This window comes from Caretta caretta, chromosome 6, assembly GCF_965140235.1.
Source record: "Caretta caretta isolate rCarCar2 chromosome 6, rCarCar1.hap1, whole genome shotgun sequence".
NCBI classification, from domain to species: domain Eukaryota; kingdom Metazoa; phylum Chordata; order Testudines; family Cheloniidae; genus Caretta; species Caretta caretta.
The window spans coordinates 90,225,195-90,369,023 of record NC_134211.1 but is presented as its reverse complement, the minus strand read 5'-3'; the positions used below and the strand labels follow the sequence as shown (position 1 = coordinate 90,369,023).

Genomic DNA, 143,829 nt, shown 5'->3' with positions numbered 1-143,829 from the left:
ATAACACAGGCCATGTTCTTAGTTTAGGTGGGACAGGCCCTATTCATCTTCATTTTCAGAAGTAATGGTAAAATACGTTTCCACAGAATCCTAGACTATAGCTATGGAAAAGCCCTGATAGGCTATCTCATGGGGAACTATGCAGGATTGTTCCCTTCAAAGGACATTTTCTAGTACATTTTCTAATCCTACTATAGTAAATAGATCTTACTGAGTTTTTCCTGGTATTTAGTCTAAATTTTTGCTTCCTTTGTTTCATTATTCCTAGTTCTGCCTCTTTTTATTATATGCAGTGTTATTGTAAACATGTCGGTCCCAGGATATTAGAGACAAGATGGGTGAAGTAATATCTTTCATTGGACCAACTTCTGTTTGAAAGCTTCTCTCTCTCATCAACAGAAGTTGGTCCAATAAAAGATATTACCTCACACACCTTGTCTCTTTTTATTATGGGAAATAATGAAGTGAATACAAATATTATAAGCCTTTAAAGATACTGCCATCTTAGATGAATTAAAGCTGTCATTTTAGATTCCATTCTCGGATGCAGACTCCAGAGCCCTTCTTGGCATGGCGTTTTTTGTGCACTAACTCTGGGCTTGATAGGGGATGTCTATATAACAAGTATAAGAAGCGAGTCTTGCAGTCGGGTTGACAGACTCTCACTAACAAAGCTTGGACTAGTGCACTAAAAATACCTGTGTAGATGTTGCTTTGACATTCAGGCTCAGGCTCTGAAGCCCACCCTCCTTCATCCACATTGCTATTTTTAGCATGAACTCTGCCAGCACAAGTCTGTCAACCCGAGCTATGAGACTCACTCCTAGCAGCTGTGTAGACATACACTTACTGTTTCCCAGTTCACTATGTCTCACTTCAAGTATCCCTTCATGAGTAAAGTCACTAGTGCCCTGTGTCCATGATGTTCTTCTTCCCTGGACATCTTGGTAAAGCAATGCCTGCCAGTTAAGTTCAATCCTCTGCCTTTAGAATCTGTTCAGAAGCATCCATCACACTCAGGCATTAGGCCTTAGGCCATTTCCACAGCTAGGAAGCTTCTGCCGCCCACTGGGTACATCAGTGCAAGACATACTGTCTCCATAGCAACACAAGGCTTTTTGGTTTTCAGAGGAACAGTTAAAAGGATAGAAATAACACATCTGGAGTTGAAGTATCAGTCCCGCACCCCCTCCTGCAGCCTGGAGGAGCCAACCAGACACAATACCAGGGCTCTGGCAGACTTAAGACTGAATATATCAAAAGATAGAAAGAGAGCAAATAATATATATGATATACTGACTGCTGGGCTAGGAAAGGTTTATTTATTAGCATAAGTTTGGGACAACTGCATTATTCACAAGTGTCTTTCCTTGTAAACTCTTTAGATGCTTTCAGCTTATTGTATATATGCCACTTTTGGTACAGAACATTTTATTAGGACTAATTGTTGTACCCCTCTAATTGAAATCCTGACAGCCAAATGCTCTTAGTATCATGAGTTCAACTGCACAGGCTTTTGAGAGAGAGTGAAATGGTATCTAATGCATTTTCTTAAGTTCTTTAAAAAAAAGTCTTTCTAGACATATCATGATGCTAAAGACCAATGTCTGCTACTTCCAGAGTAAGAAGCAAATGTGGTGTTGCATTCTACTGGAAAAAGTGGGAATCCCTCCAGCCCAGTGAGATAAAGCTCCTGTTCCAGGGCCATGAGGTGTCAGACATTAAAACTGTTATTGATACAGGACTGAACATTGGCCATCATGGACCCCAGCCCTCTGCTTCTTTTCCTTCTCTGGATCCTTCATGGCATCTCCCTTCAGCAGCATTCTTACTTGCCTTCTCAGAAGGCAGGAGAGATTTTAATGTTCCATATCCTTCTGATTCTGGCTTCCCCAAGCAGCCATTTTAGCAGACAACTTAAAAAGTGGAGCTCAGCTGCTGGCTGGATGTGTCACTCACAGGAAGAGACAGAGGAATCAGGCTCCCTGCCGCCAGCCTCTAACTTCAGCTGGTGGAATGTGGGAAAAAGCAAACGCCAGCCCCAGCCAAGTTAAACTGGCCTGCAAAAGACTTTCATTCCTGAGGAATTTTTGAATTAAATACTGGCTAGAGCCAGCCAGATTCCTTTGAAAGTGACTATGTCAACTAGTTTTAAATAACAACAGTCTTTCATGCATATGTTTTTATGTTACTTTCCATTGTTGGTTGATTTCCCTTTAGACACTGGGAAATTAAATCTTTTGCTGAACACATTTTTGTTCCCTTTTCTTTCGCAAACAAATACTTTGTTTCCAGTTGAGCTTGAAACAAAATGACTGGAACTGTTAGTGAACTGCTGCTGCACAGCCAGCAGGAGGTGCTCACACCTTGACCTTTTGTAGGTCCTGCAAAAGCGGTGCATTTTTTTAATCCTGTTTGGATCTGAATCCTCCACTGCTCCTGCTGTACTACTGTTTTGTTAATGTAACATAGCGCTCCTGCACTTTGTATTGAATAGGCTAGTCTTATTTGCACTCATCTCCTTTGTGTGGTTATATATTGATCTTGACTCCTTCCTGAGCCACCTTCTAAAAGTGCAACTTCAGAATAATTCTTTTAACTCCTACCGGTGTCATTTGATGGGCCAGGAATGAAAGCTAGTCCCTAACCAGCACTCCTGTATGCGTCACATCTCTTTTTACATGGTGTCAGAAGAACTTTGCATTTTTGGTGAAAATGGAGCAACTGAAGCCACCTGAATTCCTCAGCCTGTAAGAGAACTGGAAAAAGTGGCTGCAGCAATTCCAGATTTTCTTAGAAGGGGTACAGAAGAGAAACTGGAGAGGGTGGAATATTCACTACATGTGACAACCAAATAAAAGATACTTCTCTTATACCCAGCACTCCTATGTGCCACAACTCTGTTACACTGTGGGTTCACTTTCAGTTATTCCCAGAATTGCAGTAAAGCAAGTTAGTAGCCTCAGTCCTTCAGCTGTATCTTTAAGCAAGATGCAAAAGGCTGCATAGTCTCAGAACAGGATGAACCCATTGTCTTTTACACCACCACTGCAATTAATGGCCTTCCTGCACTCAGAGTGGATTTCTTTGAATTAGTGGCACACTAGGGTGTAGCTGAAACATTCTGCAGTACTATATCCTTTGGACATAAGGCAATATGGTCTGTGGGTTAGATCATAGGACTGAAACTCAGGGTTCCTGGGTTATTTTCCATGCTCTGCCACTGATATGATGTATAACCTTGGGTGAGTCACTTCTCCCTGTTCCTCAGTTTCCCCAAGTATAAGAAAGGTATAATAATCCTGAACTTCCAGAGAACTGTAATTCATTAATATTTGTGAAGTGCGTTTGGATTCCTGGAAGGTACTAGTGAAGAACAAAAGACTCCTCATCATGACTGTGTGATATTGGGGGTGATAATCCTTAAACAGGAAGCAGCTGATATCCAAGGAGCATGTATAGTTTTGTTTTCCTATGCTATTAGGATTCTAAAATAAAGTAATAGGCTTCACTTCACCTGGCCAAATATTCAACTAGTTGACATTTCTGTTTGTCTGTCTGTAATACAATAATCTTTGAAAATCACTTCCAATCAATTCCAAAATTTCATGGAGTATTCTAGGTATCAGTGGGAAGAATCCTATTGATTTTTGGTGACAACCAGAAAAGTCTGATTGGCTGATTTGCCTCTGATGTCCCAATCTCACTGGGGAGTTGAGGCAACAGAGGATGCGGGATGATTGGCTGATTTGCCTTTGATGCCACTAAGGAGCTTCTGGGAGTTGAGGAAGGGGAAATGGGGAATGCGCAGAGCAATGTTTCCCCCAGGAATTGAAATTAGAGGGTTTTTTTTCAAATTTACAGGAGGACGGGGGGCCAGGGCCAATGAGGGGTGAGACCATGAGGGTGAAGGTGGACTGTATGGCACCATAGTAAAAACTGAAAAATGTTTCACGACCATTTTATTAGATTTTAAAATCATCACACAAATTAAAGTTGGCTACTCAAGCCTTCTATGAAACACTACATCTACATCCTTCTTGGTTTCTCGTTATAATTTTGCATAACTCTGTTAATGCACTTCTTGAATGCAATGCATTCATCTTTAGTGGCTTCTCGTATGTCCGGTACTTCCATTCCTTCAATGATATGCTCATTAGTTCATTCACATGATCTGGCAGAAGGCGACTTCTTTTCAAAACACAAATTTCTATTCAATGATGAAAAACACTTAGTTGTAGCTGTTGTGACTGGGAATAGCAAGAGATGAATTCCTACTTCTTTGCCCAGGAAACATAGCATAAAGATTGGGTCGAACCACTAGTGATGATAAAAAAGAAGTTGAAGTCAAATCTTCATTCATTCATCATATGATATTCCACTCTGTGTTCAAATTCTCTATTCTGTCCTGAGCACATGGCAGCCCCATTGCTGGTAGTGCCTCACTCCACTCAACGTCGGTGTTTTATAGGACAGGGATCTGTAAAAGCTACGTAGAGGTTGAGTAGAATCTAGAAGTCGCTGTTGTAGATTTTTAAGAATCAAGTCTGTGTACTTTTTCAGTTGTCTTAACAAATGCTTCTTGTCCTCTTCACTTAAGGATTCAATATAAATGCCTTCATTAGTCAACTTCTGGACTTGAAGTCTTTGCTTCTTCCAGTACTTTTTCAATGGCTAGCTCTCTGATTGATCCAAATGTAGCTTCTATTGCTGGACAAAGATCTACTATTGTTGTAGCAGATGCCTGGATGGCACTGTTTAATGATGCAAGTGGTTTCAACAGTAGACTTACAAGGGAGAGAATGGCAATAGTCTTCTCTGAATGTAGTATGTGATACAGCATGGCCAGAGGGCAGCAGGAGAGTGTTGTTGTTGTTGTTTTTTTTTTGAAGCAGAAAAGAATTTTATTTGTGTAACTCTTACAAAGAATCACCAAAGAGGATAAAGCAAAACTATGCAACAAAACAAAAGCAAACAGAAGGTATAACACAGCAGCCTTCAGGAGGGAGAAGTGTTCAGGCTAGCCTGGGCCCAGAGCGGGAGGGCTTCCTCGACACTCGTGGTCTTCCACCCCCTCGAGTTACCTAGTGTCACGCCCAGTGTCACCGATTATTCCTCTCCTGAGAGTGCCTGACAAGATGGGCATGGCTGCGGGGTGGGCGGTTTAAGGGTGGGGGGGGGGTTACACCCACGTGTTATAGGACCCCTCCTAGGTGACAGTGATGATGGTATCCACAGCGGCAATGGCTGGGGCTGGGGTCTCTCACTATTCCCCTTAATCAAAGGGTCAGACGGAGGGAACAGGATGGGGTCACCGAGCAGAGAACCTCGGACAGCACCCACCGCTCCTCGAAGGCGTCAAGGGAGTCGGTGGACACTGCCCAGAGGAACTCCGCCCGGATACGGGAATGTACTGAGGATCGGAAAACATCCCTACAACCGCAGGACGCTTCATTAGCCAACCTCCCCTCTCTGGTTTTATAAATGGCTGTTTTAGCTAGGGCTACGAGGAGGTTAACCAGGAGATCTCGTGATTTTGTGGGGCCACGGATGGGGAATGTGTAGATAAGCAGGAGAGTGTTAGAAGGGAGCCTTATTCCCTGTAGAGGGAAGAAAGTTTGCTATAAATTAATTAAAGCACCTGAAGCCAATTAAAGCACCTGAAGCCAGTCACATGATAAAACCCCCCTGCTTCAATCAGACAATAGGAGGAGTTGAAGCAGAGTGGATTGGTGTTGGAGCAGAGAGCGGTTTGGAGGGAAGCAGAGGAGAGTTTGGAGAAGTGCTGCGGTGGGCTAAGAAGACCAAGACCCTAGGTAAAGGGACACCTGGTTTGTGCAGAGGGAGGGCAGGAAGCCCCACAAGCTGAAGGGCAGGAGAGGGAAGTAGCCCAGGGGAAGGAACCGCTAGTTCTAGTGGTTTATCGCTATCCCTAGGGCCCCTGGGCTGGGACCCAGAGTAGAGGGTGGGCCTGGGTCCCTCCCTCTCCACTCCCCTCCTCTAGGACACTAGTGGGGCAGTTAATACCCCAGTTCAGGGGCAAGAAACGGTGCCCTGAACACCCTCCACCCCCCAAAGAAAAGAAAGCGTGAGACCCATCATAGTAGTGCCGGCAATTTGCCACAAGTAGCAAAAGTAATCCACCAGCATCACTACTTAGATCCATCCCATCTTGGTAGATACTTTCCAAAGCCGGTAATAATGGCTGGAGTAATTTTAAGACAAACCAAGAATCGCTCATGAGAAAGCCAGTGGGTTTTTCCCAGGTTGGACTAATTTGAACTTCAGTCCCAGTGTATCTTCTATATTTTCCAAGATATTCAGTCTTTTTGGACTCTTGCTGAAAAGAATATAATGAAGACATTAAATTTATAGCTTTTTAAATGTCTTTTGAAGAGTCTGCAGCTTGTACTAGTGCTAGTTGGAGTAGATGGCCTCTGCAGTGTGTATGGAAGAGACTAGGGTTACACTTTTCTCTGAGCAAAGCTTGTGCTCCACCATGTCTTACAGAGAAGTTTGCAGCTCCATCAAATGCACAAGCAGACATCTGTTTGGGGTCCAACTGACAAGGATTTAACTCTCCTAAGATGTGGGTTGTCACAGATGCAGCCAGTCTGTCTTCTATAATTTGAACATCTAGAAATGCATGTACTGGCCTACCACTGACATCAAGATAACATACACAATGACTTAATACTTGATGACCATTTGCATTGGTGTATTCATCAGCCATGTATGCAAATTTTTTGAATGTGGTGAGACAGTTCTTCACTTTTTCAACTGTTGAGTCTTTCACTGTTGCACCACATGTGTCTAGCCAGTCAGTTGAGTTTCTTGTAGAAAGATAGTGAGCATTTGCTGGTCTTGTTCGGAACCAGTGTTCAACTTCAGGATGGACAAGTGACAATGCACTTAACATTGGCCTCCAGTTTGTAGTGTGTGGTATCTCTTGCCTAAATAGAAAGTATGATGCCACAGCCATGTTTGTTCGCATGAACTGCGTTGTGTCATAGCCTCATTAACACGAATCGGTATTGTCCTTGGTCAGTGGAGATTCAGAGTTCAGAGGTGCTTTCACATGAATTCACCTCCCAGGTGGGGGGCAAGAAGGCATCTTGCTCGTTCCTCTAGCTGCTCACTGTTCGCTCCAGCCACTGTTGTTCGTTGTGCCACTGTTCACTCCATCGCTCTGTTGCCAATGGCCCTGCACCATCACCTTCTGCTGCCACCTGCCCCTGTGACCTCTGTGAGTTGGTCTCTTGAGGTTCCACCCAGCTCTCAGTGATTTCAGCTGAGCTCTCAGTGCAGGAACCTCACTGTTAGTGCAGACTGGGCCGTCTCTTGGACAGAAACACTGTCCCACAGCAGGTCTAAGCACTTAGACCTGATTATTAGTGATTTCAGCTGTAGTAGTCACTTAACAGAACAAAAGACTATCTATGGAGCCTAATCAGCTCTGTCTTTAAACCGTGGAGAGGGGCAGGTCAAATAGTACTTGTGATTCAGGCAGACCATCAAGCAAAACACCTGTCCCCACCCTCTCTCTTGATGCCCTCGATCAGCAGAGGCTAAGTACAGTTCTGCCACCCTCTACTCATACAATAAGAATAACAACATTTCTTCCTCCCTCCCCCCCCCCCCCCGTCCCCGTCCCCGTCCCCCTGCCGCCGCCGCATTCAAGTGATTTGTAATCCAACCCCAGCCAAAGTCTATCACTTGGGAAACACAGCTTTGTTTGCTGGATGCCTAGGTAGATGAGGTGTGAATGTAAATACAATCCGGTCCTGAAGCCTTTCCCCCCAGCCCCCAGCTCATCACTAGCTGTCAGAGAGAGCTCATTTAGACTTTGCTTACAAACCATAATTTGAAATTATTAGGTTGGCCAACATCACCGAAATGAATACACTGACATGGTCATAAAAACAACAGCTGTATAAGGAAGCTAGTCTATGTTCATACTTTACAAATTTATTATACTTTTTCAGATACACATATTTTATCATACACTTCATGTGCTTTTAAAGTGTGTATTAATGTTTCAATTTCAATTCAAATTTCCAAACAATCACTAAATTGGCAACACTGCATGTAACTAGTTCACGAAACTGGGGAGTGTTGGGGAAATTCGGAGGGGGGAGGTAAACACCCCCAGGCGGGGGTGTGTAGGGAAATCCCTGGAGCTGAGCCCTTGGAATGGGAGGAGGAGAGGACACAAAATCCCCTGGCATGGGAAGGGAACAATGAGGAATTCTGGTCTGTGGGATGGGGAAAATGGGGTATACAGAGCCCCTGGCATGGGAGGAGTGTTGCGGGGAACACAGGGTTAGGGGGATGGGAAGGTGGGACACAACATTATGGGTAGGAGTACAGCTGCTTGGAAATTTTCCAGCAATATTTTTTCTGTCAGAAAATGCTGACTTATCGAAATGGAAACATTCTGCGGGAAGTGTCATTTTTGACAAAATATTTGCTGGAAACCAGGCAAGCTGCCTGGACAGCCGGCCCACCAACCAACCAGAAGTCCTTGGTGTGTACAATGAGGTTGGCCTTCAGAAGCAATAAAATGTGCAACTCTCTAGTAATACTTGTCACTTACACCTTTTTTCAGTCAGCACTTTCCAGAGGTCCAGTGCTGCTATTGTTCATGATTTAGTGCAAGTCTTATACTATTCGATGTTATGTGAGACTCTCAGCTTTTATTAAAAAAAATAAATAAGTTTCTGGCCTTCCTGGTTGCAGAGAAAAGCTTAAAAATGTGACACCACCCCCAATGTCTCAAAAAACCAAAGGCACATTAAAAACCCGAAAATATATTATTTAAAAACCAATCTCATGATTTTGAGGGGCCTGACTTTTGAATGATTACATTGGCAACACTAAAGACCTATCCCTACCATTTCACAAATGGGGAAACTGAGGTACAAATCTGAAGTAAATTGACCAGGGTCATAAAGTGAGTCAGTAACGGAGCTGGGAGTAGAAAACAGGACTCCTGACTCCCTGACAACTGCCCTATTTACTAGGCCAGGCTGCCTGCAGAGGGACAGAATTATTCTCGTACCAGTAATCTCCAGCTCTGAAACCTTTTGCATGTCTTCCACCCGGATCCCTGGCTTTTGAAAAGGCAGCAATTCTATCCTTTTCCAGGGAGCTACTACTTCTATGACTGGTTGCCCCTACTGAACTCTTCAGACTGGGTCCAACGTATCTTTATTTATTAATTACAGTAGTTCCTGGAGGCCCCAATCAGGATTGTGGGCCTCTTGTGCTAGACACTGCACAAATGGACAGGAAGGCATGATCCCTGCCTTGAAGGATTTACAATCCAATTTAGGACAAGATACCACTGGTGAGAGTAGCAAAGAGTTGGAGGAAGTGGGATTGAAGGTAACAATTATTGGATTATGTATAAAGTTGTGCACAATTAGATAGTTTTGAGTCATTTCAGTATAATTATAAAATACGAATAATTATATAAAATAAATATAGGAAATCCCTACTGCCACCCTGGCTAGTTGTTATCAGTTGGTAATTGATCCCTGATTCCTAGAGGCCCCATGGCAGATGTGGATCTTGAGGAAATCTTTGAAGGAGGAGAGGTTTGTGGTAGCAGGTTCATAGACTAGTCAAGGGAGGGGTTTTCATGCTAAAGAGTGGTGTGGGAGAACGCTTGAAGGCGTCTGTGAGACAGATTGACAAACAGGCAATCAAGAGCAGTATCATTAGCAAGGTGGGGCAGGGCCAGGGGCAATGCACTAAGACAAAACCCTTTCTCTGCATGCTGAGATAGCCAGTTTATATCTCTTCCAGCAGGAAAGTACCTTTAGCTCCTATTATGTTTTCCCTTTTTCTGAGCGGGAGGGACACTTTTTGTGATCATTAGAACATAATACCTTTTGAGTGCAGTAGAGGTGTCCTTAGCAGATGCCATGAGCCATACCTGGGATGCACAGAAAGTGTATCCTGCTCAGAGAAGAGTCCACAGTTAACACCCTGACTTTGGGAAAGTTACATACAACATTTAAAGAGTCCAGAGAAAGGTGAGACTAAAGCACCATGAAATATTTGTAACAAAACCTGAAACTACATGAAATTTGCATTTGATTCAGGGTCTCTTACGTGCTTGAAACTGGGTCAAAATTCACTGAAAGTTCTCTCTCTTTTGGTGAATTTGGGTCTGATTTAGAGTGTTGCATTAAAATTGTGTGCCTTACATAGTTTCATGTGATTTCAGTAAAATTCCAGAAGGAATTTGACCATTTCACATGAGTTCCAGATCTAAAGAAAATGCTCTCATGGAACCGCTCCACCTGTGAAGAGGACCACTGACATGGGCATAGTTTTGGGGGGGCACTTGGGCAAGACACAGAATTTGCCCCCCCCCCCCATGGCTCTGTTGGCCTGACTGGAGCTGCTCCTCCCCCAAAATATAGAAGTCAAGCTATGTCTATGACCACTTGAATTTTACTAAGTTCTAGTTGGAGCCTCAGTTTTACACCTCTAGCAGTGCAGCACCCACTTGTACCACACTGGATGCTTGTGGTTACTATTGACTTAGAGGGAAGAGTATTCCATCCCAAGTCACCCACATTAACTTCAAGCACAGCCTCCCCTTGAGTTTTCAGCACTCTTCTGCCAATGGCACAGGCACACTGAATTGTTCAGACTCCATTTTAACAACGAGTTGTCAACCCAGGTCACAATAATAGAACAGCCCCAAATTCAACTGCCAGTACTGACAAATAAAAAATGAACTGTCAGTAAAAAAATGCATGTAGGTCAGTAAACTATTCTAGCATTTCTCTGGCATAAATTCCCAGACTCCCTGAGCACTTTCAGTACATAATCTAGATTTACTGCCATTTGGGGGTGGTTGAAATGGTGGATTCTCTAAAGCTTGACATGTCTGATCGTAAGCATGAATTGTTCAAATCCAGAATTACAATTTTCCAGCCTTTGTGAACTCTTTTTACTGCGTGCTCTAGAGATTTACTGAGCTTTTGTAAGTTTGAAGTGTTCTGAAGTAAATTGGAATGCTAGTTAAAAATGTGAAGTCACCAATAAATTACTGTCCTTTTTGGGAGTGCAGAGGAGATCCGGTTGACTTCCTGTCCTGAACCTTTTCCTCAAATGAAAACCAAATCATTTCTTTTTTCAATTAATCTAGCTCTAGAGAATGATGCCAGACTGAAAACCCTGGAGTCTGCAGGCCTGTGTATATATCTAATTCCTGCAAAACAGGGACAGTTCAAGTAGCAGTAGGGCAAGTTTCCCACATGTGCTGTCTCCCAACCAGTGCATTGTTGTTCTCATTCATGCAGATCCCAGCTACTTAGAATACTAACCAATTTATTTGAGCATGAGCTTTCGTGAGCCACAGCTCACTTCATCAGATGTGATGACATCTGATGAAGTGAGCTGTGGCTCACGAAAGCTCATGCTCAAATAAATTGGTTAGTCTCTAAGGTGCCACAAGTACTCCTTTTCTTTTTGCGAATACAGACTAACACGGCTGTTCCTCTGAAACCTTAGAATACTACAGACACTTGTACATTGGGAACTGGATGGAGACCCTATAACTCATTTCAAGTAGACCAATAATCAGCCATCAAATTTCAGTCACTTCTGCACTAGACAGATTTGAATTGGTGACAAATATAAATGGTTCCAGATCCATTCTGCCCCTCCCCATGGAACTATTATTGAGATTTAACTAAACTGTTCCATTTTTTCCTCTCACTGTCATAGTCTCTGGGCTTCTATGTTCCAGCTGGGGAATTATCAAAACACTATGAGGGAGGGTTTTTTCATGGTATTTCTGACCTGCAGGAAACTGCAAAGTATCAGAAATCTCAGGAGAAAACCTAGTCTGCTAAGATGTCCTATTCCCAGATAAAAGAGATTTGGAGATGCAACCACTACATTTTAGATGCTTTTCTAGCCTCTGAACCTCTGAATCACCTGGTATTTGGGCCATCATAAGTTTGATCTAATCACATCTCATTTGTTTGTGGATTTCTAATGCTCTTATCATTGTAGTATCTAGGTGACAGATTGCACCAATGTCTCTTCTAATTTTTGTAGTTCCATTTGCACCATATTCTCTGAAGTCCCTAAAGCATACCGGGGTGGATTCTCTGGTCTCTGTCTGCCAAGTTCACTTTGTATTACTTATGCAGCATAAAGTGAACTTAAACTGGCTGGAGATTCCCACAGGAGAATTCCTCCTGTGTAGGGGGAATCTCTGCCAGCGTCAAATCTGGCTCAGGTGACGTTGCTGCCTCCTTTATGCTAGCTGTCCCCCACCCTCAGCATAAGGAGAGAGGGGGTTGGGCAGGTGGAACTGAAAGCTCCAATACACCTGAACCTCCACTGCCATAAGCTCTATTTCACAGAACTTATGCCAGTAGTGTAAACTAGTAGGTCCACATTTGCACTAATTTCCATCAAAGGCTTCACATCCCAGGAAGTTCCCCACCTACAAGGCAGGTGATGATACTGAGGCCTTCTTAGAAAACTTCAAAAGGGCCTGCCTTGGGTACAGCATCTCTACAGACCAATACGTGGTAGAGCTGAGGCCGCAGTTCAGTGGACCCTTAGCTGAGGTAGCGGCTGAAATGCCTAAGGAACACATGAACAAGTATGAACTGTTTAAAACCAAGGTGAGAGTCAGAATGGGGCTAACACCCGAGCCTTCCTGTTGGCGGTTCAGAGCCCTAAGGTGGAAACCAGACGTGTCATTTACCCGACATGCCTACCACATTGTGAAACACTGGGATGCCTGGATATCAGGAGTGAGTGTTAAATCTCCAGAAGAGTTGCCCTTCCTAATGTAAATGGGGCAGTTCTTAGAGGGTGTTCCTGAGGAAATAGAAAGATACATCCTAGATGGGAAGCCCAAAACTGTAATCGAGGTGGGGGAGATTGGAGCCAAATGGGTGGAGGTGGCAGAAAAGAAAAAAGCTGGTCGCAGTTGGAGCGGATACCAGAAGGGACAACCTCAGACCACACTCTACTACCAGGGGCAGCCCAGGGCCCCAACTACACCCCAAGGAACACTCCAGACACCTTTAGCTAGGGGCCTGCCACACCGTTCTCCAGCAAACCACCTCTCCCCAGTGACCCGTCAGCTGGACGATCTTTTAAATGTAACGAGCCGGGGCATGTAAAGGCCAACTGCCCCAGGAACCCCAACAGATTACAGTTCATTGCACCAGAATCACACCAGAGGTCCTCAGGCCCAGATGCCTCCCAGGTACCCTCGGAGCAGAGGGAAACTGTGAGTGTTGGCGGGAAGAAGGTCACCGCATGGAGGGACACCGGAGCACAAGTGTCGGCTATCCATGCTTCCTTAGTGGACCCCAATTTAATCGACCCAGAGATCCAAGTGACGATTCAACCCTTCAAGTCAAACTCTTTTGACTTGCCTACAGCCAAGTTGCCTGTCCAGTACAAGGGCTGGTGAGGAACGTGGACTTTTGCAGTTTATGATGATTATCCCATCCCTATACTGTTGGGGGAAGACTTGGCCAATCATGTGAAGCTAGCCAAGAGGGTGGGAACGGTCACCTGCAGCCAGGCTAAGCAAGCTGTCACACCTAGCTGTATTCTGGAAACTTCTACCAGTACCCGGTCAGAGGTGATGGAACCGGACCCCATGCCAACATCAGCAACAGCCGTAGTGGATCCAGCCCCAGAGACCCAGACAGAGCCAGTCCCAGAACTGGAACTGGCGGAACAACCAGCACCAGACCCCGTGCCTGCACTGAATCCAGTGCCTGCAACCCCAACACCAGAGGGCCCCACCGAACCTGCACCAGCAGCTGCAGATAACCCTACACAAGAGGCTCAGCCAGAGCCTGAACCCCAACATAGTGCACCAGCAGAGAGTAGTTCACAGTCAATGGAAACAGCCCTATCACCTGCATCGCTTCCGGGGGACCAAGCCTACGTCCACAATCCAATGAGGAACTGATGTCTCCAGCATCAAGGGAACAGTTCCAGACCAAACAGGAAGCAGATGAAAGCCTCCAGAGAGCTTGGTCGGCGTCATGGAACAACCCACCGCCTCTCAGCTCTTCTAATCGATCCAGAATTGTTGTAGAAAGAGGACTTTTATACAAGGAAACTCTTTCTAGTGGACACCAGGAAGACTGGCATCCTCAGAGGCACTTGGTAGTTCCAACTAAGTATCGGGTAAAGCTCTTGAGCTTAGCCCACGATCATCCTAGTGGCCATGCTGGGGTGAACAGGACCAAAGACCGTTTGGGGAGGTCATTCCACTGGGAGGCAATGGGCAAGGATGTTTCTACCTATGTCCAGTCTTGTGAGGTATGCCAAAGAGTGGGAAAACCCCAAGACCAGATCAAAGCCAAAAGCCTAAGGTGTACCATATTAATTCTCTAAAGCCCTTTTATTCCAGAGAATTAAAGGTTTGTCAGTTTACAGCCCAGGGAGGAGAAGACGCTGAGTGGCCTGCAGGTGTCTACTATGAAGGGAAAAGAGATGGTGGCGTGGAAGAGGTAAACCTCTCCATGACCCTTGGGCGTATGCAGCGACAGCAGATCTAGGAGCTGTGCACTAGCTATGCGCCGATGTTCTCAGCCACCCCAGGACTGACTGAATGGGCATACCACTCCATTGACACAGGTAATGCTCACCCAATTAAAGCTCAACCTTACCGGATGTCTTCTCCAAGCTAAAACTGCTATAGAACGGGAGATCCAAGATATGCTACAGATGGGGGTAATCCACCCCTCTGGCAGTGCATGGGCATCTCCAGTGGTTCTAGTTCCCAAACCAGATGGGGAGATACGTTTTTGCATGGACTACCGTAAGCTAAATGCTGTAACTTGCCCAGACAACTATCCAATGCCACGCACAGATGAACTATTGGAGAAACTGGGATGGGCCCAGTTCATCTCTACCTTGGACTTAACCAAGGGGTACTGGCAGGTACCGTGAGATGAATCCGCCAAGGAAAGGTCAGGCTTCACCACCCATGTCGGGCTGTATGAATTTAATGTGCTCCCTTTCGGGCTGCGGAATGCACCCGCCACCTTCCAAAGACTTGTAGATGGTCTCCTAGCAGGATTGGGAGAATATGCAGTTGCCTGCCTTGACGATGTGGCCATATTTTCGGATTCCTGGGCAGAACACCTGGAACATCTACAAAAAGTCTTCGAGCGCATAAGGGAGGCAGGACTAACTGTTAAGGCTAAGAAGTGTCAAATAGGCCTAAACAGAGTGACTTACCTTGGACACCAGGTGGGTCAAGGAACTATCAATCCTCTACAGGCCAAAGTGGATACTCTCCAAAAGTGGCCTGTCCCAAAGTCAAAGAAGCAGGTCCAATCCTTCTTAGGCTTGGCCAGATATTACAGGCAATTTGTACCGCAATACAGCCAAATCGCCACCCCACTGACAGACCTAACCAAAAAGAAACAGCCAAATGCAGTTCAGTGGACCAAAGAGTGTCAGAAGGCCTTTAACCAGCTTAAAGCGACACTCATGTCTGACCCTGTGCTAAGGGCCCCAGACTTTGACAAACCGTTCCTAGTAACCACAGATGCATCCGTGTGGTGTGGGAGCAGTTTTAATGCAGGAAGGATCGGATCAAGAATTTCATCCTGTCGTGTTTCTCAGCAAGAAGCTGTCTGAGAGGGAAAGCAACTGGTCAGTCAGTGAAAAAGAATGTTATGCCATTGTCTACGCTCTGGAAAAGCTACGCCCATACGTTTGGGGACGGTGTTTCCACCTGCAAACTGACCATGCTGCACTACAGTGGCTTCATACTGCCATGGGAAATAACAAAAAACTTACTCGGTGGAGTTTAGCTCTCCAAGATTTTGATTTCGACATACAACACATTTCAGGAGCTTCTAACAAAGTGGCTGATGCACTCTCCTGTGAAAGTTTCCCAGAATCAACTGGTTAAAATTGTCCTTGAGATGTGGAAAATACTGTTACTCTTTATACACTTGGTCGTATATTTAGAGGTGCATTTGTCTTATTAACTCTGTTTTCTCCTAGAGCCCCAGGAAGAAACCACAGCCAGTGTTTCACCCTATCTGTGATTTGTGTGAAACACTGTGTCATAAATATAAAGGGAAGGGTAATCACCTTTCTGTATACAGAACTATAAAATCCTTCTTGGCCAGAGGAAAAACCCTTTCACCTGTAAAGGGTTAAGAAGCTAGGATAACCTCGCTGGCACCTGACCAAAATGACCAATGAGGAGACAAGTTACTTTCAAAGCTGGCGGGGGAGGGCGGAAAACAAAGGGTCTGTCTGTGTGATGCTTTTGCTGGGAACAGAACAGGAATGGAATATTAGAACTTGTTAGTAAGTAATCTACCTAGAAATGCGTTAGATTTTCTTTTGTTTAAATGGCTGGTAAATAAGCTGTGCTGAATGGAATGTTTATTCCTGTTTTTGTGTCTTTTTGTAACTTAAGGTTTTGCCTAGAGGGATTCTCTATGTTTTGAATCTGATTACCCTATAAGGTATTTACTATCCTGATTTTACAGAGATGATTCTTTTACTTTTTCTTTAATTAAAATTATTTTAAGATCCTGATTGCTTTTTCATTGTTCTTAAGATCCAAGGGTTTGGGTCTGTGTTCACCTATGCAAATTGGTGAGGATTTTTATCAAGCCTTCCCCAGGAAAGGGGGTGTAGGGCTTGGGGGGATATTTTTTGGGGGGGGGAAGATGTCTCCAAGTGGGCTCTTTTCCTGTTCTTTGTTTAACATGCTTGGTGGTGGCAGCATAGGGTTCAAGGACAAGGCAAAGTTTGTACCTTGGGGAAGTTTTTAACCTAAGCTGGTAAGAATAAGCTTAGGGGGTCTTTCATGCAGATCCCCACATCTGTACCCTAGAGTTCAGAGTGGGGAAGGAACCTTGACATACCTGAACCTCCACTGCCGTAAGCTCTATTACAGAACTTATGCCAGTAGTGTAAACTAATAGGTTCCCATTTGCACTAATTTCCATCAAGGACAAGGTGGTCGAGGATCACAGCCTTCACCAGCTCCCTGCAGCCAGTGCTTTTCACTATGTCTTAGCGGAGAATCAGGGCTTTTGTCTTTCTGATTAATCATTTTACAGGATGATCATTGGGGAGATGTCTCCAGGTCCTTGAGCAAATGGCTTTGTAGAGGGGATATCTTTGTAGAGAGGCATCTTGTATTGTCCTCTGAAAGTGGTGAGATGCAAGCTTAGCTTGATCTTCTGTGACAGGAACTTCACAGCTGAAGGTCCTCCACTAAGAACCTCCTGCCCCGGCACCTGAGATTTTTAACTTTGGGGATAGAGAGGAGAGACTGTTGGCTTCCCAGCCTGAATCTTCTGCTCAAATGAAAATCTTGTTCTCTTTTTTTTCTTATAAAGTACATCTTCCCTACAGAGTTAGCCCAAGCTCTTCCTGTGGTGTTGTCTCTAATCCCCGTCCCGTCTACACACAAAAACCTCTCACCTGACTTTAGCAGTATTCTTAACCTGGGCTAGCTAGCGGCTGGATTAGAGTCTGAGTTCTGCTTTACAGTGAGGATGCAGGACACATTCTTCCACAATTCACTTTGTGCTTACTGCATCACAAAGAACAATGGGATGTGCCCCCAGAAGTCCTAGCAACACACAAGGTGAGGAAACAGTAACTTGAGTGTGGCTTTGCTGTGTGGCTACACAAACCCAAGCTAGGCTAACATGGGCATTCAGACCCAACTGCTGATCCTCTGATCTCACTCTGCAGTGAAGACGTACCCTTTAGTTAACTGAGCACTGGTGAATGATGCCAGACAGACCATTAAGGGGTGCTCAAACTCTGCCTAGTTTGGGGCTGCCTGTGTAATTTGGCAGGAGCTGAGAAGCAACACCCCAATTTTTATAACTGGGATCGATTCCAGTTGCTCTCATCTTTAATGCAAAGCCTCTCAGCTCAAGTTGAAATACTGCATGCTCTGTAGACTCTTCACAAGCCACTCCTCCATTTTTAAGGTGAAGACACTTGTGGTCTCATATGATGCACTTTATCCACCTCTGATTTCCATATCAAAGCAATTGTATAGTAAGTAATACATTAATCATGCCAGGGGCTCATGTTTAAATTACAGCAAGAAATAACAAAATGGGAGTTCCTTTTCACACTTGACTAGGAAATATACGATAGGCAAGAATTCTGTGTTGGCCCTGGAAGATGGACTGGAGAAGTTAATGGGGCTTTTCCATCTCTAACTTTTATGATAGTCGTAGTTAATCCTTTATATAGCACCATAAATTACACAGCACAAATTACATAGCACCATAAATTACACAGCACTGAATTCCACAGCAAGACTCCTAGGATCAGGCCCCTAGCTAAACCACATTCGCTGCTCAGAAGAACTTACAATCTAAATTCTTTGACTTTATGAGTCTATGATAAAACTGACTTCTATGTTGTGTTTGTAGGGGTAGGTAGCAGATCGGGGGAGGGCTGAGATGCAGTTTCCCAACTCCCCCATATCACAGCTGGACTTCTCATCTGTCTCTCCATGGCCTGCTTCTGTATTGCCTGGATGGAGGGTAGGTTTCTTGGGGTTTTGATGCAGTCTGGCTGTATTCCAGCCATCTCCACAGCACTCTCTCCCCTCCCATATGCTCTCCATTAACATAATTCCATCTGCTGAATAAAGAAAGAATAACTCTCCCAGCAGCCCCAGCCCAGAGCCCCTGAGCCAAGGGAGTTCATCAGTCAGACTAGTTTCTCCTGAACTCAGAATAGGCCTCATTAATGGGCCAAGAGGGGGTTTTATTTTGCCTTTCAGCTAGCGGCTGCCCTGAGCCAGGAGTGGAATCAAGTTACTGTGTCTGGGAATCTAGGCTATTCTGAGTGAGCTGCTGACTCAGGAGGTTTCCTAGGATTTTCAAGCAGAGCCCAGTCCTGACAGAGCAAACTGAACCATGGACTTGTCTTGTTTTCTCCTGGCCCTGTGACTGGTATTAAGAAAGATCTGAGGACTGTTGGAATATGCTGGCAATAGAATTGGAGTGAGATTCCTCATCAGGTCGCTTCTTTTGCACAGACAAAAGCCTTTTTTAAAATGTCATATCTATCCTTTGCCCTTTCCTAACCCCTTTCCTTTGAGGATCTCAAAGCACTGTACATTCATAAGTTCCATATCACAGCTTACATCAGTGTCATTCACTCCATTTTGCTAAGGGGGAAACTGAAGATCAGAGAGTGAGACTTGCCCAAAGTCACACAGCAAGTCAGTATCAAAGAATTTAGGAGTTCCTGACTTCTAGTGCTTTACCTTAACCACAAGACATCCTTCTTCCCTGTTGTACAGAGTTGAGGGAGGATCCCTCCTCTACAGAATACTCTTTCTTTGGGCTTCAGGAACCTGGAAACTGTGCACATTATGGTGGGATATGACTAGATGCCAACCTGCTCATGATGATGGCCTCCTTGTTATTGCTATCATCATCTACTAGCCTGACTACTTCAACCTCCACCTTCTCAACACCTGCTTCACATCCCTCCAGTACATTCAAAGTGCAACTAGTAAGATCACCACCCTTGCCCATTGCTCTGACCTCATCTTTAAATCCCTCCACTGTCTGTCTTTCCCATCACATTAAATTAAAGCTCCTCATCTGCTGAAAGCAGAGAGGCAGACCCCACTCCCTCTCTCTAACTTGTGTGGGTGCTGCTCCTTCAGAGTTCCCCCTTCTCTCTGTTTGGTGAAATGAGGACTCTTCTGGCAGGGGACTGTGAAGGTGGAGCTGCATGAGGAGCTGGTGCCTGGATGGGGAGTTTTGGGGCTTTGTATGAGTAGGTGGAGCAGTATCACCACAAGGTGAAGAAGAGGTGTCTCCTAGCTGGGATTCCCCTATCCACTGCCTCCTTTTCACAAGAAGATCTCTCCCTTGGCCTGCTCCTTTATCCCTCTAGGGAGGCAAAGAGAGAAAAAAGGCAAGCTCACCACCTCTGTCTGTCTCCCTGCCAGGGAAAACGGGAGATCTTGCCCTGGCTCTCCTTCCTCTAGCCAGATACCAGAGGAAATAAAATGGCTCTCTCAATTCCACTTCCCATCCTGGCTCTCTACAATGTGTGTGTAGGTGGATGGGTGGGTGGGTTCTTCGGGGGGAGGGAAGAGAAAGGGAAGGGTGTTGCACACAAGGGATGTTTCTCCTGCACAGCTCTATACCCTGTCCCCTCCAACCTATAGCTGTCTTTAGGAACACACACATATTTAGGAACCCCTCCCCTTTAGGAACCCCTTTAGGAACCCCTCCCTGGTACACACAGATATTGCCCCCTAGTAACACATTAATGCAACTGCCTCCAGTCATACACACATGCACTTAACTCCCATCTTGGACAGCTTCCTTGAGGCACAAAGACACACACACACAGATATGCATACACACATGTACATACTCACAAACACATATATGATGATACATTAGCACATGTCATCAAGACACATGACAATGGCCACCAAAATTGGAGTGCCCCCCCTCCCATACATGTTTTTCTGGTTTGGAGGGATCTATAGGGAGGAGAGCTAAGGTCTCCTTCTGACACTGCTCCCTTGGGAACTCCTCTTAAGATCCTGACTGGCTACAAGTTCATGTGGTATTCCCCCCCACAAACATGAAAAAGGCAGTTCTGGGGAATGAGCAGCTATGATCCCCCCCCCCCCCCCCGCCTCTGTACACCGCAACAACTTCATTGGTAACTTTTACTTCCATTGAAACGCAAACAGAATGCCTTTCCCCTTGCACTGCCCTTTTCCGAATTATGCTCAGGGAGGGGTTGCAGCAATGCCCATTGTAGCCCAGATGATGGAACAGAGACAATGGGGAAGTAAGAGAGGCCATTACTATTAGGAAGTCCAGCTCCATGGTGGTCTGAATCTGCTAAGAAGATTTTCAGGATTCTAAGTTGACAGTGTTCTTTTCTCTTTCTTTCTGAATATATTATATCACCGATTTTAATCTACATATACATCCGTCAGATTTGTAGGGCCCACCATAAACAAGGAGGAACTCCCCCTAGAGATTCTACATCAGCGAAGATAACTAAGACTAATCCCAGGGTTGATGTCTGTGGTTATACTGATAGAGGTAAACAAGAGAAAGTTATATTGGCCTCAGTTCCTCCGGAAATACAGGGGACGTGGGGGCGAGTTGAAGGGGGTTGAAAATGGATGGGCGAGACAAGGGGGGAGGAGCATTTATTCAAGAGAAGAGGCCAGAAGATGTGTAAGGGCAAACAAGCCGTTTTATTTCCCAGCACTGAAGTGGGTGTCCCAAGTTCTGTAAGTGCCTCGTGGAGCTGCTTTTGGTTCCTTCCCCTCTGAACAGCACCAAAATGCTGCAAAGCAAAAAGAAGAGCTTTCCTTTTGCAGATGAGACATTATTTTTTATCTTGTTTCAGGCAAAACCAGCTGTGTTCAAAACCTGTGACTGTAGCAGCCACAACACTGGGGGAAGGGAAATCTGGTCTCCCCCCCCCCCCCCCGAGCAGTTGTGTCGGAGGTGGACGGGGAGGGCTGCACACTCACATTTCCTTGTTTTGTTTTGGAGCCTCCAATAAGCAGCAGGACTTTAAAAAAAAACAAAAAACACACAATTATTTCTACAGCCTGAAGGAAGGAATTAAAAAAATGGGTTCTGGAAGGGGAACAAGTATGTTCCAAATTACGGAAAAGGAAGTTAAAGGTTCAAGAACGTGAGATCTGACTCTGCCTGTGTCTGTCTCCACCCCCTAGAGAGAAGCTTGCCTTGTGGCTTTTCTACTGCGCAGCAAAACAATGTGACATTGGGAATAGACTTGCCCAGTGATCCATGGGAGCACAGGGGTGGTCCCTCTGCAAAGAAACAGCCCTGCAAAATTCAAGCTTAGCCATCCAACCTCTGCTCTGTCTCACTGGCAGCCCTGGGCCTCACGTGCCCTCTTTGGCTCACAAGCCTGTTACCTGACTGGATTTTAAGGGGTTTAAAAAACCTTTTCTCAGTAGAGTTTGTTTTGAGTTGGGCCTTTTTGGTGTGTGTGTGTGTATTTGTGTAGGAGTTTTCCCTGGACTGTGTCAGGGATGTACTTGTAAGAGTAGAGTGCCCTCTGCCGGCTGTAAATGGAAGGACAGCCAACCAATCCTATCCAGAGCTGCTATGTGAAGCTCCGGGTTGAACAGTATAGAACCTCCTGCACGCTCCTAGAGAAAGACAAAGAGATAGACACACCAACACACAGTATACTAGGTGTAAACTTGAAACTACATTCAAAGGAGACAGGTGACAAAACCCAACAGACAAATATAAAAAAGGTGATCTTAACAGAGGGTTGGTGAGGGGAAATAGAAAGTTACAACAGGGTCATTAGGTGCAACAAATGGACTAAAAGTGTCTGGTGGGGAGAATTAGCTCAGCTCAGTGGTTTGAGCATTGGCCTGCTAAACCCAGGGTTGTGAGTTCAATCCTTGAGGGGGCCATTTGGGATCTGGGGCAAAAATTGGGGATTGGTCCTGCTTTGAGCAGAGGGTTGGACTAGATGACCTCCTGAGATCCCTTCCAACTCTGGGATTCTATGATCTTAGATCTGTATTACATATGTAAGGGGTATGGGGAATAAAGAGGAAGAACTGGAAGTATTAGTACATAAGCTAAATTATGACTTCATTGACTTCACAGAGACTTTGTGGGATAAATCTCATGACTAGATGAGTGGCATAGGGGTGTACACTGTGTTCAGGCAAGACAGGCAGAGAAAAAAAGGAGGAGGTGTTGCATTGTGCATCAAGAATATATACTCTGAGGTCGAGAAGGACGTGGGAGGCAGACCAACTGAAAGTCTCTGGGTGAAGATAAAAGGGGAGAAAAACAGGGGTGAGGTCATGGTAGGGGGTCTACTACAGACCACCAGATCAGGAGGTGGAGAAGGATGAGGCATTTCTAGAACAAATAACACAAATATCCAAAACACAAGACCTGGTGGTACTGGGGAACTTTAACTACTCAAACGTCCGCCGGAATAGTAATACATCAAAACACAAAATGTCCAATAATTTCTTGGAATGTATTGGAGACAGCTTTGGTTCAGAAGGTGGAGGAAATAACTGGGGGGGGGGGCGAGGGAGGGGAGCCATTTTAGACTTGATTCTGACCAACAAGGAGGAATTGGTAGCCAATCTGAAGGTGGAAGGCAATTTTTGTGAAAGTGATCGCGAAATGATAGATTTAATGATTCTAAGGAGAGGAAGGAGTGAGAGCAGGAGAATAAGAACAATGAACTTCAAAAACCAGACTTTAACAAACTCAGAGAACTGGTAGGTAAGGTCCCATGGGAAGAAAATCTAAGGGAAAAAGGAGTTCAGGAGAGCTGGCAGTTTCTCAGAGAGACAATATTAAAGGCGCAATGGCAAACTATCCTGATATGAAGGAAAATTAGTAAGAGGCCAATATGGTTCCACCAGGAACTCTTTAATGACCTGGAAATCAAAGAGGAACCCTATAAAAAATGAAATCATGGACAGATTGCTATGGATGAGTACAAAAGACTAGCATGTCCATGTATGGACAAAATCAGAATAGCTAAGGCACTAAATCAGTTATGCTTAGCAAGGGACATAGAAGGCAATAAAAATGGTTTTACAAAGAGAAAGATGGAGGAAAATCTAGGTCCTCTACTTAGCGGGGAAGGAGACCTAATAATGGATGATATCAAGAAGGCTGAAGTGTTTAATGTCTGTTTTGCTTCAGTCTTCATAAAAAGGTTGATTGTGACCAGACACTTAATACAATGCTAAGAACAAGGGAGAACACAAGTCAAAATAGGGAAAGAAAATAAGTTAGATATATTCAAGTTGGCAGGGACATATGAAATTCATCCTAGGGTACTTAAAGAACTAGCTGAAGCAATACTGGAACCATTAGAACTCATGGAGGACAGCTGAGGTCCCAGAGGACTGGAGAAGAACAAACATAGCACCTATCTTTAAAAGGGGAAAAAGAGGACCCAGGGAATTATAGACCAGTCAGCCTAATGTCAGTTACTGGAAAGACACTGGAACAAATGATTAAACAATCAGTTTGTAAGCACCTCAAGGATAATAGGATTATATGGAACACCCAGCATGGATTTGTCATGAACAAATCATGCCAACCAACCTAATTTCCTTCTTTGACAGGGTTACTGGTCTAGTGGATAGGGGGAAAGTTGTAGACATGATATATCTGGATTTTGGTAAGGTTTTTGACACAGTCCCACATGATATTCTCATAAGCAAACTATGGAAGTGTGGTCTGAATGAATTTATTGTAATGTGGGTGCAGAACTGGTTGAAAGACTGTACTCAAAGAGTAGATATCAATGGTTCACTGTTAAGCTGGAAGGCTGTATCTAGGGAGGTCCCACAAGTCTGTCCTGGGTCTAGTCCTATTCAATATTTTCATTACTGTTTTGAATAACACTTTGGGGTGTATGCTGATAAAAATCTGTGGATGACACTAAGCTGGGTGGGGTTGCAAGCACTTTGGAGGACAGGATTGGAATTCAAAACAACCTTGACAAATTGGAGAATCTGTCTAAAATCAACTATATGAAATTCAATAAAGACAAGCACAAAGTACTACACTGAGGAAGGAAAATTAAATGGACAACTACAAAATGGGAAATAACTGGTGAGGCAGTAGTACTGCAGAAAAGGATCTGGAGACTACAGTGAATCACAAATTGAATAAGAGGCAACAATATAAGGCAGTTGTAAAAAAGTCTAACATAAGGTGTGTTAACAAGAGTTTCATATGTTAGACATGGAAGGTAATTGTCCCGCTCTACTCAGCACTGGTAAGGCCTTAGCTGGAATACTGGGTCCAAGTCTGGGCTCCACACTTCAGGAAAGGTGTGAACAAATTAGAGAAGGTCCAGAGGAAAGCAACAAAAATGATAAAAGGTTTAGAAAACCTAATCTATGAGGAAAGGTTTAAAAAAAACTGGGCATGTTTAGTCTTGAGAAAAGAAGATGAAGTGGGGTCCTGAAAACTGTCTTCAAATATGGTAAGGGCGATAATAAAGAGGATGGTGATGAATTGTTCTCCATGTCCACAGAAGGTCGAACAAGAAGCAATGGGTTTAATCTGCAGCAAGGGAGATTTAAATTAGATATGAAAAACTTTATAACTATAAGAATAGTTAAGCACTGGAATAGGCTTCCAAGGGAGGTTGTGGAATCCCCATCATTGGAGGTGTTTAAGAAAGGTTAGACAAACACCTATCAGGGATGTTCTAGACGTGACCTGGACTGGATGATCTCTTGTGGTCCCTTCTAGCCCTACATTTCTATGATTCTACATTTGTGGAATGAGTCAAAACTAGGACCTGTGTGAAACAGTTCACAAATTAAAGAGTGTGAACCAGCTAAACAGTTTCATGGAGCTTTGGGTCTTTGATCTTTGTAGAGAATCCTGATTGTCATAAATCTTGTTCTCTATTGGGTAACAACACACATAAGAATTCAGTTGTGAGAAAGAATGCTTATCGTATGTTTTCTTATTGTTAATTTACACACACAAAAAAATTACACCAGAGAGCCCACCAAACTCTCACACTGTACATACACAGTTTTATCTTTCTACAGTTTGTTGTTTTTAGACTAGAAGATCCTAAAAATCATGAGACTCAAAATGTGAACTTTTTTTGGCCAACAATTAGAACTCAGAAACCAATTAAATGATTTTCTTCAAACGCCTCAGAAAATTCAAGCTTTCCTCAGATGTGCTGAAAATTTGGGCAGATACACTGGGTTTTTTATATAAAACAAATAGGTTGAACTTCCATTTTAAATGCAAAACAGAACACAGCCTTCACTATATTGACCCAATGGCACCACCATAACAACATAGCCTTTGTGGTGATTAAGGGGTTTATGGCAGAGGTGGGCAAACTACAGCCCGGGGGCTGCATCTGGCCCTTCAGACGTTTTAATCTGGTCCGAGAGCTCCCTTCAGGAAGCAGGGCCTGGGGCTTGCCCCACTCCAGTGCTCGAGCTGGGGAGCAGGGTCAGAGGCTTGCTCTGCTCCGTGCTTGCCATGGCTCTGCATGGCTCCTGGAAGCAGCGGCATGTCCCCCCTCCAACTCCTATGCATAGGGGCAACCAGGAACCTCCACATGCTGTCCCTGCCCCAAGCACCGCCCCTGCAGCTCCCATAGGCCGGGAACCGTGGCCAATGGGAGCTGCAGGGGCAGTGCCTGTGGCGGGGCAGTGCCTGTGGAAGGGGCAGTGCACAGAGCTGCCTGGCTGTACCTCTGCTTAGGAGCCAGAGGCGGGACATGCCACTACTTCTGGGAGCTGCTTGAGGTAAGCGGTGCCCGGAGCCTGCACCCCTGACCCCTCCCATGCCCCAACCCCCTGCCCCAGCCCTGATCCCCCTCCTGCCCTCCAAACCCCTCGGTCCCAGTCCGGAGCATCCTTCTGCACCCCCAACACCTCATCCCCAGCCCCACCTCAGAGCCCACATCCCCAGCTGGAGCCCTCACCCCCCCTGCACCCCACCACTCGCCTCAGCCCCCTCGTTCACCCTGAACTCCTCATTTCTGGCCCCTCCTCAGAGCCCGCACCCACAGCCAGAGCCCTCACCCCCTCCCACACCCCAACCCCCAATTTCATGAGCATTCATGACCTGCCATAGAATTTCCATACCCTGATGTGGCCCTTGGGCCAAAAAGTTTGCCCACACCTGGTTTATGGTAATTCCTGTAAGGGAACTGATCAGAGGATGGACTAGCCCATGTGATACGAACTTATTTCTTCAATAATTCAAAACTTTCTTCCATAGCACTCATTTATGTAGCGATACATTCTCAGACACCACAGGTATATGAGCTATTTCTGCCACAGCTTAGAGAGAAGTCAGAAAATTGTGGTTTCAGTAGGCCAGAACTTTCCCAAATTTGTGCTTTGTCTGAACTTCTCTTTACATTTGTCACCCTGCAGCTAGGGCCTCACTATTTACACATTCATTCACTCGCAAACTTGCCTCTTATTCTCACAGATACACTCATTCACCCTCTCTACAGGTTTTGTCTCTTACATATATGCCCCCTCTAGCTCCCTTTTACACACATTTTCTCTGACACAGCTGTTTCTTTCTTATTGTTTTTCCCAAATTGTCCATTTCATTAAAAAAATGTTTTTGTTGTTTTCCGAGGTCTTATTTTATGGCTATAGGCATTCTCGTGTGGATAGTGATGGGGACACAGCCACATTTCTTCTGCTCATATTCACACTGTTTTGTATTCTACCTTTTACCTTTCTTACCTTTGCTTTGTGTTCCCGCACCAGTGGGCTGTTTAATGCTGCAAACCTTTCCGTAATGCTGTTTGCACTGCTGAGGTGGCTCTGTGAAAAGGGACTGAAAGAAAGGAGGACTTTGAATAGGCCAGTCACTGCTCCCCCATTTCACGCCACCTTGCAAGCCAAGCCTGGTCTTTCACACTTAAGGTAGCAAGATCAGCCCCGGGATGACTGGGCTGGGGCCCTTCTAGCTGACACCTAGAAAAGTGTTCCACTTAGAGGAAGGGAGAGTCACTGTGGCAATGCTTTTCAGGGAGGAAAAAGCAAAGGAGATCCACAAGGGGATCTGAGGAGAGGCCTTGGGCAGGAGATTGTCTGCTTCAGAAGGGTCTAGTCTCTAAAAAGAGACCAAGCGACAGGCACAAAGTTCTTGGTGCTAGTATTAGGGCAATTGCTACTGACATTAACTCATCTCTCCAGTGTATGTCCAGGCTTGAGACAGCCCATGGCATCTTCTGACTTTTGATACTGATGTGACACCTAGTGGCCAAGACAGGAAACTGTCCCTATGTATGTCATAAAAATTCCTGCAAAACAGATTTCAGAGTATTTTTACCCCTCAAACATAGAAGGTTAGAGTTGGAAGGGACCTCCAGAGGTTATCTAGTCTAACCCCCCCCAATCCCCAATTTTTGCCCTGATCACTAAATGGCCCCCTCAAGGATTGAACTCACAACCCTGGATTTAGAAGGCCCATGCTCAAACCCCCACTGAGCTATCCCTCCTCCCAGCCATGTTAGTCTGTATTCACAAAAAAGTACTTGTGGCACCTTAGAGACTAACAAATTTATTTGAGCATAAGCTTTCATGAGCTACAGCTCACTTCATCAGATAGCTCACGAAAGCTTATGCTCAAACAAATTTGTTAGTCTTTAAGGTGCCACAAGTACTCCTTTTCTTTCTGCAAAACAGAATTACTCAGTTCCACTAACAAGACTGTGTGTCTCAAGGCATCAGGAAGTAAGGGCCTGAAGTTTAGGTCTTCCATTCTGGCTATGATTATTAGTAGTAGTTTAATGTAGCACCCATGATGTCCTAGGTGCTTTCCATCCATACAAGAATAGATGGTTCCTGCCCTAGAAAGCTCACAGTTTCAGGCCTGATTGACAGACAGATTTTGAACTGGTCTAACTGTTTCAGACAGGGGTGGGATTATTTTTTATCAAAATAGCTATACCAGTACATCCCTGGTGTGGATACAGTTATACTGGTATGAAGGTACAAAGGTGCCTCATACCTGTATAACTTATTTCCCTTCCTGGGGATGGGGTGGGGGTATTGTACTGCTTTAACTATACAGCTATAGTTAAAACAACACAACTTTTGTGTGTAGACAATCCCTAAAGAAGGACAGACAGACATAGACTGAAGTTAGAGATTTTCTCTACAAATCAATAAGCTTCACTTTAGTCACATACATGCCAATGCCAATTGTAAACGCTTCCCCTTTTACTACTTCATTGCTCAAAGCCTCACATTCTGTCCTATACATCATAGAGTCCTTGCAGAAAGCAGGATTTAGGTTTTAATTTGTATGGAAAACATTAGATCTTTATTTTCAAATTGTTTTTTAATTTTTGTAAATCTGTTAAAATTTTTGCAATTGCAAGAAAGTAAAAATAACATTCAGATACTACTTGTTATTTATCAAAACATAATTACCATAAAAGCCAAATCTCATAACAGATTTTAGTAATAAAATGATAATTTTTCCTGGTATTTCATGTAAGCATAATGTACTGCAATCAAGCCAGTGCCTCATTTGTCTTGTTCCGTCATCACGAGTCTCCTTCTTCACTGGTCTCATTTGTGCCTACTATTCTGGGGGCTCTTATTAGGCCTTTAGTGAAATTTTTCTAAAAAGGTCTTGATCCTGCAAGTGCTGCTGCTCCACGACACTCATTGACGTCTTTGGAAGCCAGCTCTTAGGCCCAACTTGTTTAATTTTCCTTCTTTATAGATTCTAATGGTTGAAATTTCATTGGGTAAAAGGAGAAACAGACTCATTTGTACATGTGTTAAAAGAGTACTCAGCCTGGTGCATTTTGAATACTGAAATCACATCTAGTCCTTCTAAGCTTTTGTTTGTTGCGTACCCACATTTTATACACATTAGGCCTGATTCTCCTCTCATCTACACTGAGGTAAATCAGGGAAATTCCATTAAAGTCAGTGTATTTACAGAGGAGTAAAACAAATAAAACAGGTTTAAGTAAGAGGAGAATTGGGCCCATTATGTGTTTATGTGTATATATAAATATATATGTACACACTCACTGAGGGGGCTGGGAGGGAGAGAGGACTGCATAGGTAACATGCATAGTTCTGAAAATTTCATTGTATCTGCAGAAATGAAGCTCAAGACACAGAGGGGGCTGGGAGGGAGAGAGGACTACATAGGTAACATGCATAGTTCTGAAAATTTCATTGTATCTGCAGAAATGAAGCTCAAGACATCAGTCTCCTGAATAGCATCATCAGTTGTTTTACATATTTGTTAAACGTCACAAGATAACAACAAACATTTTTCATTAGCATAAACTAAAATGTCCTTCTGGCTCAGAACTCCTGCTTCTGCCACTTCCTTCCTTTGAAATGTATCATAGAATCAGAGATGAATATTACCTAGTTGCTCCCATCTTTCCATTACCCCAATCCTTCACCACCACCCACTCCCTGCTTGGGTAAGAGGGGCAATGTTCCTTACATGTTATTCTCTAGGCTCTGTCTAATCCATCTTTAAAAATCCCAGATTCTGAGACTTCTGTCACTTTCCTCTACAAGACAAGTCTACAGACCAATACAAGGTTTTTCAACTATTTCCCACCTTTGGTCTCCAAACCATCCTCTTATTTTGTCTCCTGTGAGCCCATATCCCAGAATCTAGATGATCTGGTGGTCCTTTCTTGCCTTAAACTCTATGATTCTAATCCTTTGTACTGTTTCAGCCCAAAAGACCAATACATGTTGTATTATTAAGTTCATTGTAGCATACGCCGTGGACAAAAAATAGAGATCTGCTCAAAAGTCAAAATAGGTGTAAAAATTCACAAAGAAATAAGTACAATTATTTCAAGCTTGTTTCAAAGTTTGAACAAAAGTTTAATGTTTTTACAAAAAAAATACAGAGGACTATGGGAAGTGCCATTGACTTTAGGGCCCAATCCCAGTGCCACTGAAGTCAATAGGAATTTTGCCATGGGGCCAGGACCTGACCCTAAATTAGCAAAGCTTGCATGCAGGTACATATATTTTAGTTTACCCTTTTATGAATATTTTCTCCCTACACGTTTCTGTGGGAACAAGCTGCATATTCAATAAACCCAGTTTCTGCAGCAATTTACATTCAAATGTTGGAGCACAGGTCCATCAATGGCTATTGGCCAAGATGATCAGGGATGCAACCCCATGCTCTAGGTATCCTAAGCCCCTAACCATTATCTTGTTGCATTGGAGAGGCTGGTGTGTCTCAGTGACCCTCAGAACTACATTGTCCAGAGTCTTGTACTTCAGGTAGGGCCACCCTTGCTCTACCAGATCACCACAGGTCTGAGGTGAGGTTCCAGACAAAGCATGGTCCAGACTTTTCAAGACAAGACCATAAGTAACAGTAGATGGTACTACCTGTGACTGTGTACCAGAGTGGACAGCTATACCTGGCTTCCCCTGGGAAGTTCTCTCTGGTGGGCCAGGCAGTTAAGCAGATATGCTCATCTCCCCAGCTTGAAGGTATATGGCAAGAACTGTGTGGACAGCCCAGGCCATCAATTTGGGTGCAGTAGGACCTGATGGCCATCCACTGCATCCAGTTTTGTCTCCAGACATCACAACATTGTCATGCCATTGAATTGAGACAGGTCTGGATGAGAGAGTGAGAGTGACTCTCTGCAATTTTCCCTCACTTAAATCCAATTCACGCGCTAGTCATGATATCAACTACTCATCCCCACCTCACATAATGTGGTGATAAGTGAGCAGCAAAGCAGCAGGCATGGATACACTGGAAGCTATAGCTACAGACTTGCACATAGGTGGCTCAGGGCATAGGCTCACTTTTCACTGGACTGAAGCAACAATGGAGTTTGGCAGCCCCTTGGGTGACTGAGCAGTCCTATTTAGGATCACACTGCTCCCCTCCATAGTATGAGAAAGGGGCTAAAAAAGGTGCCCTAAACATTGTCTGCTTCACCTTAACCCTGCTCAGCATACCATGGCCTATGGGAATTGTGCTATAGTGGTTGAAAACCACACAAAAAGACAAAAAAGACAAAGGTGACACCACTCACCATTGATGCTTGGATTGCGCACACATTAGTGGACTGCATAGTAGCAGATAGACCAGAGAGAAGAACAGCTCTAGTTGGTAGAGAACTGGCCAGATGCAACATCCAGACAGCAGCCCTGAGTGAAACTCACCTAGCTGAAGAAGGACAACTCACTGAAAAAGGAGCCAGATATATCTTTTTCTGGAGTGGCCATAGTAAAGAAGAGCAATGTGAAGCTGGTGTTGGGTTTGCCATCAAAACACAGCTAGTTAGCAAGCTTACACATATTTCATGCTAATGAGACTTCCGCTGTTTGGAAAAAGATGTGCAACTATCATCCTATGTACCCACCATGACGAACCCAGATGTGATCAAGGACAAATTTTACGAAGACCTGGGGTTTCTTATTGCAGAAGCGCCAAAGGCAGACAAGCTCATCATCCTTGGTGACTTCAATGTAGAGTTGGCGCAGATTATCCGGCATGGCCAGGCATTATTGGAAAAAATGGTCTTGAAAAATGCAACAGCAATGTGCTCCTCCTGCTGAGAAAATGTGCTGAACATGACCTCCTCGACACCAACAGTCTTCTGTTTGTCAAACCACAACAAGACATCTTGGATTCATCTATTCTTCAAGCACTGGCATCTCACTGACTGCCTCATCATCAAGAGAAGAGACACACAGGGTGTTTGAGTGACAAAGGCCATGAGAAGTGTTGAATGCTAGATTGATCCCAGGCTTGAAATCTCCAAGCTGAATATTGGGATACATCCTAGTAGGCAACCACAAGGTAAAAAAACAACTAAAAACTTAATGTCTCCAAACTGAAACAGCAGAATGTGAAACAAGCTTTTCCTGAAGAACTGCACAACCAACTTGTAACAATTGATGCAAACTCTAATAACATTTAGAAAAATTGGGCATCTTTTAGAGACTGTATACTCGACTGCATCCAATACCCTCTGTTCCATCACACGTAAACATCTGGATTGGTTTGATGAAAACGATACTGACACAGGGGAACTATTGAATGAGAAACATCGGTTCCATAAAGCACTTCAACATCTAAGAAGCCAGCCTTCAACAACATCAAGAGGCCTGTCCAATGCAAACTTAGAAAGATGCAAAACTCATGGCTAAGCAACAAGGCAGATGAGATGCAATCCTACCTAGACAGGAATGACATGAAGAACTTCTATGATGCTCTGAGGGCAATCTACGGGCCACAGTCATCAGGAACATCTCCAATACTGAATGCTGATGGCACCACACTGCTCTCTGATAAATAAAAGATACTGAACTGAAAGTGAGCAGAACACTTTAACCACATCCTCAATCAACAGTCATCTATTAGTGAAGAGGCAAATGATCGACTGCCCCAGATTGATATCAACATATCTCTTGCTGATCCCCCAATGCTGATTGAAACTGTGAAAGCAATTAACCTGCTGTCAAATGGCAAAGCACCTGGAGCAGATGCTATACTAGCTGAAGTCTACAAGGCCAGAGGCTCACACATGGCTCTGAAACTGACTGAATTTTTCCAATCAATGTGGACTCAAGGAACTATATCGCAGGAGTACAAGGATGCATCCATCGTCCACTTGTACAAGCAAAAAGGCAACAGACAATCCTACAACTATTGGGGCATCTCCCTGTTGGCAGTAGCCGGCAAAATTCTTGACAGAATTCTGCTGAATCACCTTATGCAACACATTGAACAAGAGCTCCTGCCTGAGAGTTAGTGTCGCTTCAGAAAAGGACTTGGGACTATAGAAATGGGGTTTGCAGCTTTTCATCTTCAGGAGAAATGCCAGGAACAGAACTCCAACCTGTACATGACTTTCATTGACCTGCCAAAAGCATTTGATACAGTCAGTCAGGAGGGCCTTTGGAAGATCATGGCAAAATTCGGTTGCCCGGATAAATTAATCACAATGGTTCATCAATTCCATGATGGCATTCTTGCTCGCATTGTGGATGACGGTGAGTCATCCGAACCGTTCCCAATCACCAGTGGAGTTAAGCGGAGCTGTGTGTTGGCTCCAAATCTCTTCAGTATGATGTTTTCTGCCATGCTTACAGATGCTTTTTGTGACTGTGACACTGGAATTGGCATCAGATACCAGACTGATGGCAAGCTTTTCAATTTGAGGAGACTACAGGTGAAGATGAAGGTACAGGAAGTCACTGTTCATGATCTTCTGTTTGCTGATTACTGTTCCCTGAATGCCAGATCTGAGTCTGACATGCAGCAGAGTATGGACCATTTCTCTTCAGCTTGTGACAACTTTGGTCTTATAATCAACATCAAGACAGAAGTGATGTACCAGCCTGCACCAGGAAAGCCTTATATACAGCCTACTACCACAGGGAATGGCCAAACCCGCCAGGCAGTGGACAAGTTCACCTACCTCAGCAGTACACTGTGTGCAGTTCACACTGATGATGAAATCAATGCCAGAATTGTCAAAGCAAGTGTGGCCTTTGGCAGACTACATGCACATGTGTGGGAGCATAGAGGCATTAGTCAACAAACAAATCTGAAGGTCTACAAAGACATCATATTGCCAACTTTGATGTATGCATGAGAAACCTGGATGGTGTACAGTCACAATGCTATGAAGCTGAATCACTTTTACATGGGCTGTCTGAGGAAACTGATGAGGATAAGATGGCAAGACAAGGCCCAAGATACTGAGGTTCTCATGTGGGCAGACATTCCAAGCATCCATACTCTGTTGATGAAATCATAGATGAGACGGATCTTAAACATAAAAAAGAAGCTTACAAGAAGTGGAAGATTGGACAAATGACCAGGGAAGAGTATAAAAATATTGCTCGGGCATGTAGGAATGAAATCAGGAGGGCCAAATCACACCTGGAGCTGCAGCTAGCAAGAGATGTTAAGAGTAACAAGAAGGGTTTCTTCAGGTATGTTGGCAACAAGAAGAAAGCCAAGGAAAGTGTGGGCCCCTTACTGAATGAGGGAGGCAACCTAGTGACAGAGGATGTGGAAAAAGCTAATGTACTCAATGCTTTTTTTGCCTCTGTCTTCACGAACAAGGTCAGCTCCCAGACTGCTGCGCTGGGCATCACAGCATGGGGAGTAGGTGGCCAGCCCTCTGTGGAGAAAGAGGTGGTTAGGGACTATTTAGAAAAGCTGGACGTGCACAAGTCCATGGGGCTGGATGCGTTGCATCTGAGAGTGCTAAAGGAATTGGCGGCTGTGATTGCAGAGCCATTGGCCATTATCTTTGAAAACTCGTGGCAAACCGGGGAAGTCCCGGATGACTGGAAAAAGGCTAATGTAGTGCCAATCTTTATAAAAGGGAAGAAGGAGGATCCTGGGAACTACAGGCCAGTCAGCCTCACCTCAGTCCCCGGAAAAATCATGGAGCAGGTCCTCAAGGAATCAATTCTGAAGCACTTACACGAGAGGAAAGTGATCAGGAACAGTCAGCATGGATTCACCAAGGGAAGGTCATGCCTGACTAATCTAATCGCCTTCTATGATGAGATTACTGGTTCTGTGGATGAAGGGAAAGCAGTGGATGTATAGTTTCTTGACTTTAGCAAAGCTTTTGACACGGTCTCCCACAGTATTCTTGTCAGCAAGTTAAAGAAGTATGGGCTGGATGAATTCACTATAAGGTGGGTAGAAAGTTGGCTAGATTGTCGGGCTCAACGGGTAGTGATCAATGGCTCCATGTCTAGTTGGCAGCCAGTATCAAGTGGAGTGCCCCAAGGGTCGGTCCTGGGGCCGGTTTTGTTCAATATCTTCGTAAATGATCTGGAGGATGGTGTGGATTGCACTCTTAGAAAATTTGCGGATGATACTAAACTAGGAGGAGTGGTAGATACGCTGGAGGGCAGGGATAGGATACAGAGGGACCTAGACAAATTGGAGGATTGGGCCAAAAGAAATCTGATGAGGTTCAACAAGGGTAAGTGCAGGGTTCTGCACTTAGGACGGAAGAACCCAATGCACAGCTACAGACTAGGGACCGAATGGCTAGGCAGCAATTCTGCGGAAAAGGACCTAGGGGTGACAGTGGACGAGAAGCTGGATATGAGTCAACAGTGTGCCCTTGTTGCCTAGAAGGCCAATGGCATTTTGGGATGTATAAGTAGGGGCATAGCCAGCAGATCGAGGGATGTGATCGTTCCCCTCTATTCGACATTGGTGAGGCCTCATCTGGAGTACTGTGTCCAGTTTTGGGCCCCGCACTACAAGAAGGATGTGGATAAATTGGAGAGAGTCCAGCGAAGGGCAACAAAAATGATTAGGGGTCTGGAACACATGACTTATGAGGAGAGGCTGAAGGAACTGGGATTGTTTAGTCTGCAGAAGAGAAGAATGAGGGGGGATTTGATAACTGCTTTCAACTACCTGAGAGGTGGTTCCCAAGAGGATGGTTCTAGACTATTCTCAGTGGTAGAAGAGGACAGGACGAGGAGTAATGGTCTCAAGTTGCAGTGGGGGAGGTTTAGGTTGGATATTAGGAAAAACTTTTTCACTAGGAGGGTGGTGAAACACTGGAATGCGTTACCTAGGGAGGTGGTAGAATCTCCTTCCTTAGAAGTTTTTAAGGTCAGGCTTGACAAAGCCCTGGCTGGGTTGATTTAATTGGGGATTGGTCCTGCTTTGAGCAGGGGGTTGGACTAGATGACCTCCTGAGGTCCCTTCCAACCCTGATATTCTATGATTCTATGATTCTATAGGCAAGCTATGTCACCAAAATGTCAGATGAGCACCTGCCAAAGATCTTTTATGGTGAGCTAAAGGAGGGAAAGTGCTCTCACGGAGGCCAAAAGAAATGTTTCAAGGACTCCCTCAAGTTGTTCTTGGGGTGGTTCAACACTGACCCAGAGTTTTGGGAAGATCTCACTCTTGATCGTGCTACCTGGCACAGCCTCATCCATGCTGGTGCTCCAGTCTATGAGCAGAGGAGAACTGCTGAGGCAGAGCAGAAGCACCAGCAGTATAAATCTCACAATAGCAGCACATCTGCTATTAATCAAGCAACCCATAGCAGCATCTATTGTTTAATTTGCCACAGGCAGTTCAAAGCTCAAATTGGCCTGATCAGCCACTCATGTGTTCACAGAAACCAAACCAACCAGTTATGTCATAGTCATCTTCGAACTCTAAGCAACAACAACAACAAGCTTCTAACTGCCAGAAGCTGGGACTGGACAACAGGGGATGGATCACTCAATAATTGCCCTGTTCTGTTTATTCCTTCTGAAGCACCTGGCACAAGCCACTGCCAGAAGACAGGATCCTGGGCTAGATGAATCATTGGTCTGACCCAGTATGGCCAGTTTGATGTTCTTTGCAACCACAAGGGCTACAGACCAGTTTTTTAATGCCAGTTTAAATTTTGCAGTTTTGTGACTCCCCTCACAATGAAAGCATCTTCGGGCCCCAGCCTCGGTCTCAGTCCCAAGGTTGAGAACCACTAATACATTTCACTGTTAGGAAGTTTGCACTGCTATGTAACTTAAATTTTCTTTTTCTTGACTGCATCCCATTACTCATTGTTACATCCAGTAGGAGTGTTCTGAACTATCCCTGTCCTTAATCGGGGAGCAAGGAGAGCAAATTGAAGGTACCCTCATTCCCATCAAATGAGCACATGCAGGGCACCCACATCCCAACCAACAATCACATCCACTTGAGGTACCTGAAATCACCTAGCATTCAAGGGGAGCACACCCAGGACACTCCTACCCATCCAGCACTCTAACCCAGGGAGCACTGTAATTCAAGGCACTGTCACTACAACACCCTAACTAGGGGAGCAAACCCAGGGTACCAACAGCTCACCCAGCACTTGAGATTGTGAAGCATGCTTACCTATTCCATCTAACTTGTTCATCAAAGCATTTACACTGTGCTCATCACTGTGGTATCTGACTGCCTGAACCCCAGGTTCACCTTTGTTTTGTCATCACTTCAGCTTCCAGGTGACCGTGAGCTAGAATGTGGAGTTCCACTGTCCCTTATGGTGCTGGGTATTATTTCCCCTCACCTGAGTGTGTGAGAGGTGTGAATTTTAGTAGCTTGCATTTGGTTAGGTAGGGCATTTCTGTAGCACAGCACAGATGAACTGCAGTGAAAAGGGGATAAAAGAAAGGGGATGGGTTTGTTATCAGGAAATAAACCACACACATCCCTATGTACTATCACCCTCCGAGACCCCCATCACCGCTTCCCTGACCCCTTATTGGGCTGGTCATTTCCCATCACCTCAGTCTTGTCATTTGGATGACTTAGCACTGTGCCCATGCTTCTGTGGTGATAAGGCAGCATGACAGATCCTGGCCAAGTAGTGGGACTCATGAACAGAACTTCTGGTCTCCCGTGGCATCACCCTGTAAGAAGTGGCATTGTCACTAGACTAGGCCTTGGAGTATGTTTCCAGGTCAGAGGTTGCTATGCTGTACTGGGAGTGGGTTTGGGCTTCTGAGATGCTGAGCTGGGGCTGGGAGTAGAATTTCACTTCCAGGTCAGAGGTTGAATGCCCCGTGAGGCAGAATGTGGTTCACTCTGGGACAGCTGATGGTTGGAGGGGCCCTTTTGCTCACTGAATGCTGGCTCAGCAGAGTTCTGGCTGCTTGTGGATTCCCTGGTGGTGGCTGGTTGGCACCATGAGCTGAGAGAAGTGGTTGAAAAGTAGGCAGGGTCAGACCTGGGCAGTGCCAGTGGCTTCTGGCCAGAGCACATCACCAGGGAACTGCGTGATGTGACCATTTCCACAGCACTCTTGAAAGTCTGCAGCACTCGCTCACTCTTGTGCTTCTCCTTCTTCTGCCGTGACTCTTTCCTCCTTAGCTGCCACCACTGGTCTCGTACCATCTGCTTCTGTGTGTCCACTAGGCTCCTATGCAGCAAGAGACAGTGAAGAAGGGGGGACAGAGAAAATAGGAAGTAAACAGACGGTCACTGTGGTTGTAGGACATCCATCTGTTCCCTCAGGAAGCAAAGCTCTACAGTTAATCAGGGCAACTTGCTGCTCCCTATTGCCTGGGTCCATTCTCTTTTCTGGCCAGAGGCAGGAGGCTCTAGATGCTGATGAGCCCAAAACACTATCTTGGATTCGTCTTCTCGTGCTTTGACTGCCTTTGAGTCATACACTGTCAAGATCTTGCAGAGGCTACAGCCCCCACACATCGGAGAGGGTCAGTATACTGTAGCCTATGCTCTCTGTGCAGCGCAGTGTGGAGGCACAGGCAAGCGCTGTGGGATTCTGTCTGGACTGGAGCTAGGTGAAATTTTTCAGATGAAACTTTTTTTCACCAAAGGCAGATTCTGATTGACCAAAACATTTTGTGAATTTGTATTGAACTGGCTGACTTGTTTCAGTTAAAAAAAAATCCCCAAAAAGTCCAAAAATGTTTTTACTTTTTGATTTGAAACAACTTTTTGTTTAGAATTTTATTTAAAAATTGTTATAAGTTAAAAAAAATTGAGAATAAAACATTTTATTTGGGGTCAAACTGAACTTTTTAAGAATTGTTTTGTTTAAAAAAAATTGTTTTGGGTCAATACAAAATGATTTTTTTTCTGGTTTACTTACCAAACTGACAAATCAATTAGTTATCCACACAGCTCTAGTATGGATAGTCTCCGCAGCAGGTAGCTAACTGTAAGTGAAAGTTACTCTAGATAAGCAATGTAATGATATCAGAGCACGGGCGGTGATTTCAACCTGCTCCTACTAGACACACTTTACAACCAGACAATTTTCTGGGGAAGTTTTGGTACACTGGATAAACTGGTAATATGGAGCTCAAAATTTAATTTAATGCAAAGAAGCCAGAAGAAAATGAAAGCTAGTATAACTGTCCTAAAGACTCCAGCCCCCAGGTGGTCAGGCGAGGGCCACAAATGCAAGAAATTAGCAGAGATTGTTTAGAATCTCTTCCCACTTCCTGTAAACCCTCTTCCCACTTCCTGTAATTCAGTCTGCCCACAAATATTTCCCCATCATAGTCCTGAGGATCATCTTTGCTTAGAAAAGTTAGAGATGTAAATTATCTATCATGTCCCATCTAGTCTATCCTAGTGGGAGCAGAGCCAGATTCTTCCCTGAAGACTATTCTGTTCTAGAGCTTAATTCAGACCTAGTTCTAAATAACCCAAGTGATGGACCTGGGCCTTCTCTTGGCAAGGAGAATACGCCATAATCTGAAATTTCACCCTTCGGAAATGTTTCCTGCAAATCACCATATAGTTTCCTTTTTAGAAGAAACATCTGTGACGTTGCACCCCATAATGCTTTATGGAAATATGCTTATGAAAGTAAATATGACATAACTGGAATATGTTTTATGCTAGATATGCCATGTAACATATCTCTGCAAAGGTTATGATCTAGTGGATATATTCATCCTATTTGTATGCATGTATCATTTTTGTATTCGAAGCTATGAATATTAGCTATGTTCTTGTTTTATTTTAAGTAGCCTCAGTGAAGCAGTTGGTCAGCTTCCTGAGAAAAAACTATTCTCAGTAAGTGCCCAATCAAGAAACACTTAAGCTAACAATGAACTTAGAGACACCAATCCACATCTGAGCTTTCCCAGGAATGTGGCCTGGCTAGTAAGGAACTCAGTCATGCATGGACATGTGACTTGCCCATGTGACTCCAAAACTCCATCTTGGAGCTGGATTCTGAGTAGGCGAGAGGAGGGGGTCTCCACCCACAAGAGAAAGTCTATTTAAGCCTCTGGGAGACTCCTCCATTTGGTCTTCAGCTGGCTCAAGAGATAGCCTCTCCACCCCCAAAGGATACCTGAAAGAAACTGGAAAAAAGGACAGTAACCACAGGAATATGAGTGATTGCTGGACCCAGACTAGAAAGAGGTTAGTCTGTAAGAGAAGCTTACTGGAACATCTGTGAGGGTGAGATTTCAGCTGTAATCACTTTCTTACTGTATTAGGCATAGACTTGCATGTGTTATTTTATTTTGTTTGGTAATTTACCTTGTTCTGTCTGTTGGAACCACTTAAATCCTACTTTTTGTATTTAATAAAATCACTTTTTACTTATTAATTAATCCAGAGTATGTATTAATACTGGGGGGGGGGGGAGAAACAGCTGTGCATATCTCTCTATCAGTGTTATAGAGGGTGAACAATTTATGAGTTTATGCGGTATAATTGTATAAGCTTTATACAGGGTAAAACGGATTTATTTGGGGTTTGGACTCCATTGGGAGCTGGGCATCTGAAAGTTGGAGACAGGAACACTTCTTAAGCTGTTTTCAGTTAAGTCTGAAGCATGTGGGGGATGTTGTTGAAATCTGGGTCTGTGTTTGTAGCAGACTAGTGTGTCTAGCTCAGACCAGGCAGGGCACTGAAGTCCCAAGCTGCCAGGGAAAACAGGCTCAGAGGTAGTCTCGGCACATCAGTTGGCAGTCCCAAGGCGGTTTCTGTGATTCAATCTTGTCACAACATCATCATTTTAAAAAATAGAAATAAAAACCACACCTTCTGTCTGAAACAGTTTTAACCAGGGGTTGGCAATGTGTCCGTACATGGACACAAGTGTCCATGGTAAAAAATTTTGAGGTCAGTGGGGGGCGCTCACCTCGGGTGGCTCCCTACAAGTAGCTCTCTGACCCTGCTGTTGCTGGCAGAGGCATGGATAGGCAGCTCTGCCCGCTGCCTCCGTCCCCGAGCGTTGACTTTGCATCTCCCAGCAATTTGGCTGGGAACTGTGGCCAATGGTAGCGAGGCGGGGGGCGGAGCCTGCAGACAGAGGCAGTGTGCCTGCAGAGCTGCCTGACCACTCCTCCACCAGCAACAGCAGGGATGGGGAGCTGCCCGAGGTGAGTTTAGAGTGAGGATTGTGCAGCTTTAGCCACACATTTCTCCATGAAGCTCAGTTGGATAGTGGGGTTTGGATGGGATTAATGCTAAATATGCATTTAAAAATGCTTTAATTGATTTTTAAACCAGAAAATAAGTTAGAATGTAATTGTGTTGTTAAAATAAGGAAAAGGAATCACATCACCTGTAAAGAGTCTGGTATGTCTAAGTTTGCTGCTTGCAGATGCTATAGCACTAAGAATTGTCTTCAGCACTTAGAGCCTGACCTCAAAGCCCCTTGAAGTTTATGGAAGGTTACCCATTGATTTTAGTGGACTTTGGATCAAGTCCTAAGTGAACTCAATAGAAACCAGTTTCTGCTCGGTTGTAAATCATGATTCAATAACCCAAGGGCAACTTTAGACTATACACATTAAATTTTATTTTGATTAACATTCAACGATGAAATTCTTTTCCTTATCCAGCCTTAAAAAACAAGTGGAAATTGGTTTGCAATTTCTGGTGCTGGGCTCCAAAGTTTAACCAGTCGTGTTAACTTTCACTGCTTTCATGGTTCCCACCCAAAAACTCAGGAATGCAGATTTTCATTAGAAAAACTTTGGGCCCAATTCTGCCAACATTTACTCGTGAGTAATTTTACTCATTTGTGTAGTTTCATTTAATTCAACATGAGTAAAATTATTTGCAGGCTGGTTTCCAGGATTATTATTATTTATTACTTGTATTATTCTATGGCTAGGATGCCACACACCAGATCTCCATTAAGCCTTTTTTCTTTTCTAATACAGCTCACCACTTCATCTACAATCAGAACCCCATTCTACGTAAGCTTTCAGAAGACTGCACTGTGCTAAACAGAGTAGCTTCCTTTGAACTCACAGCCTTTTGCAATTGGCAATTTTAGATAAACCGCTAACATCATTTGAATACAGAATATTAAATATTAAAAGCTAGCAATTGTATTTTTCTAGCTGTCCCTTCCTCTGCCATGACGTATATGTTTTTCTAACAAACAATTCATCACTATTGTGTCATTTCAGGAAGAAAGCCAAGTAACTAGGCAATTAATCCAGTAATAAAATAATTTATATAACAAATTATACATTGAACACATCCAGGCTCTTGCTATGCCTTGAAACAGATCTTGAAGTCACAGAGGAGAGTAATTGCTTATTTTAAATAATAATACTTTGCACTTGTACAGCACCTTTCAGCTAAAAATCTCAATGAATTTATTATTATTATTATTATTATTAGCTAGCTAGCTAGGTTACTGGTTTTTTTCAGTGTGGAAAATTATGTGCGCTATTTTACGGGTTGAATGATTGAATGACATAACCCCCCGCCAATGTCCGTCACTAAGTCCGGTAATTTTGTCAAGTGTCTGTCGCACAACATGGTGGTGCTGACCTCTAGTCTTACCTAGTTTTATTATAAGTGACCCATAAAATTCCTAGAAATGAAAGAGTAAAATAAATATTTTCTCTGTGATTTCAGATTGTTTATTTTGTGCATTTGACTGCACTATGGGTACAGTCAATTTCACTGATTCTCTGTATAGTCAATCAGGGTCTGAGCCTGCAGCCATTTACTGCCAGGCCTAGTGATTACTACTCTGAGTAGCACCATGGGCCTGGTTCTCTGCTGCCCTGTATCTATGTAATCATTTACACCTGTGCAAACTGAATGTGAAGTGGGTGTAACATACTATAAAATCACCATGCTAGCATTCTAACACCTCCTCTACCCCCACTTTGCATTCAGTTTGTATAGACTGTAAACTCTTTGGGTCAGGGACTGTATTTTTGTTCTGTGTTTGTACAGCACCTAACATAGTTGGGTCCTGGTTCATGACTGGGACTTCCTGGCACTATGATGATGATGATTAGTAATAATAATAATAATTAATTAATTAAAGTGTAGGGCAACAGAGGATCAGGTCCACTGATTTCAAGTTGTCCTACTCAGGCTACCTTGCACTAGGCCTGGCAGTAACTGCTTGAAGGATTGGATCCTTTAGTTTGTCAGTTTGCATTGTCATTTGTGTGGATCTTTCACACAGCAACAGAGGAGAGATGAGGCTTTCAGTTCATTAGCTACAAGGTTGTTCTTGTAACACAAGAACCAGCGGTCACCCGATGAAATTAATAGGCAGCAGGCTAAAAACAAACAAAAGGAAGTACTTCGTCACATAACGCACAGTCAACTTGTAGAACTCATTGTCAGGGGATGCTGTGAAGGCCAAAACTGTTACTGGGTTAAAAAAAAATTAGATAATTTCATGGAGGATAGGTCCACCCATGCATAGGTGCCGACTCTGTGGGTGCTCCGGGGCTGGAGCCCTCCCACCCAAGCTCGCTTCCACTCCACCTCCTCCCCTGAGCGCGCTGCTTCTCCCCACTCACTCCCAGCTCTTGCGCCGCAGAACAGCTGTTTCCCGTGGCAAGCCTGGGGGGGGGAGGCGCAGAACACGGCGCACTTGGGGGAGGAGGCGGGGCCTGGGTGGGGATTTGGGGAGGGGTCCAATAAGGGCAGGAGGGGCGGAGTTAGGGTGGGGACTTTGGGGCAGGGGCGGAGTAGGGCCAGGGGCAGAGTAGGGCCAGGGGCGGGGCCAGGGGCGGGGGTGGTGTGCAAGCTCCCACTGGTGCAGAAAAAAGTTGGCACCTGTGCACCAGTGGGTATTAGCCAAGATGGTCAGGGACCATCGCTCTGGGTGTCCCTTGCCTCTGAGTGCCAGAAGCTGGGCGTGGACACCAGGAGACGGATCACTCGATAATTGCCCTGTTCTGTTCATTCCCTCTGAAGCACCTGGCACTGGCTGCTCTGGGAAGGCAGGATACTGGGCTAGATGGTCCGTTGGTCTAATCCAATATGGCCGTTCTTATGTTCTTTTTAATTAAACATTAATTTCCTCTCCCCCTCATCACCTCTTCACTATTCAACCCACTCAGTGTCCACACACAGAAATCCCTAGCTTCAATTCCAATATTCTTACGTCTCATCTTCCTAGCATTCAACCCATTGCCTCCACATAGCAAGATTTGAGGGGATTATTTAAACTAGGATCTGGGGAAGAGTTGACGGCAGCAGAGAAGCTCTTAGGTCAGACAAAGGCGTCTGCTCGGGATAAAGGTATGAGTAAGAGAGAGGACAAAATTTAGTGGAGGAGAGAGAGATTGAGAACACCAAGGTAAATTATGGAAAAGTAATAGAATTATGATGATAGTGATCTAATGCTTGGAGATCGGTCTTGTGTTGAGTGTGACTGTTGCCTCAGTTTATGGCTTCATTGCTTGTAAGAGTTTGCATTGTTGTGAGGAAATACACTTGAGCAACTTTAACTTTAAGTCAATGGAGTTTTTGGATGGGAATTTTGGTTAGGGCAGAAGTAAGACTTACCAGATAGTAATTGCCAGGATCATTCTTCTTTCTTTTTTTGACAATTGATTCCTCCATAGCTTTTTTCCAATCCTCTAGTATAGCAATTCCCCAGTTGTCCAACATTTGTTAGCAGCACAGTCAATTTTTAGCAATTCCCCAAACATCCTAAAGTGCATTTCATCTGGATCTACTAATTTGTACCTGTTCATATTTTCCAAGGTATTACCTGTTTATCATTTTTAAAAGGTCTCCATTACTTCTTAGTAATTGTCAGACCTCTTTATTTTTCTTGTTAAAGACAGATTTTAAAAAGCAATTCAGTATCCCAGCAATTTTAGGTCTGTCATGGATTTCATCCCACTCCTGCCTTTCTAGTATATCTTTCCTCCTGGATATAATTGTTTAAACCAGGGATCGGCAACCTGTGGTACATGTGCCAAAGGCGGCATGCGAGCTGATTTTTAGTGGCACTCTGCTGCCAGCAAGGGTCCCAGCTGCCGGTCTGGGGTTCCGTCCACTGGCCCTTGCCAACCGGGGTCCTGGCTGCCGGCACCGCTCAGCCCGCTGCCGGCCCAGGCTTCCGTCCATCCAGGCCAGCAGCGGGATGAGCGGGGCTGGCGGCTGGGACCCCAGACCGGCAGCGTGGGCGGCAGACGGAACCCCAGACCGGCAGTGCGCTGAGCTGCTCAGCCCGCTGCCGGTCTGGGGTTCCCGCTGCCGGTCTGGGGTTCTGTCTGCCACCCGCGCTGCCGGTCTGGGGTTCCATCCACCAGCCCCTGCCAGCCGGGGTCCTGGCTGCCGGCACTGCTCAGCCTGCTGCCGGCCTGGGGTTCCGTTGCGGGGGCCCTGTAAATGTAACATTTATTACTGGCACAAGAAACCTTAAATTACTGAAGACTTGGCACTCCACTTCTCAAAGGTTGCCGACCCCTGGTTTAAACCCTTATGCCTCTTAATCCTTTTGGCAGCATTAAGTGTGGCTGCTCCCCTCTTTAATTCTCCTCTTGCCTTCAAGGTCCCTGTATCAAGGCTGCTAAGATCTGTCTGGTGGTGTCTGCACAGGACTTCATTTAGACCTCTACCACACTGCTCCAGAAAGGGGGCAATAGTAGCATATAACTCCACGGGACTCCTCCATTACAGCCCTCCTTCTCCTTCTCCCTCTCTGCAAATAAGTGCAGCACTCCCACATTGTGGAGCAAGATGTGCTGGTACCTGGCCTCTCATGGAGCTTTCTTCTCTCCACTTGGTCAACAGGACTATACTCCAACCTTCACAAACCTGTCCCAGACATGCAGGGGAATGTAAGCTTTATTTTTTAGATTCAGTAGCCTTGACTATCAAAAGTTCCCCATTCCTCTACTTTCCCAAGCCATAAGTCACTTTGTTTTAGCTTCTTTCCCGCACTTATCCTTCCACCTTTCACCAGCTGACCTGCCTCCTGTCTTCTCTCCTAAGGTTCCTCCTCCTCCTTTTCTTTAGGCTTCTGTGCTGGCTGCTTCTCTTTTAAATTACTGATTTAAAAGGTGAAAGAAGAGAAATCAGGATTTTAAACCAGTTTAATGAACCTTCTCCCTCCTCCTAGATGCCTGAAAGACACTGAGAAGGCCATGAAAAAACTGTCTGAGGTGGGAGCGATCCGGACATCAAAGTTAGATCTGTCCCATCTCTTAGCTATATGTGTGACAGTAACACTATGGCACATGAAATAGACCCAGCTGGATAGACTAGATTAACATTTGCAAAACTGGCCCATCTGCTTCAGACCTTAAATCTAGACTATAATATGACATATTTAAAATCCATGGCAGTGTTTGAAGAGTGAGGATATTCTGGCAAAATTATCAGAGCTTTGAGATCATCAGTCGCATCTTAGACTGCAAATCTAGGGGCAATTTCCTTTCCCAGGACAAGTGGCTTGGCCTGCAGCTCCGAACAGCCTTGGAATGTCCGACCACTCAGACTCTCAGAACTTCCACACTACTGCTAAAGGCTGATATTTATTCAGAATTACGGAAGGCACTGTGGTTTGAAAGCAGGTTTGTGCGGAAGACCGGGACCCCTAAGAAGAAGGATCATATAAGGAAGCAAAGAAATGGAGGTCTCTCAGGATGGAATAGAGGGTCTGAAAGCAGAGATTTGCTGCCTTTATGGAATCTTCTTCTGGGTTTCAGAGTGGAGGGTGATGCTGAGATGATACCTGGAGAGTCCATAACTGTCACACAACAACATGTGCAGCACTGAAAATGCCATTCCATTGTGAGATTCATGCCATTTCACGGCAGGCTTGGGAAACATGAGGGATTTTGTGGTATACGAGAAGAGTGCAGAAAAATATAGAAGTTCTGGCCTGGATCAAAAGGGTTGCTACGCATGCAGCTGGTAATCTCACCTCTAGGCTACTCAAAAAGGCAGTCTGGATCATGTCACAGAGTAGGAGGGATCCCTGAATGACCAATGCCATATGCCCCAGCTGTGTCCTCCCCTCCAGAGTGAACTAGCCTAGGTTCATTCAGTATCAATCAGAACTGAGACAAATAAAGAAAAGAAGAAAACGAGAGAGAAAGCAAGTGCGGGAGATGCTTCACTCACCTGTAATCCACCATCCCTGTCCGGTGCTGGTCCAATTTGTGCACCAGTTCCACAATCTGGGCTCGATCTAGTGGAATTCTTGATTGCTGGTGGGAGAAGGGAGAAAGGAGATTTTGATTATCTCTCCTCTTGTGGCTCCCAGTGGCTGAAATACAAATGGTGCCAGACAGCGTGGCTTCTTTGCACAAAGAACTCTTTTTACCAGCATGAGAAGCAATCACTATTTAATAAGTAGGTGAATAGCCTGGAGCAATTAGAAAGGGAGGGGAGAATTTTAGCAGGTGGCCAAATCCACCTTTCCGAGCATTCAAGAAAAAATGCAGTTGTTTTTTGCACCCTTTCTTTGTCAGGTGTAAACAAGATTAAACATTGAACTGTGGATGTTTTCTCACAGGCAGTGTTGAAGTGATCACCATAGTTGGGGCAAAGGAGGGATTTTTTCCTCAGGATGTGTTGGCAAGGACTGAAGTGGCTTTGTTTTTTCCCATAGCACTGTGCAGAGATCATCCATAAAGATCCAATAGACATATTCCACACAATCAGTCTCCTTTCATCATCTATGTTTCTTTTAAGTACCCTGGAGGAACCAAGATAGATGGGAGTTGGTATACTGGGATTTTACATGGTTAATGTTATTCCAGAATGGATCCATGGCTATTTTGCCACCCACATCATATATTAGGTCTCATGGCATTTCCTTTGTGCCTCATTCAGGGATAAGTGTTTTTCATGACACATGTGGAGTTAGCCTAGTGGTGTGAGCTTCCTCACAGAAGGGCTCAACCAGTATCAGCTGGAGGCTTCAGCAGTGTGAGCTTCCTCATAACAATACCCTACCCTGAGAAAATTAGAAGACACTGTTTCTGAAGCACACCTGCATCATGGCTTTCCGGAATTCTGCCACAGGGATCTTCATACTTCCATCTTTGTCCATGTTCCTAAAGAAATCCCAGAGTCTCAACTTGCGTTCATCCAAGTAGTTCTAGGAGAAGCAGAGAAACAAAGATAAAACTGAAATAGTGTTCAGTAACTGCCTCCATCACTTCCTTAGGGAGACTATTCTGCAGTCTAGGAGTACTTGTGGCACCTTAGAGACTAACCAATTTATTTGAGCATGAGCTTTCGTGAGCTCATGCTCAAATAAATTGGTTAGTCTCTAAGGTGCCACAAGTACTCCTTTTCTTTTTGCGAATACAGACTAACACGGCTGTTCCTCTGAAACCTGTTATTCTGCAGTCTGGTATCTTTCTAGGTATTTATACTGTGCTCATTATTGTGGTATCTGAGCTTCTAATGCAGTGCTTCTCAAGCTATCTGATGTCGGGGACTGGCAATTTTTTTCCCCAATGTGCGCGCAGACCAGCAGCCGATGGCTCGCGGACCGGCACCGGTCCGTGGACCATCACTTTGAGTAGCACTGATCTAATGGAGCCATTTGTCCTGATTTTCAGGCTAAATTTTCCTTTGCTCAGGCTCATCCAGTTCTTCCTACTTAGACCCCATTGGAACAACCCTAAATAATTCTTCTATCTCCTTGCTCTTTATCCTTCAAATATTTATATATGATTCTCAAGTCCCCACCACACAAGTCATTGTTTGATCAAATGATAAATATTTAGTTCTTTGGATGTATCCTCCTAAGTCAGTCCCTTCCTCCAGGTGCCTGATCATTTGTATTGCCCTTCTCTGAACTACCTCCAGTCTGACAATGTCTTACGGGCCCCAAGGAGTCCAGACCTGAATGCAATATTCTAGGAGAAATGAGCTAGAGTGCCACTGAGAAGTGAAGTCAGGAAAGTAACTGAAATACTTCTCTGATGGATTGTATTTACTGAGGGACAACCTATCCTATATCCTCAATTACTGAGGGACAATCTACACTCATTACTATATTTGCTTTCCACAAGCTACTTTTAGTATAACTTTTTATGAGTGATGTACTTGAATATTTGGATGCTAATATTTAAACTGTATTGTTAAATTTATCAGCCTTAATTTGGGATATTGCAGATTATGTATCATCTGTATTTTATTGTTTTTTAAACCAAACTTTGTAGTTTTGGATAATTTAAGCATTATACCCAGATGTATATAATTTTAACATTAGCTTTAATAATTTTTTTTATTCCTGATGTCATGTAGAGAGGGAATAGCATTTTCTTGCTGTAAATTGTGGTGCTTCTGCACATGCAACCCAAAACAGCTTTGTCTATTTTTGATACCATATTCTGTTGCAAACACGTCGTCTTTGCTGTTCATTCTCATCCCAGGTCTTTGTTGGCCGCCAAGATCTGTACACACAGTGAACAATTCTCTGTGGCTCTCACCACTTCTCCCACCTTCAGTGCAACTAGCTGTTCCAAGTGCACCCAGGCTGTACACTAGGTCTCCTAGCACCTTGTATAGATCCCAACACACTTATTCAAAGCCACATATAGTGTTGCAAAGGCTAACTGGATAATATTCTGCTTAGACACTAAGGAATGCAGCCAGGTTAGCAGTAGCAACCTGGTCATGAAAAAAGTTTTATCCAGATCACCAGGTTTCATTTTATGACATCGCCACCTGCTGTCATTTGTAGAAATTACAGGCCTTTGAAAATAGCCAATTATATAAAGTTTCTGGCAATCTTTGTTAATAAATCATATAATATCTTGTGTAGCTTAATCCTGAAGGCTCCAAAAATGTGACAACTAGGGGTCCTATTAAGTTCAATTGGGATAGTGGGGGTTTGTGATGATCTGAACTGAGCTTCACCAGCATGTTTCAGACAGCTCATCTGACGGTTAGACAAGGAAGCAGTACTGTCAGGGGATTATAGAATAGGACTGGGAATCAGAAGAGCTGGGTTATATTCTCAACCCTGCCACTGACTTGCTGTGTGAAATTAAGCAAGCCATTTAACTTCCTTGTGCCTCAGTTTTCTCACCTGTAAAACAGAGATAATACTAACGCATTTTTGTAGAGTGCTTTGAAAGCCTTGGATTAAAGCTGTCATCCAAAGTCACAGAATTAGTATTACTAATGATTTTTTAGTCACTAATGACCTGAATGAGATTCAAACCATCAGACTAGAGGTTAAAAAGAAGTTTGTAGCCTATTCAGACTCCTGTGAGCCATCCAATCCCCAGCCATGTGTTTCCCCTAAAAACCAGAAAGATTTGTTAAGTAATTCTACATGGAATTTAATGTGTGGCTATGGAATGCTCCATTTCACAATACAAGAGGAGACTGCATGGCCTCTTCTGGAGGGTCCTGACTGGATGAATTTTCTGCTGAGAAGAAAGCTCACCCCTCTCTGCAGTAGCCCGGAGTTTGTGCACTGGTGTGGAGAGACTATGGAACCAATCTGGACTACTTACCTGAATCAGCTTCATGGGGTCTGGACGCTGTTCAGGCTTCTTGGAGATGAAGCCTTGAACCCCACCATAGATGACATCTAATTCAGGGTGCACCTGACACACCACATCCAGCAGCTTGAGGAAGCTTCCATTCACAAGCACATTCTAATGTAGGGGAAAGAGGACACTACATTCAGCACAGGCATCCCAGCCATATTGTCCAGCCTGCCTTGGTGTTTAATGAAAGTAAGAAACCTCCTGTATTAATGAACCCCATCTTATGTCAATATTAACTATTCTCCCTTGGGCAAATAGTTGGATTCTCTCTTGGGAAAAGGACTTGCTTTATTTGCCACCAGTTCTATCCAAGTCTTAGTTGGATGTCCCTGAAATGGACACAGGCTGTGCCATTGTGCCAGAGACATTGTGTTATCTTTTTATGTTGTTGTTGCTGTTAAACTATGATCTGTGACCATATGCCTCATACCTTCTCTCCTTTAGTGGATCCCACTGCGGGCCCAAGACTCTCCAGTGCTTCAGCCTCTGAGCATATATTCCCTTTCTTTATCCTCACCACCCATCACCACTGCTGATACACAAAATTTACTTCTGTTTGACACAAGACAAATGCCCATCAAGCTGAAACACATCTGCCACCTTGCTCGAATAGTCGGTCATCAGCGTGGTCCCCTCCCCACTTGGTCAACATATGACCTGTTCATTATTGCTTGGCTTTCTGCAGAAAAAATAATATTAAAACTGTGATCTAAAGTCAAAGGGGTTAGTTTCCCCAATAATGCCTCTTTACAGTCCTCCCTACAGGGACAGGGGAATCTGGGAGGGGTTCTGGGAGCTGTGAGGAGCCGTGGCAGACCCTCCACCTGCCCTGGGCGGAAGGCCCAAGCAGCCCCCCACCCAGTGTCCCATCCCGCCACGCAGGGCAGGTGGAGAGACCCAGGCTCCCCATAGCTGCCAGTGTGGCTTTCCCCGACCTGGCTCTAGCAGGGAGGGGGCAACTCAGAGCTGCAGCCTTGCCCTGGTAATAGCCAGGCGGGCAGCTGTGGGGACCCGTGGTGGACCCTCCACCTGCCCTGGGCATGGATCCCAAGCAGCCCCCGCCCAGTGTCCCTGCCCCCCAAGCACCCGCCCAGGGCAGGGGGTAGTGGATCCGTGCCGCGGTTCCTCACAGCTGCCCACCCGGCTCTTACCGTCAGAGCCCTGTGTGGATACAAAATTTGTATCCGCATCTGCACTGCTATCTGCAGAAATGGTCCATGGATATAAAGCGGATACCCACGGTTTTGCAAGGCTCTAAGTATGTAGTGCTGGTGAAAGGTTACATATCGGCAGTATCTGGAGACTAAGAGTTTGGTTTTCAGAGACGCTGAGCACTTGCAGGGCCCACTGATTTTGATGGAGTAGTGGGGGCTCAGCATTTCTGAAAATCAGACTTACCTCAACTATCCCCAGAGCAGGCATAGCAAGAACAGCACTAATACAATATTCTGTCTTAAGATTTTATAGCTACCTGTAGGGGGTAAACCTCAATATGATGCAAAACTGGTTATTAATGAAATCATTATAATTGATTTTTATTATGTTAGGTTATTATAAACTTGTCTTTGCCTTTACTGAAATTTTAAGAGACAATTAAAATTATGTTCATACACATGATGCTTGGATAATATGATTGCTCAAATGCTTGTTAGTTGCTTATTTAATTATATAAAACATCAAGCTAGGTAAGGAGATTCCTGGAGGCCTCTGCTTTCTGTCAGTGTGACAGGCTTCCAAAGCTCAAGGAAAATAACACCATGTTTATTACCCCAAGTGAAGTTACCAAGACTCTTTTCAGAGTAACAGCCGTGTTAGTCTGTATTCGCAAAAAGAAAAGGAGTACTTGTGGCACCTTAGAGACTAACCAATTTATTTGAGCATGAGCTTTCGTGAGCTACAGCTCACTTCATCGGATGCATACCGTGGAAACTGCAGCAGACTTTATATATATGCAGAGAATATGAAACAATACCTCCTCCCACCCCACTGTCCTGCTGGTAATAGCTTATCTAAAGTGATCATCAGGTTGGGCCATTTCCAGCACAAATCCAGGTTTTCTCACCCTCCACCCCCCCACACAAATTCACTCTCCTGCTGGTGATAGCCCATCCAAAGTGACAACTCTTTACACAATGTGCATGATAATCAAGTTGGGCCATTTCCTGCACAAATCCACCAATGTGATATATGCCACCATGTGCCAGCAATGCCCCTCTGCCATGTACATTGGTCAAACTGGACAGTCTCTACGTAAAAGAATAAATGGACACAAATCAGATGTCAAGAATTATAACATTCATAAACCAGTCGGAGAACACTTCAATCTCTCTGGTCACGCAATCACAGACATGAAGGTCGCTATCTTAAAACAAAAAAACTTCAAATCCAGACTCCAGCGAGAAACTGCTGAATTGGAATTCATTTGCAAATTGGATACTATTAATTTAGGCTTAAATAGAGACTGGGAGTGGCTAAGTCATTATGCAAGGTAGCCTGTTTCCTCTTGTTTTTTCCTACCCCCCCCCCCCAGATGTTCTGGTTTAACTTGGATTTAAACTTGGAGAGTGGTCAGTTTGGATGAGCTATTACCAGCAGGAGAGTGAGTTTGTGTGTGTATGGGGGTGGGGGGAGATGTGAAAAAACCTGGATTTGTGCAGGAAATGGCCCAACTTGATTATCATGCACACTGTGTAAAGAGTTGTCACTTTGGATGGGCTATCACCAGCAGGAGAGTGAATTTGTGGGGGGGGGTGGAGGGTGAGAGAACCTGGATTTGTGCTGGAAATGGCCCAACCTGATGATCACTTTAGATAAGCTATTACCAGCAGGACAGTGGGGTGGGAGGAGGTATTGTTTCATATTCTCTGTGTATATATAAAGTCTGCTGCAGTTTCCACGGTATGCATCCGATGAAGTGAGCTGTAGCTCACGAAAGCTCATGCTCAAATAAATTGGTTAGTCTCTAAGGTGCCACAAGTACTCCTTTTCTTTTTACCAAGACTCTGAAATTCATCTTGATACCTTCTATTTTGGTTTAGTATTTCATACTATTTTCTTTTATCATATGTTTTAGTATTAGTTATTGTGATTCATGCTTTTTATAGAATATTTGATATGAGTCTTTACTTGCAAGTTGTAAATGCTGTAAGTGGTAAACTGTGTAAAAGAATGTAAGGAGGATTAATGCTTTGGATGTGCTATCTAGAGATAAACTAAGAAATCAGAAAAATGGGCCTTTTCACCCCTTTCCTCTGCAAAGAAAAGAACCTCTTGGTTTCGATCCCACACAAAGGATTCTAGAAAAAATTCTTATTGAAAATGATTTCTCTTATAGACATTCTAAAGTCTTCTTTCTTCAAGTGATAAGGAGAAAATTTATGATTGGGAAATGTTGTGTAGAAGACTTTTGTTTACATCTCATTCCGTGTTTCCATTTAAAGGTGAAAACCGTTGTTTATTTCTTGATTACTTAAGATGATATGAGATTCTTTTTAGACGTATAGTTGCAAATATTTTTATCAAATTGCAAGCCTGATATAATAACTTTCTGATGCCATTGCTATGTGAATAATGAAATGTTTTGTGTACAAATATATCAGAAATGATTAAATAACTGGTGACTAATGTAAGAAGCCATTAAAGTATAAAAACAGTGATGTTAATGGGGGGAATTAATTAGTCAAGAAGAAGAGATGATGTCTTCTTTGATGACTATTTGAATTTAAAGATTTTCTCTGAGAAGTTTAAAAGGGCTATTGGAGAACTGAAAGTCCCTTATATAGGAAACAGGGGTGTTTGTACTCATTTACTAGCAGATGAAATTCTGTTTCAATCTCTGATGAGACTGAATGGACTGAATAAAGGAAAGATTAAAACTCTAAACTTTAAATACTCTCTGAGAAGTTCCCACCGCAAGGACATCAGCTGCATGTGCATTCACAGATTGCATATTCAGCAGCTGAAGATGCTACTAAGACTGTTTTATGAAGGTGCTAAGCCAGTGAAAGGGTGACAGCAGCTGATATTTGAGTCCAGCCAAGCCTTGAATGAGGTATACCTTCCTTCTCCAGTGATACTACGGAAGGAGAAGATTATAAATCTCTCCAAACTGAATAAGCAAGTAACAATACTCTGCTCCCATCTCTCAGCTTCAACAGCACACTCATCACAGCACCTTCCTCTAAGCTCAGCTGTTCATCTCATCTCTGTAAGAAAGCAGCAGCTGTAATAGACAGCTGAGGAAAAAAACCTAAAACTGAACATTAAGAAGAAGTAAGCTTCCAGTTCAGCACTATTTCTGCAGCATGACACAACAGTGTCTACAGCACTGTCTCTCAACCTTTCCAGACTATTGTACTCCTTTCAGGAGTCTGTACCTCCAAGTTTCACCTAACTTAAAAACAACTTGCTTACAAAATCAGACATAAAATACAAAAGTGTCATAGCAAACTATTACTGAAAAATTGCTTACTTTCTCCTTGAGCAGTATAAACAAGTCATTTATGAAATTTCTGTACTGACTTTGCTTGGGCTTTTTATGTAGCCTGTTGTAAAACTAGGTGAATATCTAGATGAGTTGATGTACCCCCAGGAAGACCTCTGCTACTCTGAGAGGTACACGTACCCCTGGTTGAGAACCACTGGTCTACAGCAGCATTGGTGAGATGAAGTTTATCAAAGCACTGCCAAGTGATTAGATTCAAATTTTTCTTTTAATGGTTTTAATGAGATATTAAAAAACTATTGTAATTTAAGGTATTAACTGCTTCTTCTGTTAAACAGACTATACATTCCTGGAGAGGAGACATCAGCTAACTCTTGTAAATAAAGAGAAAATGTGTGATTTAATTTGGATTTAAGATACTTAATATGCATTAATTACTTGTCTCAAGACCTCTCATTGAATGGCTTCTTTTAAGTAACTGAATTTAAATGTCTTTGGTTTCATAGAATTTAGTTAAGATTACTCACCTTTGTCCATTTATAATGTGTTTATGTTATCCATGATAAACCAAATAGGAGTCACCTATCCTTGAATGAAATTCTTTTGTCCATCTATAAACAGTTTTAGTTACCTGTGATATACTTAGACAGGACTCATTACTGATTTGGGGAATAATATTGTTTGGTCTTATCTTACCTAAAGAAGAGTAGCTCCATTAGAAGAGGACCCACCCTTGAAGTAAAAAAGCTCTTCACAGAGAGGCATGCAGAAGAGATTGCAACTGAAGTAAAGATTGTTATTGCTTGTTTGTGTTCTGTTTTATTTTTATTTTTTTTCTTTATTTAATAATAAAATACTCATAGTGCTTATTTTGCTTCTCTTTAATTGTGGTATCTCCTAAGATCTGGCAAAGAACCATGTATGACTCTAAAATAGTGAGCGTCACATTGGGCATGAAGAGAGGCAATGATTAAGATTTGTCCTATCATTTCTTGGTATGGCTATAATATGTTAGTAATTTTTGGAATAAAAAAGTTACTTAGGAACTTGAAACCCCCGTTTCTACACAGCGATCACTATAGTACCTGGGCACATATTCTACTATACTGCCCTGGAAGGCCATATTGTAGCATGAGAAAGGAGTTTAGCCTTGATGGCAAACTCATGCTTTGTCCTCTTTTCTGAGATTCTAGTCAAGATGGCCAATTACTGCTAACAGTGATGGTGATATGGATAACTATCTACCAGGAACTAGACTGAGACATCACAACTTCCACTCATGCCATTGAAGAGCTGTTAAATAGTAACTTTTTGTCATTAGTGGCTGGAGCTGAACTGATACAGATAACCCAGAAGACAGACCTCAAAGGGTTCTGAAAGGGTTTAGCGCTAGAATTCAGGTGGGTCCAAAAAGTTCTAATGTATATATTTTGGGATTCTCTCAACCCTAACACCATCTTACTGAGATGTTGATCTCTTCCATCTTGGATTTTGGATTCTTCCTGATGGATGTGACAAGCGCAACGGCACCCTCTACAGTTAGGGGATTATGAGACAGCTGTGGTGGAAGACAAATGGAAACAGATTAGGAGGAGAATTTCACTTCCTGGCAGTGGGTGTGGGTGTCTCTCTTTCCCCGTCAGTCTAGACTTTAGGAAGGTCATGGCCCAACTGTGCCCTTTCAACAAGTTTATCTTCATTATCTGTCCATCTTGTCACGTTCCCATTAAACTCTGCAAAGCCAACTACAGGAATACATTCTGGTCACCTCCTTCTTCTCCTCCTTTGCCTGCCTCTGGCTTAGCATAAAACAATTTACTCTCCATTTCAGTTTAGGCAGCTCATATCAGAGTTTTCCTCACCCCCCTGGCTAAGGGTTTTCCACTCCCTTCCCTTACTCCTTGCCCAAAAAGCCTTTGTCTTTACCTTCAGGATTTTGAGATTTCCATTGTCCTCTAACCCCCTGGCCAGCTTCCCAGCCCCTTCGTTGTTGATATGGTTGCTACTGATGTCCAGTTGGACCAGAATGTTGTTGAGTTTGAGAGCTTCTCCAAGGGCCAGAGCCCCCTCATTCCCAAAGCCATTCCATGAGAGGTCAAGTATCTTCAGTGTTCCATTGGCCTCCAGAGAGAGAAGAGAGATCACCACTGGCATCACAGCCATTGCAAATCCAGCTGATGCATCAATCTATTCCTCTTGTGAAGCCCCCTTTCATGACTGAGGCAGTGAACCAACTGGGGACTTAAGAGCTCTGTCTGCTTCTTCACTGTTGTATTTGCCAGATAGGATTCCACCCATGTCAGCGGCCTCACAGCAGGACCTAGCAAATGCCAGCTGGGACTCCAGCAGTGTGAGTTTCCTCACAGATGTGACCTGCCAATGCCAGCTCTGAGCACAGTGATGCAAAATTCTTATCAGCAGTGCTGAGTGGGACGGAACCTGTGTGAGCTAACCAGGGCCAGCCCACAGCCCACTGTTGTGAACTTCCTCCCAGCACTGACTGTCAGTGCCCTCTTTGTGTGAGCTACCAAATCCAGCCCAGACTTCAGTGATGTGAGCTTCCTCTCAGCACTGCCCTATTATTACCAGTGCCACAGAGACTCCCCACTAAGGGCTTTCTCTCAGGGGTGCCCTTTACACTAGAGTGCACAGTCCTTTTCGTGCTACTCTGAAAATAGGTGATTATGAAAAGGCCAACCAGCATCCATGAAGCCGTACATTGGAGAGGGAGGTGCTGTGCCCGAACAGTCTTTCATGAATCATGTTAGCCATTACATCATCATCAGACAGACTTTGGCTCAGAGATGGGTGATGTTTGAGAGTGTGGGTAGGGAGGCGAATCTGTGCCTCTGCCCAAATTGGGATCTCTGAAGCAGATTAATCTAAAGTAAACTAAAGCTTGACAGGTGAGAAGCCTAGATGAGGGGTCACTGGGAGTATGTGTCATGGAAGAAGACCCCTTTGTCAGAGGAGGGTATGGATGGGAGTATCTGTTGTTTCTCTGTTGCTTGGTTTTGAGTGTTGCCTAAAGTTGACCACTCTGTAAAATTAGAGGGGCACAGGTTATTGGCAAACACAAGAAGTTGAATGGCTAGTGACGATATAAAAGAACCATTAGCAGAGCAAGGGCAGACCACTGCTTCAGCCAGGACATGCCAACCTTCCAAGCTCAGCTAACAATCAGGGTCAGGCTTATCATTATTCAGGAGGGAGGCTTACTCTGAGACCAGCACCCAATGCCACAGCCCCCTTCATCTGCAAGTGGTTCCAGCTCAGGTTCAGAAACTCCAGTGCTTCATTGTTGGCTGAGGAAGAGGAAAAGAGATGTTAGCTGAAGAAGGAGAATGAACAGAAATGCATTTTAAAAGGCGCTAGAGATTCATGTTATCTAAGGAGTGGGGAGACACGAGATAATCCCAGGCACACACCGTACAATACATACTACAAATGAACACATATAGATAAATAATATAGCTAGACACACATGGTAAGCATGCTCACAGACAGACTCACACAGTCTCTCTCTCACTCACCCACACACACACACGAACTTGCAGTTACTATACACAGAGCTGCATACAGATACATGCACAAATACATGCAAATATATTCATACAAAAGACTCTACATTTCCCCACCTCCCAAGACACTAGACACAGACCGCAGAAACAGGCTACAGATACTATTAGGGATCTTAAAGGAATAATAACACATCCTATATTAGAGAAACAACCTGCTGCTGCTACACTCCGTATTGATTCCACACTCAACACTACTGCTGCCATCCCCACTAATAACGCCCCCGTCACTGATACATGATAGTGATACCAGGGATCACTGCCCCTTCCTCCAGTGGGAATCTGATAGTGGCCTGAGCACCAAATACTCCTCTTGTAAGGTGTGTGTGACAGACTGACAATTTCCTGCAATGTCATGAATGAACTTTATTGATTTAAATTAAACCTTACTAAATTAGGTTCAATACCTTTGTGGTCCATTATATTAAATATGTAGTTGTGTATGTGTTAGTGGGAAATTGTGTGTAACTTCTCTAAGGAGACTGACTAATGCCCTCTATGGAAAGGATTAGGAATTTCAAAGGCCTTTTTGGAATAATACATGTAGAGTGGATTTCCTAGGAAGTACCTGGGATTAAGGGGAATGCAAATCACCTATTTGGAATCCACCCTTTTGAGCCCTGTCTGGAGAGGAAAAGCCATTGTCTACTAATTACCTGTTCCTGTAAATTCCAGATCAAAGACCTCTGAACTGTATAAAGGGTGGACTAAATATGTTATGACTGTGCTTGTTATGAGCTGAAGCTGTGATGAATTTGAAACCACAAGAAAACCCCTGATGGAGACTGAAGAATTACTCCTGCCAGAGCCCATGTAAGGGTTCGGGTGATCTCTGATAAAATTATTAGCATGTGTGTAGGTTCTTTTATTGTTTTTAATGTTTTGTCTGTAACGCTTTGACCTTAAGAATCAAATAGGTTTGCTCAGAAAAAACTGTATGGTAACTTATAGCTCTGGCCAGTCACACCGTTAACCATCTCTGAAGAGAAAGCAAACAAGTGTGCTTGGGCAGCATGTCTCTACCTGGAAGTACCTCGGTCAAAATGTAGTGGGATACAGGAAAGACAACAGCTGGGGAGCTGGAGGCCTGGGAGAGGCCTGTTGGACCTCTGAGGGGAAATACAGGTGCAGTTGCCCTGAACGGTGACAGAGTGCAGTGGAATTCTCTGAGTTGGTAGCTGGTCTTGTGAGGCCCAAGGGTGCCCTCTACAAGGGGAGAGCATGAAATAGCCTATGCTCCAGATGCTTCTTGGAGCAGGGCAGGCTCAGCAACATTCTGAGGGCTATCAACCTGATCGGAAAAGCAGAGATGCCCTGAAAAGCAGCTTAAGTTCCAGAGCCCAGATTCCTCCACCAAACCATTGCTAAGAGACCAAGACAAAGGGTTGCTACAGATCCATCAACAACATGAACTGACTTGCAGCAGGTGAAACCTGCCTCTGTTTTAACTCTAGCCAGAGTCTCCATGCTCACCAGAGAATCTGAAGAGCAGAGAATATGTTGGTGATGCTGGGTACGTCTCCACTTTGAGCTGGAGGTGTAATTTTCAGCTCGAGGAGGCAGAAGAACACAGTTCTCTGGCTTATGCAAAGAGCATATTACACTGGAGGGGTGAGGGAAGGGAGATGGTTCATACCAGTGGATGCTCACTTTCTGTAACAGATGGGTGGGATTCTACTTTCTACATACACAAAAAAGCAAGATGCCCTCTGCCTGCAGCTGATTAGCAAGCAAATAGAAATTCAACCCTTTGTGTCAGATGTGCACAGCTGTATGTGTGCCTGTACCAGTCCAGCTGCAAAGCATGGCACATGGTGGCAATTTTACTCAGGGTAGGATGTGTATAAATCCATTAGTGCTGTGTGTGAATCCATTAGTGAGAGAGGAGGCCTGCTACAGTGTTGGAAAATGACCTCTGATTGGGGCAAGAGGCTGGCTGCCAACATATTCCTATCTGATTTTATGATGATTCTCCGTGGACAGCAGTTTGGATCTCAGCACCCTGGCAGGTTTGCCCAATTTACAAAAAAAAAGATTAAAAATGTTTTTGCAAAGATCTTTTCATTTTGTGCCTCAGTGGAGCTGGAAGTAAAGAAATTTATTTCCACATGAAAGCTGGGCTCAGACACAGCCTCTGCTTGCTCTGTGAGGGCCCCTGTTTATCTTTAGACCCCGTTTTCCCACTGGATTAACTGAGGCACAAACACAGTCCCTTGTCACTCATTGCAGGATTGAATTTATCGGTCTTCTAAAGACCTGGGCTGATCTTAACTGTAAATCCATGATGGTGGAAACACTGAATCAGGAAAATGAAAGTGTTATTTGGACCAAAGAAAGGATTTCAGTATAGTTTAAGAGAGCACTGTGTGGTTAAAAAGCATACATTTGCTGCCAAGGAGCCATTGTGATAGGCAGAAATGCTAAGAGAAAGAGAGAGATTTGTAAAGGTCTTTCCCTGTGATACTATTAGCACCTGAGATTTGGATTTTGGCAGATTGAGAAGTCTCAGCCCCAAGGAAGTTGAGAGAGTCACCCAAAGTGAGTGGAATTAAGGGTGAATCAATGGCCCAACCAGGAAGGTTAAAGCCCTGGCTCCCAGTCCTTTACAGTAGCCATCAGGCCCCACAACCTTCTTGCTGTAAAATGTAAGAAAAGTGGTGGATTCACTTCTGCATCAAGGCTGGCCCCCAGAGGTCTCTAAGGGAAAGGGTGCCTGTACTGACTGCCCAGCTGGCTCTGTGGAAGTAATGAGTGGAGTTACCCAACATCTGTCCCAGATGCTCTCCTCCCTTCTCAGAGAACTCATTGTGGCTGAGGTCCAGCTCCTTCACTCGGTAATTGCCCTATGGAGAGAAATGGTATAGAGAGAATCAGATCTTCCATCCAGCTGCAGTCAGCTGCCATCTTAAGACCCCAGAAGAGAATGAAATATAGGCTTTCAGCTATTCTAGTGCACAGCAGTTTGTCAGCACGGAGACAGAGAATTATGATTCCCAGAACAAAGCAGGTTTGTCAGTCTTTTAACATGGTATTTTTTCCTCATGAAACAGAGGAGTCAGAAGGACTTTATGCAGCTAGGTCCAGTAACAACAAATGCTGTTCAAACTTCACTCTCACAGCTCTGTTCATGGACCTAGTCCTGTTCTGCAGCACACCCCTGCTATTCCAGTTCGGTCCCCATATTCCACCTCCACCAATGTGCCTCATTCCTGACCTATAGCACTTCATGTTACAAATGCAGATCCTGGGCAGAAACGTCCAGCGAAGCCAAATTGTGTTATGGTTTTTGTGATAGAGACTAAATTGAGAAAGGCACTAAACTTCTTTTCACTTGTGACTTTCAAAGTGATTTAAATCATACCACTTATGTTTCTTGAAAGCTTTGCATTCTCAAAATCCCCTTCTGTACTCCTGTTACGCACTCCAGAAGGTTCATCTCCTAGCCAGAACCCAACAGCTGTCCTGAGAAAACATTGACCTGGTACACACTTCCCCCTGTCCTCCGAGCCTGTCTCCTTTCTAAAGCAAGTGACAAGCACTCCTCAGAATTATGTCAGGAAATCATCTGGGTACTAAAAGGTGGGAATCAAACCAAGTAAGTATGGACTTTAAAATGGGGAGAGCCCTTAATTAAGGCTACAATTTTGTCATAGCTATTTTTAGTAAAAGTCATGGACAGGTCATGGGCAATAACTAAAAAGTCATGGCCTGTGACCTGCCCATGATTTTTATTAAAAATACCCCATAACTAAATCTTAGGTGCTGGGGAAGGGGGGCGCTCCCGCAGGTGTTGCTGCTGTGGGGGAGGTTCCAGGGGATGCTGCTGCTCCGGGGGCAGGGGGGGAGGGCGCTCTGGAGTCACGCTGCTGCTGGGGTGGGACGGCCTGGGGCCCTGCTGCTGCTGCTGCTGGGGGTGGAGTGGCCCAGGGCTCCGCAACACGGCTGCTGGGGAGGGGGTGGCCCAGGGCTCTGCTGCTGCCAGGTTACTCACCAGTAGTGCCTCGGCGAAGTACTGGGCAGTTTCCTCCCTAAAGTTGTTTCCTGCAGAGGAGAAGCATGTGTTAACAGAGCTCAAAGGTCTCCTTTGTGACATTGCACTGTGTCTGGGAGAATCTCCTGGGCTGGCTGGAATGGCATCCCATAATGGTGAAGAACAAATAGGGTTGAAAGAGGTTACCTCCCCACTTTCTCTTCTTTTGACCTCCTTTCTAGTGTTGTTTTGGGACTCACAGAGCACTCAGACATTGCCTAACTAAGGGTCTTACCTAAATTGCTCAGAGGTGGCTGTATTTTAGAGATCCTTATCTTGGTATAAATATAGGTATAAATCTAGACTTCAGTGCAGTTACTCTGCATTTACACCAGAGTACATATACATGAGAGCAGAATCTGGCCCATAGTCTATAATGTGCTTTCAGGATGAGAAGAGTTATAGAAGTGAAAAATATCATATCAAACTCCTCCCCTGCCCTCTTCCTAGAATGCATGGACCCACCTGAGAGCTGAACAGCCCGGAGACAAGAAATATTATCCAGGAACATCCTGGAGATGGCTTCCGCTCCTTCTGTGCCTATGTGGTTATTGGAGATGTTCTGAAAGGGAAGTATCAAGTATATGAAAAGAAAACCCCCCAGAATGAAGCTGCTTTTAGTGTTGTTTGTGGCTGAATGTGCAAGAAAGGCTAAGAGAATCCAAGATCAGCAGGACAGAGGCACTAGTCAGGCAGGATCACTCTTAGACAGTAATTAAAACCAGAGGTTTCCTTCTATTTTGATACTTGTATGTGCAACCCCAGCTCCTTTGTAATAGGAGCAAAACTGCAGAGCCAACAACTTCACTGAGGTCTTGGTCTTCAATGAACCAGCAGTTACTTTGTCAAAGATCTTTGATGCCGCACAAAGCCCAAGGCCTTACAAAATCCATTCCATATGCCCCCAATTTTGGATACAGGAAACATTACTCAGAGCGTATATAAAAAAGTAATTTTGTATTCCTCTCTTAATCTGTTCAGAAGGGCTTCCACACACCCTGTTGGAGCATGAAAATCTCTGATACAGAACATTTTCTCCATTGGCTAACCATACTGTAGAAGGATTTGTTTATGAGAAAGAAGGTAGTCATTTTGTGTGTTCCTGCAAATTAATTAAATAATTCCATAGCTCTGGGGAGCCCATCATGCTCTCACTATTTTGCTTTTCTGCGGCTTGTACTTTTTAAACTAGAGGGGCACAAAAATTACGACATTCAGAATGTGAATTTTTTTGTGAGGAGGCAATTAGAACTTGGCAACTAATTAACTGATTTTCTTGAAACTCAGAAAATTCAAAATTTCCTCAGATACTTTGTGCAGAAAATCTAAGGCAGATACTATTGTTTTATATTAAAAATGCACTGTACGATTTGGTATAGCACAAGGTGGGGATACGAGACCTGAAAGATCAATGGTCTGACCCAGTAAGGAAGGATACTGGATGAGATGACAAATGGTGGGAGCTTGTATGTCTCCTATGTTGCCATGTTCCAGTGTGTTAGAACTAGGAAGAAAATTGGATACCAGCTCTTGAATGTAGCAGTTCTCTCGTAGCATCTGTACCAGACACGTGACTCCTTCAGCCAGGATCCAGTTATCTTCCAGCTCCAGATGAGTGATGGTTGTGTTGGACTAAAACAGCCCAAACAAGACAGAGAGAGACAGAGAATTGCTGGAATGTTAGTGAAATGGGCAATGTCCTCCGTGTAATTTACATAGTCCCTGTATACCTCCCATATAAGGCACTGCAGAAACTGTGCCTAACATAACTGTGGTCAGTGAAAAAGGGCAGAGCTGGGGCTGAGGGTGTTGGGACATGAAAGAGACTTGGTTAAGTGGTGTAGCTGCCAAGTGATTCATGCTCTGCACTGCTGTTATAGGAGAATCAGGTTCAATTCCCAGTCTCAATCTTAGGCTCCCTGGGTCTGCCCAGTGGTTAGCAGAGAGCCAGGGTTGGGGTATCAATCTTGCTGTCTTACTTCCTGGGCTTGTAGGGGGTAGGAGTGCTGGAAAATCAGGCCCTGAGGGGGCCTGTAGGACCCTTCTACAGTCAGCAAAGAGGTTCCTTCTTTTGATTGGAAGCTTAGTGGCTGCAACAGCTTTGATAAATTAAATTGATAAATTAAACAGTAATAAGTCACCAGGGCCAGATGGTATTCACCCAAGAGTTCTGAAGGAACTCCAATATGAAATTGCAGAACTACTAACTATAATATGTAACCTATCACTTAAATCATATTCTGTACCAGATGAGTGGAGGATAGCTAACTGCACACCAATTTTTAAAAAAGTCTCCAGAGGCAATCCTGGCAATTACAGGCCAATAAGCCTAACTTCAGTACCAGGAAAACTGGTTGAAACTATAGTAAAGAACAGAATGATCAGATACATAGATGAACACGAGTTGTTGGGGAAGAGTCAACATGGCTTTTGTAAAGGGAAATCATGCCTCATCAATCTATTAGAATTCTTTGAGGGGGTCAGCAAACATGCAGACAAGGGTGATCCAGTGGGTATAGTGTACTTAGACTTTCAGAAAGCCTTTGACAAGTTCCCTCACCAAAGGCTCTTAAGCACAGTAAGATGTCATGGGATAAGAGGGAAGGTCCTCTCGTGGATCAGCAACTGGTTAAACAATACGAAACAAATGGTAATAATAAATGGTCAGTTTTCCGAATGGAGAGATGTAAGTAGTGATGTCCCCCAGGGGCCTGTATTGGGACAAGTACTGTTCAACATATTTATAAATGATCTGGGAAAAGGGGTAAACTGTGAGGGGGCAAAATTTACAGATGGTACAAAATTACTCAAGATAGTTAAGTCTAAAGCAGAGCTACAAAGGGATCTCACAAAACTGGCTGACTGGGTAACAAAATGGCAGATGAAATTCAGTGTTGATAAATACAAAGTAATGCACATTGGAAAACATAATCCCAACCATACATACAAAATGATGGGCTCTAAAAATTAGCTATTACCACTCAAGAAAGAGATTTTGAAGTCATTGTGGATAGTTCTTTGAAAACATCTGCTCAAAATGCAGCAGCAGTCAAAAAAGCTAACGGAATGTTAGGAACCATTAGGAAAGGAATAGATAATAAGACTGAAAACATCATAATGCCACTATATAAATCCATGGTAAGCTCACATCTTGAATACTGCATGTAGATCTGGTTGCCCCATCTCAAAAAATATATATTAGAATTGGAAAAGGTACAGAGAAGGGCAACAAAAATGGTTAGGGGTATGGAACAGCTTCCATATGGGAAGAGATTAAAAAGACTGGGACTTTTCAGCTTGGAAAAGAGATGACTAAGAGGGGATATGGTTGAGGCCTATAAAATCATGACAGGTGTGGAGAAAGTGAATAAAGAAATGTTATGTATTCCTTCACATAACACAAGAAATTTCTGGGGTCACCCAATGAAATTAATAGGGAGCTGGTTTAAAACAAACAAAAGAAAGTACTTCTCTACACAACACACAGTCAACCTGTGGAACTCATTGTCAGGGGATGTTGTAAAGGCCAAAACTATAATAGGTTAAAAAAAGATTTAGATAAGTTCATGGAGGATAGGTCCATCAAAGGCTATTAGCGAGGATGGTCAGAAATGCAACACCATGCTCTGAGTGTCCCTAGCCTCTGATTGCCAGAAGCTGGGAGTGGATGACAGGGGATGGATCACTTGATGATTGCCTGTTCTGTTCATTCCCTCTTACACACCTGGCATTGGCCTCTGTAGGAAGACAGGATACTGGGCTAAATGGACCATTGGTCTGACCCAGTATGGTGGTTCTTATGTTCTGTGTAGAGGGTTAGAAATGGTAGGGTTTCTCAGGGCTCCTACAAGGATAAAGTAGCTTTACCCACCCCTCCCCCCCACACTAAATAATAGCCTCCAAAATTTGGAGAGGCCCAGTATACCTGTTGGCTTTGAGTTGACACTACTTCCATCCTTGATCAGGTACTCACCACCAGTGTGATGGCAATGGCTTTGGCACCCTTGGGTCCTAGACCATGATGGTTCAGGTTCATGTAAGGCTCCTCTATGTTCCGAATGAAGTAAGAGACAGGCACCACTCCCACCAGTTTGCAAGCCTCTAAATATAGCTCTGCACCCTTTATGGTTGCAAAGGACCTCTCGGTATCTACAGAAACAAAGGAGGCTTGTGAGCAGTGTACTCAGTGTCCCATCTCTCTTCCCCCCATCACTGCAGCTATTTCTTCACCTGCAGAGGGAACTGGTTGATTCCTTGCTGGGGTCCATAGGTTACCTCATGAGGAAGGGCTAGAAGACATGAGCCAAGCAAACCCCCCCGCCTCCCCCGAAGAGTCAAGCTAGTAAGAATCTCTGTGCATTTCTCCCTTTTGCTCAGCGCTGGCCTTGCAATTTGATGGAAGGAAAGATTAGGATCATGTGAAACGTTCTCTCCCCCTCAACTGTGATGATGGGGGAGACTGGGACAGCCCAAGAGTTGCCAGGCTTGCAGAGAGCCAAGAAGTCACTTGTGCTTTTTGTGTTCATGAGACCCTCACTCCGCATGTTTTCAGATTCATGAGTCAAATTCAACCTTTCAGTCAACAGGCCATGTCAGATTCATGGGCTTGGCTTTTTGTGGCTGACCTATGTCTAATTTTGCCTTGTTGAGCTAAGCTGAGGGAAATGGAATTCCACAGGATAAGAATAAGATCTCTGCTCTTAAAGACATCTGTTTCTGGGACAACTTATCCTGTACCAACTCCTTCTATGTTTGACTGTTTGGTTTCTCATATCTAACTTCAGAAACCTGGAACGTGACTAAATCATTCCAGGTCTAAACAAGCACTTCTGACATTAGGCAAGTAAGCCTTATTTTATTTATCATAACTGAAGCCTATGGCAAATAGTGCCAGAGGAGGCTGGTCAACCCACAGCACGTTGGCTTACAAATGGCAGAAAGAAACTCTGTGTTCTCATCATCTTGGCCACTGGAAGTTGCTGACACAGCTGCAGTAGAACAGACCAGGACAGCTGATGGCTGCATTTCTGTAAAAACCTGTCATTTGGACTTTCTTCATCAAACCCAGTATTTAGAGGTTGTATTGCTACATTTATGCAATGGTTTAACCTCAGCACAAACTCCACTCTAGTTAAAGTACTTTTGACAGTTATATTTGAGGACTCTCGCAAACATCTCCTTTTACTTCGATTCTTCTGGTTTTTAATTTTCTTTCTTTCTCCTTTCAATTTATAGTACATTAACAAAGTGCCGATCCTAGGCTCCAGATATCTTTGCCATATATAAAAATGTGAGCAGAGTTTGATTAACCAGACATTTACTAGCTAAAGGGCTAAACCCACTAGCTAGAGAATGATACTAAAGATAAGAGGGGCTCTACCAGCATGGTTTGGAGACAGAGGCCTTGGTGAGAAGTCCACCCTTTTCTTACCCAAACTGCTGGAAAACGGGAAGGGTGCTGGGATTCCTACTAGGGCAGTGTCCTTGGTCCCTGCTCAGGGACTCCACTTCTTATATTAATCTCTTGTTAATAGGTGCTGCACTGACTGTGAAGGAAAGGGTTTAGTTGGAAGTGTGGCCAGCAAATGCTCACCTTCAATCTCTAGGTCTGTGTCAGAGCTGTCTGCTCTTGTCTTTTCCTCTGCTGGGCTGTTGGATTGGTCAGCAAGCAACATGGATTCCACAGACAGGCTGCCCTCAGACATCTCATTCTGGTCTGGAATGAAATTGATCTGCTTCATTCTGTGAATACAAACTTAATGCATATGCAACACCCCACAAGACACTGCAGAGAGAACCTTTTTCTCCCTTCACTGAATCCCAGGGTCCCCTTAAAAATGTTTCAGGTACTTTCTTCCCCAGCCCCAAATCTATGTGCATCCCTCCACTGCATTATACTTACTTGGAAGCTGTCACTGGTGTATGGATGTTCTCACTTGAGCAGTTGGAGGTGCCTGGACACCCAATGGCTTGGCATCTTTTGGAGCAAACTCTCCAATAAGCTGGAAGCCCAAGTTTATGGAGGGCTATTTGTTCTCTCACACTAGTCGTTTACTGATTCTGGTGACCTGCATCTTCCCTCTCTCTGATTTCTGAAATTACCAGTCACTGGCAATCAAATCTTCCCACCCCCCGTGTCCTAGCCCTTTTGTTAATCCTCAAGCCAAAACCATGCCAGTTACTTTAAACTTTTCCTTCCCGGGTGGCTTTCTCTCAGCCTGTGTGCTGCCTTTGCTATTAGTCTGAGAGTACTTAGTTGTGTACTTCGAGTAAGGCGAAGGAGAAATGGTTTGAATGCCACTGTACACTAGGATTGAGCTGTCACTCAGCAGCAAGACTTGTAATCTGATCCCAGTGGATGTGATACAGCCTCTCTCACCCCCAATTCATAATTTATTTTACAATTAGGGAGAAAGAGAGATTGGAAAACTACCCTATGGGGGAAATAAAATCATGCAAGAGCCAAGAAGAATAATGTCACCACACCCAATCCTGGCTGACAAGTGGAGGGAAATGTAATCTTACTATTTATCTTTCTCTTTTTTCACTGTTACCTCTCTGCTGCCTTTTCCTCTGACTTCTTACTTGCCTTTACTGACTGGTTATTGACCTGTAATTTTGTCCCTTCTCATTCAATATTAAAGCTTGACATGGAATCCACAGTTTAGCTGTCCAGCCAGAGATGTATGTAAGAGGATGACTGCCAGTTGCGTCAGGTGACAGGGCATCTCACTCACTCCACTCAGTTTGCCTCCAGCCCCAACCTCCCGACCTAAGACCCAAGCCCTTTTGTCAGACTTTGCTTGTTCAAATGAGTCATTTGCTGACTTTGTTTTTTAAAAGGAGGAGAAGGGGCAAAGAAAGAAAAAAGTGTCTCTAAACCCTTTATAAACAACTCAAAAGACACACCACATAGAAGTGACTAGGTGGAGACATACAATAGTTTCTCTTGTGTCCTTTCATTGTTATTATTTATTTGTATTGAGGCCCTCTGAGGATCAGATATCCACTGTGTTGGGCATTGTAGTGGGGCAGCTGCCCCACTCCTGCAGAGCCAATAGTAAAAGCAGCCCTGGAGAGGGCTGCGGCTGGGAACAGCTAAGCTGATTGGGGGAAGCAACCACAGCTGGGGCCACACCCCAATCAGGCCACAGCTGGCCCTTATAAGAGGGCTGTGGGCCAGAAGCTGGAGGAACCTTGCTCTAGTTCTGGAGTGAGAAGGGTTAGCTGTCTGGGAGCAAGGTACCTGAGGTGGAACAGTGCTGGGGAGCTCCAGCCTGGTAAACCCCCAGGCTGCAGACTCTGGTAAAAGGCCAGAAAGGTACTGGGGCTGTAGAGGGGCAGCCTGGGAATAGGCAGGGGCAGCTGGTTCTAACCCCTTGCCAATGATGAGTGCTCATTACACTGCAGTCTGCCCCAGTGAGTGGGGGTTAGATGATGACTGGCAGTAGCCATTGAGGCAAGGTGAGTTTAGAGGGTTGGGGGTTCCCCAGGGAGGGGAGACCCAGAGTGTGGGGGTACTGCTGGGGCAGAACCCCAGGGTAAAGTGCACTGGGGTCTGGGAGGGATATGGATGCCAGTGGCAATTGAGACACCAGCCTGCAGAGGGTGCGCTGAAGGCTGGAAAGAGCTAATTCCTGAGACAACCAGCAGGTGGTGCCCTGCTGGTGAGTCATTGCCTTGCTACAGGCATAATAATAAAGATAAAGCCCCAGCTCTGAGGAATGTATAATCTCTTTTTGTAACACTAATTCTTGTGGCCTCCCACCACCCAATAACATCCATTGTTGTTTTGTGTCCAACATGGCATCCAATCCGGTGCCACCTAAGTAATTCCTGTAAAGTAAGGGCTCCAGACTTGAGCTCCTTGGGGCTTTTGTCTAGGAAAAGCCATGCACACCTGCAGTGCTGTAGAAGTTAGTAGTATATCTAAAGTGCTGTTCAAGAAAAGCACAGGCAAGGGTTTTTAAAAGTGAACATTATATTATTATGCACTAAATATATTATCTCTTTTAAAGAGACAAGGTGGGTGAGGTAATATCTTCTTTCACCAACAGAAGTTGGTCCAATAGAAACAAGCTTTCAAGTATGCAGAGCTCTTCTTCAGATCTGGAGGAACAGATTGTTTAGCATAAGTATTATTATTATTTTATTTATTAAAGTAAATGTAATAAAAGATGGCAGTTCTGGAGACTCATGTCCTTCATTTATCCAGACTACTGGTGCTGCCAGGGTAGCATTATGGCAAACTTCCTCCTGACACAGTGTCCTTATCAGTGTACTTCCACCATAGTGATGAGAGGGGATTTCAGTCTCTGTGGCTTGGAGTGAGACATGGTAAGTCATGAATCCAGCCTCCTTGCAGGTGCTTTCTTTTACACATCCTCAGCGCTGCCTATTCTATTCTAGGCCCATCTCTTTTGTTTGTTACCTCTTTAAATTGTGCCACATGGACATTAGACAAGTAAAAAGAATAATTTTTACTTAAATGGTAAGCTGTCTGGGGCGGGGTAGTGATGTAGTGGCCTCCCACTGACCCATGGGGGTGGGCGCACTTGCAGATCCCTGGTGAGTGGAGTGAGGCTGTGCTCATCCCGCCCACCAGAAGTCAGTGGATGGGACAGGAAGTACAAAAGGTGGGTCTGCAAGCTCAGTTGGGCTGCAGCCGCTGAAGGAGCCAGATGTCTCCAGCCTGCTCCCGAACTGGGAGATTGCCATGGACCCCTGTGGCGCTGAGGACTGGCCAATGTTGCCCAAGCCACACGCTTACCATGCCAAGGAGGAATTGTCGGGACAACTACTGGCCTTCTACCTGGACAATGCAGAGATCCCCTTATAGACCCAGGTATGCCCCAATGGGGAGATAGGAAGTCGCCTGGGGGAACTAGACAACCGTCAGGTTGAGAGCTGGCCTGCAACCCAGTCAGTGTGTTGCAGGAGGATACCCAGTGGCAGACTCCTCCACCACTGTTAGGGCCCTGGGCTGGGATGTGGTGGAGTTGGGTAGGCCTGCATCACCCCTGCCACCTAACTGCTGTCCTTAGGTGTACACAGCTGCATAGGGCACCTGAAAATTTGGGGCACCCCAGGGTCTTAGTGTCCACACCTCTGCCTCTTCTTATCCCTGTTATGACCCTTCCTGCAGCCTGGTGAGTCTTCCTCCAGGGATCGAGTAACTTAAAAGTGAAAAAGCTTTTCAGCCTGCCAGACCTATTAACACAATATTGAAACTGTTAAAGAGGCATTCAAGTGGTAATGAAGCCATTTAACAGGCATTTGCCAACCCCCAGGTATATACTGTCAGTTTCTGAATTTACTGACAAACAGTTGTGCATTACTGTAATATTTACTCAGAACATGTTAATTTACAGGACCTTAGTTTAAAATTTGCTTTTAAAATATTTCATTTGTGTTGGTGAATATTATAAAATTACATCTCTAAAAAAATCCTTGCATAGATTTTTAGAAGCACAATCTGAGTATTCATCTTTAGCCTTAAATGCTTGGATCTTCAGACATACAGTTTTTAAATAAATCCTTCAGAAGACCACCCTTATCTAAAATACACATGAATTTTAATTACTGTAGTACAAAAAACTTGCTTCCAAAGTCTCTGTCCATCCCTTTCTCTCTTCACTCCCCTGTTGGAGAGAGCCCTTAAAGGGACAACACCCCTTTCCTTCCAGATAGCTGGACAAATGAGTTTCCCTGTCTTTACCTCTGACTATTTGATGAACTAGTTTTTAAGAGAACCCTCTAGCAAAATCAGTATCTTAGTAAGATATCAAATGCTTTGTTCTGCCTAAAATCTTTGGAAACATTTTTTAAAGTTGGTGAAATTTCATAAACATGTCTACTGTTATGGAGAACACACAAAGTAAATTAGTGTTCCTTTTTTCTAAAAGCTATGAACACTAAACCTCTGACTGATTTTAAATGTCTGTTTCAGTGAGTTAAATATGTAGTACTCTGGAATGATTACTTTATGAAGGCTTAAGAGTACATTTAAAATATAAAATCAGCTTAGAAATACTGATTAAGAAAACGTAAAACAGGGAAGAGCTGTATCATGTATTCCATAATATTTAATGCTGTAGTCAGCAAGACAGCTGACTTGCCCTTGCTACAAAGTTTTTTGCAAATAAATCTAACTTCAGGGTATATCAAAAAACCTGTGACTGACCTTTTTTATTCCCATGTTTAGTGCTTTTAATTAGGTACCTTCTGCATAGCCAGTCTTCACTAACTGGCATGCAGTAGAAAACATTCTCCATTTTCTTTAGAAAGAATTTGCAGAAGAGTGGTGTGTGGTTTTCTTCTCATCCCCTCCCCCCGGCCCCATGTCATTTGCTTCATTTGGGTTCAGGGATTTGGCTGGAAGGGGATGAGCAGAGAGGAGGGAGACAGTGGGAAGAGGGTGGGGCCTGGGGTGGAGTATAGGAAGGGCCAAAGGCAGAAGAGGTGGGCTGCTGGGGAGCTAGTCTCCCCAAGCAGCAGCTTCACCCACCGCCCATGACAGCAAGTAAGAGCAGCTCCCACACACCCAGCTCACGCTGCAGTCTCCTCAGGCAGGGGCCATAGTCAGAGCTGAATGCGTTGGTGCTGCACATTCTGCGTGAGGGAGAGGGTACGGGGGTCTCTGCAGGGAACACTGACTCTCCACCACCATGAGGCGGGATGGGCGGCTTGGTATCCTTTGCTGCCTCGTCCCTCCCCCCAGGTTGCGAGCCAGGTTGCCGTCAGGCATAGGGGCACCAGTTTAATAATACTGCATAGGGCCCCATAAATCTTAAGGACAGCCCTGCATCTGCCTACAGTCCACCGAGTGAGGGCACTAGGCTCTACTCCCGCCTGAGCTCCCCTGGACTGTTTGGGTGCTCTACCCCAGCCTCAGCCCAGAGGACTTGTTGCCCATACTCTGTACTGGCCCAGCCCAATTAAGGGCTCGGCTTACTTACTGTCTCTTTGCCACTCGCCCCTGCGTACAGGTCCAAGCCACTGACCCTTCACTGCCCTGATTATGGCTTATCGCTCTACCCGGACTGCTGCCCAGAGCTACAAGCCGAGAGTGACTCAGCAATTCCCCCACCTGGGCACAACGCCCTGCGACTAGTGAGGCGGAGTGGCCTCTCACTGACCCAGAGAGGGAGGGGCTACTGCTAACCCACTACAGGCAGGGACCATCTTTTTGTTCTGTGTTTGTACAGCACCTAGCACAATGGGGTCCTGGTCCATCACTGGAGCTTCTAGGCACTAGGAGGATACAAATATTTATGTACAGGATTTACAAAAAGATTTACTGGTATCACTATGTGCTAAGAAGGCCTTTGAGAAAGTAGAGTGATCTTTCCTAAAAACATGACTACCAACAATGGGCAATATAAACATTTGGATAAATTACTCTCTCCACTAGAATAAAAGTTAATGAGGTATACGCCAAAGACTTTCATTTCTGAAGAACCACCAGACAAGGCTGTCCTCAATTCCTCTTTTTTGTTAACTCTTCGTTGAAATTAGAAATTGGTATTTTAAAACATGAAATGATATGATTTAGTTACTTGTATTTGTATTATGTGCAATAAAGCAACATACAAAAGTTGTAACAGATGGTAAAAGAACAAAACTATAGTCTAGTTTTCAATGCTACTTTAAATGTACAGAGCTAGGAGGCAGTATACTGAAAGAGTTCAGTTTGTGAGTATTGATATTTTGGAAAAGCAACTGTAGTAGGTGATCACATATAGTAACATTCAGTTATGTAGAACTAAGACTTATCTGCAAATAGTGAAATTAGCAAGGAATGAACATACTTGTTAAGTTATCAAAATGAAAGATTTCATTATTTTTAAGTGAATAGTTACCTCAAGCTTTGCAGTTTCTTTTGTTAGAAGTACAGGATCTTCCAAAATCGAACATTGCTCTTTTCTAGTATTTTATTCAAACTAATCAGATGGAACATAGAATGGTGTGATATGCAGTACAATCTAGGATTTATGTTCCATAAAAAATTAATGAATTCAGTGATATGAGGCTATGGAACTAGTTATACTAAATCTGAAATATTATACGGGGGGAAATCTATTATTTACAAGATACATTTGTGGTTTTATGATCCAAACAAAGTATGGAGGAGTCAATATTTCTCTTAATCTCACTTGGCCAATTGAAAATCATTTTTACTCATATTCTGAAAAATGATTTGCTGGATTTGGAAAAAACTACATTTGGCTTAGCTTGGCCATAAAGCAGCAGTAAAAATGAATTAGTTAGCAAAACTTCATTTGCTATTTCAGGCCCTACCAGTATGGATACCAAAAATAACTGGAGGCAATTCAAACAAATTATTAACTTTGTGTGGGACAGTAAACTCCAAACTTTAAATGAGAACTCTTAATAGAGCAGATCTGCAAGGGGGATTGGTAGTACCAAATTTACCAAACTATTATTGGGCAGCTCAATTAAAATCACTGTCAGCCTAGTACATTGGATGGAACTCAAACAGGATTTTAAATATAAATGTAGTGTATTGATTTTTGTACCTCAAATTAAGACATACACACCAGGGAAACAATATATAACATCACTTTGGATATGGAATCTGACACAGATAAGAAGTAGCCTCTTCCTCTCCCTGTTTACACCCATCAGAAACAATCCAGAATTTTAACCAGAGTTATCAAATCCAATGTAGACTATATGTCAGGAAAAAATGTATACAACCACGGACTGGGTATTCTGTAATGATAAACTATGGAAATTAATATGATCAAAAAACTGACAAGGAATATTAATATAACAGTTTGACTTATTGCAACTAAAGCATTATATCAAAACCCATATAAGAAGCTTATATCTCAAGAGGATAGAAACATTAATTACAGGAAAGACCACCTTAGAGGGCCAGATCTCTGTATGGTACAACGAATTGTTACTGATGGACCTGGAAAGCAAGACTACCTTAATGGGAAAAGATCTAAAAATGGATATAACTTTGCAACAATGGGAAAATATCCTGAGAGAGGTCAAAACTTCATCTAATTGTGTAACCCTTAAGGACAATTATTGCAGAATACTTTATCAATGATACCTCACTCCATTTAAGCTAAAGAAAATATATAAAAAAGGAAGTCCTAAATGCTGGAGAGGATTTGGAGGAATAGGGACAGTTCTGTATGTTATGGTGGGAATGCCTGGATAGAATAGTATTTTGAACGCAAAAGCAGAAAATAAAATTTTCAAAATAATTAAAGTTAGGCTACCCATAGTGATTTTATTATGTTACAGCCCAAAAGAGACTCTTGAATTGGGGAAGGACCCTTTGATCCTTGGGTGCATAAACACCGGAATCTTGAGTAGGAGTAGCGAGGTTATTTTTACATCTATATTTAGCGCTCGTGCCAGCACTGTTGAAATATTGTGTCCTGTTTTGGTGTCCACACTTCAAGAAACATGTTGATGAACTGGAGAGGGTTCAGAGAAGAGCCGAAGAATCATTAAAGGATTGGAAAACATGCCATATAGTGATAAGTTAAATAGATTGAGCTGTTTGAGTTTAACAAAGAGAAGGCTACGGAGTACCTTAGTCACAGTCTACAAGTACCTACCTGGAGAACAAATATTTGATAATGGTCTCGTTAATCTAGCAGACAAACAAGATCCAATGGCTGGAAATTGAAACTAGACAAATTCAGACTGGAAATAAGGTAAGTTTTTAATAGTGAGGGTAACTACACACTTGAACAATTTACCAAGGGTTGTGGTAGATTCTCTGTCACTGGCAATTTTTAAAGCAAGATTGACTGTTTTTCAGATCTGCTCTAGTTCAAACAGGAATTATTTTGGAAATTTCTATGGCATCTATAAGGAGGTTAGAGTGGATTTAGTGGATCTTTCCAGCCTTAGAATCTGTGCATCTATGAATAACATGATTACTACTAGCACCAGATGTATGATAGTTCACTTTTAGAAAAATACAGATCCCCCAACATTAGTGGTATAGGAAATAAAGTATGTAAAATGCTTCCAATGGAAAAAATGACAGACAGCCTTACAGGAGGATCAAGTCGATTTTAAAATATATAGTTACTGTTTTTTTTTAATTTGAATAGAATACATACACAGATAATTATAAGATGTTGACCAAACACAAAGGGAACTTTAAAAGGTCACAAATACAGTTTATGAATAAGATTTATTTAATATCTGTATGGAAAGTTTATAGGTGTTAGTATAAATGCTTGGCGCTTCCATAACTATTTAATCTTGGTTTATAGTAACAATGGCTCAATTACTTGTACATTTTAAATAAAGTGAATTTTTACAATAAAGCTTTATAAAGTCAAAACTTCATTATACTATGGTCAAAAATCATCCAAGTGAGATCTTACTGAATAAATTAAATGGGAGCAACTATACTCCGTTAAGAGTTTGGGTCATAACACTACAAAGGGATACAGACCTTAGTGCTTCAGAGTATAGGTATGATGGCTAACAGGAGGCTCAGAAAAGTATTCTATCCCCCATCCCTGCCATGTCACATTCAGTGACAGCAACTGCACAACTAGGGTCTAATCCTGCAAGGCATTGAGCACCCTACATAAGAACATAAGTTATTGAAGTCAATGGTAGTTGAGGGTGCTCAGTACCTCCTAAGATCTGGCTCTTCCCCAGACCTATTATAGAGCTTTTTATTTTCTTCTGAAAGATCAGATCTTGACCACAGCTGGAAGCAAGATCCCAGACTAGATAGGACAGAGGTGGGCAAACTACAGCCTGCAGGACTGTCCTGCCCGGTCCTTGAGCTCCCAGCTGGGGAGGCTTGCCCCCGGCCCCTCCCCGCAGCGACGTTCTGGCCAGCCGCTCCTACTGGGCAGCACAGGGAGTGCAGCTGGCTCCGGCCAGCTGGTGTGCTGTTGCTGCTCTGAGCAGCATGGTAAGGGGGCAATCAGGGAGCAGAAGGCGGTTGGATGCGGCTGAGGTTCTGGGGCGGGGAGTAGGCAGGAGATGGGGAACAGGGAGGGTTGGGAGTGGGAGTCCCGGGGGGCCTGTCAGGAGGCGGGGGTGTGGATAGGAGTGGGGGGGGGGCAGTGAGGGGACAGGGAGCAGGGGGGTGGGATCCCAGGGGCAGTTAGGGGTGGGGGGCAGTCAGGGGATGAGGAGCAGAGGGCGGTTGGATAGGGGGTGGGAGTCATGGGGGGGCTGTCAGGGGGTAGGGGTGTGGATAGGGGTCGGGGTAATCAGGGGACAGGGAGAAGGGGGGGTTGGATAGGGGTTTGGGTCCTGGGGGCAGTTAGGGGACAAGGAGCAGGGGGGGTTGGATGGGTTGGGGGTTCTGAGGTGGGCAGTCAGGGGGCAGGGAGGGGGAGGGGGCCAGGCTGTTTGGGGAGGCACAGCTTTCCCTACCTGGCTCTGTACAGTTTTGCAACCCTGATTTGGCCCTCGAGCCAAAAAGTTTGCCCACCCCTAACACAGGCCAACGGTTTGCTCCGGTATGGCAGCTGCTATGTTTTTACCTGAGTGTATATGCACTATACATCCCGGTTTATTTCAGCAGGCTCAATTTTTCACTAATGGCTACCTAATTGCCCAGTTTGGGTGTGGCGTGTGAGCCTTACATGCATATGGAGCCCTCTTATAGCAGTGGTAACACCTGTGGTGGTTTTCCTTAGTTTATTTTAAAAACAATTTATTAACTAAAAATCCCACCTTCATCCTCCTCTGAGTCAGAAAATTCATGTTCCATGTTGCGTGTCCTTGTCACCACTCTGAGAGTGCTGCTTGTTACTTTGCTTTTTCTCCTCTGCGAATTAGTAGTTTACAGTCATCTCTGTCTGACACCCTATGACCTCCTCACACAAAACCCCTGCCACAGCCACTCGACTCTAATTGTCAATCACAGAAAACCTCCAGGAGCAAGGGTGTCATCTATACGATTTGTAATCTTGATTTATACTGTTTCTGAATAGGAAGATCATTTCCCAGTCACTGGGGCTGCCTGGGTCATGTGGCAAGTTTTTGCAAGGCCCCTCTTTCATTTCTTCTCAAGCATTCCATGACCTCATCTGGACATTGTGACTCAAGATAGAGGTTTGAGCATTGGCCTGCTAAACCCAGGGTTGTGAGTTCAATCATTCAGGGGGCCATTTAGGGATCTGGGGCAAAAATTGGGGATTAGTCCTGCTTTGAGCAGGGGGTTGGACTAGATGACCTCCTGAGGTCCCTTCCAACCTTGAGATTCTATGATTCTAAACTTACCACGAGATATCCTGCAGTCATATCACATCAGTCTTTGGGTGCATCACCTTTGGGTGCATCAGATCTCATTAAGTAGGATCAGAACCGGTCAGCATTTGGATAAGTGTTTCAGAAAGTGGTGCTAATAAGCTGGCAAGGGGTGCTCACCCCTCAGAATCACTAGTGAATCAATGTACCAGCCCGGTACATTTTCAGATGAGAAATTCAGTCATGACCATTTGTAGTCTTTAAAGAACTCTCAGCACTTTTTGCAAAAGTTGGTTTATAAGTCCCCATGTCCTGAACAGATTCCAACTTGAGTAACTGCTTCTTGCCTACTGTATATAGATGTGCTCTGTAATGATATAAGTACCTAAAAGTGCCCTAAACCCAGGTATTTATTATTTATCCAAGCAATCTTAACTGATCCCAAAGATGAGACGGCTCCATTGAATTGTCAAAGGAATTGGATCAGTGCTTTTTATTTATTTACAGTGTTAGAGGACCACTCAAAAGGCTGACAAAAATCATTTTCTTAACAAAGGAGGCTTTTTGATAAAGGTGGAGGAGAACTATACTCAGGACATTTAAGGGCAGTCTTCCCCTAGAGGAGGTAGCCCAATAAAGATAGTTTCTCATAGAGGTTTCACAATGTATATAGCACACACAGATTGCTAAGTGCTATATAGATATAAAGAAAAAGTCCCTGCCCCAAAGACCTGGGTATCTTAGAAACTTTGGTAGTTTTGTTTACCCATATTAAGCGCAAATCTCTCAACGATTCCAGTTGTCAGAGTTCAAATAGGGTTATTCTTTGGTGCAGAAGAGTAAAATGTTGCGTAAGCCAATGGAAGTTTTGACCTTGAAATGCAGGCCCATTGTATGTTTCGATTTTGTTTGTGAATAATTTTTCTAGTGCAGGCATTACAATTTTGGTAGCTCAGACATTTGCTTGCTTGTGGTACTAATTAATTTTCCATGTTCCACTAGTTAACAGTCCTCACATATTTCAGTGTGATTGTCTCAATGTTGGATGGTTCTTGGATACTATACCTCTTCTGTCAAAGATCGACTTTGTTTTAAAAATGCCCAAGTAATTATCATTTGCTGTTTCAATAGGCTGCTGCCTCTGCGCTATTAGTAATATCACCTTCCGTTTCTGTAGCTGAACAAAAAGGAAGAATAGTCTAGTAGTTAAGATGCTAGCCTAACACTTCTGAGACCTGAGTTCAGTTATCTGCTCTGTCACAGACTTTCTGTATGACTTTAGACAAGTCACTTTGTCTGTGCCCCAGCTGTAAAATAGGGATAATAGTAATGTCCCTTCCTCACAGTAGTGTTGTGATAAATACAGTAAAGACTTGTGAGGTGTTGAGATGGTAATGGAGGCCATATAAGTACCTTAGGTAGATTCATGCATGGTAAATTTTGGTCTGTGGTTTTGAAACAAAATTATGTTATTTTGAAAATGCTCTGCAGATCACCAATCATTTTGTCTTATGAACCGTCTTGCAGCAGTCAGTGCAGGTTCTGTTAACAACATATCAGCAATGTCCTTTTTGGCTAGAGGTTTCAGAGTTGTTTTGATAGAGATATGATTAATGTGCTCATCAGCAGGTGATGGGTTTGTTTTTAAGGGATGTTTGGAGATACAGTCAGCAGAGTTAGTCTTTCCAGTTCTGTGTATTACTACTTGTGTATAAAGAAAAGGAGTACTTGTGGCACTTTAGAGACTAATGAATTTATCTGAGCATAAGCTTTCGTGAGCTACAGCTCACTTCATCGAAAGCTTATGCTCAAATAAATTTGTTAGTCTCTAAGGTGCCACAAGTACTCCTTTTCTTTTTGCGAATACAGACTAACACGGCTGCTACGCTGAAACCTGTCATAAATATAAAGGGAAGGGTAAACACCTTTAAAATCCATCCTGGCCAGAGGAAAAACCCTTTCACCTGTAAAGGGTTAAGAAGCTAGGATAACCTCGCTGGCACCTGACCAAAATGACCAATGAGGAGACAAGATACTTTCAAAGCTGGAGTGGGGGGAGAAACAAAGGCTCTCTCTGTCTGTGTGATGCTTTTGCCGGGAAGAGAAAAGGAATGGAGTCTTAGAACTTAGTAAGTAATCTAGCTAAATATGCGTTAGATTCTGTTTTGTTTAAATGGCTGATACACTAAGCTGTGCTGAATGGAATGTATATTCCTGTTTTTGTGTCTTTTTGTAACTTAAGGTTTTGCCTAGAGGGATTCTCTGTTTTGAATCTGATTACCCTGTAAGGTATTTACCATCCTGACTTTACAGAGGTGATTCTTTTACTTTTTTTCTTCAATTAAAATTCTTCTTTTAAGAACCTGATTGCTTTTTCATTGTTCTTAAGATCCGAGGGTTTGGATCTGTGTTCACCTATGCAAATTGGTGAGGATTTTTATCAAGCCTTCCCCAGGAAAGGGGGTGTAAGGTTTGGGGAGGATTTTGAGGGGAAAGACGTTTCCAAGCAGGCTCTTTCCCTGTTATATATTTGTTAGACGCTTGGTGGTGGCAGCAATAAAGTCCAAGGGCAAAAGGTAAAATAGTTTGTACCTTAGGGAAGTTTTAACCTAAGCTGGTAAAAATAAGCTTAGGGGGTTTTCATGCAGGTCCCCACATCTGTACCCTAGAGTTCAGAGTGGGGAAGGAACCTTGACAGAGGGCTTCAGTCAGTCTTCTATTAAAGGAAGGGTTGAAGGACAACATCTCATATGTTCATCAAGGCTACATATGATGACATCACCTGCTTCAGACTGTGCTTTTGCCCATACAGATTTTGTATAATATTTCATAAGATCCTGAAGGGGAGCACTTACACTTGCAAAATTAGGAAGGCAGCATGATCAATAACTATTCATGCCTAAAATGACTTAATATCTGCAATTGTTCAGTAAGACTATATGCTTTATTGTTTTGATTTTCGAAGGATATGAGATGACTCTTGTTTGAAAATACATGTCCAAAGACTTTTAAGTAGATTTTAAAAAATTGATCTTGTCCCTGTTTAATATGGGGGCATTCTAGGATTTTCTTTAGTGCATCGTCATGGTCTTGATATACTGTTCTGCACACACCTTACAGGATGGATTAGACGGCATTAGGAAATGTTTCTGCAGCCAGATATTACAATCTTTTGTAACGCATTGGCCAATGTGAGTGGAAAAGGTGGTTAGGTACGTGAATTCAGGGCCCATTTGGAGTTGATGGAATTCTTGTTTAGGCCCAGTTTTGATAAACATCCAGCACTATTAAGGTAATGTACAATACAGCCCAGACGGGTGTAATATATGCTGCTCCTGCCTGATTGCCTCCATGGGACACCACACAGCTCTGAGCAGGTATGATTAGGGTTACCATATGTCCAGGTCGTCCCAGACATGACCTCTTTTTTAGTCTACCGATCTCTGTCCAGGCAGATTTTTCAAATAAGAGGAAATGTCTGGGATTTTTTTTTTGTGGATCTGATGTTGCCACTCAGAAAGAGCCATCTCCATGTCCCAATTGGTCCCTTCCCATGCACCCTCAGCTGTCAGATCCTGGCCTGCCAAATAAGTGGAGCCACCAAGCACCTCTCCATCGGGCTACCTGCCCTGCCGTGGGGCCTCAGAGCCCAGCTAGGACGGGTGAGCAGGCCAGGGCCATGCTCCCGACCCTAGGGAGGGTGACAGCCCTGCAGGGCTGTGCTGCCTGAAGGCTGGTGCTGTGTCCCGGGCCTGCACCAACTGCCCTACCACTGTGACAAGGAGCACGACACTGCCCACAACCTCGAGAGTGAGGCCACAAGCACCCCCCCAAATGCCCCCTCCAACACCCCCCAAATACCCCTCCCAGTACACACACACCCCTCCAGTGCTTCCCAAATATCCCTCCCTGTACACACACACACTCCTCCAGCACCCCGAAATACCCCTCCCAATACATATACCCCTCCAGCACCCCCAAATACCCCTCCTAGTACACACACATCCATCCAGCGTCCCCCAAATACCACTCCCGAACCGTCCCAAATACCACTTTCGGTACACACACCCCTCCCGCAACCCCCAGCTGTCCCCTCCCCTCCCCTCCCGCTGGTGCAGCGTCCTCTATTCAGGAACTTGAATGGCAACCCTAGGTGTGAGATGGGCGGACACCCAAACGGGATCACACGCAGCACCGCTTCACAACGCAGACTCATCCACACAGAGGTTGGGAGAGCAGGCGGCCTGGAGCTCCTGGGAAAGTTTACAGGCCTCATCCCCCCAGCTCTGCTCCCCGCCGCGCTCGGTCTCCGGCCCCAGGACGGACGGGCGGAATCCATGCCGGGGGCGCGGGGCAGCGCTGTGCCAAGGCCGGGCCGAGCCGCCGGCGGCTCCCAATAAAGTTGTTGTCGAGGCGGAGCCGGGCTGGGAGAGGATCGGGCCGGGCGGCATGATCGGCACCGTGCTCTGCTACCTGCTGCTGCCAGCGGCGCGGCTCCTCCGGGCCCTCCGAGGTAACAGCCCCCCGCCCCGGACCCCTCCCACGGCCCGTGCGGCCCCGCCCCCTATTGCCTGCGCCCAGGGCTGCAGCCAGGACCACGGGCCCTGTGGACGCTCCTGCAGCCCGCCCTGACTGGCGGGTCGTGGAGCAGCTAGATCACCTCGGGCCCGAGGTGACAGCCCCCCGGGGCGACCCCCCCCCAGCTCCCGGGCCTGGGGTGACAGGCCTCCCCGACCCCCCCCCCGGCGGACCCCCCCTCAGCTCCCGGGCCTGGGGTGACAGGCCTCCCCGACCCCCCGCCCCGGCGGACCCCCCCCCCCCTCAGCTCCCGGGCCTGGGGTGACAGTCCTCCCCTATCCCCACCTCCCGGGGTGACCCCCCCTCAGCTCCCGGGGCTGGGGTGACAGTCCTCCCCTATCCCCACCTCCCGGGGTGACCCCCTCTCAGCTCCCGGGCCTGGGGTGACAGTCCTCCCCTATCCCCACCTCCCGGGGTGACCCCCCCTCAGCTCCCGGGCCTGGGGTGACAGTCCTCCCCTATCCCCACCTCCCGGGGTGACCCCCTCTCAGCTCCCGGGGCTGGGGTGACAGGCCTCCCCGACCCCCCCCCGGCGGACCCCCCCTCAGCTCCCGGGCCTGGGGTGACAGCCCCCCGGCCCTCCCCTCAGCTCCCAGGCCTGGGGTGACAGGCCTCCCCGACCCCCCCCGGCGGACCCCCCCTCAGCTCCCGGGCCTGGGGTGACAGCCCCCCGGCCCTCCCCTCAGCTCCCAGGCCTGGGGTGACAGGCCTCCCCGACCCCCCCCGGCGACGCCCCCCTCAGCTCCCAGGCCTGGGGTGACAGGCCTCCCCGACCCCCCCCCCCCGGCGACCCCCCCCCTCAGCTCCCGGGCCTGGGGTGACAGTCCTCCCCTATCCCCACCTCCCGGGGTGACCCCCCTTCAGCTCCCGGGGCTGGGGTGACAGGCCTCCCCGACCCCCCCCCTTCAGCTCCCGGGCCTGTGGTGACAGCCCCCTGGCCCCCCCCTTCAGCTCCCGGGCCTGTGGTGACAGCCCCCTGGCCCCCCCCTTCAGCTCCCGGGCCTGGGGTGACAGCCCCCTGGCCCCCCCCTTCAGCTCCCGGGCCTGGGGTGACAGGCCCCCGCCCCCCTTCAGCTCCCAGGCCTGGGGTGACAGTCCTCCCCTATCCCCACCTCCCGGGGTGACCCCCCCTCAGCTCCCGGGGCTGGGGTGACAGGCCTCCCCGACCCCCCCCCGGCGGACCCCCCTTCAGCTCCCGGGCCTGGGGTGACAGCCCCCCGGCGACGCCCCCCTCAGCTCCCAGGCCTGGGATGACAGGCCTCCCCGACCCTCCCCCGGCGACGCCCCCCTCAGCTCCCAGGCCTGGGGTGACAGGCCTCCCCAGCCCCCCCCCACAGTGGCCCCCCTCTCAAGCTCCTGGGCCTGGATTGACAGGCCTCCCCTACCCCCACCTCCCGGGCGACACCCTCCCCCCCCGAGCTCCTGGGCCTGGGGTGACAGGCCTCCCCTACCCCCACCTCCTGGGGCGACCCCCACCCCCTCAGGTCCCAGGCCTGGGGTGGCAGGCCTCCCCGACCCCCCCCCCCCAGCGACCCCCCCCTTCAGCTCCCGGGGCTGGGGTGACAGGCCTCCCCGACCCCCACCTCCCGGGGCGACCACCCGCCTCTGTTCCCTAGCCTGGGATGTCAGGCCTCCCCTCACCCTGGGGAAATGCCCCTCAGCTCCTGGGCCTGGGGTGATAGGTCCCCCCTCCTCCTCAGAGTGACCCTCCTCAACTCCCGAGCATGGGGTGAACCTGGCTCTCACTGATGTTTCGTGGAGAGACCAGCTCTCCCAGGCTCTCTTAGGTACCTCCCCCAGCTCTCCTCAGGGAACTCTGGGGAGACCGAGGAACCCCAAGGAGACCAAATTCTCCCAGGCTGTTTTGGATAGCCCCTTGCCTGATTATTATTGTTTATATAGGCCTAGCAACAGTGCTAAAATCATGGGAGGGCCCTGAATGTCAGGTATCTTGCTTTAATTTAAACAGTAGTGAGACTAAAGAAGTGAGGTAGCCCCTAAAAGTAGTAAGGGGGCCCACTGTCCAGCCCTCCCTCCAGTCCCTCTGTAATTTAAGCACTGTTTAGCAGTGATCTAAGTGCTTTCACATCAGAAGACAATGTCCCTGCCCTGAGGAGCTTGAGCTCTAGGCAGATGGAGGCAGGGCTAAGAGGCATCTGAAGCTGTGCTCTAGAGCTGGCTGAACAATTATTCAGTTTCTCTCTCTCTCTGTTTGTTTTAAAGGAGTAAAAGGATTAGTAAGTCATCTAATTTGACAGCTAATCAGAGGAGGGTTTAAAAGAGAGAGTGGAGGCTTGGTGGAGTGGTCAGGTGAGACCATCTCTAGGTCCTCCTCCCAGCCCTGACCATTGTGTACAAGGGAGAGCAGCTCCTCCAGACCTCAGGAAACTCTAATTCTGATTGCTCTATTGCTAATAGTCAGCACTAGCCTGGGGAGCCCGTCTCTCCAGTAGATACACCGCTGCCTGTTTTTTTAAGCAGAGGTCCGCAATCTGTGGGGTATGCCCCCCTAAGAGGCGCAGCTGGGGCCTGGGCCAGCCCCCACGAGGGGTGGAGAGAGAGTGCCACTCAGCTCTGCTCCTGTCTCCCGCTGTTGGCCCCACGCCCGGGGATCAGCTGCCAGCCCCACACCCGGGGCTCTGCTCTCAGCCCCATGTCCAGGGATCTGCTCCCAGCCGCTGGCCCCATGGCCAGGGTCCTGGCTACCAGCCCTGCACCTGGGGTTCAGCTGTCGGCCACAGCTGCTGGTCGAGGCTCCACTCCCACCCCAAGCTGTGGCCCTAGCATCAGCCCCCTTACCCTTTCTGTGTTTCCCCCCTCCCAGAGCCACGGCCCCGCTCCCGGCTTGGGGGTGGCAGCGTGTGGACAGGGGTAAGGGTGGCGGGGCGAGGTAAAAAGTTTGGGAGCCACTGCAGTAGATCATTCTTCTTGGGGGAATGTACTTAAAGCAAACAATTTCAAGGGGAATGTCTTTAGAAAATTATATTTTAATTTTGTTTCCACTTTATGCATCCTCCCCCATCAAAATAAAATAGGGTGCATCCGAAACCAAGTGCCTTGAGAATATTTAAAAATACATTTTTATAAGCGCTTGTCTACACATGCAGTTACTCTGAAATACCTAATCCATTCTAAATTCACTTATTTTGGAAAAGCATTTATGTGTAGACAAACTCTGATTTGTAGTTCCATTCATTTCTCTTACCGTTCTTACTCCTCAATCTCCAGTGAGCAATATCCAGGTTAAAGAGGGATAGAGAATGAATGATTTGCAGAGAACACAATATGCTAATCAGTAATGGGGATATGGTTGCACAGAGATATTAGCAAAAACACAAATGCTTTTATCATCTTGAAGAGTATAAAGGGGAAATACTAGTGAAACTAGTATGTTCTTGTGTTGAGCATGCACTGAAGTATTTGGCCCATTACAGATGTCAGTCACCGCCATCAGGTGAATATCATGGGCTTCCTATTCTCAGACCATGGTTTCTTTCATGGTAGTGTTTTCACTAATGGGGCTTTTCCATCTTTAACTTCCATGTTTGTGCTTCCTTGTTCGTCTCTCCACTCCTTTTCTTATATGCATTTGAAAAGACAATTCAATGTGGAATGGGTCTTCTATATTGGGTCTCTGCAATTATGGAAATTCCTGGTATCTAAACATGCTGCCAGCTGAGGACCCCTTGTTCATTTCCTGAAAATTCACCCATTCCAAAGGTCAGCTGCTAGAACTTCCTTCCTGATGTCTCTGCCCCATGTGGCTAAATGTATCTGTATCTGTGTTTGTATAGAAGATGCTAAAGAAGGGCAGTACTATAGCTTAGATCAGGGGTGAGCAAACTTTTTGGCCCGAGGGCCACATCAGGGTTGCGAAACTGTATGGAGGGCTGGGTAGGGAAGGCTGTGCCTCCCCAGACAGCCTGGCCCCCGCCCCCTATCCACCCTCTCTCACTTTCCTCCCTCTGACTGTCCCCTCAGAACCCCCAACCCATCCAACCCTCCCCCTCCTGGGACCCCCACACCTAACTGCCCCCTGGGACCCCTCCCTTATCCAAATCCCTTGCTCCCTGTCCTCTGACTGTCCCAACCCGTATCCAACCCCCCTGTTCTCCATCCCCTGACTGCTCCCCCCCCCCGAACACCCAACCCATCCAACCCCCCCTGCTCCTTGTCCCCTGACCACCCCCTCCCAGGACCCCACCCCGTATCCAACCACTCCCCGCCCTCTTACCATGCCGCTCAGAGCAGCAGGAACTCGCAGCCCCACTGCACGGCTGGAGCCTGCCGCGCTGCCCGGCAAGAGTGGCGGGCAAGAGCGTGGGCGGTGCAGCGAGCTGAGGCTGTGGGGGAGGGAGGACAGCAGGGGAGGGGCCGGGGACTATCTTCCCTGGCTGGGAGCTCAAGGGCCGGGCAGAATGGTCCCGCGGGCCGGAGTTTGCCCACCTCTGGCTTAGATGCTGCTCTGCTGACCACCTATTGCATTGTATAAATAATAATATAAAACCAGCTTACTTTTTACTTTCAGTTAACCCAGCACCAGCTCACTGAAGTCAATGGCATTGTACCGGCATAACTAAAGTCAGAATATGGTCCAAGAGGCAGCCTTAATTACTCAGAACTATAACTATGCATCTTTTTTGAGTAGCCACTCAGTGCTCTTGATGTATTCAGATGGTTCTATTGCACCAAATTGTAACTGATTTCTCTAGCCTAAATAAGCCAATAAATGAAGAGAGCTGTGGATTTTAACCATTTCTTGTATTGACTTCCTGACAGATGCTTTCTTTACGTGTCGAAAGAATGTGCTTCTGGCGAAGAGCCCGACCACCCAGGTAGGGGGTATCTCTTCTGTACCCAGCAGGAGGTCAGTCCCAGAAGAGCAGGAAGCCCTGCTGCAGCAGCAGCTGGAGGCGGAAGCTGGTGGGCTACACAGCAGTGAGAGTCCTCTCGTGGTGGCGAAGGTGTCAGACACAGTGCCTAGTGACTGGCTGGAAGGCTCAGAATTATTGATGACCAGCCTTAGCAATCTGAATGTGGCTTCAGAGGTCACATGGTGCAGTGATCAGCAAGACGATGAGCTACATACATTAATATCTCTAGGACCAAAGGAGCATGCTGCAGTAACATTGGCAAAATTACCAGAAGAGGAAAGTGTGGCTATGGTGGGCATTGCAGCATGGCCAGCTGTAAGGACACAGACCGATCACCAGATTAGTGGCTGCACCCCTTCAGCCCTGGAAAGGGAGGATGAAGATACTGCTGTGCTGGACTGGAGCTTAGTGCATGACACAGAGATAGTGCCAGTGGAGGCCACAGCCTGGCCCTTTTATGACACAGGACAATTCCAGCCTTTTCCAGCAGAGAGACCTTACCACGGTCAGTAGTAATACAGCCTTTTTTGATTCTGAGCATGCAGTGCTAGATTGGGATGAGGTAGTGTAACAAAACTTTCTGATCTCCCTGCATGTGGATGCTAAATCCTGGGTGAGCTGGGTATGTCTGCACTTGCTGTCTGTTAGGCAGAGGTTGCATCTTTCCATGCCAGGATGATTGCATCTGGTAATGAAAATGATAAAAGTAATCTTTCCTGATGGAAAGGCCAAGACTTCTGGCATTATTGGGTTGGCTAGTGTTGCTAATCACAATTCCTGTGAAGTTAACATAAGTGCCCACTTCATATTGGAGATGGCCTCCAAAGAATGGCTTGAGTTTTTCTAAAACATTTTCTCCCCACTAGGACCCTGCCATTCCATCCCTGTTGACAGCTATTCAGATTAATCAAAGAAAATCATCCGAGGGCCGATGTAGAGTACAAAATGCCCAGATTCAGGGAACAAGAGAACAGCTAATCCCAGTGCCCCAGCTAGCAGGGGCATTCCAGGAAATAGGACAGGGAAGGATACCCAGCATATATCTGACCTGTCTTCCTCTCTCTTACATATAGAGATTTTATGGAGGGACTGGGAGGATCTCTCTACACGGTTTGCGGTTCCAGAGCTGGGCTCAGAGAATGGGCCTCTGTTTGAATTCCGAGTCATGTCTTACAACATTCTGGCCCAGGACCTGGTGGAGCAGAGCAGTGATCTCTACCTGCATTGCCAACCAGATATCCTGGACTGGAGCTATCGTCTCCCAAACCTCTTGCAGGAAATCCAGCACTGGGACCCTGATGTGAGTACTACCCAGGCCCTTTCATGTCCGCTATCACCAGAGTTTTTGGGGTATGAAGCCAGTGCCTCTGGAGTTATTAGGGTCCCTGGTTATGTGCCCACTGGCTCCTATAACCTTACTAGGATCTATTCTTTGATTGGAGGGGCTCAACTTTTCCTAATAGAAGTGGGAGCAGGACAGCCTGCTGCAGTCCTTGGCGAGGAGGCAGAGCCTATAGGGCAGTCTGGAACAAGCCCAGAGAAGAGGCCTACATGAGGGTGGACTTCCTGTTCCTTGCTTACTTCTGTGTTCCTCAGGCTAGCTTAGCATGCTGAGGAAGAAGTGTGCTCACCGCTAAGGATGAGAAGTGAATTTTATTTCACTCTTGCTTCCCCACTGGATAACTGAAGGAGAAGTATGTGCTTCAGAAGTTGTCCTGCATGCTCTGTCTCATTGGTTCTCAACCAAGGGTACGTGTACCCCTGGGGGTAGCAGAGGACTTCCAGGGAGTACATCAACTCATCTAGATATTTGCCTAATTTTACAACAGGCTACATAAAAAGCACTAGCAAAGTCAGTACAAACTAAAATGTCATAGACAATGATTTATTTTTACTGCTCTGTATACTATACACTGAAATGTAAGTACAATATTTATATTCCAATTGATTTATTTTATAATTATATAGTAAAAATGAGAAAGTAAGCAATTTTTCAGTAATAGTGTGCTATGACACTTTTGCATTTTTATGACTGATTTTGTAAGCAAGTAGTTTTAAACTGTTACGAATTACACCTGGTAGGACACGCACACCAGTGCTGCGAATTACACCTGGTAGGACACGCACACCAGTGCTGCGAATTACACCTGGTAGGACACGCACAGTTCGAATCTAGGCTGAGACACAGAAACAAAGTCCACAACTGCAGAGTTCCCAAAAGACACTAAGTTTGTTACGCTCGAGCGTGGTGCCCCCCTGCTAGCCAGGAGGGGACCCTGAATGCAGATTATACAAAGGTTATATACCTTTTAGCAAAGCATGTTGCCCTCGTGCATCGGAAACCTTAGCCAATAAACAAACCCTTGTCTTATCTACCACCTATCCCTGCTTGGTGCATTCCTCGTGCTATACCAGTATGTTAATTACACAGCATGGTCCTAAAGCCATGCATCAGTAACTTTTATTATCAGGATGGGAGGCCTCACATCAAGGCCAAGAGACAGGGAGTTAGAGACTGACAAAAACCAGATACTGGGAGTCAAGGCAGGCTGGAGACAAGGAGGAGGATTTTCACAGGGATTCAATATCTAAGGATTACTCCTCCTGGTGTATGATGTGCTGGCATTTAAACAATGGTGGGCCCCAAACCAAAATGGAGTCACATGTGCTAACTTTTCCTTAACATAAGTGACATGAAACTTGGGGGTACACAAGACAAATCAGACTCCTGAAAGGGGTACAGTCCTCTGGAAAGGTTGAGAGCCAGTGCTCTAGCTGGAGGAAAAGTTGCTTAGACAGCATTTCTTGGTGAAGGGGTTAAGTGTGGGAAACTGTTTTTCCCTCTCTTCCCTCACTGTCCCAACTCCTCTCCCCTCTCCACAAAAGCTCCCCAAAGCAATTGCCAAACAATGGCAGAGTGAGCTAGGTCTCTGCCTTCCTTGCAGGTTCTGTGTCTCCAGGAAGTGCAGGAGAATCACTACTGGGAGCAGCTGGAGCCAACATTCAGGATGATGGGTATGTCCCTCTCTTTTCTACAGGTTTGGCTGAGACTTGCTGAGAACACTCCATGTCGATAGCTCCAGAGCTATACTTCTGTTTACAGAAGTAGTCCCCACCCCAGGTTTTGATGGCCACATTTCTGAAGCTGTCTGCACCCTTTCAATTGGTGTCCTGTTCCTGTTGTGACCGATTCTTCCCCAGATTGGCTGATGAAAACAACAAAACTCATCAGGGGCCTGGCTTATATAGAGAGAACAAAAGACACTTGATAGTACATGATGGCTAACGGGACAGTACTGCCTACAAGGGCATGAGCCAGAGGACGAGAGATTGATTAGAGCATCCCTGAGGGCATAACTAGAAGTATGGGCCGAAAATGAGCAAGAGGAAAATTCAAACTGGGTATTAAGAAAATCTTCCTGCCAGTGAGGTCTGCTGGACTGCGGAACAGTCTACCATGGGGAGTAGTGGGAGCTCCATAGGTTGTGCTATTTAAACCCCGCAAAACAGATTTCCTATACTTTGCTACATCTTACTAAAGAGGAGCCAAGGCTCCTGGCCATTTGGGCCCTCCTGATGGATGGTGGTTTTTTTTCAGGCTTTGTGTGCTTATACAAACGGAGAACAGGAAAAAAGACAGATGGCTGCGCAGTTTGCTACAAGCACAGCAGGTTCCAGCTGATCAGTGCCAACCCTGTAGAATATTTCCGGCCTGGCCTGGACATCCTAAACAGAGACAATGTGGGTCTGGTGCTGCTGCTGCAACCTCTACTCCCAGAGGATGTAGGACAGAAGGCAACAAGCCCCCTGTGTGTGGCTAACACTCACGTGCTGTATAATCCCCGCCGAGGAGATATCAAACTTGCACAGATGGCCTTGCTCCTAGCAGAGGTTGACAAGGTTGTGAAAACTGTTGAGCGCGGCTACTGTCCTGTCATCTTGTGTGGAGACCTGAACGCTGTGCCTGACTCTCCATTGTACAAGTTCATCCGGAATGGTCTGCTCTCCTACCATGGGATGCCAGCCTGGAAGGTAGGTGTAGACAGGGAATGTCATGGAGCAGCTCTTTGGGTTGGAGGGAGTGGAGTATTTGTATAGTTGTGTCTCTGATCACTATTATAAGGCTACTTCCTCTTATAAAGAATGAGCCCCACTCAGCAGCAAATTCATAGACGTACAGTACATTGTGATAACAGTGGAGGTTACCGAAGCAGAGAGAATTTTTAAAATCTTGTTTCTTTTTCACCGCTGATGTTGCTTGTTTGTGATGTTAGCTCAGGTGGTGAAACTGGACTGGTCAGTTCATCATTGTCCTTCACTCATCCATCGCTGTTGTACTTGGGTGATAGTAACTGTAGGGGGAGGTGCACATCCATATTCATGGAAATATTCTCTAAAGGTTGGGCCTAAACCTAGTTCTGTTCCTGAAATATACACCCATGCAAGCACTGCTCCTTTATACGTACTCTCTGTGGCTGTGCACCCAAACACGTACCAACCTCGCTTTCAAAATGGTTTGAATGAAATATTTCAAACAGAATTTATTTTTTCTTTCCCCACACCTTCGTTTTACTACATGTTCCCCAGCTAGTAGCTGCACCACAGATTTACATGATCCTTCTTCTGTGCAGTAGTAGTGCTGGGGTTTGGTTCTGTGTGGGGGCTGTGCACGTTGCTGGCCTCGCTTTAACTATTTTCCTCCTGGTGCTTTGTTCCCCTCACCTTTACCCTGCTGCCTTGATGCAGGTTTCTGGACAGGAAGACTTCTCCCAGCAGCTGCACCAGCGGAAGCTGCAGACCCCACTCTGGCACAGCTGTCTGGGTATAACGGACAACTGTCAATATGTCACTCTTTGCCAGCCAAAGAAATCAGGTGAGCTGTGGTGTGAACGTGGGCTCAACGAAGATGATTATTGTGTGGGTCTTGCTCCCTCTCACTGAGCTGCAGTCTCCACTCTTGGCAGGACATTGACACAACTCCAGGGCAGAACTGGGGAATGTGCTGCACCAGGCACTCTCCTTGACATGGATTCTCTCCTCTCAGAGTACCTGATTTGAACTGTATCACTTGTATGCCCCACAACTCATCTCAGCCTGGGTTTCTGCCATCTTCCTGCACTTGCTGGAAGCTGAATGTCCCACGGTACTTCACATATCGTAGTCATATTTGGGATACGCTTGAAGGGCCTTGTCTTTTTCTTCAAAGCGCTATGTGATGTAGAGCCCATTTAGGCTCTCACACTGCTCTCCAGAGATGCTTCAGCATATGAAGCCCAGATCAGGGTGTTCTTGGTGGAAGCTTGGTGGATATAAACTCCCTAGAAATCAGGCTGAACCCATATCTCTTTTTCCCCCCTTCAGGCTGGGGTTTCCTCCAACATCTGTGTCATAAACACCCCAAATGCCTTGCTTAGAAATTGACTGGTATCTTGCCACTGTAGACCATATTTTGGGAAGGGGAAGCTCTTAATTTGTGGAACCCCCAGATACCACAGTGATGGGTGCATCAGCAATAGGTATTAAAGTAGCTGGGATGCAGTCTAGACAGTCTCTTCCTCTTCTATCACCATGTCTATTCTATATTCAGGTTCTTATATTGTGCCCATCACCATGGCATTCATGTACTCTGGTAGTATTTTTGGCATGGAAACCTAAAGAGAGAGCTGACTTCTTGGTTATTTCCTTCCTTTGAACTGGCTCTGCGCTGCAGACAGACGCAAGTACAGCCGGGACTTCCTGCTTCAGTTCCGTTTCTGTGATGCTGCCTGTGAACGACCTGCACATCTGATTCTGCAGAAGGGTGTGACAGATGTTAAACCAGGTACTGGAGCAAGTTCTCCCTACTTCAACATCTTTTCTGCAGCATGAGCTGCCTTTGGCAAGACTTGAAGCCAGCAAGCGGAGACCAGTCTTGGCTTGTGATTGGCTGGATGAGTCCCAGAAAAGGCAAGGACTGGGGAAGGTGGGAGCCCACCATTGCATCATATTCCCATGGTCACAAGTGGATTCCATAAGGGCTCAGCAACAGCTCTCAGCTACTGACCTGCTCCTTGCATAGCAAGTCTTGCTTTGCTGATTTATGTGTTTTACACCCTGTGTGGAGAGGAATGGAAGAGAGGGTTCAGTCTATTTTCTGTCCTCCCTTTGTTTTGGAGAAGGGCAAGTATTTTTCCATTCCTTCTGCGCTTCCAGATCCACTGGAAGAAATTCATGGTGGCACCTGAGCTGCCTCAGTGCTAATATGGGTGGCATCAGCAGGTGACCACAAGCTGGCATTAGATCTGCTACTAAAGAAGCAGAACCTCTCCTCATCTCTGTGCCTTTTGACATGTTTGGTTCTGTTCTCCTCATTCCCTACCTCCTCTGGGATGGCAACCCATTTCATGATCCCAATTCTGTGACTGTCTGAGTTTCTCTGACAGCAGAGGTTGTAGTACAGGGCCACAGGGATCGGCCTCTGGGCAAAGGTAATGTCCACAGCTCTATGCACAGGAGCTGATTGACCTGGATAAGTTGGTTGCACTAATTTGCTCCTGGGATCGGCCCACTGACTTTTTGGGAGAGGGAGGTAGGGGTTAGGCTTTGTTTTTGGCCTGGTATCAACTTGTTACTCTTTCAGCACCACTGTACCTAGGCCTCCTGTCTGAGACCAGGACAGTTTGCATTCAGCTTTGGAACCTTGTCCTGACTTTCCAGCATGTACTGTCACTCCTGAGGGTGCCTATCCAGGATGTCAGGAGGACTCTTGGCGCTGCAATAAGAGACCTTTTGGGTCCTGGAAGGAACTTTCAAACTCAAAATGAACAAACTGCTTCAGGACCAGTGGCATGTCAAATTGGAATCTCTCTGCTCCTTTTTAGATCGTCCTGCACATTGGCCCAAGCATCTCACCATGGTGAATGATCCTGATCCAGAGCTCTTCTTCCCAAGGTAACCTGGAGGGAGGGAAACTTCAGCTGGGCCATGTGAAGTAAGTGGCACCCCTCCTTGGAGTGGCCATGGTGGGGTGCTTGGAAAATGGGCACAGGAAGCTAAATTAATGTCAAGGTTTAAATAATTCCATGGTCCCTTCTCCCAGGCTAGAAAAAGAACACACTAGGGATGGGAAAGAATCAGAAAAATCTGTCTACAACTGGCCAGATCCATACCAGGCTGCACGAGCAGCTGGGAGCTTCCATGCCAACACTGGGTTGGTGCTGCAGGTCAGGAATGCAGTGCGTTGGCAGAACTGTATGTTGGTGGTGAGGGAGCCCCTGTCCACTCAATGTCTTAGTAGAAATGGCCTTAATAGTCTCTCACTGATATAAGCATTAAAATATATTGAAATATATGTGTAGAAATAGTCTACAAACAGCTGCATCAGGAAAGTGGCTTAGTTTGCTTAGATTCCAACACTGAGCTTTGCATCCCCTCTCCCATGTGAGGGAATGGGGGAGCTGTTTCTTCTCTTCAGGTTTCCAGGTGTAATCCGGCATGGCCTTAATCTGACCTCTGCCTATAGCCACTTCTTGCCCCAGAGAGGTCGCCCTGAGGTCACAACCATGCCCATGGGCCTTGGAGCTACAGTTGATTATATCTTCTACTCGGCAGAGCCCATTGAGAATGGGAACAAAGAGGGTGAGTGTGGCAACATTGGGCCTCCTGAGAGCTTATCCCCACCGTGCTAGGAGGGAAATGTGTGGTACAGCAAAATGGAGCTCATCATGATGGGCAGTGTGTCTCCACCATGGCAGGAGTGGGCCGCTGGGTGTGGCAGCATGCAGTTTCCAGGGATCTGTGCCCAGTAGGGGCTGAGTGATGTACTGTGGGGAAATGCTGTCCTCCCCAGCTGAGGTGACAAGATCTCTATTTTATGCTATTGAGGAGATACAATAGTTCTGCCTGTCCTGATCATAGTTTTTAAGGGGAAATCAAAGTAGAATGGAATGTTACTTTCTTGTTGCCCAACACTTCACCTTGGGTTCACTTAGCATATGCCCTGGAACAGCCCCACAGGCAGTTGGCATTGAGATCTTAGCTCCTCTGGCCTGGTAGTTTGTATCCTTCGCAGCAGCATAGACCATCTGTAGGAGGCACCCCACTTCACCTCCAGGTGATACCCCCTGCAAGAGTCGCACTGTTTGAAGGAGTTGAGTTGATGAGGCTCTGCAAGTAACGGCATCCAGCTCCTACGCCCTCTGAGGCCAAGATCAGCTCAGCATGGGCTCTTTGGGGGTGTGGTGGGAATAGAGTGCGAAGAGTCTCCACAAGTCAAATTTTGTTTCCCCCGAGCCTATGGCTCATTGGACTGACACGGTTAAGGCATGTCAGTTTCATAGCCAATGGTACGCAAGTCTCTTCAAGTAGAGGCCTAAATTCACCTCTGGGAATTTGAGTGCTACTAGCAAGAGCTTCCTTGTGAACAGCTGCATGATGACTGCAGTGTGTGTTGCAGCTCCTGTGTGTGCCGGAGCATGAATCCATATATCAGTAGCAGTCTAGGGTGCCTGTTGCTATAGTAGCCAGGTACGAAGAGGGACATGTTGTTTTGTATAGGCTGTCTGTGTGGATACACCCTTGCTTCCCTGACTGTGCAGCATATGCTAGCTGCCCTGTGTCTGCGCAAAGAGTTTGAGCACGAAGCTCCAGTCTCCATCTGACATGTCCTTCCCATTCCCTTGCCAGGTCGCAGGCTATATCGAGATGGAGCCCTGAAGCTGCTTGGCCGCCTCTCCCTGCTCTCCGAAGATGTCCTGTGGTTGGCAAATGGCTTACCCAATCCCTTTTGCTCATCTGATCACCTCTGTCTGCTGGCTAGCTTTGGCTTGGAGATCTCCAGTGCCTGAGAGAGGGGGATTGTGTGGGTCCCCTCAGACAAACTGGACTGAATGCAGAATACAGAAATTGTGCATTCAGAGCCTCAGTTGGCTCGCAGGAAACTTCCTTTCCATTTCCCTCCATCCTCAATGTAACCGGAGCATGAGGGGGCCAGGAAGACTGAGCCCTTCCCTGCATTGCTACTCCATGGGACTCCATTACTGGCTGATGCCCAGTTATTCTTTGGCTGCACTCTCTCTTAAAGGGACCCGGGCAATTAACTTCCTTACCTATTTGGTCCTGCAACCTCTGGCAGATGTTCTAGCTGTGATGTTCTTACACTGCAGGAATCAACATGACTTCCGCTTATTTACTTGTCTCTGTGTGCTGCTCCTCAGTGATCTGGGAAAGATCAGGTGCAGTTTTGAGACTCGTGTGGGCTTTTTTTTTTAAGTTGGCTACTTGCTGCCAACACCAGGGGGTGCGCCCAATCATCATCTGCCACACTAAAATGGTGATTCTTTTTAATTTCCTAGCAACAGTGTATGGAATGCATTCCCCTTGGATTCACCCAAGCATCTCTTCTGTCATCTGTAATTTAAGATAGGACTGGGCTTGATGGTGGCTCGGAAATGGAATTGAAGTAGCCTTTACCTAGGGATACCTAAAGAGAGTTTCCATCAGGTTCACCCAGGTCTGCACCCAGCACACACATCAGCAGAGTGAGAGTTTTAAGTTTCAATAACTTTCTGTAGGGAGCTTTCTATCGTTACGAGACCACTGTACCAATAAGGTCTGACACAAAGATCAGTGTGATATGGAGGTGCTGGTTCTCCAGAACCATCATAGAAAGCCCTGGAATTGCCACAGCAGAAATCTGAGATCCTTGGAAAGGCTCCCTCACTGCCTTCCTGACCATCTCAGAACAGTTCCTAGTACCTCTCTTGGCACTTATAAGTGATAGAGAAGGATTTGCCAAGGCCTTTCCTACGGGTTTTATGCAGGGCGAACAGTGGACAGCTCTGGACTGATAAGAATGTGAGAGTGATGAAGGGCTGTGGTCATAGCTGCTTGCAGAACAATGCTAAAGAGAGAAGGGGTGCCAAAGGAAGTGGAGGAATAGCTGCTTCCTCTTCCTTTTAGTAGGTACTTCACTGATCTGCAAAATGTCGTAGTCAAGGCTCAGGACAGATCAGATGTCCTCCTGGCCAAACATGTTATTTTGTGTGCATATTATTGCCCCGTTCTGGATCTATCCTGTAAAGGGAGTTGAGCTGATAGGAGCTGCTCCTCTGTCTGTGATTTGGAGCCCTATCGGTTTGGAGCCAAAGCTTCAATCCTTGGATCCCCATTGTAGCCTTATTGTCATGTGTGTTGATGATATATTCACCGGTCAGCAGTGGCTTGTTGCTAGTTCTTTTGGGGGTTTTTTTGGCGCTGGACCCTGCAGGTCAGATTCCTCAGCATGACCTGACTGTTGGTGCTCAGTATTTATCAATGAGTTATGAGAAGAATGTTAGCAGAAGAGTTCTCCACCCTTAAACTCCACTTCTGGGGCTGAGAAATCTCCTGACCCTGTCTTAGCCAGGTTTTCAGGGGGGAGGAGGGTGAGAAGCTAGAAATAACTATAACTGGATTGTTTTGAATAATGCATTAGAGAGGTTTCAGTGTTTTAAGTGTTACTTTCTTAAACGTCTTATTTGAAAAATAAAATTTTATAATTTCAGAAAAAATGCACAGTAAAAGTGGCTGCTGGGGCTCCTGAGGGCAGAGCCCTCCTCCCCTTAAAGGCCTGGTTACACTTCAGTTGGTTTTGTGTGGAAGAGGCGTGGGGTAGGGTGTTAGCTGTGCAAGGGTCATGGCAAGAAGTGGGGAGAGGTTGGGCCTAGCTGATAATCTGTATAAACATTCATATCAAACAGGCCATGAAAAGCCCCAACCCCTGATGCCATTCTGGTATAGCTCATTTGGGCTGTTCTAAAACAGCTTCTAAAACTAAAGTGAGCTCAACCCACGAACCTTTCTTCTGAAAGTAGAGGCTATTGCTGGTTCCTAGAGCCTATGTCCAGTCTTCAGGTTGTCTCAGCAGCTCAGCCAGACCTTCGTTATTGGGCTCCCATGTTATCTTTACAGTGGGGTAAGAGAAAACTGTATCTGTATGTCCTTTTCCTCTCACCCCGTTCTGTTGGGAGTGATGTCTGCCTACCTGTGGGTGACTGGACCCATTATTACCTGATGTGGGAAGTGGGTGAGTAGGATTCTATTGTCCATTTGTGTGCGTGCTGTCCAATAATCTGTTGTGGGGGAGAAGGATTGTAGGGGCAGATCCACAAAAGGACTTAAGCAACTGAGTCCCAGCTTTAGGCACCACTGCAGTCCATAATGCCCCCGCTCAGCTGCCGCCTATACTCAGTGCTTAAACTTCCCTTGAAGAAGTTCCCCAGGTGCCTGTTTTTGCCACTGGGCATGTGAACTGCTGCCTCATTGTCTCACTCCTAAACTCAGTGCAATCCACATTGAGGAAGTGTGTCCTAACCACCGAACTATGAGAGACTCACATCAGAATAACCCAATCTCTCCGATTGAAGCCGGTCCACATTAATTGAATATGAATTGGGCCAGAGAGAGTGAGAATCATTCCATAGTCCAGAGGCCATGGCACTTACCTGAGAGGTGGAAGATCTCTGTTCAGAACCCTTCTCATAAGACAGAGGTGGGAACTGAACCAGGATCTGCCACATCCCAGGTCAGTACCCTGACCACTGCGCTAAAAGTTACAAGGGAGCCTGGGGCTGCCAGTCTTTTCCTCTCCCTTCCCAGCTGTTTTTTGCAGAGTTAGGTACACCCACTTAATTCATTCTCACAAGAAACAGCTTACACACCTAAGCTGCCTTACTTCAGGAGAGGGGTTCCCAGCTGTGGATCACAGGCAGAGCTAGGTGCCTCCCTGTAGCCCAGACTTAGGTGCCAAACTCTGTGAGAGGGGAAGTGCTTAGGACACACCCACCTCATCAGTATCTCCCATTGGCTGACTTAGGCAGCTCCTTGCAGTAGCCTGCTGGCTTTTGTGCTTAGGGGCCTGTCACTCCCTTATTCATTATATAGGGTGCCTGACTCAGGATTTGTGGATCCCATTGTTGTTCCAGTGATTTTCTAGGTGCCTAAAAGTTAAGTGTTGCAACAATCTAAGTCCCTTCGTGAGTCTAGGCCAGGGGTTCTCAAACAGGGTTGTGACTCTGACAGCTGCAACCCCCGGAAGCCTCCATCCCCAAACGCCACTTCACCTCCAGCATTTATAATAGTGTTTTTAAAAAGTGTTTTTAGTTATAAGGGGGTCACACTCAGAGGCATGCTGTGTGAAAGGGGTCACAAATACAAATGCTCAAGAGCCACTAGTCTAGGCCATAGTTGCATGTTTATGAAGTACCTCTTCCCCAACTTATATTGGTTTTGGGGTGGCATTGTTTGGTGGGGTAAATGTAATTGTGAAAAAGTTCCCATAGCTGGTTGCTCTAACAATTGCATTAATTGCTGTAATACTTTTATTTTAACTTCTTTATAATGGGGGTTTCTGTATTTACAAACAAACAAATCCATGTAACCCTTTGCCTATGAGCTTCTATTCCTATGTCTGATTGGCTCAAGATTCTAGGTGAGCCTGAGACTGAAAGTGGCCCATTCTGCACTAACATACTCACAGGCTGGAAACACACAGAAGGGGAAAAACTGAAAGGTGGTACTTTGGGAGAAACCCACTGGAAAACTTAAGGCATTCAAAACTAATGCAACTAAGTGCAAAGTATTAGGTAATCACAGCAAAAGCTAATGTTGCAGAGCTTAACTTCAAAGACACTGGCTTAGATTCTAATAGGTAGGTTACACAAGTATATATCTGGAGTTATTCGATTGCCTTCAGTGAACTCTGGAAATCCAGATTTTAACCAATGTAACTGATATAAGAATCTGACCAACTATTTAAGCAGCTTAATTTTTTTTAAATAAAAAAGTTACAGTCACACTGAAATGTTTCTAAATGCCACAACGCAAGGGGGACTTTTAAAATTTTGAAACAAAAAGGTGTGTTGTTGTGTAGCCTTCTTTGTATAGCTCTAATGCTGAAATGGCTGAAGGTAGAAAGTTTAAAATTTGGCATAGAAGTAGCCCTCCTTGAGAAATGCTTTTGTGTGTTCTGCTGAAAGTATCACTTAGTGCAGCTGCAGTGCAAATGAGATTTAAAAAAAAAAAACAACTCAACACTTGGAAAGAAGATTAGGGTGGCCTGTACGTTGAATGAGGTGGGTTGAGCCCTGTTTCATTCACTGCATAGCAAAGCGTCAAGGGAGCTGCAGATTTTCTGTTCCCTCCCCTACAGAGTTTGACTTTCACAGGGAGTCTCCCACAGTACACAGGGGAGAGGAATCTGTGGGAGCCTCACTGAGTATGCACCATAGGTGGGAGTGGGACAGTATTCTACTGGGGTCCCAGCCAATTTGTAGCAGATTCTGGTCAGCCTTTATTCTTCACAACCCCCATAATAAGGGTCAGGGGGGACACCTAGGAAATTCAATTTAAAAAACTAAGGTTTCACAACTAAGCACTCAAGTCAGAATAGGCCAAAGCTGAAACCGCAGGTGCAGCCTTAACTTTCATGTCTATGTGTTTCCATGCGTTTTTTTTAAAATGACATAGTCCTGTAGTATTTCTGAAATAATACCACACAATTTATCTTCTGTGACCTTGAATTTAATGATGTATGGATTCTGCATGTGTATAAAACATATATTAAATTATATATAGTGTCACTGGAAGACATAACATATATAGATGTAGGTGGGCGGAATAGCATAATATGGTATTATTTGAGAATAGCATGTGGGGAGATAATTAAAAATTGTATCATCATGAGTAGTTTGCAACAGCACACAGGTCAGTTGCATATATGGCCTTAACTTAAGCACATCCAGACCCAAATGCTTAACTATGCAACATTAACACTTACCCTGCATAGTTTTTTTCCTTTTTTTCCAGGAACTCTGGAAACAAAAGGAAATGACACACACACACACACACAGTAAAAATATTAGGACAGGTAATAGTTTCCATGACAAACACTTACTGCTGCAAGAGCATGTTCTCCTCCATAGCCTTTTCCTGACACAGTGGAGCAATACACATTATTCCCAGTTCCCCTTGACTATCTTCCTCTAGACTTCTGCTTTGGCTGACTAATTTTACACTGGGAAAGGCCTTTACAAAAAATAAATAGTTTAACTTAAGAGAACAGGCAAGTGCTGCATCTCCAGGCAGCCCCACCTGTCCCCTCTCCGGGTAATGGTCTAGTCTCCCAAAGCAATCACCGTACATTGAGACTGCAAGGATTCCTTTGACTTGGCATACAGAAACAAGAGTTTCTATGGGAAGAGAATGCAGATAAAAAGTAGCATGGGACATATATCAAATCAGTTGTTTCTTTTGACAAGTTTCAGAGTAACAGCCATGTTAGTCTATATTCACAAAAAGAAAAGGAGTACTTATGGCACCTTAACGACTAATCAGTTTATTTGAGCATAAGCTGTCGTGAGCTACAGCTCACTTCATCGGATGCATACTGTGGAAAGTACAGAAGACCTTTTTATACACACAAACCATGAAAAAATGGGTGTTTACCACTACAAAAGGTTTTCTCTCCCCCCACCCCACTCTCCTGCTGGTAATAGCTTATCTAAAGTGATCATTCTCCTTACAATGTGTATGATAATCAAGTTGGGCCATTTCCAGCACAAAATCCAGGTTTTCTCCCCACCCCCCACAAACCCACTCTCCTGCTGGTAATAGCTTATCTAAAGTGATCACTTTCCTTACAATGTGTATGATAATCAAGGTGGGCCATTTCCAGCACAAATCCAGGGTTAAACAAGAATGTCTGGGGGGGGTGGCGGGGGAGGAAAAAACAAGGGGAAATAGGTTACCTTGCATAATGACTTAGCCACTCCCAGTCTCTATTCAAGCCTAAGTTAATTTCTTTTGAGTAATTCTTTTTTTCCTGGAGCATGAAAAGGAACAACAAGAGCAGAACCCAGCCTGGCTGCGTTACAGCATATGTGACTGGTTAAGGACACCCTCACCTGTTGTTAAAACTGACCTCAGTATCTCCTGCAGAGCCAGCAGTGGATGCTTGCACTGTGGGTTTTAGTGAGCAGCCATCACTCAGAGCTACCTCCCTGTCCTGCAGATATATTTTGGGGACAGAACAATGATTTTTCTAAACTTACTTAGAATCTGGTGCAGGAAACTTCTTACCAAGGTGAAACCATTTTAAAGAAGTTCAGAAGTGGTGATTGTGCTTACTGGATTTGGCAGTGCCCTTTTAATGTTTTACTTACTGGGGGAGGGATGGCAGCTTGCAGCCACTGGCTTATTTGAGGTGAGATGCTGCTTGTCTTGATTTTATCAGCTCTTAGTTTGGCTGACTGAAGTTCTTCTTTTGCTGTAACATGGGAAGAGAACCCTGGAACTATGTAGATCCTTTCCTCCACACAGAAAAGGCTTTTCCTTCATAGCCAAGTACTTTGGTGTGAAATTGAGTGAGAACCCTAGAACTGCAGCAATGAAGCTAAGAACCAGTAGTGGCAACTTGTGAGCTGGGAGGGGGTCAGTGGTTGAGGGATAGTATGATCTTGTGGACTGGGACCACCCATGTTTTAATCCCAGCTGTTACAGCCTTGGGCAAGCTTCTTCCTTGTTCTTTGTCTCTGTAAACTAACATTCAGCCTGACCTATCCTGCATGGGTGGGTGTAAGGATTAACTGATGTTCAAGGGTATGTCTACACTACGGAATAAGGTCGAATTTATAGAAGTCGGTTTTTTAGAAATCGGTTTTATATATTCGAGTGTGTGTGTCCCCACAGAAAATGCTCTAAGTGCATTAAGTGCATTAACTCGGCGGAGTGCTTCCATAGTACCGAGGCTAGAGTCGACTTCCAGAGCATTGCACTGTGGGTAGCTATCCCACAGTTCCCGCAGTCTCCGCTGCCCATTGAAATTCTGGGTTGAGATCCCAATGCCTGATGGGGCTAAAACATTGTTGCGGGTGGTTCTGAGTACATATCGTCAGGCCCCCGTTCCCTCCCTCCCTCCGTGAAAGCAAGGGCAGACGATCGTTTCGCGCCTTTTTTCCTGAGTTACCTGTGCAGACGCTATACCATGGCAAGCATGGAGCCCGCTCAGGTAACCGTCACCCTATGTCTCCTGGGTGCTGGCAGACGTGGTACGGCATTGCTACACAGTAGCAGCAACCCCTTGCCTTGTGGCAGCAGACGGTGTAATATGACTGGTAGCTGTCATTGTCGTGTCCGAGGTGCTCCTGGCCACATCGGCTGGGAGCGTCTGGGCAGACATGGGCGCAGGGACTAAATTTGGAGTGACTTGACCAGGTCATTCTCTTTAGTCCTGCAGTCAGTCCTATTGAACCGTCTTATGGTGAGCAGACAGGCGATACGAATTGCTAGCAGTCCTATTGCACCATCTTTGGCCGAGCAGTCATGAGATGTGGATGGCATGCAGTCCTTCTGCACCATCTGCTGCCAGCCAAAGATGTAAAAGATAGATGGAGTGGATCAAAACAAGAAATAGACCAGATTTGTTTTGTACTCATTTGCCTCCTCCCCTATCTAGGGGACTCATTCCTCTAGGTCACACTTCAGTCACTCACAGGGAAGGTGCAGCGAGGTAAATCTAGCCATGTATCAATCAGAGGCCAGACTAACCTCCTTGTTCCAATAAGAACAATAACTTAGGTGCACCATTTCTTATTAGAACCCTCTGTGAAGTCCTGCCTGAAATACTCCTTGATGTAAAGCCATCCCCTTTGTTGATTTTAGCTCCCTGAAGCCAACCCTGTAAGCCATGTCATCAGTCGCCCCTCCCTCCTTCAGAGCAACAGCAGACAATCGTTCCGCGCCTTTTTTCTGTGCGGACGCCATACCAAGGCAAGCATGGAGGCTGCTCAGCTCACTTTGGCAATTAGGAGCACATTCAACACCACATGCATTATCCAGCAGTATATGCAGCACCAGAACCTGGCAAAGCGATACCGGGCGAGGAGGTGATGTCAGCGCGGTCACATGAGTGATCAGGACATGGACACAGATTTCTCTGAAAGCATGGGCCCTGCCAACTTGTGCATCATGGTGCTAATGGGGCAGGTTCATGCTGTGTAACACCGATTCTGGGCTCGGGAAACAAGCACAGACTGGTGGGACCGCATAGTGTTGCGGGTCTGGGACGATTCCCAGTGGCTGCGAAACTTTCACATGTGTAAGGGCACTTTCATGGAACTTTGTGACTTGCTTTCCCCTGCCCTGAAGCACATGAATACCAAGATGAGAGCAGCCCTCACAGTTGAGAAGCGAGTGGCGATAGCCCTGTGGAAGCTTGCAACGCCAGACAGGTACCGGTCAGTTGGGAATCAATTTGGAGTGGGCAAATCCACTGTTGGGGCTGCTGTGATGCAAGTAGCCCACGCAATCAAAGATCTGCTGCTATCAAGGGTAGTGACCCTGGGAAATGTGCAGGTCATAGTGGATGGCTTTGCTGCAATGGGATTCCCTAACTGTGGTGGGGCCATAGATGGAACCCATCTCCCTATCTTGGCACCGGAGCACCAAGCCAGCGAGTACATAAACCGCAAGGGGTACTTTTCAATAGTGCTGCAAGCTCTGGTGGATCACAAGGGACGTTTCACCAACATCAACGTGGGATGGCCGGGAAAGGTACATGACGCTCACATCTTCAGGAACTCTGGTCTGTTTCAAAAGCTGCAGGAAGGGACTTTATTCCCAGACTAGAAAATAACTGTTGGGGATGTTGAAATGCCTATATGTATCCTTGGGGACCCAGCCTACCCCTTAATGCCATGGCTCATGAAGCCGTACACAGGCAGCCTGGACAGTAGTCAGGAGCTGTTCAACGACAGGCTGAACAAGTGCAGAATGGTGGTAGAATGTGCATTTGGACGTTTAAAGGCACGCTGGCGCAGTTTACTGACTCGCTTAGACCGCAGCGAAACCAATATTCCCACTGTTATTACTGCTTGCTGTGTGCTCCACAATCTCTGTGAGAGTAAGGGGAAGACGTTTATGGCGGGGTGGGAGGTTGAGGCAAATCGCCTGGCTGCTGGTAACGCACAGCCAGACACCAGGGCAGTTAGAAGAGCACAGGAGGGCGCGGTACACATCAGAGAAGCTTTGAAAACCAGTTTCATGACCGGCCAGGCTATGGTGTGAAAGTTCTGTTTGTTTCTCCTTGATGAACCCCCCCCCCCCGCCCCTTTGTTCACTCTACTTCCGTGTAAGCTAACAACCCTCCCCTCCTCCCTTAGATCACCGCTTGCAGAGGCAATAAAGTCATTGTTGCTTCACATTCATGCATTCTTTATTCATTCATCACACAAATAAGGGGATGACTACCAAGGTAGCCCAGGAGGGGTGGTGGAGGAGGGAAGGAAAATGCCACACAGCACTTTAAAAGTTTACAACTTCAAAATTTATTGAATGCCAGCCTTCTTTTTTTGGGGCAATGCTCTGTGGCGGAGTGGCTGGTTGGCCGGTGGCCCCCCCACCGTGTTCTTGGGCATCTGGGTGTGGAGGCTATGGAACTTGGGGAGGAGGGCGGTTGGTTACAGAGGGGCAGCAGTGGCAGTCTGTGCTCCAGCTGCCTTTGCTGCAGCTCAACCATACACTGGAGCATACTGGTTTGGTCCTGCAGCAGCCTCAGCATTGAATCCTGCCTCCTCTCATCACGCTGCCGCCACATTTGAGCTTCAGCCCACCACTTATTCTCTTCAGCCTCCTGGTGATTTTGTGCTTTCCTGCACTCTGACATTATTTGCCTCCACACATTCGTCTGTGCTCTGTCAGTGCGGGAGGATAGCATGAGCTCGGAGAACATTTCATCTCGAGTGTGTTTTTTTTTCTTTCTAACCTTCACTAGCCTCTGGGAAGGAGAAGATCCTGTGATCATTAAACACATGCAGCTGGTGGAGAAAAAAAAAGGGACAGCAGTATTTAAAAAGACAAATTTTATAAAACAGTGGCTACACTCTTTCAGCGTAAACCTTGCTGTTAACAAAAAGAAAAGGAGTACTTGTGGTACTTAGACTAATCAATTTATTTGAGCATAAACTTTTGTGAGCTACAGCTCACTTCATCGGATGCATACTGTGGAAACTGCAGAAGACATTATATACACAGAGACCATGAAACAATACCTCCTCCCACCCCACTCTCCTGCTGGTAGTAGCCCATCCAAAGTGACCACTCTCTTTACAATGTGTATGATAATCAAGGTGGGCCATTTCCAGCACAAATCCAGGTTCTCTCACACACACACACAAAGAGTGTGTGTGTGTGGTTTTTGGAAAAAAAAAAAGTGGGGGGGGAGGTGAGAAAACCTGGATTTGTGCTGGAAATGGCCCAACTTACAATGTGTATGATAATCAAGGAGAGGTTTCAGAGTAACAGCCATGTTAGTCTGTATTTGCAAAAAGAAAAGGAGTACCTGTGGCACCTTAGAGACTAACCAATTTATTTGAGCATGAGCTTTCGTGAGCTACAGCCCACTTCATCGGATGCAAGGAGAGTGATCACTTTAGATAAGCTATTACCAGCAGGACAGTGGGGTGGGAGGAGGTATTGTTTCATGGTCTCTGTGTATATAATGTCTTCTGCAGTTTCCACAGTATGCATCCGATGAAGTGAGCTGTAGCTCACGAAAGCTTATGCTCAAATAAATTGGTTAGTCTCTAAGGTGCCACAAGTACTCCTTTTCTTTTTGCGAATATAGACTAACACGGCTGTTACTCTGAAACTTGCTGTTAACATTACATACATAGCACATGTGCTTTCGTTACAAGGTCGCATTTTGCCTCCCCCCACCGTGTGGCTATCCCCTCAACCTTCCCCCCTCCCTGTGGCTAACAGCGGGGAACATTTCTGTTTAGCCACAGGCAAACAGCCCAGCAGGAATGGGCTCCTCTGAGTGTCCCCTGAAGAAAAGCACTCTATTTCAACCAGGTGACCATGAATTATATCTTACTCTCCTGAGGATAACACAGAGAGATAAAGAACGGATGTTGTTTGAACGCCAGCCAACATACACTGCAATACTTTGTTGTACAATGATTCCCAAGTACGTGTTACTGGCCTGGAGTGGTAAAGTGTCCTACCATGAAGGACGCAATAAGGCTGCCCTCCCCAGAAACCTTTTGCAAAGGCTTTGAGAGTACATCCAGTAGTGCTGCGAATGCCAGGGCAAAGTAATCCTTTCACATGCTTGCTTTTAAACCATGTATAGTATTTTAAAAGGTACACTCACCGGAAGTCCCTTCTCCGCCTGCCGGGTCCAGGAAGCAGCCTTGGGTGAGTTCAGGGGGTACTGGCTCCAGGTCCAGGGTGAGAAACAGTTCCTGGCTGTTTTGCCCCCGCTTGCTTGCTGTGAGCTATCTACAACCTCATCATCGTCTTCTTCGTCCCCAAAACCTGCTTCCGTGTTGCCTCCATCTCCATTGAAGGAGTCAAATAACACGGCTGGGGTAGTGGTGGCTGAACCCCCTAAAATGGCATGCAGCTCATCATAGAAGCGGCATGTTTGGGGCTCTGACCCGGAGCGGCCATTCGCCTCTCTGGTTTTCTGGTAGGCTTGCCCCTCAGCTCCTTAAGTTTCACGCGGCACTGCTTCAGGTCCCTGTTATGGCCTCTGTCCTTCATGCCCTGGGAGATTTTGACAAAGGTTTTGGCATTTCGAAAACTGGAACGGAGTTCTGATAGCATGGATTCCTCTCCCCAAACAGCGATCAGATCCCGTACCTCCCGTTCGGTCCATGCTGGAGCTCTTTTGCGATTCTGGGACTCCGTCATGGTCACCTCGGCTGATGAGCTCTGCATGGCCACCTGCAGCTTGCCACGCTGGCCAAACAGGAAATGAGATTCAAAAGTTCGCTGTTCTTTTCCTGTCTACCTGGCCAGTGCATCTGAGTTGAGAGTGCTGTCCAGAGCGGTCACAATGGAGCACTCTGGGATAGCTCCCGGAGGCCAATACCATCGAATTGTGTCCACAGTACCCCAAATTCGAGCCGGCAAGGCCAATTTAAGCGCTAATCCACTTGTCAGGGGTGGAGTAAGGAAATCGATTTTAAGAGCCCTTTAAGTCGAAATAAAGGGCTTCATCGTGTGGACGGGTGCAGGTTTACATCAATTTAACGCTGCTAAATTCGACCTAAAGTCCTAGTGTAGACCAGGGCCTAGTATCATTAGTAGCAGCTGCAAAGAGATGGAGGGGGGGGGGTATCCACAAAGAGGAATGGTATTGGCAGCATGAGGTGAAATGGCACTGTAGATGACATTTACAGCAACTCCCAGCTCTGCTTTTGAAAGGTCTTTTCTCCTAAGATCTTGTGAATCTTGAATTTAGGTGTGATAGGGGAGGGGAATGCTGTAGTAGTTCCATTCAGCAGCTGAGGCAAGTGATGTTTGCCAGTGAGTTTGCTATAAACAGCCCTGCAAATCCACGGATGTAGATATTTGTGGACCATGTTTGCAGATCAGCTGCGGTTACAAATTTTGTACCCATGCAGGGCTCTAGCTATAAACCCCTCTTATGCTAGAAGCATGGGCTGAAGGTTTATGGTGAGGTCACCTTAGGGATGAAGGGGACAGCCATTGCTTGGCAGGGGGCTTGTTACCATTACTTTTTAATAGTGTAGTAAGGCTTCCTCATTGATACAGAGCTTATTTCAGCTCAGAGGGATCATTTTAAGTTCCGTCATGTCCTGCTGGACAGAAAGCAGGAGGACCCCATGTGGTATCTCCCCCACTTTCACTCAGGTGCCTGCTGTAAGCCTTATCAACATCTCCATGTGCTCATGTTCTGCTGTTATTCAGCTCTCTACAGTTAAGCAATACACTTTGTATATGACATACTAAAAGTTGGATCCTCCCTCATGGGGAAAGGACAGTTTTGCAGCTGCCTTTCCTTATTAGGCTACTCTGTGCTTTAAGAAAGAATCACAAGAGAGACCACACTGGTGAGGACATATGCTTCAGAGAGCTTGGACTGTAAGTTAGAACTCCAGGTTTGGTCAGTACCTGCTGCTCTTGTGAGGACAGCTGGCTGGATCATCTATCGAAGGTTGGTTCTGCTTCCAGGCCATGGCACCCTTTGGACCACCACATCATCTTGAAGTTTGCCTCAGCTTAATTAGCAGTATGAAGAGAGCCTGGCTGCTCAGCTCCTTTCCTCTGGTGCTAGGACGCCATGTATTTCATTCCTGCTCGCTGAGTGGGTTTTGGCTAGCATGGGCATATTGACCAACCCAGATGAATGAGGGGGACGGTGTAGGGTTCTTTCCCCTTCCCTGTGAAAGCCACCTGTATTTATTCTTTTTTGGTGTTTGAATAGGACACACATCCTTTCCAGAGAGCTAGCCTCACCATATAGCCAGACTAGAAGTTTAAATAGCACCTGGGCTCTGGTTTTACTGATCAGCAACAATGAAAACAGAGACAGTTTTCATTTTGTTCTCTGCACAAGGCAAGAGATGTGCAGATAGGAACTTTTATTTTCTCATGTGAAAGGAGGAGGAAATACTGATATGATACAAGTGCAGTTAAAACTAAATCTAGATACAGGTTCTGTGTTGACTATAGAAAAACAGACCCACAACTGGTTAATTACAAAAAAAGACACACTTGAAGCAGTCCATAAAGAAAGTCCTTCATTTCTTGGATAGTTCTGTGCAGTATCAGTGATAAAATGTAAATGGTTCTGTTGCACCATAGAGTAACAGAAACAGGATAAATACTGATGTGCATGGAAGGGACTATGCAAGTCCCACTAGCACCATCTCAGCCCTGACCTGGAGGGAAAACACTACTCTGCAGAGGTATAGGAGATTCAGTTGCCTTCTTGGCCTAAGCTGGTTTTCTCCTGAGCAGACAGTGTCTAGGCACCACCCTGAGGAAGAGTGGTTGTGATATGAACAAACATCTGTTAAGGAGACCAGCAAGCATTCTGAACCCCCCGAGGAGCACAGCTCAGCTGCATAAAGACAGACTCCACCTTGGTTTGGCAGAGCAGGAGCCAACCAAGAACTGCTGACCTGAGTTGGATCACAGGCTCCCTCCTATGCAGATTCTATACATTAGAGACAGGGCAGCAGTGCAAGACTATTAGAGCACATGGTGCTGTTTCAACGAAGCAGACTCACAAGTAAGACACAGAGGGAAAAAAGAGCATGCCCTGTTTACAGCCGTTCCCTGGATAGGTCAATCACAAGGAATAATGCCTAAAACAACTGGCCCAACTCAGTAGCAAGAGCCTCTGCAGTTGGATCAGGCCTACTACTTCCTATCTAGTCCAGACTTCTGCCCCTTAGCAATGTAGGATTCTTTTCTAGGCTGTGGTTTCTTGGCCTTTGTAAGTGACTATTTTAGGGACACTCATGTTCCAGTTTATACCACACCACATGTGAACCAGCCTTTCAGGTGACTTATGGGGTCAGAGTCTGGTTCAGGGTTTTAGCTGCAATACCATGGCAACATTCTTCACATAAAGCAGCTCTGGTAACAGCAACAAAGCAAATAACTTACCTCTCCTGCTACACACAAACTACATCCAAGACAAGGCTCTGGAGTCATCTACTGTAACTGTCAAGGTATAGAGTACACTAGAGAGATGTGCAGTACATATGAACTGGGTGTCACAAGGGGTAGGATAATCACACCTAAATACAAAGCATTACACATCCCCCAGCCGTGGCATACCATGAAATGCAGTAAGCCACTGCAGAGTGGTTTCAGAGCAACACTGGAGTCTCACAAGCCTAGACTATTGCACAGATGCTGATGGAGACCTGAGCCCACTTTTCAGCAGTCAGCCTGGTATATTTGTACCATGCCAGAGTACCCCAGGGCAGAACCCCTTGGTCTCTGTTCATTGCCTCATTTATTTTAAGACAGTTGTAGAATTAAATTGCTGAAGGGTGTGGAACAAGAGGCCGTGTCTACACCAGCACCACAGAAGTGTTAGGAAGAACTGTGTTTTGAACCCAGCATTCATATTTGAAAATGGTCTTGCTAACAGGAATTCAGTAAAGGCCCTCTCTCTGTAGCCCTGGTTAACCACATATAGCGGGATGGCCAAACTTACTAACCCTCCAAGCCACATAAGATAATCTTCAGAAGTTCAAGAGCCGCAAGACAAGCACACCCTGCCCTACAGGACAGCGCCTCCTGCGGCGCTGAAGCCCTGAGACCATCCTCCTCACAGGGCAGAAGGCTAGTAGGTGGAGAACGGGGGTGGGGGCATGGAGGGCGCCACAAGCCACAATTTGGTCACACCTGACATATACAATGCAGGTATGGTCTGGCTCATGTATGGAGGAACTTCCTCCCCCCAGGTTTCAGACTTGCATGGACTAGGGAGTATATAAGGAGGAGAGCCTGAAAAAGTGGGATTTAAACACATAATAAAAACATCACTGGTGATGTTTTTATAAGACCTTATTAAAAGGACTCCAAGCTAATACTAGACAAAATCCTCTGCCCTGGACTCCACTTGGTTCATGTTTTACTCTGGAAACATTAAGGATTATCGATTGATCCAGGCCCATTGCCTTCATTCATTCCTAACAACTTTAAACTCACTTTCTTACAGAGGTTTGGGATACAGTGAAAGGACCAACATTACCCTTAAGCTACAACACAGTCCCATCTTTCGGTCTAACAGTCAGGCTACTACTCTTGGGGCTGGAGGAAACAGACCAGGGCGAGCAGCATGGGCAGAGGAGAGAAAGACAGCATTACTACTTAACTGGTGAATTAAGGTTATTAAGCTATATGCCCAGGGTTTCTCATGGCTGGACTGCACCGATTGCTTCCTGGGGCAAAAACTATGTCCTGCTCTCGGCTACAGTGGACTCTGAGGTGGCAGGGAAGGTGGGATTTATTCTGAACTAGAATCATAGAATATCAGGGTTGGAAGGGACCCCAGAAGGTCATCTAGTCCAACCCCCTGCTCGAAGCAGGACCAATTCCCAGTTAAATCATCCCAGCCAGGGCTTTGTCAAGCCTGACCTTAAAAACCTCTAAGGAAGGAGATTCTACCACCTCCCTAGGTAACGCATTCCAGTGTTTCACCACCCTCTTAGTGAAAAAGCTTTTCCTAATATCCAATCTAAACCTCCCCCACTGCAACTTGAGACCATTACTCCTCGTTCTGTCATCTGCTACCACTGAGAACAGTCTAGAGCCATCCTCTTTGGAACCCCCTTTCAGGCAGTTGAAAGCAGCTATCAAATCCCCCCTCATTCTTCTCTTCTGCAGGCTAAACAATCCCAGCTCCCTCAGCCTCTCCTCATAACTCATGTGTTCCAGACCCCTAATCATTTTTGTTGCCCTTCGCTGGACTCTCTCCAATTTATCCACATCCTTCTTGTAGTGTGGGGCCCAAAACTGGACACAGTACTCCAGATGAGGCCTCACCAATGTCGAATAGAGGGGCTCCTGTCTTGCTATATTCACCATTACAGAGTGGAGAGAAAGAGCAAGAGCAAAAAAGTGGAGGGGAAAAAAATGATCAGGTCATTACCAATCTCCTGGCACTACCCCAGAGTAGAGATATAGGAGCACTAAGAAGTGGTGGTTCCAAATCCAACACGCAGGCAGCACCAGAACAACAGTGCAAGAGGCCTCAAGTAGTCCTCAACTAGGGTTACTCCCCTGAACTGGCTTATGGAAGATACAGCCACAGTCTGATGAGTTCACTCACCCTTTTCCAAGGGAGGGGCTTGACTCCTGCTGTGATCCTCTATGATCTGCGGTATGATTCCAGCTTTTGTGGCTTGGACCATCCAGGAGACCACCACAAACTGGTACACTGCTGCACCCAGTAAAGGCACCTCTGTCTTGCAGAACAGTCCTTTGGGGAACGTGTGTAGATAGTATTCTCTCTCTTCTCCTATCACTGTTCCCAGGAGAGGACTAGGGATGCGGAATTTAACACGGGATTTTTGTAACTGGTATAGGATATTTTTCCGTTCAGCCTGGGGGTTTGTCCCCAATGGCCCAGCCTTAGAATAGCAGCTATTGCCACATGCAGGAAGCTGCTGATGGCACCTATCACTTACTAGAGGAATAAGGAAGGGGGGCAATTACTGCTGAGATACAAGGAGCACAGCTGTCAAAGTATTTAGACCATATGCACTGTGGATCTGCATAGGAACAAACCAATGCAACATCTACTCTTTTATCAGTGTTGAAAAGTGGACAGTAACAGATGCTTCAGAAGAATTTAAACACTCCTAATGCATTTAATTATGCAGCTACACCTTGAAAGAAGATATTCATGTCTGGCACCAGCTGGTGAATACACTGAAGGATGAGGAGTAAGAGACCTTGAAAAATATCTACCTGCCACTCATTTTTTAAAATGTATACTTAATTTTCTGTACTACTGGCTTCAGTTACAATCTACATGAACAAGCCACATAGCTTGAATTACAGGGTGGCACAAAACATTTTGTTTCATCCATTCTGTACTGATGATCTTTTAGTGTCACTGAGCTTGCCCTTGCCCTGCTTCTGCAAAAGAATCATTAGCATGCAGCCGACTTCTCAACTGCACAATTCTCTCATTCTTCTCCTATCCATCTACAGAGAATCAACGGTGGGATCCATGAAGGGACTTCCTACTCTGAGTGTCACAGTGCCTAACTTTTAGGCATCTTAAAAAAAAAAAAAAAAAAAAAACCACAGGTATACCACTGTGATATACAAAGCCAAGTTAGGCACCTAGGCTCCTATACAATGAATGGGGAGAAACAGGGGCCCCAGAATGCAATCCACAAGAGCCAACATGCTAGACTGGGAGCCACTTAAGCTAGAGGTGTGTGGTTAGCCTCATCTCTCTCAGAGATCGGTACCCAGCTCTGCTTAGTGATCCACAAATGGGAACCAGCCGCCTGGAGTCAGACAGCTTAGGCCCCAAGTCATTTCTTGAGGAAATGAGTTAAGCACCTGCCATGCTCCACACAAAATAGCAAGAGCTGGAGCCCCTATCTATGTCAACATGCCTCAGGCTTGACCCACTCACCCCTTGCTTCCCACCTCCCTCTCTGAATCAACTCAGCCATGAGCTGCAGTACCCCTGGTATGCCAAGTTTTGGGCCCCACACGCATATCTACCAATGCTCCTCAGTTCTGACATGCAGCATGTGGACCGCTTAGCTGTGCCTCTCCTTTGAATGGAAATTTGTGGGCTGCCAAGGCTTTAGTCAGGTGGAGGGCTTGCTGGAGAATGGTAATCATTAACATAATTAGTGTTAAGTACACTGTGTCAAACAAACCGGAGGAGGACAGGCACACAGCTATGCTCCCTGCTCCTAGGACAGACAGACCTCTGCAATCAAAATGGACCAGACTGAACAGTTTGGAGAAATGGGATACCCTGGAACAGTGATTCCCCAAAGACATTTCAATCTTGATTGGGCTGTTACCCTAGGTTTAACTTGGGCATGAGCCTCTGGGTTGGACTCGGTATGGCAGCACAACTCATCTATTTCTGCCCCTCTTGCCCAGCCTGCGCATGGGTTGCTCCAAAACCTCTACAGATGAAGGGAAGGAAGCATGGAGTGGTAGACCAATGCATGAAAGGGTTGGGAGTTATTACCCTACAGCAACAGTGCAGCACGCCACCTGATTTCAATCTGAGAAACATTTCCCCACTCTACCTGCAATAGCATTTATTTCCTGAAAACAGCCTCAGGGGTACCACATGGGATTTGCTGTGGCGGTGCCCTGCGTGTTCCTAGAGGCAGTAGGCCTCACTTTTAGAGGCACTCCAGCAGGCATTGGCCAGCTGCGGATGTGGACAAGGAGTGGGGGCGAACAGGGCAACATGACCACAAAACACCATCTTATTTTGCTTAAGGATTTGCCAGCACACTGACCCCTCGAGCAGAGCACTGCACAGGAGCTTGTACCCTTCTGTTTTAAGGCTGGTTCCCAAAATTCCACTGTGGCTCTGAGCATCCAGGAAAAGTAGCCCTTCCTCAAAGGGTGAGATGGAGCCAGACTCTATAACGGGGAAGTGCAAGGCGTCAGAATAGTAGCTTCATACACACAAGAGCTAAAGTGGGAATTGGATGTGGTAGTGACTTGAACATTCCAGGGTTAAGCAAGTGGCCAGGATGGGAAGGAAGGAAGGCCCCCGCCCCCGGCCACGAGACTAACGCTACAACCCAGCAAGGAAAAATTGAAGTTCTTTCCTTTCTGAAGAGAAAGATGCTTGTGAAGGCTACTCATGTGCAGAGTCACTTGCTTCCTGGTGGAGTTTGCATCTCAGTGGCCAAAGCTTTTCCCACAGCTTCCAGTGACCGCCACTGAGACGGAAGTAGGGGAGGCAGAGTTTCCAACTATCGTACTAGCTAAGCACCCATCCCCACAGATGGAGCTGTCCAGCTGCCTGTTTCCACATTACGACAGCCTGGGCATTTCCTGAACAGCCTGCCATGAAGGGAAGCATCCACAGCACCTCACAGGAAAGGAGACACATACTCATCCCCCATAGAGTCAATGAGCCATAGTGGGATACCCTGCAGACCAGACAGAATGTTAGAGTGGTGGATTCACTGCATATGAGGCCCTCAACTCCACTGACAGGTTGCATTTTCATTAGTGAGGCAAGTATTAATTATTTCAGGGCTTATTCTTCTTCCCTACAGGCACAGGGGATGGGGAAGGTGATTGTGCATTTCACTCCCTCCCTCCCCAACAAGAGCGACAGTAGCAAAATACACAGAAGTTACAAAACCAAAAATCCTTCCTCTACCAGAGGCAGGGGCCTTTCCATTCCAAGACCTTCCCCTCCTTCAAGCCCAGGGGCTTTGTGCTGGCTTAAGACCTTCAGCATAGAAGAGGCACTGTGGATAAAATGCCCCATCTGTCGTCTTTGTCAGCCCAAAGGATTCCATGCAAAGCATGAGCTCTGCTTGGCCTCACTCGCTCAACCCCTCACCACGTCACAACAGGAGCCTTCCCAAGCACCCTGCAGCACCTTCCCATCAACTGGCAGTTCTGTTCTCTTAAAAACGTGTTTTGTTGAATTAAAAAGTGCTCTTCCCGAGAAGACAGGCAGGTGACTTGTCTGATCCCCAGGATACAGCTCTGGGATAGGCTTGATAGAAGTACCTTGGAAGATCAGCCCTCCACTTCCCCTTCCCCATGTTGAGCTTGCTACAAGTGGATCCTGGTCTCAAGTGTGGCCAGTGAAGAGTTGATGGAGCCAGGCACACCAGGTGTGCCTCTCTTCATACCCGGATTTGATACCCATTGAGGTCTGGCATGGCTTTGGATTCGGCAGGCTTCTTCTCACCAGACAGCCTGCGAAGAAAGAGGGAAGTAGATATTCAGAGGCATTCTCAATTTCTCCTCTGACAGGGTAACCTGTCAGATTGAGAGGTGCCAACATGAGAAGAGGAGTTTCATCCCTGTTACCAGATCCCATACAGCTAGAGTAGCAGGGGTGGCAGCTCTTCTTCACCCTGCTAACTCCCATAAGAGGATGGAATACAGAGTGGGAAGCCCAGCAGCTCCACTTGAGATACCTTCCTGGAAAGATAGACTTGGAGTAGGCCTGAAAGCAGCCTCAAAGGCACACCAGTTCTCACTGACCAATGATGGAGGTTCAGACGTCTCTTTTGGGGGTCATGTGTGACCCATCACACATTAGGCATTAGATGGGGTGACCTTCCTCTACCTGCAGCCCGCCCCTAATTCCAGCTATAGTTTGAAAGTGGGAAGGCAGCAACTCACATTGGAGAAAGCAGTGACAGAGCTGAAAGGGAGAGACCCACCAATGCAGCTGAGAGACATCTCCACAGTTATGGACCGTGCCAAGAGAGTTCTCAGAAATCTACTTTATCCAAGGGTGCGAGGGGATGCAGGGGAAATCCTATAGCACGGCTAAGAAAGATCCTCCAACCAAGCCATCCACCAACCCCACTTACCGCCTCTCCCCACGGCTGTTGCGGCGCTGTGGACTGGACTGGCCCCGCTGTGGGGAGGACACATCTTTCTTCCTATCCTTTGTGGGAGATGGTGGCCCTGTTCCTTTGCCAATCTGCAGAAGGAAAACAACAGGATAAGAGAGAAGCCAGGGCTAGCAGTGGCTGGAGAACATAAAGCCCAAGGTACTCCATTGTCTGGGAAGGGGTGACAGTGAGATGAAGAAAATCAAAAGGAAAAAAAGAAAAGGCAGTGGTGAGCATTATGTAGCTCTTCTGTACTGTACCCCACCTTTAGAGAGTGTCAAGCACACCCATGCACGCAAAACTTCTGAGCAAGTATGTATCTTGGTTCATCTGTCCAGTGACCAGCAGGCATACCTGAAGGCACAGGATTCATATTCCCAGGTCTTGCCCAAGATACCCTCATACACAGCATCTACACCTGCCAAGTGGAGAGGGGTCTGCACCCCACTGGAGCCAGGGTCTGCAGAAAAGGAGAGGAGAATCCTTACCCCCTCCCTCCACCTCCCTGCCTTCCCCCATCCGCACCCCAACCCAGCAGGATCTGTACCTCCCAGCATACTAGCACCAGGATCCATTTAAACTCCAAGGCTTTGGCACCAAGTACAAAGTTCACACCTGCAGCCTTCAAGAGCAGCAGGCTAGTCTCCCCAGCACCTCCCAGCTTCTCACCTTTAGCCTCATGTCCCGGGCATGTCTCTCAAGCTCCTTGCGGAAGTCCTCACGGCCCAGCTTTTCCACATCCAGAATGGAGTGCTTCCACTCAATCTGCTCCACACTGTGTGGGTCATGGGACACACAATGGCCCAACTTCACCTTTTTGAGGACGTGCCAGCAGCGGTGGTATGCCTCCTCGTAGTTGAAGATCAGCTCGCTCAGTGTGCGGAAGGTGGGCGCCTTGTACATGAGCTCCTCACGCCGGCTGATGCCCAGTGCCCCATAGCGACCCCCAAAGTTCACCCCCAGCACAATGTGGCGGAAGTAGTTCCCTGAGAAGTGAGTTTTGAAGCTGATGGGGAAACGCTCCAGTGTGGGCATGTTGTTGGTGAGGTAACTGGCAACATCACCCCATTCAGGAAACAACTGGTGATGCCAAGAAAAGGAGTAAGACTCTTCCTCCCCATCCCCCAGAACATCTCAGTCAGCCTAGACTGGAAAGCAGATTCACTGCTGAAGACAAGTACTTGATTGACAGCCCTGGAGACCAAATCCCCAGAGCAGGTATAGCTCCAGCCCCGCACAAGACAAGTCTACCCTGTCCTGGGATCAGAGGGATGCTCAGTCCTCACCTTCTCCAACAAGGCTGCCCACAAAGGGAAGACAGTTATAATGGCAGTTTTGTAGTGTGTACACCTGTCCTGCTAGGAGCTGGGAGGACCAGAGCCACCATCTCATTTCACACAGAGGCAACTAGGCAAGTTAGTTAAATTGACCATCACTATCAGCCTAGGAGGGATTGGACCTGGTGCCCTACAGGTAAAATGTAACCCATTCTTCTGAGCCATCGAGATCCCCAGACTGGCATCTCATAAAAGCACTGCATTTGAAGACAACTAACTTTCCAAAACGCAAAGACCAATTAACCTAGCTTTCAAATGCTTCCCCATCACTGAGGGAACTCCAATAAATAAATAAACGTGGCCCCAGTTGGACTCAGCCTGGCAGGTCCCAGAGGAGATGTGTTTCCCAGGACGTGTGTACACGGAGGTGCTAGCTCAAGTCTGCATATAAAAAGCAAGGATTATGCAAGGGAGAGTGACAGGTTCCCTTCCATATCTGCCTGCAATGTGGAGAAAGTGCAAGGTGACATAGTGAGTGAAACATCCCCACTATTCAACAGTGTTTCTGACTTGAAGCTATTTCCTTCCTGTTTAATCCCCACATCCTTCGCCTCTCCCTCCCCCAGTTATGTCCAAAAGGAATAAACACTCAATCCTAAAGCGGGGAAGAGAAGTGACCCTGAAGAATTAACTCCACTACTCGGGTTCTCTGCTTGGACCCTTGCAATGCTCCAGCAGCATAAGAGGGGCATAAGAGAGCAGGGGGAGTAGAGCTCTGAGCGGATACAAAGTTTGTATCCGCATCCAATCCATGATCCACAGATATCTGAGTCTGATATAAAGTGGATATCCCCAGATTTGCAGGGTTCTACAGGGGGAGAACACATTAGGATGGGCACACATGCATGTTTCTAAGAGGAAAGGATACATTCCCAGGATCACAGCTTCCAGGCATTTGATTGGCAGGGCCTCTTTGGTCATTTCTTTGGCCAGGTCCATCAGCCTGTTAGACAGCACAAGCAGGAGAGACAGAGGAGGAGAATTAAAGGGTTTGCATTGGGTGGGGCTGGTGAATTCAGTCGCTGGGCAGCATATATGCAGGGCAGGTTGCAAGGAGAGAGGAAGGCTGTTAAGGCAGATGGGAAAGGAGAAAACCCTTTAGGAATAAATAAAATTCAAACTCAGTATTTTGGCATTCCCCTCCAATACTGCTGCTGTGGAGTTTCCCCTCACTGAGCCAAACAGGATCTACCCTCTATGCCAGACACTACTCTCAGCAAGTCTGGAGTAATTCCCTTTCATCTCAATGCAGTCCCTCTGGATTTCTACCCATCCGACCAAGATGAGACACCTCAGGCAGAAGGCCAAGTTCCAGAGACACTTGCTTTCCCACATCTGAGGGCAGGGAAGGGGCCTGCAGCAGATTCTGCCCTGGCTACATCATAAGATGTTTGGAATGCCCAAATATCCACCCATACCTGATGGCTTGGGCCAGCAGTATTAATGTTGGCACAATGGTTTGGTTAGCAGACTAAGAGGTCCCTAACTGTACATGTGGAACCCAGGTGCACGAAGATGATTGCCTCCACCCTGTGTACATGCCTGAGGGTTTACAATGCACAGCAGTCTGGGGGTGTCCACCACCACCTCCTCCTTCCTTCCTCAAACATTTCTTTGTTCTTTATAAAGTTTTGGGTTTTTTTTGGTGACTGAAAAAGGGTCTAGCAAGTCCACATTCTGCACAGCTAGAATTGCAGCGACATTTGGCCTTTGGAGAGCTTGTTTAAGGCAGGACTTTGTTTTACTTTACACAAAATCTCCCAGAAGCCCATGATCTAGATCAGGGGTCTCAAACATGTGGCCCGTGAACTGCATACGGCCTGTGGGGTTCTTTCGTGCGGCCCACCAAGCTCCCTGTGCCCCCACCCCCGCCCCTCTGTCTACCTCCAGGCCAGGGGTAGGCAAATTACAGCCTGTGGGCCGAATCCGACCATGGGATCGCCCCCCGCGTAGCACGCAGAACCATGTCCCTGCAGTCCTGGGGCGGGGGAGGGCAGCAGAGGACTCCATGCATTGCTCTCACTTCCGAGAGCCACCAACCGCAGCTCCCATTGGCCGGAAACGGGTAACAGCAGCCAATGGGAGCTTCAGGGGAGGTACCTGAAAGAGAGCAACACGGAGCCCTCTGCCCCCCCCCACACACACACACAGGGACCTGGTTCTGGCTGCTTCCTGGAGCGGGGCCAGGGCAAGCAGGCAGGGAGCCTGACCTGGCCCCGGTGCACGCTGCTGCCACCCTGGAGCTGCTCTAGGTAAGCGGCGCTGGGCCGGAGCCCGCACCCCAACTCCCTGCCCTGAGCCCCCTGCTGCACCCCAACTCCCTGCCCTGAGCCCCCTGCACCCCCTGGGGGCGCAGGGAGGAGGTGGAGTTGGGGTGGGGACTTCAGGGAAGGGGTTGGAATGGGGGCAGGGAAAGGGTGGGAAGAGGCGGGGCCTGGGGCAGCGAGGTGGGGGTGTCAGTGATGCGACCTTAGGGCCAATGCACTAGTCTTCCTGTGGCCCTTGTAGTCATTTGAGTTTGAGACCCCTGATCTAGATTATAAATTAGATGTGCTCAGAGACTGGGCACCTCTGAGTAACAGATAAGTTTACTGACCCTTGGCAACAAATCCGGCCCTCATGCTTGAATAAGGCTAAATTATGGCTCTGACCAGCTGCACCCTGAGCAGAGTCCAACCCCCTCAGGAAGGGCAGAACTGTGACAGTGAACAAAATCCCCAGAGTCCAGCCTGTACTCTCGGCCAGACTCAGTACAGGAGTAGCAGAGGTGGCAAGTTCCCCAAACAGGAAGGCAGGAGCGTGAGAAAGGCTGACAGCACTTACCCGGTCAGAGGTCTGCTCTTCTTAATTTCAAAGAACTGCGTCCCAGTATGATTGTACCTGGAGAAAAAAGGTTAAGGGGCCATGCAGACTGGAAGAGAGAGCTGAGAAGACAGAGTTGCCCACATACAGCAATCTGCCTGGATGAAGCTCTTTGTACTATCAAGGTATCAGTTACCATTCTCACAGGGATCTCAGGATCCAGCAAGTAAAATACCAGCAAATAGAAAGTAAGCGTTTCCATTTGGCTATTCCTCCCACTTGCATTCTTTGGCCTGGGGGAGGAAGGAAACAGAGTGGCAATCTATTTCCCTCCCTATTTCTGCTGACAGCACATTTTCTGGTCAGCCTCCTCTCCAGCAGCACAGGCTCCCAGACCCGAATAGGGTTGAAATGAGTCCTCTTTTGCTGCTGCCTGCAGGGGATCATGACCAGTCTAAATGATGCCAAAACTACCTTGCTTTCATGCTGGCTGGGATCTGTCCCCAAAACAACCCCAGGATTAGCAAAAAAGGTGCTGGCAGACTCCATTCCCACCTAGAGTCAGCTCCATATCCCACCAGCAAGATAAAAATGCACTTGTGTTGCACATGCCCTCATCCACACTCCAATCCAGCACACAGAGCACGAGGATATGTAGGAGTCCTGTTCCCAGGCCATGAACATACAGGCAGCTATAAATGGCTGGGAGTTGGTCATCCACCTGACTCTCAAAAGCAGGAGGGACCATCATGTTCTGGCCACCTACAGAGAAGAAAGCACCCTGTAAAATGACTCAGCATGAAGCTCAAGTTCCCCATCACCAGCACACCCAATCTTGGCAGGGGAGATTAGCATTTTCTAATCCCAGGTTTTAATCTGTCCCAGGCCCTCCCTGCAGGGCTAGGCAAGCGCAGCAACTACAAGGACCTTCAATTAGGATGTTTTAAAAGGAACAAGCACTTGAATTCAAGGTGTCTGGCTGAAGGAGAACCTACCACACATTAGCTTGGCCCTGCTGACACACATGCTGCTGGGACAAAGGGGTTAACCACAGGAGACACAATTGGGCAGGATTAGAATAAAACAGCAAAACCACTCACTGTCACAACTTCAGTTTCCTGCTTTTAGGGAACAAGTTTCATTTCCCCTTCTGGCTGAAGCAGAGTCAGCTGTTCTCTTATGGTCAGCTACTGGAAGGTCTCCTTGCTTCCCCTTCCTGGATCATCATTCCTTGGTGTCTGTGATAATAGTAAAGGATACTGAAGCTCCTTGATGTAGCGCTGTATGGCTTCCAGACGCTCAGGGATGGGGGTGGACGGCTGGAGCGCAGGCACACTCGGTGTGGGAATCTGAACAGGGGGAAAGCAGAGTGAGTCAGAGAGCAGACGTCGCCTGAACCTGCTAGGCCCTTTGCTGAATGCACTGGCACATCACCATAGGAATTGCATTCCTCTGTAACCCAAGGAGCTAATCCCTTTTTGCTGTCCACCCGAGATATTCTTTGAGTGGACAGTCATATTCTTTGAGTGGACAGTCACTTCATTCTTCTAGCCTCAAGTTGACAAACTGGAGGGGATTCAGAGAAGAGTGACACAAAGTTATCGGGGAGATGGAAAGACTGTTTTTTAAAATGAAAAACTAAAAGAAAGTCTGTAGAATTTAGTTAAGTGACAACCAAGGAGGAACACAAAATAGTCTACAAACATCTAAAGAGCATAAATACAAAGGAGGAAGAGGAGCTCAGGACGGTACATGGGTCTAAGATGGAGGCATGGAATGAAAATGTAGCCAAGTTCAGTAAGAATTCTACAACAGCAAGAAATATCAGGGCATGGAACAGACTCACAAGGGAAGGGGTGAAAGCCCCACCTGTTGGCACTGTGAAAACTAGAAACGAATTGGGAATGAATTTGTATTGGCAGGGAGATGGACTGGAAAAGGCAATAGGGTTTTTCCATCTCGAACTTCTATGACTTTCAATTACACAACTGTGGATATAACCCAGACTATTGCCTTGAATCTGCAGTCTTGGCCTCTATAGTCCATCCAAACCATCCTTTCTGTTTACTCGGAAGTCAACATCTGCAGCTTTGACAGCTGCTAAGAGTTATCCTAAGAAAGGAGAAGGGTCCTGTCTGCCCAGCCAAAACAAAAAGACAGGGCTGGACTCACAAAAAGGGCCAAGGAGACACTCGGTCAATGAAAGAATGGAAAAACAGATTTGGTGCGACTATGATAGAGAGAATTTCATGGCACAACTTCCCCAAGCCTACTGAGGAAAGTTAATGCCTTCTGCGCGTGGATCCAACACCAAAGCCCCAACTCTCAGTGTGGTTTGGTCAGTTCCATCCTTAGGGAACATGCGGTCACCCACCCCTTGTATAACAACATTAATTGGAGACAGAGCCCTCCCTCTGGTCCTTTCATTGTATTTGGTGGTGTCTGCCTATTTAGGCTGTAAGCGTCTCAGGGGAGAGGCTGTTTTGTTCAACTCCAAGCACAGCAGTATTTACACAACAGCAGGCAGCTGTAAGAAGTTCTAGGTCTTGATTTTCTCTTGTGTATTTTGATCTTTCTTATTGTCTTGTCTTAAGATTTTCCCCATAAGTCAGTTTGATGAAGATGCATTTTGTGACCGGTGCCCATTTCCCAGCACCTCTCAGGGAGACAAGCTGTGACTAGACATAAGAACCAACAAAGTGTGCCAGCTGTTGTCTCCAGTAACCTTTGTAAGCAAATACCTCACTGCAGTCCCTTGCTGGGAATGTGCAGATACGAGAGCTCCTTCTATTCCAACCTCTCTCAGCAGGAAGCACTGCAAGGGAGGGGAAGGAGATACACAAGATCCCCAACAGTTTGAGCTCTTATCCCCAGGGGAACAGGAAGCCCGCTAGACTCTAGAGAATGATGCAGGGAATTCGGCAGTCTCTGAAACTAATGCACGCTAAATTGGTTTAGAAGCTAGGAGTTAACATACTGAGTCACAGGAAATTACTCCCAAGCAGAACCAATGAAAGTGGTAAAACCAGGGCAGGCTCAGCATTTAGCCTTAATTCATTTCTTCAGTGGGTGACCTTTGTGCAGAGACAAACAGCTAAAATTAACTCCCTGGGTTCCAGTTAGATACACCATTACCAGCACAAATTACTGGTTCCTTTTAGTTACTCCTCTCTGCTGCTGGAAACCACTCCTCGCTGTCAGATCCCCTTTCCCTCTGGGGAACACGCAATACCCTGAGACAGTGTAATGGAAACCATTTCACTGGGAGACTAGTTAATGTAGAAGCGGCACCTTAAGTAATTAAGCTGTGCTCTGGCTCTCAGATCTGGCCATGAAGCCCAGACTGGGCTATGGTTTCCTTGGCAGCAGGTCTCCAGTATGTTTGCCTGGGGAAAAGGTGGGGAGAAGTGAGAGAAGAGATAAGGAATCTGTCCCTCTCATCCCTGTGCTGAATGGAGGAGTGATAACACTTTGGCCTTCTCCAGCATCCTCCATCCACAGGTTTCAAAGAGTACAAACAGGTATCTTCACAGTCCTCAAGGAGGTGGATGGAAATTTATTTTAAACACAGAAGGGAACGTAGAGGTGGATTACCTTACCCATAGTCACCAGCAATTTGGTGGGATAGCAACACAGGTTTCCTGGGGCCTGCTGCTCCAGTCACTGGAAAGCATGCCCCTGCAAGGCTGGCTGCCTTACCCATTCTTGTCTTCCCTTACTTGTATGGCTGGGTTACATCCCAGCACTCCCAGACTTGTAAACCCTTGGATATTGCACTGAACTCCTGCCTGACACAGCTGAGTCCCAACCCCATCTTCGGAACGGAGCCTGGTGAAGATCTGAGATTTCCAAGCTTAAAATGAGCCAAGCAGAATGAAAGCAAACCAGCTGGAAGAGGCGCACAAACAGAGCTCCTCCTCCCTCAGGGAGGAAGCGTTTGATAATGTAACTTAAAAAAAACAAGCTGTCTCTCTCAAAGTACTTATGTGGTCCTGTCATCGTAGTAGTAGAGCTCTAGTTGCTCAGATGCTGCTGCTGCCGCCGCCAACGGAGTACTGATATTATTCAGACAGCAGATGGATACATTAACCCCCCCACCCCATAACTAAAGCTCAAGCATGCACATCACAGCCTGTCATTCATGTATGTTAAAAATCCAGCTTCTTTTGTGGGGGTCCCCACCGCCATCACTGACCAGCTGCAAATCTGCTTGTTTCCACCTTTATATCTCTGCCATTTAGAATGCAAAACCTTTACAAATGCATAGACAGATGTGCTCCCTGCCTTCGTGCCATACCACCCATGGAGCCACTGATACAACATCAGCTCTGCAGACAGACACCACCACCTCTTCTACCAAAAGCAGCAAGGCCAGCAACTGCCAACAGTGCTATCATCAGGTCAGCCTTTGGAAGCTGAGGGCAACTGAATGGAGTGGCACTAATGCCCATTTCCTCTGGAATAACTGGACAGCCAGTGGGTTATTCTGAAAGGCTGTCCTGCCCTACAGAGTGAGGGAAGGTAGGAAGGATATGCTAAAACGCAGGACAATCCAACAGGTAGGAAAGTGCACTGGAAGTCAAGAGATCTGGGCCCTTGTCCTAGCTCTGCCTCTGACCTGCTGTGAACACCTTGGGCAAGTCACTTCAGCTCTGTGCTGTAACGTGATGCTTCTTGGTGGCACCCAGGGTTGTGAGACACCTCACTAGCACTGCCATTAGCGTGAGAAAGCTTTGTCTGCACCTGCTGCGGGTCGGCTCCCCAACACCACTGGCCAGGGGCAACACAAGCACTCTGCTTTAGGCCTATGTAGCCCACCCACTACAGGTTAGCAATAGGCACGCTCCAATCCCAGCACCCCACAAACATCTCCCTGGAGTGTCCAGCCCCGATCTATTGGGCACTCGCAGTATGCACAGATTTGTTGGCTCTAGAGAAACAGTACATCACAGCTTACCAGTTCCACCTCAGATCACTGCTCTGCTTAACACACAGCATTTAGATAAATTTATTTACACACCAGCATAGATATTTAAGTAATAGCAAGTATTGGAAACAAATGGTTACATATAAAATTAAATCATAACACATTCTAGAACATCGACTTAAAACGAGATACTCATGTCTTGTTGAGCAATGCTCACCCAAAGTCCAAACAGCCTTTTACAGCTGTTTGGCTGTGATCCCTCTTCGAGGAGACCAACACTGTGAGCTTGTCTCCTACATGAAGGATCCAGTGTGTTACTTTGCTTCCCAAGATATACAGGTCCCATCCTTTGTCTTCATTCATAAACAGGACACCCACCATGCAGTTTTGTTTTTTCTTGTAGATCTTGCAAACTTTCTACTGGCATCTGGCTCAGCGTGCAATAGACCTCCATCGTGACGTGGACAATACGCATATGACCAGACTCAGAGATAAACATCTGTTGCCTTGGATGTGTTCCTTTCAGACAGGAGGGTATGTCACCTCCTGGTGACCTGCCTTACTTTCAAGTCCTCAAGAACATCATTTTCAGTACAGATACATAACCTGTTAAATATTATCCGTACATACATTTTATGGTGACTGGTGGGCTCTTGGCTCTCAGAGACCTCACACGCCACCCATAGGTGAACTATTATGCATATATGTGACCCTGGGGATCCTCACAAACCCTATGCATCTCCTCTGCCTGTTGCCACCAAAAGGTCACTGTGTCAACACTCATTAATTCCCCCATCTGTAAAATGGGGATAATTATACTTCATTTCCTTCATAAAGCACTTTGAGATATACAGATAGAGAGCTATGAAAGCGTTATTAACTAATGAGTTCTGAGGCCTCACTCACACTGCCACAGCAGCCCAAATGGGATAAACAATAGACTTCTAAGGGAAGTAAGAGATGTTTCAGCACTTCTCTCAACACTGCCTACAATGGAAGGGCTAGGAGAAGCAAGGTCACAGAGATGGTGCCCTGTTGGGACGTCCACATCACAATGCTCAGCTAAGATCACCTAATGCTCACCTCAAATCAAACTGCAAGCAAATTACTAAGGTTACTTTGTGGGAAATGCCATTGATCTACTGCAGCTAGAGGAGTCTTGCTTCCTGGCTTGAAGAGGGCCCTGTCACCAGAAAAGTCACAAAAATGCTGTCACAAACCCTTTTCACTACTACTTCATTTCACTCCACTTGGGATAGCAAAACTGGACTAGTTCATTTCTCTTTCCATTTCTCTACCAGTTCAGCTCTCCAACTAGGATCAAAAAGGGCCCTGGCATGCAGGTGACAGTCTGGCAGAACCCTGGGAAACAGCAGCATGAAGGAAGAGTTTGGGAAACCTCCTAGAGACATTGCCAGACTACTTACCAGGATGTGCAGCACCGGTGAGCAGGAGACAACTCTGCTCTCTGTATTTTGCATTGGGTCATAATGCTGGACGGCGGCGGAAAAGTTCATGTTAACATGGCAGGGGAGGCTCAACAGGAGCCAACATCTAGAGATTTATATGGATAATGAGATTATCTACAAATTAAGGACTCACAAGCTTCCCAGAAATTTGTGCCTGCTTCAGGGCTCAAACTAAATGCAAACTGACAGGGGTTATTAGGAAACTTTCCATTGGCAGGTTATTCCTTTCGTGCCCCCTATACTTTCATCCATGTATCTACAGGATTCATACAGGAACAGTATGGCATCCTGCCACTGCCATCTTGTGATCTAGAATCTCAGCTTTTTTTTTTTTTTAAAAAATAAAGTCTCTCAGGCAGAGATGCCTGCCTGAGTCTGCTAAGAGCCCGAAACAAGAGCTATGAGAGAGAACTGCTCTTTTCATCTCACTGAGGAGTTAACTCAGATAAATGATCAACATTGGGTAAGTGTCACTGTTAACTAGGTCACTACTGATCAAGTCATGTAGGATAGGAAAAGGGAAATCATTATGAAAATCTACACAGCCTACGGTGAGTCACAGCTCATTTATTTGACAGTGTAACACCATTTCCTCCCTCCCCCAATCAGGGAGCCAAGCCTAGCAGAGCTCAGCATGCCACTATGGGAGAGATAAGCCCAAGAAGATCACATGATGATGTTTTTAACACCTGTACAACATACCGTAGCCTGGTCTAAACTGGGGGGAGGGGATATCGATCTAAGTTACACAACTTCAGCTATGTGAATAACGTAGCTGAAGTCAAAGTACTTAGATCTACTTACCGCAGTGTCTTCACTGCGGTAAGTCGACTGCTGATGCTCCTCTGTCGACTCCACCTGTGCCTCTTGCTCTGGTGGAGTACCGGAGTCGATGGGAGAGCACTCGGCGGTCGATTTATCGCATCTTCACCAGCCACGATAAATCGACTCCTGCTGGATCGATTGCTCCGGAGGTAAGTGTAGACATGCCCTGTGATTACATCTCATTGTAGTGTCTCAAGGGGTGGAGCTTATTTTGTTGGCAGAGCTTGGAACAGTACCACTGTTTTCCCCAATTCAACCCCTAAGCATCTTGTACTGACCCTCATCCAAAACAGGATTTTAGATTAGCTAGGCCACTGGGCTGATCCTGCTATAGCAACTCCTGCATCCCACCCAAGGCCCATTTAGCCTCAGGAACCTAATGGGCATCAGCCTCTCACAGGAGCCAGCCCTGCAGAGTACACTTACAAAATATATTTCCCCCTGGAATATATTATTGCCAGGATTCTAAACCGTTGCATCAGTTCTTCAAAGAAAGAAAATAGACCCGCTTCTGTGTATTTCAATACAAATGGTGCTCAGAGACACGGAAACATCGGTACAGGCAAGGGTGGGCTCTTCTCATTCCCTTGCCCCAATCCTTCCTACCACATTCACTCCTCTGTATTCCCTGTAAGCTGCTGAGACTGATGAGCAGTGAGCCCAGATGGCAGAATGTGTTCTGCACCAGCCTCACTGAATACAGTGCACAAACCGGGCTACTACACAATGGTGCTGCAGGTACCAAAAATAGATGCTCGGCTAAGTTTTGGCCAAAGAAACACCCTCAGTGCTGAAGAGACACAGAAGAGAAACAAGGGTTGGAGTAAGTCTCATGATTCATACAGGGGACTGGACCCCTGAATTCCAATGTTTCCTTACTGGCTCTGCCACAGACTTGCTGTGAGAGCCTAGGCAAGTCACTTAATCTTCTTTGACTCAGTTGTCTCTATTTGTAAAAATGGGAATAAAGATATCTATTTCAAAGGACAGTTATGAGACAGTGAATATTTGCAAAGCACTTTCAATCTGAGGATCTAAATATACCTTAGAATTACCACCAGAAGCCATGCATATACAAAAATGGCAACATCTACAAAGACTCACGAGGCTCACACGCAAAGGACTCAATACAGCATCAAGATTAAGTTGCATGATCTTGGGTTCCCCTTTTCATAGGATTCTCAGCAGTAGGGCCAGAAAAGCTGTGAGATCATCTAGTCTGATTCCTTGTTGGCAACAAATTCTACAAGTGCTCTCTAATTTGCTTTTAACTCCTCTGTCAGAGCCACCTTCATAGGCAGGCACCATTCCAGTGCAAAAATTCCCCTTGTTGTGGGGAAGACTGTCCCTCATGACCAACGTAAGTATTTCCTTTTATAGCCTATAGCTTGTTCCTGGTTATAATTACTCAACTCCCACTCCTCCAGCTTTCCCCATCTCAAGTATTTAACCAGTCATAAATCCCAGCTTTACTCTCCTTTTCTCCAAGATGCACATATTAAGTTTCCTTATCCACCAAACAGGTCCCATCGCCTTGTACTTTTAGCAGGTTGCCCTTCTGGATTATTTTTAATTACAATCTTTTAAGAACAAAGTGTCCAGATCAAAACACAACGCTCCAGAATACAGCTGGAGCACTGTCACCCCCTCTTTCAGGCCAGGCAGGCTGCCTCAGAAGCTAAATCCCAATTCTGTACTTTGTCTCAGAATCCTGGCTTTTCCCCATTTGGCTAAGGTTACTGGACATGTGGCTTTTTGCATCAACACAAGCAGTATCAGAGCAATTAAATGGGAAAATTCTATTAAATCAAAGCCCAAATCCCAAACAGCACAGGACAGAGACTCTCCCTCTGATATGGAATCCCGATACTTTACACCCTTATGACTGTTTCTGTTGAGTGAAACCCCCACTTCAGGATTATTGATCTGAATTTCCATGTTATATAACACAATCCCAGCTTCTCTACCATTCTCTGAGTGGACTGTCTAAAGCCATGTCATTTGATTTATTATATCAGTTCTTTCAGGACTTCTCACCTTGGGTAGGTCTGTGGCTCCTCGAATCCTTTGAGCCACCATTTCTCCCTCAGGGTGGATCTTGGCCACGTGTCTCCACATTCTCTCCCAAGTGGGCTCATCAATGGGTAGCCCTCCTCGGTTCACAAAGAAAGGAACTCCACCGTCTCGCAGATCTTCATCACCATCATCTTCCTGCTCCTCCTCTCTCTGAGTTGCCTCTTTGCTGGTCTCACAGCGCTTGGTGGCAGCAGCGCCACTACCCCCCGTTTTCCCCCCCGGCATCCCAGTCTGCACTTCGGAAATTGGTGGCTTACAACACTATGCCCACCACCCCCCTCAGCCTGCCAGAGAAAGAGCAGCATATGGCAGGCTGAGTGCAGAGGCCCTTTAAGGAAAAAAGGGTGTGGCTCATTCACAGAAGAACAGTGCAATATCAAGGTATATTTTACCCAACAGGAGGTTGTTTCCTCAGGTCAAACCAGAAGGAAGAGTCAAGGCAGGGCACCGGTGAAGCAAGCGAAGTGGCCTGGAGACGTACCTTAGATTAGGCTTAAAAAAAAAAAAAAAAAAAAAGAAGTCACCCTTGATCAAGCAGGCAGAACTGGACAGGCGCAGAACAATGAAAAGGTCCAGTTATAAAACGGCAGGGGCTATATATTCAGATCAGGCCACCAAAAATAAAAAAAGACAGGCTCCACTGACCTAGCAGGAGATTGCCGGTTACAATCAGTAGCAGCAGATCGATGAAGTATTACACCCAGGCAGAGCTACGGGGCAGGGGCAGAGCACAGCTGACTGTCCACAGGCTCATAGCACCTCAAAGCTTAACCCGCTAGAGACGCTGCCTGCCAGACACCGGAGAAACTGCAGCTACGCTAGACAATAAGACCATTAGACCCAAACAAAAGCAAATGGCCACAAAATAAGGCAATCAGACCGCTAGGCTTTGTTGGTTCCAGGAGCGAGCCGGCCCAGGGGCAGTTCAGGATACCCGCCTCAAATGCCATCTCCGCTTTCAGTCCAAGCTCCTGCCTGCTCCGGGTGGGGGCTGCTGAGCTCAGGAGGGGTCACAATGCACCAGGGGCAGGCGGCCAGGGCTCCAGCCCCCCTGCCGTGGGAAGAGGAAGCTGCTGCCAGCTGCTGGAGCCGGAGAGCAGAGGAAGCGCAGTCCTGGGGGTGGCTGTTGGTGAGCTCGCCGGGCAGGAGGCTGCAGAGACCGGGGGACAGGAGACAAAGGCGCGGCGGCCCCTGGCTGCCGCTGCGAGGAGAACCGGCTGGGCAGTGGGCTGCGGCGGCTGCTACACGCGGAGTAACAAAGCCCCTGTCCCCGGCCGGACTGGCTGCTGGCCGAGGCTGTCCCCGGACCGCTGATACCGCGCCGGGAGCCCAGGCGGCAGCTCCGCGCCGGCTGCCCGAGCCGCGCGCGCTGGGATCACACGCCCGGGGGCTACAGCAAGCGCCGCTGCCGGCTCGGCTCGGCTCCCCGCCCGGAGCCAGAGAGACGCTCCCCGCGCATGCGCCCCTCCCCCAGCCAGCCCTGCCCTGTTAAAGGGACAAGAGAGCCCCCAGCGGGCAGCCTGGGCCTCTCGGGCTCAGGGAGGGGCTGGCAGGCTGGGAGGTAGGAAAGGGGGAGTCTCCCCCCCAGCCCTGCCTGGAGCCTCCCCTGGTCCCCCGCCTGCCACGCCCCCGCACGCCATCCCCCCGGCCCCAGAGCGCCCGCCCCTGAGCGTCCCTCGCTTGTCTGCGCTGCCGCCTGAGGCTACGACAGCACAAGAGCCGTGCCCTGGGCAGGCTGAGGCAGCTGGCTGCTGCCGCAGTTGCTCCACCGCGAGGGGGGGGGGAAACGACACAGACACACACACATTGGCAGCCCTCCCCTCCTCCGGCATCCGCCGGGAGACACCTGGAGCGGCCCTCCCTCACCCGAGCACCTGTTGGGGCTTGGGTGAGTGTCTGACCCTGTGATCCTCCCACCAGCCCGCAGTCACCGCTGCTGCCCCACGCTGCGCAAGGGGCAGCCCCATTCCCCCTGAGGCTACGGTGAGGGGCTGCAGCAGGGGAGGAAGGAAGCCACATAGGATGGCAGTCCCCACCCACCATAGGGGAGGTGAGGGGGCTTCGTGGGCCTGAGAGGGGCCCCAGGAGCATGTGCAGTGACAGTGGTACAGAGTGAGTGTGCTGGAAGGGGGGGGGTCCTCAGAGCTCGCTGCTGCCGGCGGGGAGAGGGTTGGGGGGAGTCCTCTCTGGCCCTAGTCCCAAGGCAGCCTGTGTGCACCCCAAGCTCATGCCCCGCCCAACCCCAGAGCCCAGGCCCCCAGCAGCCCAACCCACAGCATCAGCCCTAGGCCCCCTCCTACACTGTGAAGCCCTCATCCCCAGCCCCAGCCCCATCCCAGAGCCCTCACCTGAAAGGGAAAAATACACAACTTAAATTTGACGGTCACTTTGGGATATGATCGTGTTTAGCACAATACTTGATTATTTTACACCCTTTAAAGTATATAATTGGTTGTATACAAATACAACAAAATATAATATATTGAATCAGGCGAGTGCTGCTTCTGACTTTCCACTTTTAATTGGCCCTTGTAATCTTGTGGCACCGACGTGTTGTAGTTTCATTTTATCCCAGCAACAAATTCTTGATTTGTAGGACCAGTAATAATCAACAATGGATAAATGCTTAATAAAGTTACCCAGAGAAAAAGAAGAAAAGGATCATTCATCAAGTGATGGCCTGAGTTCGACACCTGGCTTTCAACCTGAAGTTATACAAAAGAAAGATGCTGCAAATGTACAAAATAAGAAAAGGAGTTTTCAGCAATCTTGGCTATCAAGATTTAAGTGGTTGGAGAACAACAGCGAATTAAATAGAGGTTTTTTCTCAGTTGGCAAAAACTGTTCTGAAAAGATGATCTTAATATTTTCTACAAAGGCTGAACCAACATTTATTTAGTCCAGATTTCAAGATTGGAGACATGCATTGCGTGGCTGTACATCACACAAAAAATCCTTCAGTCACAAGGAAGCGGTAATGAAGTATGCTGCTCTGCAATTTCTGGAGGGACCCTCTAGCAGCACAAGAGGGCCCCCCTGCCTGCAGTCACTGCTCCTGCCCCATGCTGGACAAGGGGCAGCCCCACCCCCACTGAGCCTACAGTGAGGGGCAGCAGCAGGGGAGGAGGTACACATGTGATGGCAGTCGTCCCCCCCCCCCCACTCCGCACCCACCATAGGGGAGGTGAAGGGGCCCTAGGAGCACGTGCACTGACAGTGGTGTGAGGTGAGTGTGGTGCAAGGGGGAAGTGGGGGACCCCTCCCCCAGAACTCGCTGCTGCCTGCGGGGAGAGGGCTGGGGGGAGTACTCCTCTCTGGCTTGCCTGCACCCCAAACTCCTCATCCCCAGCCCCCCCACCTCACAGCCCTCACCCCAACCCTCTGCCTGAGCCCCTCCCAGACCCCAAACCCCTCATCACCAGCCCCACCCCTAAGCCCTCACATATTTACATTATTTTAAAAAATATACAGTAACTCCTCGCTTAATGTTGTAGTTATGTTCCTGGAAAATGCAACTTTAAGCAAAATGATGTTAAGCAAATCTAATTTCCCCATAAGAATTAATGTAAATAGCAGGGGTTAGGTTCCAGGGAATTTTTTTTGTCAGACAAAAGACTATATTTTATTTATATATATATATATATATATATATATATATATATACACACACATACACACAAACACAGTATAAGTTTTAAACAAACAATTTAATACTGTACACAGCAATGATGATTGTGAAGCTTGGTTGAGGTGGTGGAGGCAGAGGGTGGGATATTTCCCAGGGAATGCCTTACTGCTTAATGATGAACTAGCACTGGGCTGAGCCCTCAAGGATTAACACATTGTTGCTAAGGTAGCCTCACACTCTACAAGGCAGCAGGAATGGAGGGAGGGGAGACAGCATGGCAGAGAGAGACAGAGGCACACACCCTGTGTGTGAGAGAGAGACACGCATTGCCTCTTTAAAGTAGGCTGACCCCACTCTAAGTACACTGCCTTTTTAAGTAGATCAGCAAGTTGAGACCGCAGCTGCTGCCAGCAAGCTCCCTCTGTCCTGAGCCCTGTCGTGTCCCCACCCTGTTCTGTGGAGATGGGGGGAGGAACGGGGAAGGGGGACACCCTGACGTCAGCACCCCTCTTTCCCACCCCCCACCCCCGCCCCTGCACAGCAAACAGGAGGTTCACAGGAGCATTTCAAGGCAAAGGGCAGGAGCAGCACACAGGAGTGGTGGGAGGGACACCTGAACTGCCCAGCAATTGATAGCCTGCTTGGCAGCTGCCACACAGGGAACTTAGTGGGGCTGCTGGTCCATCCTGGTTCCAAGCCCCCACCACTAGCTCCAATGGGCTGCTCTTTCTGCAAGCAGTGGACAAAGCAGGCGGCTGCCAAACAACTTTAAATGAGCTTGTTCTCTAATTCAGAGGTTCTCAGACTGTGGTCCGAGCTCCATTCAGGTGGTCCGTGGATAGTTCCCTCTAAGGTGCACGCCTGGGCGGCTGCAGGTAAGAAAATGAAGGGCCACTCACCTAATTAGTGTGGCCGCACAGGCATGGCTCCACTAATTAGATGCCTGGACCCTGGAGAAGATGCACATGTAAGCTCAGGTGGTGGCCTTGGAGGGAATAGGAAGTAGGTGGGAGAGGGCAGTGGTGTGAGAAGAGGCGGTGGGGGGAATTTGGGATGTGCGGGGCTGTGGCTGCCAGAGAAAGAGGTGACTTTCCCCATCTCCAGGGCTGCGGCTGCCGGGGAGAGACAGCCCTCCTTCCCAGCCTCAGCTCTGTGGTTGCTGTGGCAGGGGAGAGACCCCCCACACCTTCCCAGCCCCAGCTGCGGTGGGGGAAGAGGGGGAGAGACCCTCTGCCTCCTTCCCAGCCCCAGCTCGGGGACTGCCACGGTGGGGGAGAGAGGGCACATCCATCCCATTAGAAAGATTAAGACTACTGATATTAAAATATGAGTTGTGTGCTTTTATGTGTAGAACAAAAAAAGATTATTATTATTATTAAGGGTTTTTTTATATAGCGCTTTTATCCAAAGCGCTTTACAATCATTAGCTAATGGTACAAACAACATTTGGAAAGATCATTAAGTGGTCTGCTGAGACCCTCAACAATTTTCAAGTGGTCTGCGAAAAAAAAAAATTTAAGAATCACTGCACTAATTGATCAGCAACGTAACAACAAAACAACGTTAACTCTGGACGACTTTAATGTGTGTGTGGCGGGGGGGGACTTGAACCTGTTCTGGGCACCACCAAAAATTATACAAACCTGCTGCCTCTGGCAGCCACAGGTAAATGTTTCTGCACTAATGCTGGCCAGTTACTGAAAAGAATCACAATCAGCTAGGATTGCACTGCACAACGTTTTTACCAGTGTTCAGTACCTAGCTGAACAAGGAATAGCGTTACGTGGGCATAATGAGAGTGATTCAAACTGGATGCAGCTCTTGTTGCTACGCAGTACAGATTCAGAGGAACTGAGACACTGGCTTAATCACACAAAATACAAGTGGCTGTCACATTAGGTTATTAACGAAATCATCGAAATGATGGCACTAAGACAAATTGTGCAAAAGATAAAGGCTTCTAAGTTTTATGCCATTGTAATGGATGAGGCTACCAATTTGTCAAGAAAAGAACAAGTAAGTTTTTCTTTAAGGTTCTTTTCCAGTAAAGACTGGGAGATTTATGCGGAGTTTATTGGGTTTTACCAAACTTACGCAATGGATGCTGCTTCTCTTTTCAAAATTGTGGAAGATACACTTCTCAGGTGTGATTTCCCCTTTTCTGATTGCTGGGGGCAGTGTTACGACGGAGCCAGTAATGTGTCCAGCATATTTACTGGGGTCCAAGCCAGAGTGAAGGATCAAGAGCTGAGAGCAGAATTTGTGCTCTGTGTTGCACATTTCCTTAACCTCACCATGCAGGATGCCCTGCATAATATTCAAGAATGTTGTGATATGTTTTCGATGGTGAAAGATCTCATCAGTGCCTTCAGGAAGTCACCAAAACTTATGGCAGCATTCAGAGAGTTTCAGAATGAAGGGGAACCTTCTTTAAGACCATTGTGCCCAACAAGATGACGCCAAGGATCTGTAGCATTAAATCACTGCTCCACAACTACAAGGCCATGATGAACTGCCTAGATGAACTTAAAGAATGAGGAGTACTTGTGGTACCTTAGAGACTAACAAATTTATTTGGGCATAAGCTTAATGGATTCTTGAAGCAACTTCAGTCTTTCAACAAACTTTACACTAACAGTTCTTGTGAAAGTCACAGGTCCTGTAAAAGAAGCTAATGAAAAAATTCAAAGCCCAAATGTGTCATTGGCAAGCATTATGAAGAAAGTTGGCTTGTTGCAAGAGGTGTTGAGTGGGATGCGCACCGACTCATCATACAATCACTTCTGGGAAACAGTAGAGAAGGCAAGAAATCTTTATTTAGATGATCCTACTCTCCCGAGAAAATGCGAACCACTGAGGAGGCTCGACCATAGAAGCTTTCCTTACACCTTCAGTGACCCCAAAGAGTATTTTTATCAACTATATATTGGGATCATTGATGCTTGCAAAATTGCCATTGAACAGCGGTTTTCAACTGAAAGCTTTACATTCGCAGTAAAATCGGAGAAGCATATAACTGATGCAGCTCAAAACGGGACACTGTTCCAATAAGTAGAGCTTTCCATGGTGATATTAACACAGAGAAGCTATTTCTTCATTTAGAAATGTTGAGTAATATTTGCAGATCGAGAAATTGCCAGCTTAATTCAGTGAGCGAAGTGAAGCAATTTCTGAAACAAAATGAAGGCTTGAGTGACATGTTCTAAGAAGTTACAATTCTCCTGAAATTATTCTACACAATTCCGACTATAGCCCGCACCACTGAGCGATCATTCAATTGCCTGCGCCAACTGAAAAATTATTTGCGAACGACAATGGGCAAAGAATGTCTAAATCACTTGGCATATCTGCATGTTCATAAGAACTGTACCTCTGAATTGGACATTGCAAGTCTCCTGGATGACTTTGTTTCAAGAACCAAACAACGACGAAAAGTGTTTGCTGGCTCCTGATGAACATCGCAAAAGAAGGGGCTATAATTGTTTTAATTTTAGAAAGTATTTGCTTTTGAGGGTTATTGATCAAAGAGTGCTTGGTTGTTTCCATATTCAAAAGAGTATTAATGATATTCATAGTTAAATATTTTTTTCTTATGATAGTGATACTATGCAATAAAGGGAAACTGTTAAAGTCTTATGGTTTCCAGTCCATTTTTACATTATTTCAAAAAATATATATCTGCTTATCGGGCGGCGGGGAGGACTTAGACCCATACTGTGCACCACCAAAAATTATACAAACCTGCCGCCCCTGTGTGAGAGAACGGGTGGGGGCGGGCCCACAGGGCTGGGCAGCCAGGGAGCAGTTGAGGAGGATAAGGACAGCAAGGAGGAGCTGCTTTGCAGCCCCAGAGGCAGGACCAGTCCCTGAAGGGTGATATAGGAGGGGCTGCTGGACTTCAGACCCAGGGCTCAGCAGAGGAACTGCTGCGGATCACTGATAGGCGAAGGCTGGCAGACCTTCACCCCCAGCCAGAGAACATTGCCTGTGGGGGAAGGTGGGAAGACCCGGGCAGGTTTAGTCTAGGGCAGAGAAAGCTGCGGGGGACCAGCTAACAGTCTGCAATAAGTTCAGGGTTGCTACAAAGAGGACCATGATCCATTGTTCTGCCAGATCCACTAGGACAAGAAGTCATCGGCCTAGTCTGCAGTAAGGGAGATCTAGGTTAGACACAAGCCTTTTAACTACAAAGATAGTTAAGCCTAGCAACAGCCAGGACTAGCCCTAACCGTTTTGCCAACCAGGGCAGAAAATGTTTTTTGTTGGTTCACACCTAGATCAGCGCAAAAATGAAACAAACAACATCAGCCAATCAGTGGCGGGGGAGGGAACAACCTGCCAGCCAATCATCGGCTGAGAAAGAAAAAAAGGCAAGTGGTACAGCAGTCAAGCACTCCCTGGAAGTTGGCACCTGGGGCGACTGCCCTTCTTGCCTGGCCCTAGAACTAGCCTTGGAAACAGGTTGCTGAGGGAAGTTGTGGACTCCCTGTCTTTGGAGGTTTTTAAGAATAAGGTAGACAAACAATTGCCGGTGTCAGAGTAGCAGCCGTGTTAGTCTCTGTCCGCAAAAAGAACAAGAGTACTTGTGGCACCTTAGAGACTAACAAATTTATTAGAGCATAAGCTTTCGTGGACTACAGCCCACTTCATCGGATGCATAGAATGGAACATATAGTAAGAAGATATAGATAGATAGATACACACACATACAGATAAGTTGGAAGTTGTCATACAAACTGTGAGAGGCTAATTAGTTAAGATGAGCTATTATCAGTAGGAGAAAAAAACTTTTGTAGTGATAATCAAGATGGCCCATTTAGACAGTTGACAAGAAGGTGTGAGGATACTTAACTTAGGGAAATAGATTCAATATCTGTAATGACCCAGCCACGCCCAGTCTCTGTTCAAGCCCAAGTTAATGGTATCTAGTTTGCATATTAATTCAAGCTCAGCAGTTTCTTGTTGGAGTCTGTTTTTGAAGCTTTTCTGTTGCAAAATTGCCACCCTTAAATCTTCTACTGAGTGGCCAGAGAGGTTGAAGTGTTCTCCTACCGGTTTTTGCATATTATGATTCCTGATGTCAGATTTGTGTCCATTTATTCTTTTGCGTAGAGACTGTCCGTTTTGGCCAATGTACATGGCAGAGGGGCATTGCTGGCACATGATGGCATATATCACATTGGTAGATGTGCAGGCGAATGAGCCCCTGATGGCGTGGCTAATGTGATTAGGTCCTATGATGGTATCACTTGAATAAATATGTGGACAGAGTTGGCATCAGGCTTTGTTGCAAGGATAGGTTCCTGGGTTAGTGTTTTTATTGTGTGGTGTGTGGTTATTGGAGAGTATTTGCTTCAGGTTGGGGGGCTGTCTGTAAGCGAGGACTGGTCTGTCTCCCAAGATCTGTGAGAGTGAGGGATCATTTTTCAGGATAGGTTGTAAATCTCTGATGATGCGCTGGAGAGGTTTTAGTTCGTGGCTGAAGGTGACGCCTAGTGGCGTTCTGTTATTTTCTTTGTTGGGCCTGTCCTGTAGTAGGTGACTTCTGGGTACTCTTCTGGCTCTGTCAATCTGTTTTTTCACTTCAGCAGGTGGGTATTGTAGTTTTAAGAATGCTTGATAGAGATCTTGTAGGTGTTTGTCTCTGTCTGAGGGATTGGAGAAAAAGCGGTTGTATCTTAGAGCTTGACTGTACACAATGGATCTTGTGGTGTGTCCTGGATGGAAGCTGGAGGCATGTAGGTAGGCATAGTGGTCAGTAGGTTTCCGATATAGGGTGGTGTTTATGTGACCATCGCTTATTAGCACAGTAGTGTCCAGGAAATGGACCGCTTGTGTGGATTGGTCTAGGCAATTGCCAGGATGGTCTCAATTTACTTAATTCTGCCCCAGCGTGGGGAGATGGACGAAATGGTCTCTTGAGGTCCCTCCCAGCCCTACATTTCTATGATTCTATATGCAGGAATTTGAAAATGGGCATGGCTGAGCTGCTAACAGAAATACATGCTCTCATTTGAGATCAGGTGCTTTGCTGGAGGCCTGGACAGTAGCAAATGGGGTAACCCCTTCCCCTCCCTCCCTTTTTATTCCCCCAAAATGCTAGAGGTGATCCTGGCAATCACAGACCAGTGACCCTTTGTTCAGTCCCTGATAAATTAATTGAAACTATAATTAAAATAGAATTATAAAGAGCTAGACAATCATGCAGTGATATTCAGAAAACAGTATACCTCATCTAAAGGAAAACTGTGCCTCTCTTATCTACCAGTATTCAAGTGAGTTAGCAAAATAATGTATAAAGGAGAACTGGTTGATGTAATTTGTTTGGCTTTTCAAATAGCCTTTGACAAATTATCTCACAAGAGGCTATTAAGGAAACTAAGCAGTCACAGACTGAGAGATAAAATTCGGTCATGGATTAAAAACTGGCTAAAAGACAGAAAACAAAAGGTAAATGTTTAAATATCAACAAGGCAGAAGGTTAACTGTGGGGTGCCACAAGGACTTTGTTTATTATTCTGACATGGTGATGTGGCTAACTTGGAGATATATTTATTTCAGCAACTCAAGGATAGAGGTGGCTGTTAAGAGTGTTATCAGTTTAACAAAGCCGGGTGAATGAGTAGCTTGATGGCAGATTTCAGAGGAACAGCCGTGTTAGTCTGTATTCGCAAAAAGAAAAGGAGTACTTGTGGCACCTTAGAGACTAACCAATTTATTTGAGCATGAGCTTTCGTGAGCTACAGCATCTGATGAAGTGAGCTGTAGCTCACGAAAGCTCATGCTCAAATAAATTGGTTAGTCTCTAAGGTGCCACAAGTACTCCTTTTCTTTTTGATGGCAGATGAAATTCTGTGTTGAGAAATGCAAGGTAATATGCACTGAAGAAACAAAATGAGCTACTGCTAATCACTTCTGGGTTCTGAGTTAAAGGCAACCACTAGAGGAAAAAACTTGGGTGTTATTGGGAACAAGTCAATGAAAGCCTCTGCTCAGAAAAAGTTTTAAAACATTAGGCTGTAGGAGCAATGGTATGAAAAATAACACTGAAAATTATTATTACTATATGAACACACTATATGCCTTCACTTGGGATACTGTGCTCCGTTCTTGGCCCTCTGTCTCAAAAAGGAGAAACAGAAGGGATTTAAGAGATGGGCAATAAAAATTATTGGAGGCTTGAAAAAATTTCCATATAAGAAGCAATTGAAGAGATTGGGACTGTTTATTTTATAGAGTAGACTAATAAAATTTTTAAAATTAAAACTAATTAAATAAAGATTGGATTTTTTTTTTAAATGACGTGCTCTAGGAATTATTTAGGGAAGTGCTATGGCCTGTGTTATATAGGAGGTCAAATCGGATGATCACAATGGTCTCTTCTGGCCTAGGAATCTATACAAATAGGAAATAATAGAGTTAGAGAAAACAATAAATGGGATGGTCCAATTTATTATCTTTTATAATATAGGACGAAGGTAACACTAAAAAGTGCTAAGAAAATAATGGAGGGAGGAACTCGCACAAGGAAGTAACTGACCTGTTTCTGTGCACTTATGTTCTCCTAAGGTTGAGTCTCCCTGGTATATCTTTATGTACTGCTGATCCTTGGTAAGCACTGATAGCCTGAACTTTTGTTTTCCCTGGACTTCTGTGGAAAGGAGCCGGTTTCTAAATGTTAGGACACAAAAAACAGGATGCCACTACAGGAAGAGCACAATGGTCAGCCTTATTTCCATGAAAGAGGCCTCATCAGTACAGGGACATTTGGGTATTTAAATACCATGATAAATTTAAAAACTAGAGATTGTCCCAAACCAGACAATCCAGATGCTGATTTCAAATGCCTCATAATTGAGCAGTGTTTGCAGCTGGGGTGTGGGACTATCTGTATGCAAAATTGAATGAATGTGGTGGCTAGTTCCTGATTTCACACAGCTCTGTCCTGGCACCTCCGTGACCTGATCTGCAACTCCCAGGCTATTTCTGTCCTGGGCAGTGACTGCTGGTTGTGTTTCTTCCTTGTCCTGTTATATTGACCATTTCTGAAGCTTCCAATATGAAGAAAAGTTGCTTTGTAATTTAATCACTGAGAAAAAGAAATGACACACACAAGTTGTTGATGAATGTCCCAAAAGGACATCTTAAAATTCCTACATTTTACACCTTTTACAAAGGGCCCTTGTTTAGCCTCAGTGGGGGAAGTGGGAGACTAAGTGAAATGAGTCATGGAGCTGATTGCGGTGGGTTAAAAGAGGGAATTTGATGTGCCACTCGGAATTGTATGTGACCCCCATGCAAAGCAGAAAGGGTTGCCAGAAGAATTAGGGCTAGGGT

At 46.0% G+C, this 143,829-nt stretch overlaps 3 protein-coding genes across 6 annotated transcripts; 1 reads left to right on the top strand and 2 right to left on the bottom strand.

Annotated features, from left to right (window-relative positions):
* Positions 1 to 37,872: 37,872 nt before the first annotated feature.
* Positions 37,873 to 68,581, bottom strand: LRRC74A (leucine rich repeat containing 74A). Its single transcript, XM_048855576.2, is given in 14 exon segments — positions 37,873 to 38,135; positions 38,138 to 38,496; positions 47,424 to 47,509; positions 48,298 to 48,405; positions 50,786 to 50,929; positions 56,728 to 56,823; positions 57,192 to 57,386; positions 58,485 to 58,570; positions 61,605 to 61,686; positions 62,835 to 62,884; positions 63,339 to 63,435; positions 64,398 to 64,505; positions 66,847 to 67,022; positions 68,467 to 68,581. Coding segments are annotated over 14 exon segments (1,962 nt in total). The 5' UTR covers positions 68,579 to 68,581.
* A 14,655-nt stretch (positions 68,582 to 83,236) lies between these two features.
* ANGEL1 (angel homolog 1) lies at positions 83,237 to 106,763 on the top strand. 3 transcript variants are annotated; one of them, XM_048855555.2, is made up of 10 exons: positions 83,239 to 83,607; positions 88,452 to 89,051; positions 89,620 to 89,846; positions 91,492 to 91,561; positions 92,145 to 92,578; positions 93,293 to 93,419; positions 94,257 to 94,367; positions 95,407 to 95,476; positions 96,000 to 96,163; positions 97,211 to 106,763. In XM_048855555.2, exons 1-10 carry the CDS (start codon positions 83,544 to 83,546, stop codon positions 97,369 to 97,371), a joined length of 2,028 nt encoding a protein of 675 aa, XP_048711512.1. In that variant the 5' UTR covers positions 83,239 to 83,543; the 3' UTR covers positions 97,372 to 106,763. The 3 variants fall into 3 exon arrangements, with proteins under 3 accessions (XP_048711513.1, XP_074985896.1, XP_048711512.1); XM_048855556.2 differs by lacking the exon at positions 96,000 to 96,163 and having other exon boundaries at positions 83,237 to 83,607; XM_075129795.1 differs by lacking the exon at positions 97,211 to 106,763 and having other exon boundaries at positions 83,237 to 83,607; positions 95,971 to 96,130.
* A 4,143-nt stretch (positions 106,764 to 110,906) lies between these two features.
* Positions 110,907 to 133,306, bottom strand: VASH1 (vasohibin 1). 2 transcript variants are annotated; one of them, XM_048855582.2, is made up of 8 exons: positions 132,510 to 133,306; positions 131,826 to 132,356; positions 123,828 to 123,916; positions 122,589 to 122,645; positions 120,634 to 120,708; positions 119,098 to 119,479; positions 118,405 to 118,517; positions 110,907 to 117,778 (listed from the first exon to the last, which is right to left on the bottom strand). In XM_048855582.2, exons 2-8 carry the CDS (start codon positions 132,087 to 132,089, stop codon positions 117,706 to 117,708), a joined length of 1,053 nt encoding a protein of 350 aa, XP_048711539.1. In that variant the 5' UTR covers positions 132,090 to 132,356; positions 132,510 to 133,306; the 3' UTR covers positions 110,907 to 117,705. The 2 variants fall into 2 exon arrangements, with proteins under 2 accessions (XP_048711539.1, XP_048711538.1); XM_048855581.2 differs by having other exon boundaries at positions 131,826 to 133,306.
* Positions 133,307 to 143,829: the final 10,523 nt, after the last annotated feature.

Excerpts from the sequence above, each read along its gene's own strand:
- VASH1 (XM_048855581.2), bottom strand. The coding sequence starts at position 132,089 with ATGCCGGGGGGGAAAACGGGGGGTAGTGGCGCTGCTGCCACCAAGCGC. Across the intron at positions 119,480-120,633 it reads GAAGCTGTGATCCTGGGAAT|TTACCTCACCAACAACATGC; the intron begins GTATCCTTTCCT and ends TGATGTTGCCAG. Across the intron at positions 117,779-118,404 it reads AACAGCCGTGGGGAGAGGCG|GCTGTCTGGTGAGAAGAAGC; the intron begins GTAAGTGGGGTT and ends CTTTCTTCGCAG.
- ANGEL1 (XM_048855555.2), top strand. The coding sequence starts at position 83,544 with ATGATCGGCACCGTGCTCTGCTACCTGCTGCTGCCAGCGGCGCGGCTC. Across the intron at positions 89,847-91,491 it reads TCCAGCACTGGGACCCTGAT|GTTCTGTGTCTCCAGGAAGT; the intron begins GTGAGTACTACC and ends CCTTCCTTGCAG. Across the intron at positions 95,477-95,999 it reads CCAGAGCTCTTCTTCCCAAG|GTTTCCAGGTGTAATCCGGC; the intron begins GTAACCTGGAGG and ends TCTTCTCTTCAG.